The sequence below is a fragment of the Rhopalosiphum padi genome, chromosome 1, assembly GCF_020882245.1.
Source record: "Rhopalosiphum padi isolate XX-2018 chromosome 1, ASM2088224v1, whole genome shotgun sequence".
NCBI classification, from domain to species: Eukaryota; Metazoa; Arthropoda; class Insecta; order Hemiptera; family Aphididae; genus Rhopalosiphum; species Rhopalosiphum padi.
Window position 1 is genome coordinate 10243878 of NC_083597.1, and position 113225 is coordinate 10357102.

General features: G+C 27.8%; 13 protein-coding genes, 1 long non-coding RNA gene and 1 other non-coding gene across 24 annotated transcripts; 10 read left to right on the forward strand and 5 right to left on the reverse strand.

Moving 5' to 3' along the window:
* Positions 1-5366: 5366 nt before the first annotated feature.
* On the reverse strand, positions 5367-14112 carry LOC132921201 (GDP-mannose 4,6 dehydratase). Its single transcript, XM_060984078.1, has 7 exons — positions 13645-14112; positions 13341-13583; positions 13089-13281; positions 12735-12967; positions 12351-12566; positions 6731-6799; positions 5367-6631 (listed from the first exon to the last, which is right to left on the reverse strand). The coding sequence occupies exons 1-7, from the start codon at positions 13711-13713 to the stop codon at positions 6569-6571; spliced, it is 1086 nt and encodes a 361-aa protein (XP_060840061.1). The 5' UTR covers positions 13714-14112; the 3' UTR covers positions 5367-6568.
* A 538-nt stretch (positions 14113-14650) lies between these two features.
* On the forward strand, positions 14651-18783 carry LOC132921191 (uncharacterized). The gene is made up of 7 exons (XM_060984066.1): positions 14651-14791; positions 16001-16338; positions 16429-16731; positions 16791-17370; positions 17440-17608; positions 17670-17868; positions 17992-18783. Exons 1-7 carry the CDS (start codon positions 14669-14671, stop codon positions 18167-18169), a joined length of 1890 nt encoding a protein of 629 aa, XP_060840049.1. The 5' UTR covers positions 14651-14668; the 3' UTR covers positions 18170-18783.
* On the reverse strand, positions 17916-21656 carry LOC132921209 (ubiquitin-conjugating enzyme E2 G2). Of its 6 annotated transcripts, none has more exons than XM_060984098.1 (6): positions 21249-21433; positions 21084-21165; positions 20888-21006; positions 20164-20319; positions 19929-20059; positions 17916-18164 (listed from the first exon to the last, which is right to left on the reverse strand). In XM_060984098.1, the coding sequence occupies exons 1-5, from the start codon at positions 21289-21291 to the stop codon at positions 19935-19937; spliced, it is 525 nt and encodes a 174-aa protein (XP_060840081.1). In that variant the 5' UTR covers positions 21292-21433; the 3' UTR covers positions 17916-18164; positions 19929-19934. The 6 variants fall into 6 exon arrangements, with proteins under 6 accessions (XP_060840081.1, XP_060840099.1, XP_060840090.1 ...); XM_060984116.1 differs by lacking the exon at positions 17916-18164 and adding an exon at positions 19572-19711; XM_060984107.1 differs by lacking the exon at positions 17916-18164 and adding an exon at positions 19572-19732.
* A 3643-nt stretch (positions 21657-25299) lies between these two features.
* On the forward strand, positions 25300-25418 carry LOC132918743 (5S ribosomal RNA). The gene has a single exon (XR_009660541.1). It is a non-coding gene; the product is annotated as a 5S ribosomal RNA (ribosomal RNA).
* A 2472-nt stretch (positions 25419-27890) lies between these two features.
* On the forward strand, positions 27891-28825 carry LOC132922582 (uncharacterized). The gene is made up of 3 exons (XR_009661031.1): positions 27891-27990; positions 28044-28154; positions 28581-28825. It is a non-coding gene; the product is annotated as an uncharacterized LOC132922582 (long non-coding RNA).
* Positions 28826-30689: 1864 nt separating this feature from the next.
* On the forward strand, positions 30690-32529 carry LOC132917631 (putative methyltransferase C9orf114). Its single transcript, XM_060978459.1, has 3 exons — positions 30690-31203; positions 31268-31500; positions 31843-32529. Exons 1-3 carry the CDS (start codon positions 30799-30801, stop codon positions 32393-32395), a joined length of 1191 nt encoding a protein of 396 aa, XP_060834442.1. The 5' UTR covers positions 30690-30798; the 3' UTR covers positions 32396-32529.
* A 788-nt stretch (positions 32530-33317) lies between these two features.
* LOC132917406 (probable ribosome biogenesis protein RLP24) lies at positions 33318-35167 on the forward strand. The gene is made up of 4 exons (XM_060978128.1): positions 33318-33611; positions 33688-33874; positions 34017-34166; positions 35021-35167. Exons 1-4 carry the CDS (start codon positions 33531-33533, stop codon positions 35146-35148), a joined length of 546 nt encoding a protein of 181 aa, XP_060834111.1. The 5' UTR covers positions 33318-33530; the 3' UTR covers positions 35149-35167.
* A 1279-nt stretch (positions 35168-36446) lies between these two features.
* On the forward strand, positions 36447-37728 carry LOC132917407 (succinate dehydrogenase assembly factor 2, mitochondrial-like). Its single transcript, XM_060978129.1, has 2 exons — positions 36447-36668; positions 36753-37728. Exons 1-2 carry the CDS (start codon positions 36627-36629, stop codon positions 37086-37088), a joined length of 378 nt encoding a protein of 125 aa, XP_060834112.1. The 5' UTR covers positions 36447-36626; the 3' UTR covers positions 37089-37728.
* An 866-nt stretch (positions 37729-38594) lies between these two features.
* LOC132932474 (NADH dehydrogenase [ubiquinone] 1 beta subcomplex subunit 4) lies at positions 38595-39430 on the forward strand. The gene is made up of 3 exons (XM_060998866.1): positions 38595-38834; positions 38913-39056; positions 39139-39430. The coding sequence occupies exons 1-3, from the start codon at positions 38691-38693 to the stop codon at positions 39205-39207; spliced, it is 357 nt and encodes a 118-aa protein (XP_060854849.1). The 5' UTR covers positions 38595-38690; the 3' UTR covers positions 39208-39430.
* A 1914-nt stretch (positions 39431-41344) lies between these two features.
* Positions 41345-68652, reverse strand: LOC132932460 (protein patched). Of its 2 annotated transcripts, none has more exons than XM_060998845.1 (19): positions 68404-68652; positions 51319-51511; positions 51036-51243; positions 50889-50958; positions 50733-50830; positions 50542-50659; positions 50364-50456; positions 47081-47202; positions 46856-47003; positions 46600-46737; positions 46378-46536; positions 46145-46240; positions 45669-46079; positions 45152-45593; positions 44345-45081; positions 44138-44277; positions 43954-44053; positions 43586-43888; positions 41345-42933 (listed from the first exon to the last, which is right to left on the reverse strand). In XM_060998845.1, exons 1-19 carry the CDS (start codon positions 68527-68529, stop codon positions 42652-42654), a joined length of 3984 nt encoding a protein of 1327 aa, XP_060854828.1. In that variant the 5' UTR covers positions 68530-68652; the 3' UTR covers positions 41345-42651. The 2 variants fall into 2 exon arrangements, with proteins under 2 accessions (XP_060854828.1, XP_060854837.1); XM_060998854.1 differs by lacking the exon at positions 68404-68652 and adding an exon at positions 55180-55968.
* A 16926-nt stretch (positions 68653-85578) lies between these two features.
* On the reverse strand, positions 85579-87837 carry LOC132930275 (uncharacterized). Its single transcript, XM_060996052.1, has 3 exons — positions 87682-87837; positions 87393-87535; positions 85579-85795 (listed from the first exon to the last, which is right to left on the reverse strand). The coding sequence occupies exons 1-3, from the start codon at positions 87835-87837 to the stop codon at positions 85579-85581; spliced, it is 516 nt and encodes a 171-aa protein (XP_060852035.1).
* A 5159-nt stretch (positions 87838-92996) lies between these two features.
* On the forward strand, positions 92997-95776 carry LOC132917721 (ATPase ASNA1 homolog). The gene is made up of 6 exons (XM_060978600.1): positions 92997-93360; positions 93465-93612; positions 93688-93839; positions 94868-95123; positions 95183-95386; positions 95448-95776. The coding sequence occupies exons 1-6, from the start codon at positions 93236-93238 to the stop codon at positions 95580-95582; spliced, it is 1020 nt and encodes a 339-aa protein (XP_060834583.1). The 5' UTR covers positions 92997-93235; the 3' UTR covers positions 95583-95776.
* Positions 95777-97159: 1383 nt separating this feature from the next.
* Positions 97160-100591, forward strand: LOC132930397 (putative ribosome-binding factor A, mitochondrial). The gene is made up of 6 exons (XM_060996252.1): positions 97160-97617; positions 97690-97891; positions 98995-99163; positions 99270-99406; positions 99484-99603; positions 100284-100591. Exons 1-6 carry the CDS (start codon positions 97490-97492, stop codon positions 100557-100559), a joined length of 1032 nt encoding a protein of 343 aa, XP_060852235.1. The 5' UTR covers positions 97160-97489; the 3' UTR covers positions 100560-100591.
* Positions 100592-101259: 668 nt separating this feature from the next.
* On the reverse strand, positions 101260-105248 carry LOC132930377 (ATP-dependent RNA helicase DHX33). 3 transcript variants are annotated; one of them, XM_060996234.1, is made up of 3 exons: positions 105166-105248; positions 104975-105102; positions 101260-104337 (listed from the first exon to the last, which is right to left on the reverse strand). In XM_060996234.1, exon 3 carries the CDS (start codon positions 104321-104323, stop codon positions 102341-102343), a length of 1983 nt encoding a protein of 660 aa, XP_060852217.1. In that variant the 5' UTR covers positions 104324-104337; positions 104975-105102; positions 105166-105248; the 3' UTR covers positions 101260-102340. The 3 variants fall into 3 exon arrangements, with proteins under 3 accessions (XP_060852217.1, XP_060852224.1, XP_060852210.1); XM_060996241.1 differs by having other exon boundaries at positions 104979-105224; XM_060996227.1 differs by having other exon boundaries at positions 101260-104339; positions 104975-105224.
* Positions 105249-105304: 56 nt separating this feature from the next.
* Positions 105305-107499, forward strand: LOC132930403 (vesicle transport protein USE1). 2 transcript variants are annotated; one of them, XM_060996266.1, is made up of 8 exons: positions 105305-105593; positions 105659-105761; positions 105908-105954; positions 106492-106570; positions 106644-106776; positions 106833-107014; positions 107077-107221; positions 107298-107499. In XM_060996266.1, exons 2-8 carry the CDS (start codon positions 105663-105665, stop codon positions 107333-107335), a joined length of 723 nt encoding a protein of 240 aa, XP_060852249.1. In that variant the 5' UTR covers positions 105305-105593; positions 105659-105662; the 3' UTR covers positions 107336-107499. The 2 variants fall into 2 exon arrangements, with proteins under 2 accessions (XP_060852249.1, XP_060852259.1); XM_060996276.1 differs by lacking the exons at positions 105305-105593; positions 105659-105761 and having other exon boundaries at positions 105908-106041.
* The last annotated feature ends 5726 nt before the right edge of the window (positions 107500-113225 follow it).

Sequence of the window (113225 nt, forward strand, 5' to 3'; positions counted from 1 at the left end):
TATAATTTTTTACAATCAACATAATATTATTCAATATCTATATTAGACTCGACAGTCGATACTCGAGGTTTTTGTTATTGTAGGTATAAAAAAAAAATTGAGAAGAAAATTCTTTAATAAATGTGTATTTTCTAAAATAAAAACACGAATATGAAACATGCTCATTATCTATATTCTCTAGATATTACGTAGGTATATAAATGTATATAATATATATTTATAGGTACGTAATAGACTATAGGTAGAACACAAAATCATTTATTTAAAGAAATAATAATTAATAACATATTTGTAATATGGATAAAACGAGAACATATTGTGTTATAACTACCTAGAATCACAATAAAAATATATCTTTATATCTTTTTAAATACATTTTGTTATATTTAAATGTGACAAACAATATTTATTCTTATATCAACGACTATACCTATATTAGCGTTTTTGTTGGCTTAATTGTAATAGGTATACACTTTTATAACAAACACTAATAGCAAAATGCTGATAAAAGAAAACAATATGTATTACACACCAATATATTTTCTCTATTGAAAAAAGTGCATTAAATATTTATAAGTGGACTCGTGAATAATCGTTTTTAAAAAATCTTATCCATCAATGAAGTTCAAATACATGGGGTTCACCAAGAATAGCTTAAATTATAAAAGCAATTCCCTGTATGCAAATACCTTGTAAAATTTAATATTTATTATTTATAGATATCTATTTTTTTCGTTTATGTACAATGTACAATGTACATTGTATATAGACATTAGATATTATATACATTTTTTTTTTCAGAAAATGTGTTTAATTTAGGTATCAATCTATTATTAAGCAGAAGGCTCTCACCAAACTAATAGCTACAGTTTTGCAAACATAAAGGTGTAAGAAAGATATATCCTCCTCGTGGATATTTTTCAATATTTAAATAATATTATGTTTTATTGATATTTTTATAAAGAAAATAATGTGAATAATCATCATTTTTTTTTTTATATAATCTGATAAAATATGAATATCTACACAATTTTTTATAACAGATTTTTTTTTTATTTATAAAATAACTAACTGATTATCAAAGAAATATAGGTAAATACTATACTTACTTATTAAATGTGCTTTAGGCTAAAATAAAATATGAATAAAAAAGATTTAATTAACAGTTCAAACAAAACATTTATATATTTAATATTATAGGTAAGTATCTATAAACTATTACTTTTAGGTTTTTTTTCATTTATATTTAAGTTAAATTTAAAAATGTTTAAAATGTTAATTTAAAACTTTAATATTTATATATTGTCATATAATATATATATACTGTATAGACATGTATACGGGTCGTACTTGTGCATGACCTGCAAAATTTAAAACAATAAATATAATTTCATATTAGTTACCTAGTTATTTAATAAAAATTAATTTAAATATTATTAGATGTTAAAACTTATTTCAAAATTAAAGGGTCATATCCCCAAACCCTAACCTAATTTTTTGTAACCCCCCCCCCCCCCCAGTCCCTCCTCCGGTTATGGCACTGTTGTGCAAAAGCTGCAAATGAGGTCCGGACATGCCTATGTGTCCATATGATATTATTATGTGTCAATGTATACACATAATTGATAATATGAAGGTGAAGTAAGAAACGTTTTGAGCTTTTTTTTATGGACCCGAAAGGCGTTTGCAGGGAAACTCGTAAAAAGTATACAACCTATTATATAGCTGAGTTATTTTTATTTACTTAATTGTTTTAACGGATTCATTTTATAAATAATACTAAAAAAAAAAACTATAAACTATATATAATAACTGATAGGTAAATTTAATAGTAGAACTAAATCAAACATTTTTCATTTAAGATACCTCATATTTATATAAATTAGCACGTAAATAGGTACGTAATATATATATATATACAATAGGTAGGTATAAAATGATTGCGAAATTGCATACTAACATATGTTGATATGTATATAGGCAATAGACATAAATATAATGTATAATAGACATTATACATAAAGCATTAAACTACAGTAATAGATTACAATTTATATTTTACATATAAGCAGGTCCTTACATAGCTTTGAATAATATATTAATATTTGATTAAAAACAATTAAAAAAAGGGAAAAACTTTAAAAAAATATTGATTACCTATAATTTATCAATATAACAATTAACCATAATGTCAAATTATTGATTACCCAAGTAGGTAATTATTTTCTAATTATATTTTTTTAAATTATGATTTATAAATACATCAAAAATTGAGATTGACATGACAGGATAATAATAACAATACTTGAGGTTCGTAGTGACGTAGACACGTAGTAAATTAAGAGTTACTCTAATAATTGAATTCTGAACTCTTAAAAATATACGTTTTACTATTCGACAGGGGTTTCTAATTAATTTTAGTTTCTATAAGGACATAAGTTGTTCCAAATGATTTGAAAAATGTTTCTAGAATTCTTGATCCAAAAAAATTTTTTACTAATTTATTATTCTAAATTATTATTATTTGTTTCTGTCTAAACAAAAAAATACATAAAAAAGTATATTAACCAGAACAACGACAGGTTTATCAGAAGAGGTAAACCAAGAAGACCGTCATCTTTTGTCTGCAGCTAATTTTTTTTTTTTTAATATAGCAATTACATTTTAGTCCCAATTTTCATAAAATATAAGTAAAATCTCGGTGACCAAACATCATTGAAGAATTTATTATACCTACATTTAATGTAGAAGAAATGTGTAATGTATTTACTAGGTACATGTTTTTGTGTTTATTTTTTTTTCCGTTCGACGTGAATAATATAAATAAAAAATATTACGCGTATCCTCGTCCTTTTTTTCCATAAATAATAAATTTATTTAAATTCTGATTTTTAAGTATACCTACTTGTAAGCACCAGATTTTTAAATCAAAAATTGTGCACACCATAAGGAATATGTCCTATATAGCGATATACAAGTTTCTTTTTTTCCAAATGAGAATCACCATTTTTATTTATTTCCTTTATATGTATTATTAATTTGATGACTTTTTTAGGAATTTTGATATAGGTACCTAAAAATATAAATAGAAAGAAAGAGTAATCAAAATTCAAATCGAACTATTGGTTTTTGAGTTACCTAACTATTTAATTTATACTTATAAGATAATAGGTCCATGATAATATAGCAGTTGGGGCTATATATTATGATGATATTAAAATTATATTAATTACCTTTTATTAGTCTATCAATATTCAAAAATTCATAATTGCTTAAAATTTTCCAAGTATAATAAATACTAGATAAAACCATTTTAAGTACCTACTAAAGTATAGGTAATATACTACTGAGTATATATGTATTTAGGTACATTTTAATAATTCGAAAAGACAGAAACTTCTCGTTCAAATTTGATTTATATAATAGTTAGGTACCTAAGGTGCCTAAATATAATTAAACATTTTCACAAAAAAAAAAAAAATTATCTACAGTACTTAACAATATTTTATAGTAGGTATAAAAAGATTAATTGTTCTTTATTAACATTTTAAAATATGAAGATATAATCTATATTTTTTAGAGGTCTTGCAAGAAACATTTTCAGTTTTCTAACTTGGATGTACCTACAAAAAAAAGTGTTGGTAAATCACAAAATAAACATTTTATGCAAGCTCAGCTTTGAAATTATAAAAGAACCAACTAAAAATAAATGGATATTAACATGAATACAACTATTAAAGTATTAAATATTAATAAACGAAAACAAAACTCTACTGACCCCTGTCCCCTTGAACTTCAAGTTCAGAACTACAGCTCAGCTAGCCACCCTCTTGACTAGGACTAGTAGTTAGTAAATAGTAAATACAAGATAGGTACCTATAAATAAAATTAACCTACCATCATATAGTATACTGCACATTTTTATTATTTTTGAACGGTTATAATTATAATTATTATAATTTATAAGCAAACGTTTACTAAGGAAAAAAAAAAATCATTAAACCAATTGTTTTTATATTGCTGACTTTACAGATTTGTATTAATATTTTTGTTATATAATAAACGAATTTTAAATGATTATAAAATATTTATAACTATCTATAAGTATAAATTACCTGTAAAGTGTGCAGAGTACCTACTACCTACACAAATATTACATATCACAACTCAAATATTCAAATATTTGATATACATACGTAATCTTACGATTCACTTTTAAGTATTACATAATAATATTTTGTTCACGTAGGTATACTATAATATAAAATATACGAACGCTTCGTTTTTGTCACTTTTAAATTTTAATCAGCAAATAAGGTCAACGATGGAAAATTAAACTATGTGATTTTTTTTTTATATTTAATTATCAATTGGACGTGCAAGGTTGTACAATATTTTACTTTTTAGTTTTCCGGTATTTTATCAGTCTCACGTTTTGTTTTTAATCCTACCGGTTTATATGATACAATCGGATACTACAAACAACAACAAATAATTTAGAACAAAAATGTATACGAAACGCATTTATATAAAAAAAAATATTTTCCTCGATTTACCTAAAATAATATGTTATAATTAGGCCATTCGTATAAACTAGTATATGGGTGGAATAGAAAATGGGACAATCACGGAGAACTGTAGAGAAAAAAACAGTTAGGTTACTAACCTAACAGACGAGAACACACCAGTTATATATCATATTATATATGAACATTTTAATGATTTTATATACGGAAAATGACATTTATTGCTGTACTTCCTATACACAATATACCTTCTTAAATTTTGGAAAAAAAACCAGACTAAGGTACTATTTGTATTTACTTTAAAGAGTCTAGGTATATGAAATCTTTGGAACATTAATAAAGTTCCAGTGTTTAAGTCTAAAAAACACTTTTAACTCTTAGAATCTAAAAAAAAAATTCCAACAAATTTATCCCCGACACTATTAAAGAAAGATTTATATACATTTATAAGCGAGTTATAATTTTTAAAGTTTTAATTACCTAATTTATCTTATTATTATAACGCATAGGTAATATGAACCATAAGAGTACCAAACACCAATACGTAATAACTAATAACTTTATATTATAATTATATAATCTATTATTTGGTTGCGAGTTAGTGACTTTTATAATTTCAATAGTTCATTCCATAATGACTTGATTTGCTTTATTTCAAAATTTCAAATTCAAACATCGATATAAAAAAGAAAAATTAATTCTTTAAAATATCTGACCAGAATCTTTTTAATGAGTTTATCGACAAATTAACTAAAAACACAATAATCAACTTGTTTGAAATTATTATTATTATTTTAACGTAATAAGTGCAAAGGTATAAATCGAAAATAACAATAAACGTGAGTGTAACCAGTATATCATTATTCTGACACAGATATAAAATATTATTTATCATGTTTATGCTGTTGTTTAATTAAACATGGTTATTAATTATTAGCTATCAATATGTTATCAATTATAATATATATTAAAATATGTATATATGAATATAATATGCATTGTGTAATATAGACACAAACATATTATGGAATGTACCATATTTTCTACATTTTTTTTTCACAGTAGGTATTAATTTTCCTGTAACATAATAAAATAAAATGGTAACTGAAAAAAACAAAAAAAAACATTATTTAAAAATAATAATAAAAGATAAAATTATATGTGATAAAAAAAAAATAATAATAAAAAATGAAATCTTTCTGATAGTATATTATTATACTACACATAATTATATCTTTGGGTTTGTGTCGTACATTATATTATTATAATATCAAAACTACTATAATTTATTATTAATTTTCAAGTATTTTAAATTAAAAATCGTAATAAACAGATACCTACTATCTACCTACACATACAAAGCCGTAATTGCTGTTAAGTTAATTTTTATTGCTAAAATTGTTTTACTTTTTAAAAAATGTGGGGTAGATAGTAGATACAGACCCCTGAACTCCCTCTTCCCCAACAGCTACAGCCATGTACCCATAAATTGATATTGAATTCTTTAAAACAGTTTAACATGATTATAAAATAAAAATTATCAAATCGTTGGTACACAATTGAATATAAAATAAATGCACCAACACACGAAACGCCTTTAGATTTTTAGTTTTTACAATCAACACGTTTAGTATAAGTAAAAATCATCTTAAAAAATAGTGAAAATAAAAATATATAATAAACAAAAGACGACGTAGAGTCAAACACCACAGGAAGTTAAAACATAATATAATACGTTTACAATATATATATATTATATAACTCCCGGTTCCTTTTATAGTTGGTACAATATACACTATAGGCATCCAGTAACAAAACGTGTGCAGCCCGACCAGAAACGTTCAAAGACAAACACAGTCCAAGAATATAAATATTATATAGGTATTAGGTACGTATAATAATATGCAAAATGATAGGCTCTTGAGGTCCTAATATATAAATCCAATAATAACAAATCACCAATAAATCAAATGCACACATTAAGCCAAGGTTTATAGTTTATATAACACAATATAAAATAAGTATTGCACGGGCGAGGAAGTTCAGGCCGACGGATTTTTCTTCATGAGCGCTAGATCGGCTTCCATCATATCGTAAACCAGTTGCTGGAAAAATACAATCAATATTCGCATGACGCGAGTATTACAATATACAATAACATTGACGTAATAAAAATTAATTTACGAAGTTCGGTCGACGTTTACCTCGAAATTCACTTTGGGGGCCCATCCGAGTACGGTTTTGGCTTTGGTGGCGTCGCCCAGCAAAAGTTCCTGAAATCGTATAAGTTTTTTGTTTTTGATTTTTAAATAGTATTAAGCCAAAGGTTTTATCAAAATCGATAAAATAAATATATTATTATAATATCATACGTAGTATAACGTGTATTTGTATACGACGACGATTGCCTTTGTTATTTTATGCCCAGCGGATGTATTTTTTTTTTATATATATAATATATATCTACAATGACAAGCGGGGACCCCACATTGCAGAAATTGTAAACAAAGCTAATGTTCTTTTATATTGCCGGGGAATAATAAACAAGTATACATTATATTCATTTGTTGTGCTGTTGAAAAACCGAACGATTATGTTATTTGAATAAACACATGCCAAACACAAACATTCTACACTACCTATATATATACGCCAGACAGACAATGAACGAGATGAACACCTTTGCAAACAATGCATTTTTTCTTGTTCAATTATATAAATTGAAACATGTAATATAAAAAAATCTACTATACTATAAAAAAAATAATACGGAATATAATCGTGGATAATAACAGTATAGTTTCGTGCAGTTTTATCCAATCCCCAACCCTTACTCTCTCCTGCAAAGGTCGCTACCCTTCATATAAAATGCTATTAGTTATTCAAACAAATATTCATTGATATATAATAGTAGTTATTAATAACATTTTATTAATATAAAAATTTGTAATTTAAATTTAAAGCGTTAAACATTTAAAAATTTAAATCTGTGAAGTATTAGATCTATAGGTCTTTAAATTAATTAGGAATGTTACTTAAAATATTGAAATACAAACCTATTAATTCATTAAGATTAAAGTACCAAACCAATACCATTTATATAGATGATGGAATAACAATTTTTGATTTAAAAAAAAAACAGATATATCATGATTCGGGTGAACTAAAATTTGATTTCGAATCAACACACAAAACTCATTATTTGATATTTTTTAAGTTACTTGATTTAGCATACTGTTAAAAGTTTTTACAATACTAATAATTTAAATTGTTATTATCTTTTTACTTTTAGTATAATTAACTATAATAAATAAAACATTCTCAATCAGTAAAACAAACGTAAAGTTATTGGAATGTTATAAGTCATAACGTATTATTACGTAGGTAGGTACCTACTATAGTACTACCTACATATATCTGTATAATAATACTTGATTTAAAATTGAAATTAATTAAATTTCACGGCAAGAAGAAATTTTTTATACATAATCTCTCAACATAGATATTATCTGGAGTATTTAATGACATAATGTTTACGACATTTTTGATATTTTTTAAATAAAGCTGAAAAAATCAAATTAATAATAAGAAAACATTATTACCATAAAATCCATTATACATATTTTTTATACACCTATATAATATAGTGGGTGATTCTTAATATTAAACACTCATATTTTACTACTTCAAAAACTATAAACATTTTTGAAAATATTTTTTTTAAGATATAATAAAACAGCATTATTAAAAAAAATCTATTTTACTATAGTTTTTCATCATCTTTTTAAAAAATACAATTTTAAACTTTTAAAAATTAAATTTATAAATTTTTGAATGACAACATTTTAACATATTTCTATCTATATTGGCACAATAAAGGGGTATGCTTACCGGCATTTACTAATGGCCATCAATAAACTATAAATCAGCACTAATAAAATATACTACTAACAATACAAGAAAAAATAAAGCTATAAAAAATAATTAAATTAATAATATTTCCATTTTATTTTTTAATTTATTATTTAATCAAGAACAATGTAAATATATGAATTGCAAATACTAGGTACGGATACTGTAAAAAATAAATTTTATTAGTTATAAATAAATTTGATTAAATTAAATGCATTTATATGATGCAGTTATCACCTCTGCTTTTATTTTATTTAAAATTCTTTTTTATTATATGGAATATAATATATATAAATATATAATATAAAATATATTGATATATATAATTTAATATATAATATATATTACTTTTAAAAATATATGGAGTGCAGTGTTGATCTACATGCTTTATATCTCAGCACCATTAAACATTTTATTTAAAATATATCTTAATGTTTTCCCAAAGCAATTTTCCGATAATGTCGATACATAAAAATGTAATTAATTAAGTATTATGGTTTAAATGACCAGAGTTAAGTGCCTCACAAAATGTATAATGTATATTCATTAATCATTACTCTGCTTTAACTTTATATACTTATAAATTATAATTAAATACTCGTTCAAAATTAAATTTGTATAAGTACATCAAAATTCTCAGAAAATTATTCAGCTTCAAAATATAAAAATAGGAGTAAGAAATTTTGTAGCAACTTTTAACAATTTAATAAATATTTTTTCAGAAACATTTAGAGTTATTATCTCAATAATGTTGACCACAAAATAATCACCCTGTATGAGCTAGGAAATAAAAATTAGATAAGTTTTATGAAATTATAGTTTGAATTTAAATTTTGAACATAATAAGATAAAGAAAAAAAACATTATATTTTATTCATGTTTATTATAAGATAGTAATACTAAAACATTTAAACTTGGTTTTTAATACTGAGTTTAATTATATATTATCTCTATTTTCTGTCTAAAATTACTATGATTGTCCAAATTCTTCTTGAAATAATAACATTATAACAATAAAATATTTTAATTAATTAATAAGAAATAAATATTTCAACTATTATATGTTAAAATATGGTTATACATTTATAATGCAATTTGATATGTAGTAAAAATATAAAGGTAAAATACTGTATGGTAAATTTTTTTTTTGCACCAGGGCTCTCAGAGTTCAAGATCCGGCATCGGGTACTTCTATATTATCTACATTACTAACAATGTTTGAGAATTTACCAGATTACCACTGATTTGTATATTTTTCTATTTAAAATTATTATTAAAAATACATATAAATACATTTAAATTAATTAAAATAATATTTATTTATCTCAGTTGAAAAAAAAAATATATAGGTATATATATATGAAATTCATTTTTTATTATGAAAATAAATACAGACAAAAATCAAGAATAAAATATAGGCAAGTGGATACCACTCTGCTGTACTCGTAAATAAGGTGTTTAGTGAGTCAATGTAATGAAGGTGTTAAATTTGAATTCTATGATATATCATTTTATACAAAAATATGATTTTAACCAGAGACAGACTCAGCCAATAATATCAGCAAGAATATTGAAAGTTAACTTCAAATAGTCATAAAAAATGAATTTGATTTTCTAGAAGAAATTTATTGTTTAAATAAAAATTGAAAATCCTATTAAGAACCATGTACTAAAAAAAAACTTTGTTGTTTTTGATATTAAAAATCGTAAAATTTGTTGTATAATTAACGTAAATTGAAATCCATATTGTGATAAAAATTATTTTGGAAGTTTTTTCCATCCCCCCCCCCCCCACTCCTGTGAAAAAATATAATTGGAATACACACGAAAAATAAAAATAGTTCAGAAGATCCATCCTCCTGCACACTCCCCAATTTGAGCACTGGTAGTAGGTACATGCCATATAGTTATAATAATCCAGTAAGTTCTCAATTGATGCATGTAGTATGATAATACATAACTATCATACTACAGTACTTAATATAAAAAATATATTAAAACTCCCATACCAAGGATATCAAAGATATATTTTAATTTATACTATTATATTTTAGAATAAACGTTGCTAATAAATTTAGTACATAAATCTTTTTTATGTAATGAATATTAAATATATGATAGTGTACACAAAAAAAAATATGTATGCAAAGTATTCGACAATTTTTCGTGCACATGTATAATAATATGATTGTTATCACACATGCTTTCATCTCCGTACTCAAACTTATCTATTTGGAACTAGTTACTTTTTTCTTTGCAAAAATTAGACAAACATTAAAGTTATTTAAAGAAAACTTTTGTTGACCTTAGTTTTCTGTTTGAATTATTAAACAATCAAATTGATTACTTTGAACTTTTAAAGAAAGTTTATTTTAAAATCTCTTATTTTGACACCACTACCAGAAACTGATCCCTTTTTCATATGCTGATGAATGAATTGAGAAAATCAAATATCTTATTTAGTTTTTATAAATAATATAATAAAATAATTTTTAAATGTACATAATATCATTAATTATAAATACTATTTAAAATATGCATATAGCATACCAATTAGTATAAGACGTATAAAATACTAAAATAGATAGTCGATACCTGTTATAGACTATAGTTAAATATATATTTGAGATTCTAAATGGTACATTACAGTAGAATCAGCAAACTAGCATTTTTATAAAGTTAAATTGTAATTAAAATTATCAATCTATCACATTATTATAACATTTTAGATTGATACAAGAATATTAGCTATAATATACAAATATATTATTAAATCTAACTACTTTTTATGAACAAAAGTATAATTATCAAACAGTAAATTTTAAATTGTCATCAATTTTGTCAATATTTTATAAAAAATAAAAATTTTCTATCTGTATACATAATTTTACAATGAATAAAGTAGTTTACAATTTTTACTAAGTGTGACGGCAAAAGAGAAAAGAGAATCTATTAACAATACTTCCAGTTGATAAGTTAAGTTATTTTGTATACATTTTAGAGAATATTAATGAAATCATGTGGCCACTTTTGTTTAAATTAGCGAGGAGATATTGTGACACAGGATATTTTGGAGATAAGAGGGTTTAAGTAATTTAAGACATTTTTATGAAGTTTAGTATAATAACAGGATTGTATCCTTTGTGCATCCTTTGCGTAGGTATAGTTGGAATGTTGAGACCATGGTGTAAGGTTCTGTTGCTGACATACCAGGGGGCATTTGTGAGGAGTTGAAGATTTATTGATTGAAAATATTGAAATATGTTTAGGTTAGAAAATGTTATGGTTCCCAGAATTGAATACCGAGAGTAATAGCGGGGTGTATTAATTGGTTATATTAGTATAAGTTAGTATTAGTTTATACTTAATATATTATTATTTTAGTTTTATATGAGATTTTTTATTAAATACATCATCTCCATCTATTTAGTTCTAAATTAGTTCTATATGTGATTTTACCAGGTAATGTTTTTGTCTCGGTACTAGGTAGAGACCTAATTACTTTACAAAAGTATCCACGAGAATTAATTTGTCATTAAGAAAAATAAGGGAAATATTTTTAGGGCTGATGGTTTTCTCAGAGTTAAGTGAAAAATGGTTTGTACAAATATACAAGACTTATATTTCTTTACTATAGTTATTAAAACTTTCATTAATTTTAAACTTATTCAATAACTGAAGATATTTGAAGAAAAATGTAACAATAATAAATAAGTGAACAAGTATCTATGAATTTATATAAGAGATTGCATATTATACTGCTATTGATGTATAATACAACATAATTGTATGGTGTTTTTATTGAATACTACTTATTACTTTTAATTTTTTTAATCCTTATTTTCAATTAAAATAAATGTGTGATGTACTACATAGTAAAATAGAATTAAAATGATAAAATAATTTACTTACAACTTCCGTTGGACGGAAATATTTAGCATTCACTTTAACACGTACAACATTTGTAGATTCTTCTTTTCCTACTTCATTTAACCCTTTTCCTTCCCAAATAATTGTTTTGCCAATGTGCTTGAATGCTTTTTCTACAAATTCTCTAATACTATGCATTTCACCAGTAGCAATCACAAAATCTTGAGGTATATTCTGTTGTAACATTAACCACATTGCCTTTAAAAAAATAAAAATACAATAAATTGTCAAGTATCAACTATTTAACACCATGAAAAATATATAATTTACTCTTTATAGCAAAACTAATATGTGTACAAATATTTTATAAATCTACACCTAATGGTGATTGGTTACTAGTTTCATTAAAAAAAATTAATATCTTACTTCAACATAATCTTTGGCATGACCCCAATCTCTCTTAGAGTCTAAGTTTCCTAGTTGTATACAATCTAATGAACCGATTGCTATTTTTGCTACTGATCTGGTAATTTTTCTAGTCACAAAGTTTTCTCCTCTTCTAGGACTTTCATGGTTAAATAGAATTCCATTGCAAGCATACATATTGTATGCTTCTCGATAGTTTGTTACAATCCAATAAGCATATAATTTGGCACACGCTAAATATTTAAGATATATTTAACTATTATTATTTATTAATAACCAGGAATTCAATTTTACACAAAATAATGTCAAATATAATTTTAATATTAAAACATTATCATTAAAATTAAATAATACCATATGGAGATCTAGGGTAAAATGGAGTAGTTTCTTTTTGAGGTATTTCAACAACTTTTCCATACAATTCTGAAGTAGAAGCTTGATAAAAACGTACACTGTTTTCTAGTTGACATGCTCTAATGGCATCTAGTAACCTGAGAGTCCCAACGCCATCTACTTCAGCTGTATATTCACTTAGATCAAATGAAATCTAAAATAAAATTATTAATGCAATGAAAAATTACAAAATAATTCCTTTAAACAGCCTACCTTAACATGACTTTGAGCAGCTAAATTATAAACTTCAGTAGGTTTCACCATTCCTATAATTTTCACTAGACAACTACTATCGGTCATGTCACCATAATGAAGTTTCATTTTGCCTTCCATGTGTGATTTAGGATCTAAATAAAGATGTTCTATACGGCCGGTATTAAAAGTGCTTGAACGTCGTATAATACCATGAACTTCATATCCTTTATCTAGCAACAACTCAGCTAGGTATGATCCATCCTACAATTAGAATAATAAATTAATAATAGATGTACAATAAATATATGTCTAATTTATATACCTGACCAGTGATTCCTGTAATTAATGCTACTTTTCTACAACTATTTAAACCATTGTCACCGTTCTCCATATCAATGATTAATGAAGTATAGTCTAGTTTAAATGAAATTCAAACTCACCAATACACTAATATTTTTTTTAACTACTTTAAAATAAGAAAAATATTTATTTTTTCTAAAATGATGATGAATTAAGTTCCGTTTTAATTTGTTGGACTACCCATTACCTAATTTAAAGCAGATAGAACTTTCAAACTACAGTTAATTTATAACCCAGACATCCTGTAATGGGTTAATTTATTATAAGTTTGCTGTAGTTAAAAAAATTTATGATTTGTACACGTTTATTATTAATTGTTTAAATTGTATAGTCGAGGAACATAGCAGCAGATAGCAAAAGCAAACAATAAATTATAATATTAAAATAAATTAATATTTAATACAAAATTACTTTTATTAATAAATTATTTATTATTATTATTATTATTAGGTGATGATAATATGGATACTATCATGGCGACCATAGAGATAATCATGTAGTCAGTGGTCTTCGTGAGGATACTTATTTTACAAAGGATACTGATAACACCACTGGAAAATGGAATTATATATTTTAAGAAATGAGAACCACTGACTGTCCACTGTTCTGTTGTTAAAACTACTTTAAAGTCCAGTGTTATCTTGATAAGCTTTTATTTGGGAATAAATAGTAAATACTAATAAAAATATTTACTTTCTTAGAATTTTGACATTTAACTACAGTACTTTTAAACTGTAGTCGTTTCAAGGATAAGTAGTCGAAAATAAGAATACTGTGATCCTTTTCAGTACCGAAGAGCAAAATAACTCAATATGTGGACAGCATTTTGGATCTATCCTCAAAAGTAAGAATTAAATGCTATTGATTAACTGTTTACAAACAATAATAGATACATTTGTTAAGTTGGATCTACTCTCTAAGTCATGTCTTGTCTCTCATTAGGTTGTTGGCGACATGATTGATTTCCTGCTGAATTTTAATATGGGATGGATTCGCCAACATCTGATGTGCTTTTGCTCAGTGAAGACGACAGCGGTCTTTTGGTCAATGGATCATTTTCAAACAGTTCTGCCAGTAGCAGTTCCAACAAGCATTCACCGCAATTCAAAGTAAGTTTTTATATGGCTATGATATTATCATTAAGTTATGTTGTGTAGATATATTTATTTGTTGTATACAACTAACGTTTCATTTCATTACTCGTTGACTTGCATATCAAGTATAATTTTTATTTTTAAATTTTGTTTAATATCATTTACCAAATAAAGTATATTGTATAATTTGTTATATTTATGACAATCATTAGTTTAATTCATATGTACAAAGTACATATTGTTGTTTAACTATTTTTTGCATTAACACAAAACGTTTAAACTGTTTAAAGTTATTTGAAATATATGATCTTTCTAATAATTGTTATACAGTAATTATAAACAAGGTGATTTACAAACAAAGAGTTATGCACATATTATAGCCACCTTGGTAATAAAGCAACAGCTAACATTTAAATGATTAAAATATAAATAAATCTGTAGTAAATTTGATAACATATATCATAAAATATGACTTATAAATAAATTGAAGTGATTTATACAAAAATAGTATAGTTTTGTAGTAAAATTTTTAACAAATTCTAATAAAATCTTGATAAAGATTATGTTTGCAAGATATTTTTACTATTTTTTTTTAATATTCAACCAATTTTGCTAATTACTTACTAAATTTTGCACGATCTTCACCAAATCTTATAAGATATAATTCCAGAATATTTTTTTAATATTCCTGAATATATTTAAATAAATTGTGTATTTAATCTACATTTTTTTAATAATTTCCAATTCTTTTATTACACATAAAGTACATTTAAATATTAATTTTAAATCGATAATATTAGTATAATTATTATATACCAATCAATAACCAATAAGCTTTTATAGACCTATTATATAATACTATTAAACTTGAGTGTTTTTTTAAGTGTTTTGTATCAGCAATTACACTTTTACTGATTTATAAATACTATAACTTATAAAATATGTATAACAATTTTAAGTTTACTTTTTATTTGTCTTTTATAGAATTGCACATATTCTAATTATAATATTGTATATTATTAAATTATTAATTAATTATTTGATAAATAATCAAAAGTAAAAAATAAATACATTTTACAATTTTTAAATAAATGTGTACCTAATTATTGTCCTAGTTGTAATATTTTGGTATTTTCAATGGAATTTAATATATCTGTGTATTTATGTTTAGTGTATAATTACTAATAATTATTTAGTATCTTTAACTATATTTTTAATTTACAGTGTAAAGAATGCGATGATGAGTTATCATTAAGTCAAGAGGATTCTCTAATTGACGATTCTGACACATCATATACACAACAATTTAATACATTGAAAAAATGTCCTAGTGTTCAAAAATCAGAGAATCCAATTGAGCCTCCTGTTGAATTTCAAGACCATACAAATTCTATTAATGTATACTCTCCTCCGTTTGAATTTAAAGACAATCAATGTAGGCATATTTGTTCACCTGTCTACACTAATGAATGCATGATTCGTGTTGAACAATATGCAGAAGGTTTTATAAAGTCATTGATTAATGACTCGCTGAAACACTTGGATCCATTGCATGATACTAGGTAATAATATTTTATGGATAGGTATTGTTTATTTCTTATATAACATTATTATTAATAAAAAATAAAAATAAATATTTTGTTTTGTTTTAGGCACTCAAAACAACAAAAACTGTATCATAATTTAGGTATTTATTGGAAAACAAATTACCGTTTACCAAATGGATCAAACAATTCTTTGTTATCAACTATTTCATCATCTCATAACTCCTTATTTAATGTAGTTTCTTCAGATGATTCTAATTTTATATCTTCTGCCGTTTCACATGATGCTCTTAATAGCGATACATATACATTACCAATTGATAGTTCCCCATTTAATGTAGCTTTTCGGCGACCATTGAGGAAAAAAAGAAAATTTCGTGACCAGTGCCATTCCATACCACTTAGTAAAAAGTAAGCACAAACCTAACATTTTAATATTATTTTATTTTAATGATTGTCTTCTAACTCAGATCAGGGGAAAAATGTGTCAATGTTCAAGAGCCCATACATATGACTGTAAAAGACGTACGAACAATTCTTCATAATATTTATAGTAATACAGGAGAGTGTAGCAAACCTGAAGTTGCAAATGTATCAAAATGCAATGAAGTACAAAATGATCACAACAAAGAGAACTGTGTTAGCAAAATATCATCGTCTAAATGCAAAATCAGAAAAAAATCGTTTATGGTGAATATTAAACATAAGAAAGCTAAGGACAATAGAACTGCAGAGGATATTGGTGGTCATAGTTCTAGTCATTCAACAAGAAAAATCTTTTGTTCATCTCCATTTATCTCATCAACAAAATCCAACTTTTCTTTTAGTTTAAAACAAACGTTTTGTAATATTTTTCGTTCACGTAAAAGTACTTCGACAGACTTGGACCCTGAATTGAACCCAACAGATACTGTTGTTCTTTTAGACGTAACTAAAGAGGCAACATTTGAAAATCGTGCACTTCCACCCGTGCCTGATGATGGGCCCAGAGATACATATGAACGAGAGACTAGTATGGATTTTGCTACTAGCATTGAAAAAGTGAAAGATGTAAGATTTGCTAAAATTTGAGTATAAAATATAATAAATTTTATTTTATGTATATTAAAATAATTTTAGTATGGATGGTATTGGGGTCCAACATCAGGAGAAGCTGCTGAAAAAATACTGTCGAATGAACCTGATGGATCGTTTATTGTACGTGACAGTAGTGATGATCATTATATATTTTCATTGACATTTAAATTGAATGGTTTTGTTCGGCATGTCAGAATTGAGCATGATCAAGGTAATAATAAAGAATAAAATTCATAAAAAAATCATTTTCATATTTTAATTTTTGGTTTTAGGAAATTTTAGTTTTGGTAGCTGTACAAAATTTAAAAGTCACACAATTGTTGAATTTGTTGAAAACGCAGTAGAACACTCTCGCAGTGGAAGGTATTTGTTCTTTTTGCATAGACGTCCCATTCTTGGACCAATGAGAGTTCAGTTACTCCATCCTGTTTCTCGCTTCAAACAAGTTCAAAGCTTACAACATATGGCCAGGTAAATTCTTAATAAAAATATGTAATTAAAACAATAGACAACAAAAATGAGTTTGATTTAATATAATTTTAATAATGAGTTATTAATGTCAAACAAAATATATTTATTTGATTATTTTATTAGGTTTGTCATTTTGAAGACGGTGCGACGAGATTTGATCCACAAATTGCCATTACCCAGACGACTGATTGATTATTTAAATACACCTCATTATTATTGTGAACAACTATGCAGCTCTGACAGTAGCCAATCATCGACTCCTACTCCAGCTGTACATCTAATATCATTTACTCCACCTTGAATTTATCAATTTATCATTAGGAATTTATATTATCGATAAAAAAAAATGAATACTTTTTGTCAAATATATTGACTTGTAGCAAGACATATTTAAAAATGTAACTATTAAAACCAGTCATAACTATGTGTATTCATATTATTTCACATACAGTAACAGTTAAATAATTTGGCAATTCAACTATTTAAAATAATATATTTAAAAATAATGTCATGAAACAATAAATAATACAAACTACATTTTTATTATAGAAAACAAATAATAATTATTATATAATATTAAATAATGTGAAAGCATATTAAGAGCTTAAATTAACTTTAAACCGTTATTTATTTATTTTTTAATCTGGAATTCTTTACACCAGATTAGTTTGATCCTGTTATACAGACTTTTAGTTGAGTTTAAATTGTACAATTATTTATTTTTATACTTAGGGAAACTAACATTGTATTGATTTTGTAATAAGGGCCTGTACTTAATGTAGTATTAACTTTGTCATTTTCCTACTAGTTAATCAATTTAATTTAAAGATTGATCTTTTAAATTGATTAATTACTATCTAAATTGACAAAGGAAAAATTGTATATTGTTAAAAAATATAAAAATGTTGTATCAATTATTGTATTCACTCATTCAGCAATAATACAAGAAAATTAATGAAGATGTTGGGAAATATAACACTTATATCATTCTTTATCTATAATTTTATTAATAAATGTTTATATCCACATTAAGAAAAAAATTATTATTACAAAAGTTGATGCATTGTAAAATAAAAATTTGATTCATTTAAACAGTAAATATATATAAATATATTCATGTTCATATTAAAGTTTAATATACATTTTAAAAAAACAAATTATTTCTAGTATGCTTTTAATACAGTACACAGTTTATTAATTAACTAAAGTTACAACAATTATAAATTAAAATTCTCTTATAATAATAAATCGGAATTTATTCTCAATTAGTTCTTACGGAATATTAAAATACTATGATACATACTTTGCTTTTCTTACAAAAATAAAACAGTAAAAATATATAAGAATCAATTTCAAGTGCTTCACAAATTTAAAATTATTTCTTCACAGGTTTTTTATTGTTATAGTTAATATTTAGAAATAAATTTTAATCAGAAAAACAATTATTAATTTCTATTTCCTATTTAGAATTGTATATTTTTTTTTTTTTTGTTACCTATTTTTAAGTAACTCATTGTGATTTTAGAGTTAACTCTATTATTTTAATAATTAATATATAAATGTTTGACTACATAAATTTTTTTTAGCATTATGCATTAAGCATAAGTCAAAGACTCATTGTGTGAAATATGTGACTTGTAGATAACATAATACTAATTTATGTTTGATGATTTTAATAAAATAAAATATAAAAATCCAACATGTTTTATCTAGTTAAATTATTTATTTATTTTTCCATCACGAACAAAATTTTAACTTATGAATGACATCTCTGTGACATGATAAGCTGAAGGATAGAAGATGTCTAGAGGACTTCAAACAAATCAATAATCCATTTCATAAACTGCAAGTAATTTTATTTATTCTGTTGACACCATATGTAAACATTCAAAAACTGAACCAAATTTAAAATAAAAATCCAATAATGATTAACACATAATTATGTATAAAATATAAAACTTATAACTTCAAAATGTAACTTAATAGTGTATATACATGTGGTTATTCAAATATCATTGTTCATAGCTAGCCAAATATTTCAATTAAATTATTGTACCTACCTGACCTCATTCACTTGGAGGTATTCCTAAAGTTTTCCTGACCAACTCTTCAGCTCTTCTGTTAAATTCTTCACGATTCTCACGCCACATTTTAGCCGCATCAACATTTGCCCCACTTTCATCATTCGGCTCTGAACAAGAAAAATTCAAATTAATACATAATGAAATATAATGAGAAAGTTTTTAAATTTTAAGTTTAGATAAAGATAAAGTAAAATAGTTTATTTATAATTACCAGCAAGCATACTAATAACAGATAGAAGAATTTTTTCAACACTCTGTACAGGACTCCATCTTTCATTACTGGATTCATAACCCATAGGGTCATCCCCAGGTGCATGTAGAATTGAAATACATACACGCCCATCTGAATAAACTAAAATTTGAAAATCTGCATTTTACTATTATTACAAAGCATAATATATTAGTATCTTTCCTATTAATTGGTTAAAATTAGTTAGTTTAAAGCTGATTTGTTTGTATGCATCATTTTTTTTAAACATACTGGTATAAGAATTTTTACATTCATCCAGTTAATTTCCAGGTTTAATAACAAATTGTGGCATATTTAATATCTGTAGAATTTAATTAATACATGAATATTGCACCAGGTAGCAAGCTATAATAAAAAGTATTACACTTAGTTAAATAATATACATTATTATGTAAACATGATGTAGTACACTTTATATTGTGTAAAAATAATATGATGAACTCAATAGGGATCACTAAGTATGTTCAATGACAACACTTAGAAATTTATGTATTTCATCTTTCAAAAGATGAACTAAAATTGAAACAACAATATTTATATATACTACCTATAGATTGTTTATTTGTGTATTTATTGACAAAATATTATGAATACACTGTATTTAAAAATGTTCATTGACATTTTTTTTAAATGAATCACAATTTTTTAATGGACCATTAATATATACATCACAAGTTATACTCACTGTTTGGATGAAACATATCACAAGTAAAACTCATTTTTGGTGGACTCAATGGGTAGTCAGATGGAAATATAAGTTTAGCTGGAAAAACACCACCTTCAAAACATGTACCTTCTGGCCCTCTACTCATAATTAAATTATTTATTTAGATATTGCAAATGTACTGTTTTACTGACGTGATGACATAATTATAACTTACGTAATTAATGCTTCCCACTCAAAATAGTTTTCTTCGGTGGTTGGTCCAGCAATTATCCCTTCCGGAGGATTTAATGTCAGCTCTACAGAATAAATCATATAATACATTTTGATATAAATTTGTGTAATTTATATTTTTAATACATAAATAAAATATTTAATATACGTTTATATTCAGCCATAAGTCGTCGTAGAGCAGATCCAGCCATCTCAAATAATTTTATGAACTGTAGGGTGTACAAAATAGACACGTTTCAAATGTTTCAATAATCACAAAACAAAATATAAAAAAATTTGTTTGTAATGAAATGAATGGGTAGAATAATTATTATTTATTAATTAATAATGAAAACTTACCAGTTGGGTAAATTTTGATAACAGTAAAATTGATAATAAATATTGATGACGATGAACTATTATCACAGAATAGATTTATACATCTACTAGCTGCGGGTGTGCCTCGGTGTGAGTGTGCCTCGCTGTGAGTGTGCCTCGCTGTGAGTGTGCCTCGCTCTGAGTGAAACTCGCTTTGAGTGAAACTCGCTGTAAGTGAATACCCTAGGACGGACGGAAGAGCTTGAAAGTGGAAAGTTTTCAAAAAAGGAAGACCTATCGCTGATTGGTAGTACTGCGAGTCTTCTATCGGGATGAATGATGATAAGGCGGTTGTTGTCGGGAATTGATAAGACGTTCGTGGCGTCGATAATAATATTGTTTATTAAATTATTATTATATATACATGCCTCGATTTCCGGCTTGTGGAAGCCGCCTCCGGCGCCTTCGAGGGGGTCGAGTGAAAATCGTTCCTAGGGAAATTCGGTTGGAAATGCTAGTCGGGTGTCTAGAAATCGGTCACATATATAGTTCAACTCGAGGCTTGCCCGGTTCTTTTTTGAATGTATAAAAATATATAAGTACGAAAAATGGTAATAGAGTGTCTAGCTATCAGTCCTCACTCGATGCAAATCGATACCTGTGCTGGGCAATCCGCCTACGGCGGATTGTTATACCTCCTGACGTCGAAAGTCTGATGTCGTATAGTAGGGGACAAAATGTATGTCGAACGTCATATCTTTTGGGAAAATTGATTTATACACAACTAAATAAGTTTGAAAAATGGTAACTAAGTGTCTAGCTATCAGTCGTTAACCGGTGTATTACCGTGTCTTGTCGCATGCCCGGTTCTTTTTTGAATATATATAAAAAATAAATAAGTACGAAAAATGGTAATCGAGTGTCTAGCTATCAGTCCTCATTCGATGCAAATCGATATCTGTGCTGGGCAATCCGCCTACGGCGGATTGTTATACCTCCTGACGTCGAAAGTCTGATGTCGTTTAGTAGGGGAAAAAGTTTAAATCGAACGAAGTGTTATAACGTCCCATCTACGTCCTATTTACTGCGTCGAATGGCAGACTATGTGGGCGCAAATTATGAAATCTGAATTTTTTATTTGCTAAAAATTGAATATACTTTAAGTGTTACCAAACCCCTCAGGTAGGCAATCCGACCGCGTCGGATCGCGGACGATGTGAGCATTATGAGTTATTATAAGTGAAATAATCCACAATACATTTATTACATCAGGTTGTAATTAAATATTAGTGTGCATACCCGATCTATATGACTTTAATAAATATTCCATACGTACACACTACACATATTGTGTTTACATATTATATAATATATATACTATAAATAATATAATATAACATACTCGGTGGTAGTCGATAAGTACTATTACAAAAACACGTATATTTAACACTCGCAATATTCAAAAAAAAAAAAAAATAGTACATAAATGTTGAAATACTGCTTTTTATTAGTCGAGTAATAAAAAAAATATACCGACGTCGCCGGCAAAATCATATAAAAATAAAAAAAAACATTGGAAAAAAAAATGCAAAAAATGACTCGCAGTGTTAATCAAAGCGCCGCCGGGAAAGTCGCCGGAGCGGGTTTCGAACTCGTTACACCTGCCTAAATACTATCCTATCCTAACGCCTAATCCTATCGACTACAGTTTGAGTTGTAAACCGATGTCAAATCTCGAGCACTTAAACCGTTTCCGAACCGTCACCGAATTCGCGTTATACGTCGTTTTACTCGTTGAATTCGTATTTCATTACACATACACACACACACACACACACATTCTCGTTAATTTTCTTTTGAATGTAATCGATATCGCTATAATAAAATCCGTATAAAAGTGAAATATATAATAATAATAATAGTAATAGTATAGTTGTCCAACATATTTTTGATAACCTACCGGACGCGATAACGGCGACCGGAGCGCATTCTTTTTTCCGTTTTAGGAACTGCGGGGAGTACAGCAAGCGCCCTCAAGTGTTTTTCGGGCGAAACGTCACGCGTTTTATAATATAAGATTATATCTATTCCTACTGTGTTCACATTTTCACAAGCTTATCTCATATCATAATAATCCTTATGTAATATGTTTATGACGTATGTATATATAAAAGAACAGGCCTTTTTTTATGTTCCAATTTTGTGACAAGACTATTTAATTTTTTTTCAATTTTTTTGTACAGAGTTGGTCCAAATACTTTCCTAAGTGTTCCACGTCACCCAATTTTTCATTTTATTTTTTCTGGTGGGGGGGGGGGGGTTGTATTTAAAGATTACGGGTTTAATTAATTAAACGATTTTTTTTTCACAAAATTGTTCTAAATACTTTTATGAGTAAATCACTATTATTATTTCCAATTTCATTTTATTTGTCATTTCAGTTACGAATATCATAAATTATAAAAATTATTATGTATATTACATGGCTAGGCTTTAAATAATTTAATTTTAATAAAAAATAAATTCCTTCTTAAGATGTCAGCGAAATATTTGTTTTCTCACTCAGACCTACCCACAACATAGATAACCACTTTTTGACTTTCACCAAAAATCCTTATGATTTGAGTAGTCTTAATTTTTGACTCTTATAGAGTTAAATCACTCATTATAAAAAATAAAAATTGTAGAGGATAATATTTTTGAGGAAATGATATATTGTTTTAATATTTTATTTTATATTCGACTTTCAAAAAAAAGATGTGTAAATTTTCAATAATGTTTAAATTGTTAAAACAATATTTAGACAAAACAATATGTCATAGTGTTATACCCTCAAAATTATTATTTTCTATTGTTTTTGTAATGATGGATGATTTTACTTTAAGATTAGGTAGGTACTTAAAAACAAAATGATTACATAAATGCATTTTGTATTTTTGTCTATGTTGCACGTGGGCCAAAGAGAGAAAACAGTTCAAAACACACAGCGCACTGACATCCTCTTAACAATTTATTGAATATTAGCAAAGTAAACAATATAATCAATAAAATAAAAATTATAATATTAGGTATATTCTATAAATTTAATTCTATATTCAATAAATTTAATTTTGATCTGACTTTTTTTTTTAATTTAAATTTTCTGTAGTTTACGGTTGTACAGGTACGTACACCTATATGTATACATCACCAGTAGCATAGAAAAAAATATAACAATGTGTTGTTGATGGTGTATAAATAATTAAATGTCGTCTTATAAAGGAAATATTAAATATTTATATATTTATATAGTTAGTAGGTATGTAATTATGTTGCTAACCTGCAGACTGCAGCAACAGGCAGATATAGTAATCTATAAATACAAGTATTAACTATCAAATCAAATATTTATATAAATATTTTTGGTTACCTATATTGCTATATTTTAAGTTATTATTATTTTTATTATATTAAATATTATAATAAATAGTATTTGAACATTCATAAATAATCATAAAACATAATAAAATCACATAATTATTATCAAAATTACAAACTTGCCGACTAAAATGATCTAGGTATCTTAAGTATGAGGTGTAACATATTCTCCCTCCCACACACCACACTAAATCAGGCCCTGGAAACATATAACTACTAACTAGTAACTAGTAGCTAGTAGGTACTTTGACAAAATATTTTTTCCATTACCGCCAATACCGACAATACCAATAGTATTAACTTGACAATTTAAATAAGTAGGTAAATATGTTTTACTGTAAAATCAAAACTCAATCTATACATCTATGTTTAGTGTAGTGTTTGCTTTTAAATTAACTGAATTTAGTTCTCGTTTTATACTACCATTGAAAACTTTGAACATTTGATTACAATATTTAATAACTATTATTTTCCATTAACACATCGCCAACGACCATACCACGTTGAATACACCAGTTCTCGTCCGATCACTGAAGTTAAGCAACGTCGGGCGTAGTTAGTACTTGGATGGGTGACCGCTTGGGAACACTACGTGCCGTTGGCATTTTTTGTTTTTTTTAATAAATTCAATAATTATTTCCAATTTTAACTTATAATATTAAGAAATTTTTATCGTTATCGAATTGTTTATTTTACAATTTTTAAATTACACAATATAAAAATATTTTTACCTAACCCGTTAAGCCATAAGGAACTTTTTTAGGTTCAAATATATAAGATAGACTTAACTTATATAGGTACAAGTTAAAATAATCACACTGTATTATATTTTAAACTATATGGCTATATTACTATATATAACAATAACTATATGGCACATAACTATATGGCAACAAAACATTAGACGAACGAATTTTTTTGTACATTTCTACCACGACCTACTTACTTAGGACTTGGTTCCATGACTAGTGTTAGTTATTGGATCTATAAATAAATGTGCACATAGGCCGGTTTTGTTGATCCATTTTCAACCTCGACCAAAACTTGCATAGGAATGCACTTGAATTCGGTTGCTTCAGTTTCACCAAACGTTATGTGAATGTTTGACATCGAACTCCGTGATTTCTTCGGTACTCGGTATAGATGGGCGAGACCACCCTTCGCGGCGTTAGGTTTGGTCGAGCCCACAGATACTATAGCTGTGTCGATACCGATAACGATGATCAGGTCTTCAACGCGTCTTGGATTACAGACTATAAGGTAGAGCTTGTATTTTATAATTGAATTTTTGCGAAGTCACAGAGTTCAATACTTCAATACCATATGACCACATTGCCACATTGTTTTAACGAAAGATTTGTATATTATACGTTTTGAATGAAAGTTAGTTTTACCTTTCCTTTTGCATTCGTGGGTGTAGAACTCTGAGGCATTGATGTACTGATGTACTAATTTTTTAACATGGATATGGGAGGACCACGTAAATCTTTTATCAATAAGAAGACCTATATTTGTAGATATTTGTAGCTGTAGGAGGCCGGATTTGGTATGTTATTTGTAATTTTGTAAAGATTAGTGGAGGTTTTTCTTTTCGTAGAGTAAACGCGATATGAGAAGATTTATTTTCATTTAATTGAATACACTATCTATTGTACCAGATGATCATATTGTCAAGATGAAATTACAGATTCAAATTCAAAGTAACTATGTAGGATTTTCACGGATGGATATAATTTCTTTGTCATCAGCATAATCCACTACGTAGGTATGGGGAGATATGAGTTAATTTGAGGTGTAGATATTAAATAGTAAAGGAGTGTACATAGGTAGCTCCTTGTGAAACTAGATTTTATGGGGTAGATTAGAGATTTCGTTCCAATTTTGGTAGAAAAAGAGCGCTTATTAAGAAAATTTTTGAAGGAGAGGAAGTATGAGGGTAGTAGAATTTTCCGTAACTTTAAAAGGCAGTGCTTGAATTGGGGGTGGACGTGGGAGTCCGCTTTCTTTTTTATTTTTTTTTTTTAGCGTACCCCTTCTATTTATTTGAAACGGAACGCTGGAAACGCAACATTTGATGTAGTGAATTTGTAAATCATCAGTTTTTTCTATTAAATATACCTATAACTTATAACCTATTAAAGTCATAATATTTGTATATTTGTATCGACTATGAAAAAAAAATTGGTTAATAATAATGGGTAATTAATATAATCAATCGTTATAGGCTGCGGCGACTACACCTAGACCTTTTTTCTATGCAACCGTTGCGATCGTTATTGTGAACGTAACTATTTTTCACTTTTATTAAAATAATGTATAGAAGAAGAAGGTGTCAATATGTCAAATCTATGAGTGTTTTTTCAACAAATTTTACACCAATTCGCTTAATTCGCTTTTAACATCGATTGGCCACAGTTGAGTTAATTGCTCATTTTTTATAAGAAATCTATAAAAAAAAATATTCATAACTAGGTGTTTTTAAACAATAAAGTTAACTAAATGAACCTGGATATATGTATTACTAAAAAAGATCTTGTTTAATAGACAATTTTATACGTTACAATTTTACAAACACTACCAAAACAAAAAATCAACGTTTTCGTAATGTGTACAATGTTTCGAACAGATTCGTATGTCATTCAACGACGTCACAGCCACCGAATAATCGGATCAGAATCGAATCGCACGCGTTGTCAGATCATTACAGAGGCACACGAGACGGGCAGCTCAGACAAGAGCAATACACCCGTACCGCGGAACTGTGCCATATGCTCGCTAGATAAGACTTACGCGCGACTTGTCATTTCTGCGGAACGTAACCCGCCGTAACTGCGCATAATCTGTCGACAATGACGATAAAGCGCAGGGAAACGGGGTTTTACGAATATACGTTCTGTTTGGGAAACATACTTGAATACTTACGAATAACGTATTCCTACGAATGACTGTTTATCGCATAACACGGAAACAGAAAAAATAAAATATGCATTAACGCAAATATTTAATACAGATGTGACGATCAGTGTTCGCGCAAACGCAACAAACCAACCACTGATGCACTGCCCGAACGGTGTCTTATATTAGACTTATATTATAGGCCACGGAACAAGGCCAAGGTCGAATTTTGTTTGTGCATATTAGAGCTTGAGTTAAGGAAATGATAGAGCTGCAAATAGGTATGAATAAAATCACTATTTAATAATACAAATACAAGCAATGTAATGTGCAGGCAACATAATATGTTAAAGATCAAAAAATAATAAATATAGATACTGGTGCACTACTACGTATAGTCTGAAGATTGACACAACTCGGTTTCACGGGAACAGTCGACGCTTAAGTAAGTTTTTTTTTATTATTCTTTTTTGGGATTAAAATTATTTTTTAAACTTAAAATAAAATATATAAATTTATATGAACAATCCGCGCTAGTCGGACGATGTAGTTGATGTAGACGCATATTTTATTCTCCAGGGTCCAATGAAAAAATAGTACACAATGCCTACTTATTTTACTCATTAGTTATAGTAGACAAAAATTGTGAGAAATAACAACCATGTATTATTTGTATTATTCGCGATTATATTATATTAGAATAGTAGTAGAATAGTACGCCTTAGATCCTGGACGTGGACGTAGTGACAAATGTATAATGATTTTACAATTATGTATAGTTTATTTTTTGTTTGTCATGAATTCTTGTAGCAAATATGGATTAATTTGGTACTTTGGGTGGTAAATAGTAAAATAAAACAAAAAATTTCAGATCTTGCCATAATATCGGAAAAACAAAAAAACTGAAATAATTACGCTATATCCTTGTATAATGTCAACCCGGAGGACGATTGGCAGTATCATTAAGAAGCTCATCTGAATAACACAAATAAGTGTCGCAAGGCTGTGTTTGTTTAATAATATAATTTTTTAAACAGTAGTACAGTATATTATGAATATTTACTTAAATTATATTTAATTTTTATGGTTTTTTTTCAGATAATATACTGTACTACGGTTTTAGGTGTTCATTTTATTTTAATAATACGTTGATAAATTACCAATTTTTCTTCTTATCACATAGCTAGTTTGTCTTTGTGTATGTTTAAATTTATATTTTTTATAGTTATTCAAGTTATTGTGCAGTTTAACTTTCTTATAAAAGAGAGTGAGGAATTTAAAAGGTGGCCACTGAACAGAAAGTTAAACTGCAAATTGCAATATACTATAATCTTTTTAGTTCATGTTTACATTTTTAACTGATAAATTATGAATATAAAATTTCAAATTAATTTAAATTCAAAAATAAAAGAACACCAACATAGATTTCTTAAACATTAAAATTTTACTATAAATTAAAATTACATTTAATCAGCACATTAGTTGAAGTTTTATAGGAACCGAACATTTTGCTGGATCATGGACTACCCACCGATGGATAATTTGTCATTGAGCTGAAGGAAAATGTGTCAGCACTCGGCTTCGTTTCAACCCAGAGGAAGATTGGCAGCATCAATAAGAAGCTCATCTTAATTTAGTTGTCCCCTTACGCATTAGCGCTCATCTCTCATCCACTCATCCAACACATTGACTATCGCCGGCCGGCAACACACATATATTATGCACATTATTCGTTTTATATTATATAGTATTATCAATATCCACATAATTTAAGTTATTGTATATTTTTTTTCTTATTATTTGAATGCATTCATATGATCAGTGGCGTATTTAGGAATTTTAGGATAAGGGCAACACATATTTTGCCGCCTCCCCCACCATTAAAAAAAAATTAAAAACTTCTACGCCGCGCAATGGTCAAACTGTTAATACCATAGAATACCATGGAGGTATTTTGGCACATATTTTTGGTATATTTTTGGTTATATAAATACTATAGTATTTTATACCTCTATGGCACACATTTGTTGTGAAAAATATTAATGATTGACGTCATTGCGCCAGTACTCATAAAGTACGAAATAAAAATTTGCTTTTCTGGACAACTGGACCCAAAGCCCCTACCTAAATACTCCCCTGCATATGATGCGTTCTCGCTTACGATGTGGATTAGGCCTACTGGGGACACCACAATAAAAAAACGCGCCTCGTGTAATACCTCATAAAGTTATTAAACAATACGGACAATGTTATTGTACGTCGTTTAATAATAAAGGTGGCGTGGAAAATTACCTAACACTGTTATTCTTATCTTATAGTTACCTTGCATACATTTTTTTTTTTATTAAATGCCAATTAAATAATTATTTATATCAAGACACGAGAAATATTATAAACTTATAAATAAGTCCAATATAAATTTAACATTAAAGGAATAAGTGGCCATACAATGCTTGTAAATAAGTATAGTCACCCTGTTAGGTTAATGGTTAGGTTTTAATGTACTTACCAATTATAATAAATAGGTATTTAAGCAAATTCTTTTAAAAATTATATATAAGTTCTACATTAACATAATTGATAATTCATATATCGTGTATATTAGAATATAATGAAACGTTACTACTTATTTAAAACATCAAATCTAATATCATAATTAATGGAATTAGAGATTTTACTAACACCATGTAACTTACTAATACTTCATACTATTTCATAATATTTTTAAAAATTTAAATTGTTATTTAAGTATTTTTTTTAGACAAGTTTTTTAAATTACCGCCGATTTCTGGGTACCTAAATGACGTGGGAGATTATAGTTAATATGGAATCTAAATTTTCTTTGAGGTTCTATATGTCCAATGGGATCTAGTTGACGTACGTGGATCTACTTGTCGCGGGATCTAGGTGATACGTAACCCATACTTTATGGTCTAATCTAGACGGCGATTAAAGTATGATAGTAGTATCTGAAGTTATATTGATAATAATAACACGTGACAATCAACTTCGAATTCATAAACGAATATTAACTTATTTCTAATTTATATCAAATTCGGCTAAAAGAAGTCTTATTTGTAATACGTGCAATGGCATCGGTCGAAGTCGAAAGCAACGACAATAATGAAATCAAAAATAATAAAAAACGTAAGAACCAAAATGTTGAAAAGAGTAAAAAAAAAAAAAAACTTCAAAAAGTTGTTGAAATAGATGAAGGTTTAGAAACTGAAGAGGTAATAAAAACTACTAAGAAGAAAAAAAAACATGTAGAAACAACAGAAGCAGAAAAAGTTGAAGTAACAATAAATAATAGTATTGAAAGTTCAAAAACTACCGAAATCAATGTCAAAGTTAAGTCGTCTAAAGTACGACAGTTACCTACTGTCTCCATAGCCGTACCTGGATCCATTTTAGATAACGCACAGTCTCCAGAATTCAGAACGTATCTAGCCGGACAAATTGCAAGAGCTGCATGCATTTACAAAATTGATGAGGTTTGTGTCTGCGCATTTTTATTAATTTATTTCTTACATTTTTTAACTAGTTTTTTTTTATTAGATCATAGTTTTTGACGATGTGGGGGAACAAACTAATGTGATGGTAGCCAATAAAAAAACAGAAGGTGGTTCAAAGACATGTAAACAATTGGCTGTAATCTTACAATACTTGGAATGCCCTCAATATTTGAGAAGAATATTGTTTCCAATTCATAACTTTTTAAAATATACTGGAGTTTTGAATCCACTAGATGCACCACATCATTTTAGACAAGAAGACAATGTCCCATTTCGGTATGTTTTTTTTTTTTTTTAATAAGACTTGAGCACTATTCATAACCAATATAAACCTATATACCTCACTTAGTAAATTAAAAAAATTATAACTCATTTGTTAAAAAGGTACCAAGTCCACCAATTTCTGTAGACATGTAGTATACAGTTATTATGTACCATATTTCACGTTATAGATAACTATCATCATGGTAAACTCTACAATAATAAGAAAAATTCCATGTTCAATTTTTAATAATATATAATATAATTAAAATACATTTTTGCTCCCAAAATATTTCTGTGAATTATTAATAGGTATTATGTAAGAAATATTAAATGTATTGTTATTTTAATTTACAGAGAAGGCGTGGTGTCAACACTTCCACCAAAAAAAGGTAAAGGCTGTAATGTTGATGTTGGTCTCAGAAAACATGTACTAGTTGACAAATGTCTCCAACCATATGTACGAGTTACTGTTAAACTAATACCAAACTCTGATGACTCTAAACGTCAAAAAGGTATTGTTGTAGCTCCGAGTACTCCTAAAAATGAATCGGGTATTTACTGGGGTTACACAGTAAGGAATGCTGAATCAATAAATGAAGTATTTACCAAGTGCCCATATCCTGGTGGATATGATTTAAAAATTGGTACATCTGATAAAGGCATTGATATCGATCAAACCGATCATACTCAACTTGGCTGTTTTAAACATGCATTGATATGCTTTGGAGGAGTTCATGGACTCGAAGCTGCATTAGAAGCTGATCAAACTATTGATGAAGAAAATCCGTCAACTTTATTTGACGTTTACTTAAATACATGTCCAAACCAAGGTTCTAGAACTATTAGAACTGAAGAAGCTGTTCTAATTACATTAGCAGAATTACGTTCAAAAATGAAACTTGGATAAATTATTTACATAAATGTTTGCTTCATTTGATTTTGTAAACCTTTAATAAATGTATGGTTTTCTTTACATTTTTCAAAAATACTTATTACAAATTGTAATGTTTATTATTTAATATAAGTATAACAATACCACAACTTGCAACAGTAATATTTCACAGATTAAAAGATTGCTTATTATTTTCCTGGGGTTTCAGATAACATTTTAAAATTATTGACAATCAAGAATTTTGCCTATCTTGTAGCAGTTGTAGCTATGTATATACTGCCATTATGTACTGCAGTGACATATTTAGATTTTGGATGGTCAGGAAAACATTGAGCATTATTATTAGCAATTGGCCTCATATTTCAAAGGAGCTAAGCTGTTAAGCTAGTCTACGCTGTCACCTGCCATGCTGTAACTAATAAACTAGTAACCAGAGGTGGTGTTAATAGCTATTTTATGAGGGGCTGCCTCATGCAAAAATGAGGGTGGGTGTCCCAATGACTCCAGTATCCAAAACCTAGACGGTTAAACTATATAGTTTATAATTTATACTGATATAGTTACACTTAACGACATACCTATACCTAAGTATATTAGGTACCCTACGTTATATTATTGAAAATTCATTTAAAATGTGAAAAAAAATTGGTGGGTAGATACTTATTTAAGGTAGTTGTTTCGTAGAAAAAAAAGTTTACACATCCATTGTAGTAACACCTACATAAGTACTAACTACTAAATAGTAAGTACTAACTGAACTACAAAAAAAAAATAGATTGAACTTACTGAACCAATTATTTCTATACGCTTTCTATAGCCAGTCTATTTTGCAGAATATTGTTAACTTCACCCATATCCTGGCTACACTGGATAATAGGCGAGAGGAGTTCTTCCATTTTTTCATTAAAAAAATTGGAAAACATTGATACTAAACTCGTGGACGTTGCCATGTGGTAATCACTTATCATTATTTATACTACTGCATTTTATTTTGAATTTTTGTGTACAATGTACAAAATTCAATTCTCATTCTGTTTTTGTAAGCTATAAGCCTATAACTAGTAACTACAGTGTACTGTCTAGTCCTGTGTTGTGTGTAGTTGATTGATTCACGCAAGACGTATTAATATCCACTTCGTAAGCCGATACAATGCGTATTGACACTTGTTATTTTTGTTCGTCCAAAATGTACCCAGGACATGGAATGCATTTCGTAAGAAATGATTGTAAGGTATGTTAAATAAATTTAATATCCATTCCGTATTCTATTAAGACACATCTATTAACAACTTTATTTTGTTTATTAGGTGTTTAAATTTTGTCGCTCGAAATGTCACAGAGCATTCCAAAAGAAGAAGAACCCGAGGCGCGTACGATGGACCAAAGCATACCGCAAGGCTGTTGGTAAAGAATTGGCTGTCGATCCATCATTTGAAATCGAAAAGAGACGCAACATACCCATGAAATATGACAGAGAATTTTGGCAAATGTCTAGTAAGTAAACTATGTACAATAAACATAGTTATAAAATAACTTCAAATTATAAATAACAACAATCTAGATACATTTATTAAATGGTCTTTTGTACGATCAAGAACATTTGTGAAATTTAATGTAATAATATTTGATTGAATAGTGGAAGCAATCAAAAAAGTCACTGAAATTCAAAAGAAGCGTCAATCTACCTATGTAATGCAGCGATTACGTAAAGGACGTGAAGTTGAACAGCACAGAGATATCAGAGAAGTTCAAAGAGATATGTCACTGATTAGATCACCTGCTGCAGGTAATATAATCGAACTATCGTTTTAAAAGAAATTACATTCTCGTGTTATATATATATATATATATCTTGATGACATGCACCTGAGTGGCATGGTAAACGACAATTTCAGAAGCAATTGCCTCTAAGATTTTTTTTTGAGGGGGGTGGGTGGTGGTTGTTGAGTTCCTAGTTGAAAATTTGGTATGATATACTAAATAGGTAGTCAATAATGATGTGAAATAATATAATAAGTTGTATTATATTATAATGCATTTATGCATTAATTACTTAAACATTTAAAAGATGCTTTACAAGATTTTTTTGAAGTCCCCCTCCCCCCTACTTTCTGTAATAATTTATAATAGTGGTGGGTGGGTACACGGGGTATTTGTAACTTGCCTCTAGAAAATATTTAGTTCTCCACGCCACTGGCATCTGTCTATTCTGAGGAGTTAGTTATTGTCTTACATCACATCACTGTCATTCAAAAATGCTAGATTGGGTTGCAGAGATTAAGCATCAAAAGCATTAGTACCAATGATATAAAAAGCAGAAATGCTCCAAATTTTGATAAACATAATTTGGATAGATGTTGAATTGTATTTTTTCAAAACTGAGTTACTAAAATTAGGTACTAATATAATATATAGGTGCATGAATACCTCGGTAAGTAAATAATATAGATGTCTGAACAAATTTTTAAAAACATTTTATATGCAATTATTATTATTCAGTTATTGTGAATTCTGAACAATTGTCTGATGGAACCTAGAACTTAATAATTTGTACAGCATAGTGTTACCATATTTATGATTTTTATTTTTATGATAATATATATGAAATTATCAAATTACTAAAATAATTGTTTGTTTCAGGACTTAAACAACGTTTGTTAACTGAAGAAAAGTTACTCGAAGAAGAACAAGAAAATGATGTAGAAATGATTACTGTAGAAGATGAAAATAATATTGATCATAGTAAATTATCTTACATAAAAATATAAAATATTTGTAACTGTTTAATGGATTGTAATATGAATCTTTTTATCTGCAACTTATACCTGTCATCAGTGGCCCAGGGCCGAAGTGGGATTTAATTTCAGGTCAGGTAAATATATTTTGCCGCCCCATTAGTTCATCAGCTGATTGTTTCAGAAGCTAACACGTGGACATAAACTTGAAAAAAAATTATATAATATACTTTGATCTATAAAACTAACTTATAAAATTAACAAATACATTTTTTGTTTTAATATTTATAAATAAAAAAAATATATACATGGAAATTTCACAAAGTGTACTTTAATATTTATAAACTATACAGAATTTGTTTTTCAATCGCCATCAACAGGAATGAGAAAGTGTTCGGTTGTCATTGAATTTCTTAAACAGCTTTTTAAATATTTTAAAGTAAAAAATGACCTTTCACAGGCCATTTGGATTACTGGCAAAGTTAGTAAATAATAATAAGCATACTACATACAAATATACAATTCAATTCTATAATTAGAATTTAAAATTGATATGATACACCGATAGATAGGAATTTTCAATATTTGATATTCCATAATATATTTATATATTTCATAAATCACAATTCATAATATTAAATTGATACGATAACATCACGTACACTTCATTTTAAGACTAAAATTTATTTATAATAAAACTCATTCAAATATTTAATATATACTAATTTTGTTACCTATTTAATGAAATAAATAATTTTTGTTTTTAATGTTGTGGGTCCGGCCCATATAGTATCCGTCAGTAAAATTTCAGATTTGCAGATGTGCCACTCTGCCCCTAGTCATCACATTACAGGAGTGTTTTTTTTTTTTTGTCCACTACCAAGTAGATTAAACCAATGGCAGTAGCTTTTTTATGTCCTGAAATAATCATACATTTTAAATTTATGAGCTAATGGTGTTAGTATTTTAAAATTATGTTAAAGTTATGAAATGATCATGAGTGAAAAGGGTGTTCCATGTATAGTTAATTAAGCAAAAACGAATTAAATTTTTTATTTGTAATCATGAAATAATTTTAATATTTGTAAATATACCATCGAAATTCAAGACTCAAATTATCTACTGCCTATAATCATGGTACCTAAATACCTAATTCATTCGAGTTAAGTTTAGCTATACCTTAAAAGGCTTAAACCGTGATGTTACAAAAAAGGTAATCGCGGGCCCCGTTTACCATCTGCCCTATTTGTAATTACTCCGTGAAGTTCACTCTATCTTTTAAATCATACTGATAAGTGATATCATCTTCACCTTCATTATTCAGATAAGGATAACGTTACAGAAAAATAGAAAATAATTTCAGTATATTGTGTAAACTACCACTATAGTATAACTACGTCCCTACAAATAAATAAATTATATCTTAATTTGCTCACAAGACTAAATATTGAAAAAATTCAATTACAATAAGCAATTGAACAATTAAACTCAATTATAAAGTATCCAGTAACATGCTAAATAAAACAGTTCATTTTTATAGATATTTCCTAATGGTTTGTATGCTAGTTTAATTGATAATTCATATTTTATGAATATAAAAACATTAAAAACTATAATTATTAATTTTATAATTACAGAGAAATTCTCTTTTAATGGGTATCAAGAATCGCAGTTATGCCCTAACTGGTAATACTAAAACATCTTCAGATTCGGATCTAGATTTGATGAGAAGCCGTCTTATATATCAATCTAGAAAAAGGGGAATATTAGAAAATTGTATAATCTTTACTACATTCGCCGACAAATATGTAAAGACATTCAATTGTGAACAATTACAAAAGTACGATGCTTTGATTAACAGTAAATTTGATGAATGGGACTTATATGCTTGGTCTATTGGATCTAAACCGGCCCCACAAGAATTTGACAATGATATATTGACACTTTTGAAAAATCATGTACAAAAAAAATAATGTAAAGTAGTATAAATATTGTATGTTATTACCTATTCACATAAATGTATGTTGTGTTATGATAGAATATTTTGTTGCATTAGAAACAGGTAAACAATAAGTCATGTCTTTTAACTAAAGCTTTCTTATTAAATTATGAATTAACTTGTTTTTTCCTCGAACAATTACAACCCAATTTTTATCAAAAACACTACCTATTCAATAAAATATTGTAATAATTTAAGTGTTATGTAAACCTATTATTTTATATTTATATGTCAATAATATTATTATTTATTTTGAATATTAACTTGTCTTGTAGTTGTTATTATTGTTACTATTTAGAAAATTATATATTTTCTTATTGTATAGATTTTTCTTTATAATTTGGTATTATAAATTAATTTGATAACTAAATACTAAACAGTTGTTGCATTGTATTTAAATCTTAAAACGCTGTTCTTTATTTTATCAGTATGTATACTATTTTTCTGTGTTCCAAGTTATTATGGAGCTACATAACCATCTAACCCCGAAGTTCCTTTAATTTAAAAAATTTAAAATTCACTATAGTAGAAAATTCTTGTTATGATTAACTCCCAACTGTATAATGAAAAAAAAAGATACATTTTCGAGTAAACATGCAAGGTTATGCAAGTTATATTATGCATTTTTTAATATTTTATTCTGTGTAGGTTTTTTTTTTCTATTTTTATATTCTGTACAGGTCATTACAGTACTATAGGCGCAACTAGACCTCTAAAACATGGGGTGCTATAACTGTTGACAGTTTACCAATTGATGGTATTTTACTAAAATAATAATAGTTAGGTATAAAAACAAGGGGTGCTAAAGACCTTTTTGCACAGGATAATACCTGTGAATCACCCAACAAATAAAAAAATAATTAAAATGGATAGTTGTAATTTCATCAATTTTTGCTTTAGAGCTATGAAAGCTTAAAAGCAATGTAGGTAGTTATAGTAGGATGGGTATATAAAAAAAAAAAAAAAAAAAAAAAGGTAACTGCTCTACTGTCAGTTAAAACAGAGCATACCTTTCCATTGATTTTACTAACAATAAATTATAATAATACAATGTATATCATAAACTCGTATTTGTTATTTGAATTCAATGATAGCTCTTTGCTTATAATACGATTTTGAGCGAAGATCTTAATAATACATTTATATTGTTATTATAGCAACTTATTTTACTATTATAATAATACGGTAGTTTGAATTAAATATAATCGAAAATGTAACATTTACTATAACCTGCATAGTGCATAGGTTAATATTAATGTGTTTAATGTATATGAATATTGAATATGACATAATATTATATTTCATAATCTCATCTCGATCGCAAAAATAAATATTAAATGAAATTTCCCCCGTGAATAGTTTGAATTTTAAAACGTTATCATAACCTCTATTGCCTTAATACAATTTCACTTGGAAATCCTATTCTCAAATCTCAATGTTGGTCACAATGTTTTAAAGGTGATTTGATAAAATATAAACTGATTAGAGGAAAAAACTTAATATTTTCACAAAGTTAAATTAATAGTTTCTTTAAAAACATTTTATATTTTTTGGTTGTCAAGTTAGGAAATTTAAAATGGCCCACGGGGCTCCTTTTAAAACTATAACTGATCCCGAATTAATTCGGAAAAAAAATGAATTACGAAAGGCTATATCTGAAGAATACATAAAGCATACATCAAACCCTTACCGTAACATAAAAATGGAAGGTGGAACTTTGGTATGTACCTATTCATTATATATAAATTAATACTTAAATTTTTATTGCTGTTGATATTGTATTATTATTTGTTTCTAGTTTGATGTCGGTATTCAAAGATATATGTCTCTGAAAGCAACACAACATGAATTTTTCAAGCCTACACCTAAGACTTCACTTTTGGGTGTACTAATGATAGTAATACCATATTTTAGTCTGACTTATTTCATTAAAAAAGAACGCGTAAGTATTATTATTTATGTAGATATTCAATTATTAATAATTTCAATAAAAATATTTAAACAAAATCAATTTTTCATCTAAGGACCGTCGAGAAAATTTAATTCGAACTGGACAAGTATCTTACAAGGAAAGAGGATTCAAATTTGCATAACAAGATTTACATTTATATGAATATTTTTAGTGTTATTTTGGTTACATTACCATTGTTGTTTAGATTTATTAAAATAGAAATGTAACAAATAAATAATAATTATCATAAAAATTTAATTTCAACTCCATTATATATAATTTTTTTTTTTTATGTCTGTAATAATAATAATGAACAGTTATTCATTTGAGTTCAATGAAATATATAAAAAGATAACTAATAATAATTTTTATAAGTCATGTTATTATTTTATTTATTTATAAAATATATATGAATAAAATAAATTTAAAAAAAAAAAACGGGGAACACTTACACACTATTCATTTGGTTTTGAGTTTACCTCAACCATTGACAAGGTCACTATAATTGGTAAATATTGTATATGATAAACAACTATAGTGGAGCTCCTATATTTCTATAATACATTTACATTGGTATACACAAGGCTGGACTGGGTCAAAAATTTCTGAGATAAAATAAAAAATATTGGCCCACTTAGGTGTACCTATAAAAACAACCCTAAAAAACCAGTCTCTAAGAGTACAAGCGTAGTACAGAAACTACCGGTATAGCGATATCCCGCCTGCCCAGTCCAGCCCTGGGTATACGTACCTAATTTATTTTTCTGTAAGTAATACAGTTGGTTGAATTAATTTTTCTAGTTTACAAAAGAACTTATTTGATAAAAATCATCACATTTAAATGGTTTTTCTCTGTTGTGTTCTGTGTTGATCAATTGTGTTCACTTTTTCTCCATTTTCACATAAAGTTCTGACAAAATTTTTTTTTTTTATTACTATATAAATTAAATAATGACCAATAATCATAATCACAAATTACATAGATTATTATAAAAAATAAATAACTCTGTGACTTATAATTGTATTAATTTGGCAGATGATTTTTGATAAATGTTTACAAAACACAAGAAATAACAAACAAACACAGAACTACAAATAAAACTCAAAACCCTTTTATTTAACACTTCATACCCCAAGATAGCTTTAATTTCAGTAACATCCCAAAGTTTAAGTTCATATTATTGAACTCTAGCTGGCTAATTCAAAAAATGAAATTTAAATAAATCGTTAAGTAAACATGACTCGGTAATTGTAATGCCGGTGCCGTTCCTCCTGCGCCTATCTGCACTCGTAATTCGCTGACAGAAATTCCCGTGAGTGAAATAATTGACAGAACTTTATATATATTATTTATAATTAAACCGCGTCTTTAATAATTTATGCAAACAATATTGTGTACTTTATTCTGTAGGATAAATCAAAAGTTGCTTGATTACAATCATCATAATATGGTCATTTTTAGTTTTAGTATTAAACATGTACATTTAACATTGTATTGTAATGATAATAAAGCTAATATTAAATAAATATTGGGGCTACAAGAGAGACAACTGCTTAAAAAAAGACTGTGGCTGAAACAGTTTAGAAACTGCTGATGTAAATAATAAAAATATATTTTCATAGCAGATTTAAAGTCTATTCAACTATCTTCTAATATTAAAATATTTGACCAACTAAAAAAAAATATTCAAAACATCAACTGCACTACTGGAAAAAAAAGGATTACCTATTGTATTTAGAATGTAAAGTTCTAAATTAAACAAGAACTATTAATTATTATTATAGTTACCAATGAACATTTTGACAAGATAAAATACACCAGGGAATTTTAGAAGATGTTGAAATAAATATTGTTAAATGTTTTTTTCACCAATGGAATCTAGAAATAATAATTAAAAATAATAAAATTTAAGTGGAAGGAAATTGTATGGATTGATTCATTATGTAAACAAGATATTGGTTTGAAAATCAAAATTGTACGATAGTTGTTTGACTTGGGTTCATGTGAAATATGATTTAAGGATTAAACCTAAACCTTAAGTCAGATTGGTTTTGTTCTAAATGTTGTAAAAAAATTGTACGTAATATAATGTGTTAAGGTACTTATATAAAAATGAATTATTACTTTAAGAGTGATCATACTCATTAGTAGGACCATTGATTATAATCAATGTATTTATAATCAATGGTAGGACTAAAAGGTTATAGGAATGCGCAAAAAAAAAAAATTGTAAAATATCAATGGAAAGACATTAAATATGCAAAAAAAATGTTCAACATTTCAAGAAAAAAACTAACTATTTAAATTAAAAAGTACTATAAAATGGCAATCAATTAGATCAAATTAATAAAGCTTATCGCCTTTAAGTAAATGCCATTGACATGCACAATATGCTCATTATAATATTACATTATATTATACTCTTCTTAAAAATCCTGCATAAAAATTAAATAATTAAATACATTTTTCCAAAACATATCATAAATAAACCTTTGGTTATATTTTAAAAACTAAGTTTTTTTTTACAACATTTTTACATTTAAAATAAATACAAAAATAAATTAATTTCACATAATACATATGATACAAAAAAATAAAATAAATAAATAAATAAAATCCAAAAAAAGGTACAAAAATTATTTTAGATTATTTTCTATGAGCATTTTGTACTGTAAATTGCAATACATTTGCATAATATAATCATTTATATTATTCTACATAAAATTAACATTTAAATGAATTCTGTGATTTCAAAAATAATCATTTCATTAAGAATGATATTTTTAATGAATTATCTAGGATTAATAAGTAATGTAAATCAGTCAACTGATAAATATATTTTACAAATCATAACACAATTATTGTAGTACATTTAAATACAATTGTATAAAATATCATGCGAGGAATGTATACAAATATTAGTAATCTATATATTCTTAATCAACGGATGACGCAATAAAAACGATTAGGAACAATTTGTACATATATAATAAATATATATATATTGAAAACAGAAAAAAATAGTAATTCCTTATTGTCGTAGTAATAAATTGTAAATTGTTATTTTTGTTGATAGTATTATTAACTTATTTTTTAAAACAAAATAAATAATGCAAATTTTTTGTTAAGTTGACTAGAATTATTTAAATCTTAACAAAATACAATTTGAACCGAGCATCGTGTTGCGATTATAATGTACTAGGGGGTACACAATTAAATCGGGACAGTATTTTTTCTAAGGTGTAGGGAAGTATGAAGGATTTTCTTCATTCAATTAACTTAACAACTACACATTATATAATAATAAAAATAATATTTAACCATACAAAACAATTTTGGTTAAAAAAAAACATAAAAAGTAGTTATTCAACAATAAGTCTTAATTAAGACTAAACTCATTATTCATCAGTCTTTTAAGCTTACAAAGAGAGCTACCCAATCACATAACTAACTCTGAAAGTCAAATTATAATTGTCATTATAAAATATCTAAAATATACAATGAATTGAGCATTTTTACTAGCATAAATAATTAATCAATTTGTTAAAATTAAAATAAAAAAACAATACAAATTGCACTATTATATCAGTACCTAGTATTATGATGGCGTTTATGCCTTTTTGGTTGGCGGTTGTTGTGATGATGTTTTGATGATGATTTATGCACACAAGGTTGTGCGGCTGCGCTCATCATATTACCGTCAAGCTCAAGTTCAAATTTGGCTGTCACTATGCACCTGGTTGGCGCAGAAGTCTGAGTCGATCCTGTAGGTACAGACTGAGTTCGTTGTGGTGCATCAATTTCGGATCCACTGTCTGTACTATAGTCTGATTGGCTTGATAGGGATGGTGATATTGTTAATGATTGCTAAACAAATAAAATAAATATTGTATTAAATATTTCTCTATTAATATTTAATGACTTAAAAGAAAAAAATGCAATACTCTATATATCTGTCTACTAAATACTTAATAGACAAGGATGTACACAGAAAAATATTTTTGGGAGTTATAAATATTATAACTCATATCCACACAAATTATGAATTAAGTTATATATTATGTATAAAAATGTTTTTATAAAAGATTTTAATGAGGTTTAAACCCTCAATTTCAACTTATATACACATACCCGAATATGAATAGATAGTAAACAATCAAATGCAATTTAAACATTCTTACAGGTTCAATAACTTGTAACTACATCTAATATTATAAGCAATGTATTTACAAAAAGTGTTTCCCCCGTAAATGTAAAATATTATCCATCAATACATAATATGTATATCACAAGTCACAGGAAAATTATTTTATTATTTTATTTATTATATCACTTATTTCTGAGGAACTTAAATTTAATTAAGAAACTTTCAATGTTGTAAGTAATACAGGCATCCAGCTTAAATTTAAAAAGGTGCTAAGTTCAATTATTAGGAAGGGAAGAACATTTTTTGATAAATAGAATTTAAAATTAAATTATATTATCAATGCGTTATTACTGAAAATCTTTAAAAACTTACTTGTGATTTGGTCTTTTCCATATGAGCTAGAGATGCAGAATGATAGGAACCAGATTCTTCAGCAATAGTGGACAATGATCCATCTCTAGGCACATAGTGTAATCCACCATGTGCTCGAGATGAACCATTATTTCCATGGTATTGTTGTTGATGATGTCTGTGATGATTCTGCTGTTGATGATGATGAGTTCGATTGGATGGTGGTGGAGGTACTGATTGTCTAATGCTGGTATAACGAGCCCGCTTTTTGATTGGTTCTGGTGATGGTGTGCTTATACGGTCAGCATACTTCAAAGGTTTTATCTGTGTAAAAAGTTTAAATAGTTAATAATTATTAAAATGCTTTACTGTTATTTGTATAAACAAACCTCTGGTGGTGGTCCATACATAAATAAGAATACTGGTAAACACACAAGGCCATTAAATAACCCAAATACTGTATTAGCAATTAATATGAGAAAGTATAACCTGCAATTAAATATTAAAACATTATTATATAAAAATATAATATAACAATGTTATTTATTTGCAATAAAAAAATTTTCATTTTACCTTGATACATAGTTATTTTGGAAAACAAGCATAATGACAGCGATAACTAATGTAACTCCAGATTGAAGGATTATTTTAGACATGTGATCTACAGAAAGATGTATTCGTCTGTGTCTATCGCCTATACTAGTGACAAAACTCTGTTGAATAAAAATACATGATTATTATCAAAATATATTACTATTAAAAATATTCTATTTAACTTACTAAGCAAAGATGTATAGTGAACGTTGCCCCAGTACCCAAAGTACCAATTACTAATACAACAGGTATGGCGCTGAATTTTATGTAAGCAAATCCCATAAAACCCAAAATTTGAATGACTTGTGTTGCAGACATAAATAATGTTATGAGAGCGGCTCGGATATTGCATAGGAACAAACCGCAGATTAAAAACAAAACAAAAAATGCAAATAATATGGCCACAAACAAATACTGATTGAGTTCTTGATATTGTTCCCAGTAAACAAAAGGGATGCCTGATGGATAGTTGGGCAATCCACGCTCGTCAAAATGTTTGCATATGCCACGTACTGTAGATATGAATTTTGTTATTACAGAAGTTTCGTACAAATAACTGGCATAGAATGGCATTTGAGCATAAATTATTGGGGATGATTTTACAATCTGTAAATCAAAATCGTTAGCTACGTGCGTCCAACGACGAGGTTCTGGACGGATATTAGCTTGAGATGCACCATATGCTAGTATATCATTAGATGCCCATGCAGTCAATAAATTATAAAACGTTTCTTCATTAATTATGCCATTTTCATTGACCAGTCTGGCATTCACAGCTAATGATTTATCAATGGGATTATCACTGTTGCCTGTTTGGACAAGTAACTTATAACCAAGAATACCATTTTCAGTTGCACATGGCTCCCATCCTTCTTGACCAATGCATTTCTTTGCCCAGTCTTTATCAAATGCTTTTTGTAACCCTATAGAATGAATTACATTAAATACAATATTCTTAAAACTTGAAATAATATTACTAATAGTATAAATTACCTAATAGCCATTCTTTGAATAATGTAAGCCACATCTGAGGTAAACCACCGTTGTCATTTTTTAATATGTTAGGAACACGCATGAAAGCATCATGATATTCATACAATAGCTTTTGATTAGTCGGATACTCAAAATCACCTCGTGTCACTGCGTGCATGTTATAAAATCCAAACATCTGACCATATGTTTCAAGAAATTTTTGTTCGTTAGTACCATTAGGCACCATTTCGGGCAATGTCAATCCTGCTTGAATCCTGGTAATTCCCCACACACTAATTCCCAATACCGCAATAAATAATAATATGACACGTATACGACATGCCCCAGTTGTCAAATACTGAACATATTTTTGAGCAATGTCTTTAGGCTTCCAATTAAAAAAATATGTATTTCTTGTTATTGGAGAGTCATCACAATCTGAATTTGGGTCTTTAAATTCTTTCTGATGTACAAAAAAAAAAAATCATAGAATGTTAATTGATAAATATAAACACAATTAAGTATTTTAATAACTAACCAATAATAAATTTGAAGATGCGGGAGTAGGTAAATCTGATTTTTCAGTAAATTGACGCATTTGTCCATCAATTGTGCTTGCTGTTCCCAGAGAATTATTATTATTATTGTTGAAAAATGGCCATCGTAAGTCTTCAGATGGAAAACAACAAAATATATCAATTCTTGCACTTCTTCTTCTCCGCACATCAAAGCTTATAAGAGATGTAATACCAAAAAGTGTGGTAACCAAAACAAATATGGTCAATATAGCAACTTGCAAGCAAAATGCTCGTAATGCAGGAATTGGCACAATGGCAGCAATACTAAAAATTGCTATGGTGATGAAAGATTTCATTATTATATTTGTTCCAGTCGATTTCAGCACCATTCCTACTTGTTTTTTACCCACATGACAACTATATTTTTGAGTCTAAATTAAAAATAAACATATTAGAAAAATTATTTTTTATTTACTTTTAAAAGTATATAACTTACAGTTTCATCAAATCCATGACTTGACACTCGTTTATAACTGAACATCAATAAAAACATACTGTTTACTCCTTGGGCTATTGCAATTGAAATAACAACCTATAAGTTATGAATTAATAAATAAATACATTTTATTTGTTTTTATTTATATTGATAAATTATTTCATTATGTATAATTCTATAAAATGTATATACTATACATAAATGTTATAAATAAAATAAATTCTTAGACTTACAGCTAAAGTAGCAGAATGTATTTGAATTCCAATAAGACAACAGAAAGCAATACCAGATGCAATTGATAAAAGAATTAACAGGAAACTAAATAGACCAATGATTGATTGAGACCTGACAGGGTCGAATACATTTATTTGCATAAACGAAACATAAAGTAGCTGAAAAACATATAATTTATTATAATTGTTCTAATTTCTTTAAAAATTATTAAAAAAAATTACCATTAATGCACATCCAATATAAATAAATTTAGGGTCCAAAAAATTGAATTGGTTAAGTAAGTCTTTTAGTAACATTGTTGAAAATGTATGAAAATCATATGGAACCATTGTTGCGGATTTAAGCACTCTTTTGACTTCCTACAAACATAAAATCAAATATTTACAACCAGTTAAAAATGTAACTAAAATTTTAAATTATACATGAATTATGTATATCATATTTATTTATATATTATATATTATTTTATATGCTAACCTCATTAAATTTCTTTTGCCACATTTTGAGCACCAATGCAGCCTTCTCTTTATCCCACGAAAAATGCAATACTTTATAGCTTTGTAACCAAAATTCATATAATTCCTTCTCACCCATTAGTTGAAATACTGACTGTAATGCTTCAGCACTAAAAAATTTTATTTATATAAAACAAAACATAAATAATAGAATTATATACTATTCACAATGAAAATTAGTAATTACTTTTGGATGTATCCTGTTTTATTTTGAGTAATACCACCTAACAGCAACTCTTTAGGCCAATGCATATATTTACTAGCAAATCCACGACAACCATTGGCCAATTCTGCTCCAATATCAGGTATCTGTAAGTTTATTATTATTTTAAAATTGTTTTTGGCATACAATCTATTTAACTAAAAATATAATTAAATCTTTTAATATTCTACCCCTTCAATAATACAACACTGTTAAGGACTTTTGTTACCTACTTAAAAAATATAGTTATCATTTACAACAAGGATGTGGGTACAGGAAATGTGGGCGTTGATCTTGTCCCCTTTCATAATGCACGCCTTGTTAGAATAATAATATTTTAATTATATTACACGGTTGATGAACATGAGTACAGGTTATATTTTTTTCATTTGAGATGCTGGTATGTTTAGACTAAATAGATCCTCTCTAGTACACTTACACAATGAGGTTGAATAAATTAACAATATCACATGGACACAATGTACCTCAGTATAATATATAATATACGGTACGACGAACTTTGAAAAGTGAAGAATATTATTTGTATTAGATTACATTTATTTTAATAATTATAATTAAAATTTAAATGTAAAAAAAAAAAATACATTTTGCAGTGAAAAGTTGTGTAAGAATACCTATGTAATATTTGTTATAGAATGAATACTCCATGTCTCCATTTTAAATTATAACTTTAGAGGACGCAACACTCGCATGTGTTGTTTCCGTCTTACAAGTGCGCAACATACCAAATTTACGCTCAGCAGATCACGTTTAACTCCGTTATATTAGTTTAAAAATTAGAGTGAATTGATCTATTATGAAACTTGATGATAAGAACATTATCTGTATTTGTACTCGTGTGTTGGTTTTTTACGATTATTCAGTTTTTGAGTGAGTTATGAGCATTTTTAATTTACACAATATTATATACGCCTAATACTTGCTTAAAAATTAAATTATCGTAAAAACCAACATACAAACACAGATAATGTTCTTACCATCAATTTTCATAATAGGTTGAATCGCTCTAATTTTTTTAACTAACGGAGCTAAATGTGATCTGCTGAGCGTAAATTTACTATGTATTACGTACTTGTAAGACGGAGACAACACATGCGGGTGTGACGCCCTCTTAATGAGGAATTTGTTTTTCACATACGATATGAATAATAAATAAATAGTACCTATCCAAAGATGTAAGATCCTTAATCTTCCATCACATGATGGAAAACGATTATTATTTTAAGTTTTAATAATATGGTCGACTGTTTGAAAAATTATTTACCGAGAATTGGAAATTATAAAAGACCTAAATAATAGAAGAAACTAAAATGGCGAACAAAAAGACTGTCGGCATTTTTTCAAATAGTAACAATTGCAAAATGTCACACATTATGGTTAACCAAGGTAGGACCTATAGTGATTGCAATATTTGAATGGGTGTATCCAACGATGCATTATTATTGGACATTGGCGTGTAACTCAATCTTCTGACTTACAATGTGAAATATTGCTTTGTGATATTTTTCCATTCATATGAGATTTTACCCATGAATATAATATAATATATGATGGTGTAATATAGGATCTCCAAGAATGTGACTTAAGCAGCAGGTGAACGCGCGAACGGTTTTTGATTTTTTTTCTGCGCGCAATGGCCGGGAGGGAGGGCGAAGCCGTTAAATTATGATCAGGTAAAGTCATGAGCTATATAGTGTTACGACTGGGGACCGGCATTCTAAGAACATATCAAAAATATAAAGACGCAAGGATGAAACTGTTCAGTGTTCGGGTTTCAATGCACTAACACACACACACACACACACACACACGCTGAAAAATATGGGGACCTCCCATGAAGTAAACCGGCGCGCGCTGAGTTGCCATTTACACGGCACACAAATGCCAAAAATAAAATATATAATATTATTGAGATTTATTATTGCAATTCCGCGTGCAATGTAAATGTGTCGCGGAGAAAAAAATTGTGTTTTTAACAAATTAGCCCACCGACATTGAGACCACCTAAACAGCCTATACATCCAAAATCAAACTATAGAATAATATTTAACACATTAATTTATTTAATTACTAAATTCTGATGCTAATAATCTATTATTTTTTTTTAGTCTTTTTAATAAACAAATACGTAAATGTAGTTAATATTGTAGTAATTATAAACCTTTACGTTTGTATACATGTATTAGTATACGTCATCGAGTACTCATGAATATTTACCTAATTTTTTTTATTTTAGCACAGAATATTTTAATTCATTATATAGGTGAGACATGTGAAAAGAATGCTGTAATAAAAATCAAAAGTAAGGTGATATTGGTGTTTTTTCTTTTTTTTTATGCGAAGGAATGCTTGGGTGCTGTGCAGTGTGCATTGTGTATAGCCCAAGGCCTATTACCTTAACCATAATGAAGGCATCACCGACCAAGAATGATAGCTCCATAGTTGCGTGTGTGGTCCTCGAGTTCACTGGTATACCGACTTCAATTACCCCGAGCATCGGTGAAAAAGAAAGTGGAGGGAGAACGAGTGAGCGAGTGTCTGGTTGTGTGTGTTTGGCTATGACAAGACATGAATAGGCTCCGGCGAACACAATGCCTCCCAAGCGGTCTTTGTTATGCAAATAAGTTATATATGTTGTCTGGGGGGCCTAAATGTTACATATTGGCTAGATTCCCTACCTAATATACAACTTAAGATCAAGACAAATAACACAATTAACAAATAGATAGATATTTGAGCAAGTGAAGCTTACTAACTTTTCCTTTTAAAAATGTGTTTGACCTAGAAAATTAAAATGGATACGAAAAAAATTGCAGTTTATTTTTTCACGATATTTATATAAATAAACGATGGGCTCATGCACTTTTTGTTATCAATGTTAATTATAAGATGTTAATTTTCTATTTATGGCTATAATTATTAGTAGGCTGTAATAAAAATGCGTTTATTTTTAAATTAATTAATTAATAGATTTACCTCACATCGAGTTTAATCATGGTATAAGTAGTTATAAACAATACACAAAATACTTAAATTACAACTTTTATCCATTAATTTAAAATTAATTGCACGTGAAATATAATGCAGATTACATGCTAATAATTAACCAGTCCAACAGGTTAAATTAACAAAACTATTATATTATGTTAATAGTTACAAGGTTGGGTATCAAGGTAATTGTAATTAAACGTAAGCCTAAAATTTTACTACATTTACTTCATAAGAGGTTATAGTTGAAAAAACTCACTTTTTTTGTCTTTTTGTTCGGGGCTGTTTCTGGACAGTCGGGATCGTCCGGATCTAAGCATTGTTTATCTTGGTAACCTGAATTGATTCCTGCCTAAAGTTAAATTATTAACGTCGATAAAAAATTATTTTAAGACATGTATAACTTATTTTATATTAATATTCCACTTGACACTTACTCGTTTCATGTAAGCTTCTAGCATATCAAATGGAAAATTGGTGGTTTCTAGGGTTTTAATAGATTTCATTAAACTCAGAGGATTTAAATTAGTCCATTTCATACCATTTCCAACACCACTAAATACAATTAAAATAATAAGTTAAGTATAATATATTGGTTGTTAAAAGCAAATTTAAACTTGCTACTTACGGGACTGTTATAGGATTTTCTGGACCCAAAAGTTTAGAACCTTCCCAAAAACAATCTAAAGGAGTAATTATTTCGCAAGGCATCATATTTTCAAATATCTAAAAAAAAACTTATTAATAAATAAATTTACTTTTTGACTAAGGAAAAAAAAATTACAGTATCAATATAGTGGACTTCAAAATCTGGTGGGCTCGGCGATACGCAAATATCTTTGAGACTCCATGTCCTGTTTAATAAGAAAGAAGACATTATTTGTTATTTGTAAAAAAAATAGTAGAATAGATATAAGATCAGGTAACTTACACGTCAAAAAGGTTGACCGTGACATGAGATGCGGCTTTAAGGAGCTGCAGGTGTGCGAGTAACGCTTTTCTATGAAGAAGCCGCTGTTGAGGCACTTCCGGAGAAGTAGCCTCTTTGGCTGTTTGTGTGACCAACAAATGTACAACGCTTTCCGTTTCACCAAGTGCCGATTCTGAGTAACGTAATTCCGTTTCCAGACGGCCTCCCGCTGTATAAATTATACATATATAATTTATTCATAGCTATAATTATTGATTACTAACTAATAACTGAAATAACTTACACTCAACCCATAACTGATCAAATTGGGAGTTCTTATCAAAGGCTTTGAATCCAGCCAACAGAACTCCGAGGCCCAACAACAGTGGGAGAAAGAATACATGGGTTTTACGATGGATTGACCTACCCAATCGCTCCAAGCACTTTTGCTCCCAAGCTCTAAACCGCACAGCACACAAACGTCCTGAAGCTTTGCCCTGAAACCGCACATCAAGTGTTATGTATATTTACATTTTACATGTTTAAAAGGTTCAAATTACTAATTTTAATGCTAATAATAATAATTATCAAAAATTGTATTGGATATACAAATGATTTGATTATATATCAAATCTTAAATGTTTTCCGACAATAGTCGTATAATATAAAACTAATTTTGAATAGGTATTGAGTAAGAGAGTAAGTAATAAAATTCAATATTATAGTACGTGATATTAGTGCCTAAGTAAAATATGAGAACCACTGTTTCGAGATCAGTGGGAGCAATGTGCCAGCTGGATGTTACTTCCTCAACGCTCGTGTATGCACGCACACACACACACACAATATATCCATATACATAGGGACAACATTGTGTTGTGTGAAATCATGAGGACCACCCAGACACCTCAATCATAGGGAAAAGGAGACTGGTTGCAACATATATAATCATTCCTGGTAGCAATAAGTCCAGTATACTGTGTGTAATAGAATTACTATTTTAAAAACATATGCCGAACACTTAGGTTTTGGGTCAAAAAATAATAACTACAGCATTAACCTTCCTGTTTTAAAGGCTATATAGATACTTATACATTATTACAACTATACGTAATATCATTACAACTAGAACATATAAAATCTCGTACATAATTATTAACTATATTTAAAAACAGTTATTATATAGGTACGTTTTTAATTGTAATCCATATTAAATGTGTTATATAAAAAATTGAAATAATATAATTTCAATTAATTTGAATTATTATTCACAGTGACGATAATTTTACTGTGGTGATACTTTTTTGATATAAAATAACCCATATAGTTTACTTTTACTGATATTACCTATTATTAAATATCATGCATTCGAATTGTATAGGTATACTGTCCTTTTCTTATTTAGTGAAATTTGAAACTATTAAAAAAAATATAAAACAGTAATAAAAAGCAAACGTAATAACTAATAAGCAGTTGTGCTGACTTTTTTTCTAATGTATAATAAGTACCTACTACTAGTATTTACTATTTACTGATACCAGAGAAACAACCAAATAATGTAACCATTATTGAAAAGAAATTCCAGACAGAAGATCGAATCGTTGCGTTGCATTGTAGGGTAATATTTTACATTAGGTATAGGTATATTTTAATTTTGTTGTGGTTTTTTTTGTATTTTGTAGTCATAATATTATGTTGAAATATGTAGAATTAAAACAATATAAAGTAAGGCTTTTTCCTGATTTTTCTATTTTTAAATTTCCAATATTTAAAATAAAAAAAATTGAATTACTGAAGAAGGCATAAAGAAATATTTCAATACTACAACCCTACTTTTGTACCAACATGTATACTACCCAACACACAGAGTCACTGATATACGAATAAAAATGTGGAGATGGACATCTAACTGACAAATGAATAAAACCACCTATACCACCCCTGCTAAATACGTTATATGCATTTGTTCAGAAGCCGGTACAGCCTCCTATAAAAGATATACCATGTAATATATACACAAAAGTATGATTACATCCAATCCATATATAATGCAACAGAGAACAGAAAAATTAAAATCACCCTCAAGTAACACCACATACAATCTTAATACGGGTCACCATCGTCGTTTTTTACATCCTTGCTTTTTCTTCTAAATATATATTATGTTACAACGTTATCATTTAGGTTTTAGATCAAACATCGCGATTTATCAAAAAAAAACTAAAATCACATTTCTTAACATGCATTTAACAGGCATGCATAAAAATTGATTAACTTAATGGACCATCGTGTTTAAGGGACCATTAGCTCACTCTATAATTCAATAAATGCTTAGCGATTGCTCATACAAGTGTGCAACCCGACATTAATATGTAATAGACAATAGTGTAATACGATAACTATTCATCACCAAGCAAATATTCTAAGTATATCACTCTATAAAATGGTATTGTGACATTGTAATGTTAAATTAAGTAAAACATAGATATATTGATGTCTTTGTCTCCATAAAAAAATAATTTTAAATTTAAAATGATAATAGGTACAAGGATATTATAACCAGTGTTTATTTCAACCTTATATCTAGGGGGTATTGTAAATTTTCGCGGGGGTATGCCATAGGAGTAAAAAATAATAAAGGGAAGTAAAAATATCGTATACATTTTTCTATGGGGGTATACCCCCGCCCCTCGAAATAAACACTGATTCAAGCTATACTTACAAATATAATTAATTAATAGAAATTGTTGTAAGAATAATATTTAAAATTAAATTAAGGTGAAAATGTTTATTCATTTTACGAAACATTGAGTTTTTATAAATATGATTATAAAACGTATAACTTTTAGTGTAAGCAGTTAAGCAGTAAGTATTTAATATTTTAATAATCTATTATTAATTATTATTAATAATTATATATTTATATCTTATGCACATAATGATTATCTATTCACAATACCTTTAAAAAAAATTCTATGATTTTAAAACGCCCAACTAAACATTACTGGTATATCAACTTAAAATCATTTTTCGATTGAAATTTGTGATAATTTATAATTATTTAAAATATATATAAGTAATAGTAGTAATATGACACTGCTTTTGCAGTGAATAAGCTAAATTAGACGAGGCCCAAAGAAACATGAAATAGTTTAACAGTCTCTGTAAATATTATATTTTTTATAATTGTTTCTTTTTCTAATATAAGATATTTTATGACGAGTCTTACAGTGGTTTGATACACCGATATACCCGCGGTAAACATAATTTTAAAGTATTTGAACGTTTTAAAAGATTTAGGTATATTTGTGTATTAAACATGTTTAATGAACCGGCACATTTCCAACACAAAGGGATACAAATAGTCGACATAATAGATGGTTCCGGATAATTTTAAAATTGCAATACGAGAAACATTTCAAAAGACATGAAACTTCACACAAAAATAAGCGAATTAATTAGTAATTAAATGTAATTGTAAGTCTATACTTGTAGATTGTACGTATACTATGCATGAAATTTGAAGCTTTAGAACACATTTAACAGAGCAATAGATCCAAAATTAATTTAAAGGAATAGGTACGAAGAAATTGAATTATTCAAAACAGTTTCTAATTTTGTTTATTAATTATAATTATATACGTCATAGTTTTATGCCCATGTTTACGTACGTAATTCTGAGATCAAATTTAGGTGTCTACACGTTTTTTCACAATCATTTTTTAAGTCTAAAATAACAGTAAATGACAAGGTAATGAAAATTATTAGTAATTATACTAACGACGCATAATCACACAACGTCGTAAATACTTTATTCAAACGCTTGTTGTAGAAATTCGATACGGTGTACGATTTCCCCATTTCACGAGTATCTGCATTATGTGCAAACCTAAGACATGAACGAATGACAACTTCGTGGTAGGTACTGATAACAAGAATATTAAGGCCAATATTGAGATTTAGAGATCATTGGCTTGAGAACAAGGTGATTGGTTGAATTGAGCCTGCGGGCGAACTCAACGCAGATAATATTGTTATATAAACAGGATTTTCAAAAGTTAAGCCAACATTTCAGGGGGACGTGTTGTAATAACAGAATCCGTGTGCAGTAGCTTGTAAATCACCATAAATTAAAGGATGTAAAATCACGAAGATTTGAACATACCTTTTCGATTTGTCTACGTGCGACCTGTGCATCTTGAAATGTGGTCCTCACGTACAAGTCCACTGAAACTTGGTCGACCATATCTCCACTGCATCACTTTTAATCGAATGTATCCTCATTGGGAAATAAAAACGATTCGCGATTGTTCGTCATAAAAAACCGTTTTGAGGTAAATGATTTTGAAGACGGAGAGCGACGTTTAGTAACTATCTTACTACCTAGATAGATGTATCTACCTAGGCAATTTCGTTTATTGTGCGGTATGTATCTATATAGTTATTTATTTATATTTTGTCGTATTGACCGGACAACCACGGTGTTTCATAGAATAAGTCATACCACATTATTTTGCGAGAAAATAACACTACGAATGTAATACTCGATTTAAACACAATCCGATATTATCGCATCAAACTACGGAATAAACCGTCGCGGAACTCGGCGGATACGATATTTTAAATAGTTAACAATTTCGTTTTCGACGATATTACATATTACACAGACGAGCACCACGCACACGGCATAACACACGCACACACACTACGGTGAGAGAACGGCGAACAGCGGCCGTAGGCGCACGGCGGAATGTGGAGAGCTGCGTTCGGCGCGGCAGTCGGATCGGAATGGGAGAAGGTTTGCCGAAGAGACCGTTCAACAGCGCCGACGAGTGTGCCCGGCACGGTGGTCTCAAGTCTGCGGCGGCAGTGGCGCGGTGGGCCGGCGGCAGATGGCCGAATTTCTCCCACTACCCGATAATGTTGTAACCGTGGTTATAACTCACGGTCGGCGGCACAGTGTACTGTAGTGTAGTACGTATAGCAGAATAATATGGAATATTATTATTACGGTCTGTATATAGCTGTTGTTGTCATGGTCGGGGCCGTCGTTACAGTGCCGGCACGATGCGCGACGGACATTACCGTGCGTGGACGACGGCACAATATCGCAGGCAGCTGCTACAGCTGCTGCTGCTGCTGCAGGCAGCTACACACACAGCGATAATAAATACTTGCGCGGGCGAGCGCCCTTGTTTTTTCTCTGTAGATCGCCGCAGCCTCATCTGCCGCCAAACGCATTTTTAGTCGCCGCCGTGTGTACGAAAACACGACTTCCGCGCGAGCGGCCGCCCGGATGATAAACGTCTCTCTCCGGTCGAGATATTTTAATATTATAATATATTAGGTATACGCGCATCTTGTAAAAAAAAAAAAACAAAATAAATAAGTACTTTTTTCTTGGTACTTGTTTGTTACGCCCCACCACCAACCCATATAAATTATCAACTTGCTACCAGGTGATCTTACGTCAACAGTCTAATTTACAATCTGAAATTTCGATATTCCTAATCGATATTTATATTTTCTATGATATCTTACATGTAGGTTAGCCTACTTGCCTAGTATGACATAAATTTGAGGAAAAAGGGTAAATACCTCATGTAAATCAAGCGCGGATCCAAGGGGGGCAATTGGCCATGCCCCCCCGTAGAGTCTGCCACATAGGTAAATTTTAGGATGTCTGTTTTTGGCAGCCGATAAAATACGATACGCACATAGTATTTCTCCCCCTCCCCCCGTAAATTTAGTCTGGATATCCGCGCCTGATAAAAATAAATAATATTTGAAATAATATTTTATTATGTATAATATGTTAATCACGTTAGTATTTTTCGTCTGTCACTATATTGTATGTAATTATAATTTAAAGTTCATACCTATCTTACAAACAGCGCGATGTTTAATAATTTAATATTGGCATTTAATTTTAACAACAAAAATTATTGTTAAAACGAATAAAATATTTTTTCGTCCTAAACAATTATACAGCCATCTGACTTTTGAGTTGTAACATATAAAAACCAACTACCTAACTATGAAAGTTCTTATTTCTCAAGCTGAATTCACAGCTATTTTGTCTGTCATGTCATGTGTCTTGTTTTTTCTATTTATTCTGATTAGCCATTATTATCATGGTTTCATTCGACATTCACAAACCATTCGTGATTCGTCTACCGGGAAATTCCCAGGATTGGGCTGTCTCAACTTTTGGACATGACACGACAGATGACGTAGCTGTGAACCCAGTTTTTTATTATAAAGTACACTAGTATAGGGTTGATGCACAGCTACCACTATATATAGTTTATAGATAAACGTAATACCTATACTATATAATTTCGTAGGTAATTATTTTTATCGAAACAGTGCCAAGAAATCTATGTTGAGCACGCATTATGATAATAGGTAAGTTCACAAATGTTTCTTCCACTCAACAGTTATTTTTGTAATAAACATAATTTATCCCAATTATGTAATATTATACTATAGATACCTATATACAGTTATGAATTGCCGATTTTATCTGAGTTGTTTGAAATTTTGAAATACAGAAACGACAAATCCATTCGCACGATTTTTCTAAAAAGCAGTGTAATAGTTGTTTAGATGGAGGCATGGAAAGATTAACTGCCTCTAGGTGTAGAATTGATTAAAGGAGAGGTATAACCCACTCGATTGACTACTCGAAAACAAACGTGAATGAGTGCATATTTTTTAATTTGCTTCAAGATTATATGCTTACATCTAATACATCTTACAACCTTTAGGCTGAACTACACGTCTACACCATTCAACCATTGCCCACTGCTAGAGTACTGGATAGTGGATTTTAAAAGTCTAGATATTTACTTGCAGCTTTGCACTACAGCAAATTTAAAGTAAAATGTAGATAAACAATGTTTCTATTTAATATATATCAGTAATATCTATATGTTTATAGTATATAGTATAAATTATAAAACAAGAAGCAAGCCTGCTAATTTCTAACAGACATCGTGTTCGTGTATTTTTGTTCATATTAAGTTCAATATTTCATATTTATATTATTCATATTATATTAGTATAATAATACTATAACAAAGTGTCCTTTCAATATTTTAATACGTAAAAGCTATAGTAATAAACTAAAATAATAACTATGAGTCTATAACTAATATTACACTTCAAGTTTTATTAACTTAATAAAAACTATACGTATCGAAGATTTGAACTATAGGAATGTAAGACAAACAATTTACATCTTTATAAGAAAATCATATTATATATATTTATATACAGTATACACGGTGTATAATTGGTGTACTAAGGTACGTGACACTTAAAATGTATATTGTCAATTAAAATGTTTAGATCTGCCCTAGGGGGAACACGAACACCGAATACATACTATCAGAATGGCACTAATTATTGCTTGATGAAACTAAAAACACACCATATACTAATACGAATCAAATTAAATACAAACAGTTCTAGGTATTAGCTGTGGCATGTTGTTATTTTAAGTTGTCTAAAACCCCATACTAGGCGTGTCTGTACCTACTCTGTTGAATGTTGTAGTGCTGTATGACAGTTTAATAATATATTTATGTATTGTGTATAAACATTATTAAAACGAGTTTTTTTTTATTCTAATTTCTTAATAATATCAATACATACATTATACATTAGCACAAACTGCAAGTATAGTGCTGTCTATATGTAATAAACTTTCAATATTTTGACATTCCAGCTTCGAGTATTGAGTGTAATTCTCTTGAACTTCCTTCGGTATAGTCGATATAGGTACCTAGTACCTACTGAGGAATTTGTATTATTGCTAAATATCTATATCTATGTAGATATTTTAGGGATAATATTATTTACTTAAAGTGTTTAATAGAACAACACTATTTTCATTAATGCTTACGTATAAGGATATAGGTTTAAGGCTTATTTTAATGAATTACTAACATATGTGTTTAAATGTGTTATACACTTTTACTATCGTTGGTGTATGCTCAAATAGTAATCGCGTGTACCAGGCTTATAATATAATATATATGTTAACTAGTTATACACTTATACTCGCATCTTGCATTTGCATAATATATGTATGTATTATGTTTATGTATATGTATATTTAAGAATCATATATACAGACATACAGTCAAACTATCACTACGCGTGACTTATGAAACAGCGTATTTTTCGATAAAATAATGTATACATCGTGTCAAATAAATAAAGACGACGATAAAAGGGAATAATATTTTACACCACGTGATCAATACTCGAAATTTCGAAAACTCCCCGCGGATATTAATAAAATATTATTATATTTTATTATTATGTTGTACTCTATCCAATATCCTCGCAGCATCGAAGCAACGTTCGTGTATAGGCTACGTAGGTCGGCGGCGCGAGCGCGCGCGCGTGTGTGTGTGTGTATGTGTGTATGTGCAGTCGCCGCGGCCGCCTTGGTTGTACGTGTGCGAGGCCAACGGACCGTGTCAAATGTACCGCTTTTGACGTCGGACGCCGCCGCCGATATAAATTCTTGAATTTTCCTTGCCCTCCCTCCCATCGTCGCACACACACACATACACATATACATACGCGTATAATATACACTATATACACGGTCGTGTCTTCGTCGCCGCCGTCATTCATTGTCAGCATATAAATACGGTATGTATATAATATATATATATATATATATGTACGGTAATTTGTGATTGTCCGTTTCCAGTCATTAGGACCGGACGCACGGATGCTGCGGCGACGGCGGCCTCCGCCATCTCTATATAATGTATAATACACGAACAGTCTTAACAGACAATTTTATAAAATATATTATATTATATATATATATATATATATACTTAATACCTATAGATATATAATAATATATGTGCGCGTACACTGTAGCGGTTGTCTTTGAGAGGGTTGACGGGATGTAGGGGGGTATGTCACGTATAGTCGTCATCGAACTACCCGACCGGACCATATAATATTATCAACGTCGGTGACGCCGAATATAATATACAATATAATAAACGCTACTTCACATCTGTCGTACACGCATGTACACGCATATTATAACTGCTGCAGCGTCTGTCCAAGCGTCGGCCCACCCTCGAATGTCGTTTAGAATTTTTTCTTTTATGCGGACGGCGAATGGTAACTATGTATAATGTATATATAATATACGAAATACATAACATAACATGATAGATTTTATATGGAAATCTTTTATTTTAAACCCTCAGGCCTTATTGGACCCTTTCGAAAATACTTTCCAATAAATTCGCAGTATAGAAAAAAAGCTTCGATGCAGTGTATTAAATACGTAAAACAGATGATTTTTTTATAAATGTTCTGTTTCCATGACAGATCGCAGTCACTGGTCACTATCGTTCTCACGTATGTATAATTGTATAACATTGTTTTTGTAACATGCTTCACGTGCAAGAGGCAATCAACATCGATGTTAATTGATAATCCTTGATTTCATAACGCTTTCAATTAACACATTAACTAATATTTTTATTTGATGAGATAATTGCTTGCTAGTTTCAAATGTAGAGCCAGTAACGACAAGTCAGCAATCACTATTGTTATAAAATAGAGCAACTGGGCGCATTCATTAAAAGCAATAAAAACATCTAACGTTAAATGGACAATGGACATATTTATATTTATATAATTAACAATTATTCTTGTATAACCATTGATTATGTTCACGATAATAAATACAATTTATTATAATAAACATTATAATGTCAAATCATATTTGGGTATATGTGTCCTATATTTTTATATTTTATATTATATACTATTATAGTATGTATATATACTATTCACAATATTACATTACATTTAATGTATCTATATAGTGTACATATATGCGACCTAAAAATAGACACGTTTTTTACAGTAATAATGGAAAATAATACAGTACCTACGTATCATTAAACGTGTGTAATGCGTCCATGGCTATAATTGAAAGCCAATGGTAGTATTCATATAGGTATAGTAGTGGTAGTACAGATACTATAATACTATAGGTGTATACTATGCGGTAGGAGTACAAAAATAATAATATCGTAGTATTCTAATTTCTATGTATATTCTACAGACTACAGATTATATACCTACAAATTGCCGTGGGTAAGCACGGCGGCTGTATCTAAATAAATTACCGTTGACAGCCTCCTATAAGCAGAAAATATAATTTCTTAAGGAAAAATGAAGCTATGTCGCTATGTGTATTTCTTTCATTGTTATACTTGATAGTTTACTAGCTTACTTAGATAATGAGCTATTAACAAAATTAAAACAAAGTACATATAAATAAGTTAGTTTTTAATTTCGATCGTATACAATATACATTATTGTAAATCAATTATTATTATTTTAACACACTTTTCACTGATGACTTATTTGTATTTTAATAGATTGTAGTTCTTATATAGGTGTGAATTGATATTCAAATATAATTGTTTTTATATATTTTATTTTATTAGACGTTTTATATCATTAATTAAGTAATAAGTATACAAAGGTAATATGGTTAAATCATTTTGTAAACAGATAAGACTTTTTAAGCAAAGTAGCTTAAGAATTACGAACCGATTTAAAAAAATTTAAAAGGTAACAATACAATAATACTTAACTTTTAAAATATTTTAAATCAGTAAGGTTATATGAACATTATATATATACGTTATTTGTGAATTTAATTATAGCGTGTTTACATATATAATATATATACGATATACCAACATGTCTATATCTTATAGTTATGAAAATAAATTATGATAGTGATATATGATGATGTGTATTAAATGTATATTTAAAGTTTAGATTCTAAGCATTTTAAACTTAAGAGGCTAACTACGTATATGCTTCTATACTACTGTTAGACTGTTATAAGTATTAAAATGGAAAATGCATGTATTAAAAGTTATGTATTGTCTGCCAAAATATGATCTATAAAAACTTTAAAACCTATAATGAGTACGTTCAATATTATTTAATTGTTAATACATATAAAGTTGACAGTTGACTGCTATTATAGTACAAAACTAAAACAATATTTTATTCTATAATTTAAAACATAAAATTAATTTTCATTTACTTTTTTTATTACTAATTGTCTCGTTATTTTTATTTAAATTTATAACAATGTAAGTTTAAAATACCTATAATAGGTATATAATATTAGGACATAAAAATAATTTTGGAATATTTTAAACTAAGACGCATGTTTAACCTTTAAACGATGAAAACATGAGTTATTACTTAGAAGATTAAAAGTCGGCAGACTGAAAAATCACAAACATTATTTTACCTATGAAATATATACCATTTTGAAACGTGAAATTGAATATGCGAGATTAAAGAATAGAGATTAGGTTTATGGGTTTTCTCATATTTCTTAAATATTTCTTACTTCAATGGTATGATCGTAATCAAATATAGATAGACGCACGTAGTTAATTTCTCACGCATCTGAATATACTCTCTTGTGATTCGTTTATCACTCAAGTATTGCAGGTTAGACGTTAGTGTTATATAATATAATACAACAAATTAGAAAAACAACTTTATTCTGATCACGTGAACTGTGTAACGAACCAGCAAAATTACAGATATTTTTTTTTTAATTTTTGTTGCCAGTTATCCTTCATATTTTGGCACAACTATGAAGTATTACCAAAGTAAAAAACTGTTTATTAAAATAAGGTCCACACAACCATAATATGATTTAAGCTACGGAAGTTGTAAACATTTATGGCTCATAATTTTTGGATTTTATATAAATACTTCTTCAAGACCAGTTTTGAAAAATGTGTCTAATATATGAGTATACTATTAAAATTGAAATGCATTATATTGTATTGACAACATGTCAATATATGATATAAAAAAATCCTTTAATATATTAAATTAAATTCCTTTTATATCCTTTTTTAAGTATATGGGATTATAATAACATAATGTATTAATTTATATTATGGTTGTTAGTTAATTAGCTAGTATTGATAATTTAAAATCATTGTTTATTAATTACTTTGTATAATACGTAAAAAATCCACTAAAGTTACTAATTAGTGTCTACATCACCTACTTAAACAAATATAGAGTAATAGCGTAGAAGTATAAATTAGGTACGTATTTGATAAATTATATATAGTCTAAATAATAAATTCAAATGTTACGTACATGCAGTTTTTATATTTCAGACTTTCTATCCCAGGGGAGAGGTATCGTACATTTTCAAGAGAATATGCCATCGAAGTAAATAATATCACGCATAGTATAATGTCATACTGTTTTTCGGGGGATATTAAATTTTCTCCAAGGGGGTAATACCCATCAATCACCCCCCCCCCACAAAAAAAAATAAACACTGGTTTCATAAGTTATAACCTACACTACATAGATATATCTATAAATTAAAGCGGAATTAATTTTTTGTAAATTGTGATAACACAGCGAAAAATAAGAAAAGAAACACCTATTTATTAATATTATATATAGGTTATAAATTATAATTATGTATTAAATATACAGTGGCCTGTGAGAATTTACTCAATGTGATGTAACCTGAAATAATAGAGATATCATAATTATATTTTTAAATAACTCACAGGGATAAAGACTACAGGTATTTTGTATTTTAATGTAATTTAATGTTTTGGTAAAAAAGTAAAAAAAATAATAATTTTTTTAATTTTTTAATAAGTTTATTTTTCTGAAAATTTTGACTTTCGACATTTTATTTTCATTATATGATTTTTAATATTTTTTTTTAGTTTTGAGAATATTTTTGGATTATTATACGAGCACGAGCCTGCGGGCCAGATGTTTGATAACACGTTAATACTGCAGGCACTTATAATATATTACCTATTATATAATTTAAAATTTTTATTGACACTAGAAAAAATATTAAAATCACCATATGCTAATAAAAATAAAATGTTGAAACGTTTAATTAAACAAAAAATTATTTTTTTAAATTTTTTTACCAAAACATTAAATTATATGAAAATATGAAATATTGTAGTCTTTGTCTATGTGAGTCATTTAAAAAAACATAATTATGATATCTCTATTATTTCAGGAAATATCACAATGGGTAAATCCTCACCGGACACCCTAGCTGTTTACCTATATATTAAACTAGCTTATTAAGATCCCGGATTCGTACGTGAACATTTTTTTTAAATAAAAATAAATAAATACAAATTGTGAAATTATTCAAATTCCTCGTCGAAACCTAATAATACATTAAAAAACAATATATGTACCCGCCCTAGACCCTTTCCCTTCTTGTGACTTAAATGAAATAAGGTACCATATGGACACTTAGTAGTTGTTCTATATTTTGAACAAATTTTCAAAAACAACATAAAAAAGTTTCATGATAGTGTCGTCAGAAACATACATATAAAAATCCATTCATTTATAATACATTTATATAAAAGGATTAAGAATAACGATATAAAATGGTCAATGGATATATACATATTATATAAATTTATATAACATAATAATAATGTATTATATAATTATATTATGGTCCGATGGATTTAAGTAGTATAAATTACTACATTACCATTTACCATTGATTAAATAAACACGGAGGTGGATAGCCCACGGTATATAGCAAATGAAACTAACTTGATATTTGTTTGATGCTTTTAGTAGATTACTATTAAAATAATTTTATCACCATTTAGATTCCTATATAGTATATATAAATATTAAGTACAGAGTAAAGATGTTTTATTATATGTATAATGCGTATAAATAATTCATAGTATTATTTCATATTTTTGTCTAATTAAAAGATCCAAATTTTAAATAAACAAGTAATGATATATATAAAGGAGTCTATACAATAAACATAGGTACTGAAATAATTGAAATATCTTGAATTGTAGTTTGTTCAATTTAAGTCAATATACATTTACATTATATCTAGGCTTCCTATAGGTACATGCGGAGGCAATAATATTATAAAAATACTGAAAAAAATTCAATATATGTATAATATTCTCGTACGTATATACACATAATTTTGCGGAACAATCAAACTATTATACCTATTATTGAAAAATACTAAGTAAAAGATATATGTAGGTACCTGTAACATTTGTATAAATGAATGTAGTACCTAATAATGTAAGCGAAAGAAGATATTATTGCAAAGAGGCGTTGTGGGTCGCTACAAGTGGCGGATGGGTGGTCAATAGAGATAGCTCTATACACGCAGTATACATAAATACATATATATAGTTATATAGAGGCATATATACGAAACATAATGTAAACGAGGGTGTTCCACGTGTGTGGTCTTCGTCCGATAAACGAGCGCGTGTATATAGGTTTCTTCTGGTAGCTGCTGTTCTTATATCCTCAATATTATACTACAGCTAGTGGCGCCGATGTTTATTTACATTTCCTCCCCTCTCAAGAAGGAGCGACCCGTCCATGCTCCTCCTCCGACCCGTAAACCACTCGCGGCACAAACGACATATAGGTACACGAATTATAAATTTTAATTATATTATAAAATCTTTTTCAATAATACACAAATATATAACATCATATCATATAACAGTATAATTCTGTAGATTTTCGATTTGACGAAAATACATATAATGGAATAATATAAGCGGACGGGATAAAACGAAACATAAACGATTCATTTTTAATTACCTAGTAAAAAAGCAGACAACTTACGTCGTATATCTATATAATATTATACTAAAATAAGTACAGCCAGTGATGACGGTGGTAATAGCATTAATATATTAAAATAATTCGTGTGTGGTACATGATGGGTACCGCGTATACCATCTAATATTTTACACATTTATTAGGTATATAAAGTATAATTTGTTGCGTTGTATTTTCACCACACGATGTTATATTAGTCGTAATACACACATGATATTATATAATATTATAGGTTTTCATCTGATATTTGTTTTACACAATAATTTATCTACACTGCGCACAGTAGCTCAATATATATTTATATGTAAAACCCGTCTAAAGTGTATAATACTAATCGGCTGTACGCGGTAGCTATAGGTATATCTATTGGGCGTGGCAAAGCACAACTCACGTCCAATGAGTTTTTAATTTGTATATCTCGGACAAACATTATAAGAATACCAACAAAAATATTTAATTTTCAAGTCTATTTAAAATAAATAAATATGAGTATGACTTATTAGAATAATATATTTTTATTATATTATTGACAGTAATATCATATGATGACTTAAGTAGATAAAAAAAAATGTTTTGAGCAAACAATTTTGTAGACATTTTAAATATTTATTAAAGTATTTGATGATCTTTGTTATAGAATATTCTGAATATTTAATTCAAAATGACAACACGTTTTACCATGAAAAACATTTAAAGATATTCTTTGTTGAGGTATACGTACCTATATTAATTTTCTATATAACTAATATGCATATATTCGATTTATTAATGATTTTATAATATAACTCAAAATAAACGGTATAGCTATAATATACTAATAATTTAAAACGACGAATTGTTAGTAAGAACGGATGGACAGATACAGTCAACTTCTAGAATAAAATCATTACAATTTTCAAAATTGTATAAAAGGCTCAAAAATGTGATTAAAACTTTTTGAAATTATTTTTTTCTCTATAAAATTATAACGTCACCAGATCAAATATTTAATAGCTATATAATTATTGCTGTGTTTTGAAACTCAACAAAACGTATAACTTAATTAAAATAATATGTTAAACAATATTATCATGTTTTTTTTAAATATTTTCGTTAAATATTGGGAAATTATAAAAAATACTATAGGTACTTAAACAGGCTATAGCAACCTACACAAGAATTATTTGAATCTGATAGAAAATTATTTACAGTTTATAGAGTTTCAACCGCATATATAACGTTAACGAGTATATATTACATTTAAAATAACAGTAGATACATCACTATTCACTTAGATTATAGTATAAGTATATAAAGTATACATTATACTTATTACTTACTAATCCAATAAAACCTTTCAGTATAATAATTTATATTGAGAAATTGTTTGAATAATATTACTTTAAAATGAGGACTTTATAAATTAATATTTATTAATTATATTGAATAATATGAAGTAGGTAGATACATAGATATATATTTTTATAATTTTATATACATATAAATTTAAAACAATTTTACATTAATTTTTAATCTAATTAATAAGCAAAATTCAAATAATTTAAAAAAGTTATGTTTTTTATTTTACTGCCGATTAGTCAACAGTCGTACTTGAATATAGTTATGCCATATAAATCTAACATAATATAAATAATAAAAACTATTAAAATATATATTAAAATTAATGTTATAATTACGTTAGGTGCACCCTGTTACTGTATTATAGTATATTATTAAAGGTTAAAATATTATCTAGGTACTATATATGTATAATACTATTATAAACTTATATATAGGCATATAGCCTGCAGCAGCTAAAGTTTGAACTCTATATAGGTAGATAAATATACGTTTACACCATATTTAGGTAGGTTCATATAGATCATATAATACGTTCAAGGATTTACTTAAAACTATATCACATCGTAAATTCTTTTATTTTATAATATATTTTTTATATTGGTCAGTGTTCCAAATTAAACTTATACATAAGGTATGGCTCATCAACCAAAAGAGTTAAATTCATTTTTTTTAGCTTTCTGTCTATTGAGCATTGTAATTAATAATTATGTATACAGTAGGTATATAATTTATGTATATTAATTTAACCAAACCAAATAGGTACCTACTCACGCAGTCACACGGTTGGTACAGCACAAGAAAGTTGATTATGTCTATAGGTATTGAGGTATATGTATACCTATATACCTATAAGCACAGCAGCCTTACATATTAATCAATAAGATAAAATCGATATTCAAAACACATAAAATGTATAAGGCATATTAAACAGGGTGATTTACTAAGCACGTTCAATGTTCATCCTATTTTTCTTCAATAATGTAGCTATTGAGACTTTTGGAATTTTCAAATTTTATAAAGTTTTTGTGTTATTAAAAGCGTGTCATGTAGCGATACAATGAGAACCTCCTTTTCTACTGTGAATTATTTAGCGGATAATATTTCTGTATCAAAATCCAAATAATTTGAGGGAGTATGGTTTTTGAGTTATTTAATTTTGTATACTTATTAGGATAATAGTAATTATGCATTTTAACAATAATTTACAAATATGGTCTTTAAGTAAAAAATTCAAAAATTATAATAAAAATAAATTAATTTTTAAACGAAAAATGGGGGTAAATCACCCTTTATATATATAAATTATAGGTACCTGTTCTGTTCGGTGCTTCGGGATCGTGGCCTGCAGTAGTTGTTTGTAGTGTTCGGCGGGTAACATGTCTCCAGTAAACGTTTTATTACTACCACGGCACAGATGTACACACGTCACGTGGCGCATAGGTCGAACAGACGTACGTTTGGCACAAAATATGCTCCATGGCCAATTGTCACACTTGTACTGTACCGGCGCACCAGCGGTCGGCGGGCGGAAACGCGAACCCGCGACGACGATGATACGTGTATAAACGCGCGCCGCGGTTCGCTCCGCGTTCACCGGCCGGTTACACGGGACTCGCAGCGCGCCAACCGGCTATATCGACCAACACCCCATCGTCATTTAACCATCGGTAATTGTACGGATTTTACCGATAAATCGCATGTTTTACTTATAACAGCCAAAGGCTAAAGCTTAGTATAATATTAAAATATTTTGTGTTATATTTAGTAGTTTTCAAAACAGCGACATTTATACTGGCGATGGCGTAGGTACTGTGAAGTGCAATGTTATTTGTAATTAAATCGTTATTCCGAGGGAAAAATGTTTTATAGGATAAATACTTATATAAAACAAAACGAACTAATTATTATGGTTGAATTAAGTTTTGCCAACAACATTGTACTTAACTTACTTATATAAGTCAATATTGCAAGTATTATATACGTCTAAAATACTAGAATTCTGCAATTATGTAAATAATATGTTTATGATATAAAATATAAATAGCTCACAATGAATCTAAATATTTTACAAATTGTATCGTGTATAGGAAATAAAATTATACATTTAATGATGAAACTGTTCAATTAAAATGCATACATTAATTAATAATATTATAAGACAAATCGCGGAAAATAAGAATATATTATTTATACAGTTATACAGATTTTATTTCTAGTTATAAAAATCTTTCGTCAAATTTCATCAAAATTTAATATTGAGTACCTAAATATTTCTTGTTTTCCTCAAATTTTCTTAATTATAAAAAAAGGAATGATTTGAAATCTGATATTTACCTCCCAAAGTACCAATCGGGTAGATAAAATTGAGACTTATAGATGACATCAATGTTGAAAATTAGACTAATAAATTGTCTCCTCCCAAACATAAAGAAAGACACAAAAACAAACATATACCAACGTAAAACTATTTATTCCTTGGCTTTAGCTTTATTCTGAATATAATATAGCTATAGCTATAGCTGTCAAATTAAGAATATTTTAAGTATATATGTATATACATTTTTTGTAAGTGTTTAAATTCAATATTATCTTAGTACTATAAATATATAATAGTATTATATACCTATTTATAGCCTGCAGTAGCTAAAGTTTAAACTTTATATAGATTAATACACATTTACACCATATTTAGGTATTAGGTAGATTCGTAGATCATAATACGAGTACAGTATATACAAAAATTTACTTAAAACTATATATAAACCTTGTATACTTGTACAGTCTTATATTTTATAATATATTTTTAAATTGGTCTGCGTTCCAAAATAAACTTATATTCGTAAAATATGGTTCATCAGCTCAAAAGATAAGATTAATCAAGATATTAATTAATTAATTTTTAATAAATCACTTATTTTGTATATTTTTTTAGCTTGTTTTCTATTAAACATTGTAACTATGCGCCTATGTATGCAATAGGTTTATCATATTATATTTATATATGTATATAAATAGGTACCCGCACTCGCGCAGTTACATGGCTGGTATAGAACAAGAAAGTCGGTTACATATATCTATAATATTATATATAAGTTCAGTATACTTTTATATTACTCGTGTATTAGTAAATAAGATAAAATAATAATTTTTCCTTAGTCAATATAGTAAATAGGATCACAAAAATATTATGAATAATTTAAATAAATCATTTCGTGTAAAGATGTAATTACATTTCATACAAGAAATATTATATGTGAAGACAATAATAAAATATAGTATGAAGATTGAAAAAATTTGTACATTTTGAAACTAAAAATTAAACAAAATAAATTAAAATGAATACATAATATGTACATATATATATATATATATATATAACATATAGATATAATATATGGCTTACGTTAAATAAATAACCATACATATATTATTAATAATTATTAATTAATATTGTTGATAGTGTTGATACGCATTAAATCATACAACATGTTTAGGTTTTTAAATTAAATTTAAATTGCAATTTATTCATCCTTTTCCGACAGAGTAACTCATACTGTAGCTACACATTTTAAAGGTCAATTATTTTGGAGATATATATAAACAGAATAGATGATATTTTAAAATACATGTATTATTTGAAATTTATAAAAACTGTCTTTAAGTTAAATTTATTTATACCATTGTTTCATATTTTTTTTTAGTACCTAATTCAAAATATTAATTTATGACCTATTAAATTTATAATTATAAATTTATTCAAGAATTATTATAACTTTTAAATTTTCCTTATAAGTGTTATCTAAGTATGCTGTGAGTTATGAATTTGTGATTTAAATATTTCTACTCATGGTAATTTCATATTATAGTGACCAATGTATATGTAGCCATGTAGGTAGGTACCTACGTAGTACCTATAATAAAGTTTATAGGTACTAACATCACAAAAAAATAAAATTTTTATTCCATTATTTAATCATGATCGAACCAACAATTATCCTTACACTTAATATTCAAGAATAATGAATATTAAATGTATTCAATTTCAATACATGCATTTGTATTATACTAAATATATAAAATGAACACGATACTGCAATATAGACGGGCATTCTAAACCATCATAAATTTGTTTACAAATCTTCGAGATTAATGTCAAAAAATCCACTCAGATTTCTAGCAACAAAATTCCTTTATAACAAATGGCATCTACGATATAACATTTATTATTATCAAATCGAATTTTTGGTTTGGAAAATTGAATAAACGTATGTTGTTAAAATATAATATTATTTGAAAAAATGTAAAAGTCGTTCATCATGGGTCAAGTTCTTGTTAAGTATATAAATTGAAAAATATATGCAAAACACGTTGATATAGATTGTTAGATTGTATATTAAAATTAAAAATATTCTGTGCTTAAATTTTATTTTTCAACAATTATTTATTAAGTACTAATTAAACGAAATGGTCAAGCGGAATCCGCCAATATACGCGTAGTCACCGATTCGAACCAAACACAGGCAACCCTCTCAATAGGAAGAGAAATATCCAAAGAAAGAGATATCAAAGAAATATCGCTCTAGTACAGAAAGCAACGGGAAACCATTATAAACACTACTGCACAGTATACCTTTTCTAGTTACTAAGTTGTTCGTACACAAAAATCTAAAGCTGTTAAATTAATAAATTGTTGTCAAACCTGAAACCTAACAGTTGTAAGCTAAGCAGCATAAATAGAACACATATCTATATCTAATATCTTCTTAGTTTGCTTAGAGCAAAATTTTAGTTTCATAACTTCATAAAATAACTGATAAATTAGACAAATAAATCTTAATACTTTAATGCAATATTTAAATAAAATCATCTGTAAAAATACTTCGTTTTCTACTTTTTCTAATACATATATTGAATAATTTAATGACGACGTTATTTATCTTATTACTTTTATTACAATATCAAATGTATAGTTTTTACTATCTTTCCTTAACACTTTAACAGTGTTAGTCACAATCCACAACTAGGTTAGCTGGGGAAAAAATGTAAGTACAACATTTTTTCGCGGCAATTAATGCTTTGCCTGGGCCTTTATGAGATTTGCCAGATTGGCAGTAACACACGAGTACACACGCAATGCTTATGGTCGATTGATCTTATGCAAACATAATTAGTTTTTACCTGTTTTTACCGACAATAATTATTTATTGTCATGATTATTGTCGGAATGTAAATCGCTTACAACGCCGACACTTGATAAAACATTATTCACACGTATTATAACATTATAATAATATTATATCTTTAATATTACATCTGTTGAATAATGTATTGCTACTTGGGAGGTGCTTCGTGTGTTGATGGAATATTTTATAATTTAGATTGATATATAGATATAACGCGGACCTTCATATGAAAACGTTACAAATAAATATTACGTATATTATAAGTTTTTTTTAAGTCTATACACTGAGTTTCAATTACTACAAAAAAATACTGTTTTATAATAATTATTTACATATTTTTTTGAGAAGATATTGGGTTTCATTGTACACGGAATCAATGTAAAAATAATATGCATAATATACAAATAGTATACACATAAACTCAAATTAAGCTTTCAGGTTGTGTACATTTTCTAGAAATCGCCGGCAAATACCGAGCATTTAATAGTAATATATTCTCTGACCGTTGGTATTTCCTCGTAAAAGACGATCGAATGGCTTGCATAAATAAACATGTCAATTGTTCCGAGCCATCTGCATGGAAAACAGCATAATAAAGTTTGAGGACAAAACGATGCTATCAGTTATCACAATGGTATTTTATGTACAAATAGCCAGACAATTTTGACGTTCGATCCATGTTTATTTTCTTATTCTTCTTTTCCACTATGTTTTCTTTCAATGTTATATCTCTTTATTTGCAACTTTAAATCGTTATTGAAATACTTGGCCGGTATTGTATGCACACCCAACATTAATACTTTTCGAAAACGGTTTATAGTATTGGTCCGTTATACATTGGTGATTAATCAATTAAAAAATAATAATAATATAACAAACAGAAATACTGGCCAGAATTCTTATAAAGGTCACTCGGAATATTGTTCTATATCGATGAAATAGCAATTTGTTTAAGTGTATGTACCATTGTCTGCTTATTACGTAGGTATACTAATCGTACTATAAAGTATCTATTATGCATACATACAAATCAATTTAAAACTGTTGAATAATTTATTAAAAACTAGATGTTCCATAGTATTACGTATATAGATCTAAAGAAAAACAAATTGCAGATACGACACAATTGTTATCCTTGATATCACTTATTATATCTTTTAAGGAATTTCAAAACTTCAAATACATGCAATTAATATAGTTTATTCAATACAGCAGTATTACAATTCATTATTCTTCGAAAACTTAAAATATTTTATATGATCTATTAATTTTTTATAATAGTCCGTAGATAATTAAGAACTAATAATACCACACTATTAAATATATAACCTGTGTATTAGTATTGCTATGAATTATTATAAATTGTTCAAATAACCAAGCTATAATATTGAATTAAAAATCATTAATATTTTTGCAACATAAATTACTTACTATCAAAAATAAAATCAACAGTTAACAGCTATTCTTATAATTTTAAAACAAGTTTTTTCTCCTGGTACTGAAATTTTAAAATTGGTTTACGTACATACTGTATTACTGCATGTATTGTGTATAATGTATATCATATACATTTTAATTATATTCATTTAATCGTTCCAATAAATATTATTTCAATTTAAAAGTATATGACATAATAATTAATATTCGTAAATGTCAAGAAATAAGTCGTATTTTACTATATGTCATAAAATGTAAAAGCGTTAAGCCATAATTAGGTAGATATAAAGCAATAAATAAATACAGTATACACGTTAAAATCAACTCTATTATAGAGCCCATTTATGTTTTTGAATGTCTTTTTTTTTTGTGCAGCGACAGCAGTGTTAATTCTGAAATGAAACGGTTTATGCATTATAGTTTAGGTAGTTTAGTCACTTACAGAATTCTTAAAATACAAACCATATCTTTTACAATATGTTTAACATAAATACATAATATAGTAAATATCTATATATATATATATATATATATATATATATATATGCCATATATTTCTATAGATATTATATTACTATATTATACAATTTTTGAAGTTTTTACTATTTTTAATTATAGTTTTTAAAATATATATATTACCCACTTAGTTTTTACCCATATGCACGTATAAAATAATAAAAACATTCATTTTTTCAAAAAGCATTTTCGTTTTTGAAATATTTATTTCATATAATTTAGTCATCATAAAATAATATTTAAAAAAATAATATATTTTTTAATTTTTATTATCATCATTTTTTTAAATTTCTTACTTTTTTTAAACTATAACACACATTTTGAGTTTCATATTCCTAAACAAGACATTTTTCTGAAAATTTTAGTTAATAAAAATTGGATATATTTAACAAATAATAGTTAATAGTAATAACTAATAACTAATAAGTAATAAGCATTTAAAGAAAATAGATATCGGGTAGCATATTAGGGCTACAAAAGCATTTCTCAAAATGTTGGTTTACTCCACTCATAAAAATTGTACACACATGGTGACGCCGGCGACGGTGTATATACTATATACCATCTAAAAATGCAAATAAGTATAATGTACATCTAGGTTTAGCGTATAGATATCGTGGATAATTCTAAAAGCTTTAAAAATAATATGAAACGTAATCAATTTTAAAATTAAAAAAAGATATACCTATGATAATGAACCTTTAAATCAGTTAATCATTGTCACTGGCTTACTATGAAGAGAGAAATAATAATTTAGTGTACCTATTATAATTATACCACTATGTAGGGTTCTTACAGTTCCTACACGCATACAATATGTAAATACCCCACGGTCATATTATATTGTGTTGTAATACAATATTTTGCGGTATTGTATTTATGTATATAGGTACAAGGTACTGATATATAAATATACGAATGCAATATTCATACACATCCATTAGAAAACCATGTTTCTAAGTGATGATAATATTATATGCCGCATGTATTTGTCGTACGCACATATAAATACTAAATGTAACAGTATCTGGGGATGCTGGACAATAGATGACATTGATGCCGACTGCTGACTATGGATTTCCACTGTACACTAATTATTACGTAGTTAAAGAGAGAGAGACAAAGATAGATAGAAAGTTATTCGACATATTTCACTTCCTCATGTCTCCTGAACCTTACCATACGCGCATACATATTTAAACGTGGGTGGTCGATCATTTCACTTATAAACGGCGTTAAGACTAGTTTTTTCTATCCGACCGAATCGTCATAAATGAAACTGATTGTGAGTATACGATCACTTGTATTATTATTTTTTTCATTTATTTTTTATTTTATTTTTTCAATACCGAATAATGTCATGTGCCGAACGTATGGCCGAACGCCACGGGGTATTAAAATATATAATTTTGAAAACTATGATGAATTGATTCTAGAATGATGATGTATATTATAGAATATACGCAGGTGCTCTAATGTTATATCTATTATACTATATTAATATAGTGAGACTTAAAATAAAATGTCATTATAATTGCTTTATTAAACAAACATTATTGTATACGAAAAAAATATTCCGTAATCTAATTGGAGTCTGAGGCTAGAGTCATTCAATTATTTATACCAACATTTTAAGGAAAGCGATTGAAAAAGAAATTAAATAGAATATACCTACCAAATACTAATTCATAAATAACAAATTCACAATTAAAAAAAAATTACATACATATAATTCTAACTCCTATAGTCTTATATTATATGTCCTATGGGCTATGGGTATCTATATATTATATACCTATTACCTAGTAAGTATAGTAGTGCAAATTATCAACGAATACGACAACAATTATATACGAGAAATATATTATATTATATTATTGTCGAAATCTTGCGTACCTCTGCAAAGTAATTTAAGTAAAATTAAAAAAAAAAACGTTAACACTGAAACTTAAATATTTCCAAAATGAATAAGTAGATACCAATGAAATATGAGTAGCAGGGGAGGTTATCATTGGAAAGCCGATTAAGCTATTAAAGTATTAACAATACAGTTAGAGGCATTCAATTGTTAAATTACTTCTCGTGCGTTACAGAGTTATCATTCACACGTAGAGGTATGCATTTGTCATGGTCTGTAGTTCTGTACAGGTGAAAAATAAAAATAATAGTTATAAAATATCAATACTATCTTTCTAATGCTGTAGACGCCATCTAAAGGCTATGTAATAATCAAAATATCTATTATAATTTATTTAGAAATTCCATTTCTATTTTATACGAAATGCATAAACATAATGCGAGGTAGCTTAGAAAAAATATACACGCCTTATTGTTTTAATGCCTTTTATGCAATGTAAATAATAATTAAAAGAAATTATATTGTAAAAGAAATAACCTGTTTCTTTCCTTTCAACTATTTTCGAGTAATTAATTAATTTATGTTAAATTAAGATATTAAAGTACTGGTTTATTATAAATGGCTTATGATGAATATATTGCCTGTTGAAAAATGATTAAGAAATTATGATTTTTTAGTCGAATAGTTTTAAATATTTCAAGAATGTATACGTCCAAAAATACTTGTCGGGTTGGACGAATTTTGTTTAATTGGCGACTGATGACAAAAAAATATAACAGTATACAAAATTCAAATTCACGTGAACTCAGTCAAACACTATATATTATACATTTTCCAAGTACAAACTAACATTTAATTTGTAATATTTGCATAATATTATATTACAATTTATATTCATATGTAAATTATTGAAAAAATAAATATAATTTATTGGAACATTTTTTAAAATTTGATGGTTATAAGTTGAAACTTGTACCGGTATTATATATTATAGTAACTAGTGAGTATATAATATATATTTTATGATTAATAGTATTTTTCTATACTATTAGTTACCCGACTAAAAAAAAATGTTTACATTCTACTTATCATATAGATCAGTCGTTAGCAACCTTTTTAAACTCTCGAGCCACAATTCACAAATTAAAAAGAGTTCGCAGGCCTGCAGACAAAAATAACAATTTTATATTCTTAAATTCTTTATTGATAAATTACTATTTTTATATTTAAGACTTAATACTTTTTATAGTTTTATACGAAATCTTCATAGGTGCATTTGTCGCTTATAAGCTATTTTTCCAATCGACAATATACTATATTTTATTATAGTAATATCTATATCTTATGGATAAGTTAGACTTTTACACTCAGCTCACCATTAAATATTCTTAAATACGCCTCTGTTCTAAACGTAAAAGTATTGAACTATTGAATATAGTTTTTCTATTTTTCAATAATAAAATAAAGGTTTGACTTGGCTATTTCGTTTCGTAACATTGAATCTTGCAAGTCATCTGTCTTTTTTGTAATTTAGTTTATGGTATATGCAAATAATATGAATAAGAGTAATTTTGTAGCAACTTATATCATTTTCATCGTGTGTTAACAAAATATATTATAGTGTCGTAGTGTCGTACTTCCTCAAATAAGCTTCTTTCTCAAAATGCTTTCTAATTAGTAATAGGTAGCCTTAACTTTTGTACGTCTTCTATTTTTTTTATTGTTTAAATTAAACCACACTCCTGTTTGGTTTACCAAAATCTTAATTTTCGTGTTGTTATATTTTATTCAAATAATAGCATCAGTTCAAAAAAATATACGGATGAGAATATATTTAGATAATATTATAGAAGATAATGGAGAACATTATATTATGTTCGGAATACGTATTGGTGAAACAAAATCCCGAAATCAAACATGTATATATCGAATATATAATACATTATTACGTACACTCGACAGAAATATGTAAACGAACACAACAACCGATGATGACGATTCATATGACGATTATGCTCTCTAACGATCAAAAATCAAAATATGATAATAATTAATAACATTACATTCCACATGACCACATGCGTTTATTACATATTATTAGTATATTATGAATTAAAGCGCCGTGCATGTGCAACACGTCGCCGTGTGCAGGACTGGACGCACGCGGCAAAGCGTCACGCGACGGACACGTCTCTGTGCAAGCATATCATTATTATTATATGTTGTGCGACTTCGATTAAAACACCCGCGAGGTCCGGCGGCGTATAATAGGCCACTAATGACGCGCGAGGAGCATACGCACACACACACACGCACACATCGAATCGCACGCCATCGTTATTTACTATTCACGCGCGCGGCTCTCGGTGCCCACCTATATATCATATATTATGTGATACGCAATTCGCGTACTTATTACGTCCGCCGAGCGCGCGACGCGGGTACAGTCGAATTTTTATGACGGCCGTTACTACCACTCTTGCGGCCGCGCACGCTACATAATATAATGTAATATAAAATAATATTATACGATGCGGCGGTGGCGGACGCAGTTATTGCCGTCATAGACCGTGGAACGCGAGATCGACGTCTCGTGCCTACGTTATAATATTATATTACGTGGAATGGTGAAAAAAAATAATAATAAACTATTCTATACGCACAACGAACAATTATATACATTTGAACATACCATAATAATAATAATAATAATAATAATAATAGACGATTAAGTTGGCGTCGTCGTCGTTTAGTCGAGTTGACACGGATATATTATACACATATATAATATTATTATACACCACCACCACGTACGTACGAGCATTATTATTATTATTATATAGATATACATGTACGATATTATCCTCTACAACAGTTGTCAGTTGTTGTACGTGTGCGTGTGTGAGTACGTTATTCGTCAGCCGTTGGGATGGCGGCGATGGGTCGGGTGTGCGTACCGAAGAGTAGGGTACCACAGCGCACGCACGCGGGACTGTACGTTGTTGGATAGCGAAGGCGCGCGCGCGCGCGTGTGGTCCTCGGTGTCGTCTACTTGTGTGGCACGGGGCCGGTGCCACCGTGGGTGGGCCCCGCCGCCGATCCTACGGCCAGCACTCCGCGCCGTCGCAACTGCCGCCGCACGATAGGACGTACTATCCTCCTCGACGACGTCGCCGCCCGGCCGCCGCCACCACTGCCGCCGTCGCCGCCGTAACGCGGTACCACCGACGGACGCCGTCGCCCGTCGAGCACCACTCTCCGTTTTTTAATTAATATATATGTGTACACACGCATGGATGTATTACAATAGGTGTACCCGGCCGACAGGGGCACGTTCGTCCAAATCGGCCGATATTTCTGCCGGTATCTGTGGGGGTAATGTCGTTATTATCGTTTCCAGGAAATGTTCACAATTTCGCTGGTATTAATTATCGTTATGAATTTTATGATAAATTATAGGTGTATTCTATCTATCGTGTCATTAATGGAATTTTAAGTTTTATCTAAAAATCAACACTGACATCAGTGACATCTGTGGTCCTAGGAAATTCAACGTTCTTACCAACCGGATATCCGTAAATTTCCTCTGCTGTCAATCTGTCATCCCCTTATGCGAGAAGTTTTTTCGACTACAGTTTAAAACTATAGATTCTTTGTCGAGCGCCTGACGCCTTGCGTAAACGCAACTAACTGTACGCGGCGGTTACACGAAATGCTGGTGCGTGTGACGATGAATCTAAGATTATACTGAAGATTATTCGTGTAACCGGACTTAGACGGGTGTGCTGCGGTACCAATTATGTGCCGTTTACGACGGCATAATATAGAATTTATGATGGCATTAAAAAATTTTAATATGTGATTATATTTGAATGTCTTACAATATTTTATTTCATAAACAATTATTTTTATTAATTAAATGAGTATAAACTATAATATATTCGCTTTGTCCGTAGACATTCCCTCGTCTCGGGAAGATCAAAAAATAAACCGGTACAAAAGTGAATACCGATAAAATACGATATAATAATAAACCACAACCCCTGTAAGCTTTAACAAATCTATCTTGATTCGCCTAAATGCAATCTGTTAATTGTTTTCAATACGATCAATGTAGGTGGTTTATTATGAATTATCATCATAATAATTCATAATACTCATTGGAATATCTACTGAGAAAACTATAACAATGGTTACGACACGCGCGTAAACTTTTTAATTTTTATAGATCATATTTTAATTATTGTCAACGTCATACAAGTATAGAACAAATATAATATGTAATCGAATAATATAATAAGATTATAGAGGTAAAATATACTAAATTACATGTATTCTATTAGGTATACCGTAAATATACATAGTTCACTAAGAAAAATATAAAAAAACAACGAAAATTGCCATTAATTATTCATATCAATTATCAGCTGTGATTATAATAATAATAGCTAATATAATATAATAAATATAATTATTGCCAACTTTGTGTATCAGCCCTTGTGTTTGCGTAGTACTGTAGTAGACACCTAAAATACAAGGATAATTTATAAATACGATTAATTAGTATAATATATCAATATAATATGTATACATTGGTACCTAACTATTAGCCATTAGTTACAGTTGTATGTTATGTAAATCGTCGTATAAAATATATATAAAAATTGTAATTACATATTTAAACCGATATAATTATAGAAAAGTTAATGAATAATGGATTTAAAATTCAAAATGATGGGTTATAATAATATAATAATAATGTAATTTAATTATTACACATGTAATACAAACTTCAAATATGTATCTATAATATTATTCCTAAAACGAAAAGTCTAATAATGTAATATTATCTTAAAAATTAAAAAAAAAATGAGGATGAAATCAGTAAAATATTATTATATTATAACATGGATAACCCAGCAGTATATCTTGTTATTCATGTAGTGGATATCTATACTTGAAATCGTGTGAAATGTTCAAAGTGACAGTTTTAGTATTGAATTTCAGGGAAATGGGTACGCAATGAAAATATTCGGTTGAACTAGACTTAACGCTGCCTATGTGAAATGAACGACCACCCACGTTTTAAATGCCCTCGTTAAAAAGACATTGTTGGACTGTTGTAGGTATACATTTTACAAGTGTATGGAATTTTATTTGTAAGCCAACGAAAATTGAATCGTATTATTTAATTTGTACTTGAATGTAGTAAGAATACCATGAAATAACACGAGTAACAAGTAAATAATCTGAATGAGCTTATATAAAATAAGTAGGTATATAATTAGTACCTAACTAAATGTTATCATAAATATAATCGTATTTAATAATACTACTGCAATAAACACCTTTTTCAGGGATATCTATATATGCTGTAAGTAGTAGATAAGTACATCCTGCATGATAATAATACGTATATAACTTAGTTACTCTGCGTGTCATCAAGTATATGTGTATATAATTATTTAAGTTTAATATTACACTATAATATTGAATTTAAAAACAATAATAATTAACTATAAACTAATATATTATAATTATTATAACATTTATAACAATTTGAAACATAAAATGGTTCTAGTTAATTTGATATTTTGAGATAGAAATTTTTGATTCTGAGCTCACTTTTTATACATAGACATATAGTTAAATATTTAATAAGCATGACTATATATACTACATATATAACACTAAAAGTATATAGCACCATTGATTATAAATATTAGTATGTATAATGTCTGTATACATATATTTAAATATACCTTAAATAATTTGTATTGATTTAAAATCGATTATATGTGACTTTATATAGAATATATATATACATATTATACACTATTGCAGGTTAAAAATTAAAATACTTATTTTAAAATTCTAATCTGCAGTTTTTTATACAGTTATAAACTTATATAAAAATATTACGGAAAAGTCAAAAAATTATTTCTTATTAGGTATTTAGGTTAAGGTAACGGTATATACCAACCATAGGTAATTAAACTAGATTTACCATATGATAATGAGGAGAAAATTTTGCGTAATACGTATATACGCACAACTATAAAAACTATTTCTTGTATTTGGGGAGGTGTGCAATTTTTTTCTTAGCTGTGTTTTATAAAAAATAATTTACATAGCACTGTATATAATATATAAATATAGGTAATAATATTTATATTCAAAATTTAACAATGGCGGCACTGATAAAGTATAAAATACGATTTTTATCGTGCTTACTGCTTTGCAGATCTACAAATATATTTTTTCTTGTAAAAATTGTACATTTGTGTTCATGATTTTGTTTCATTAAAAATTATTATACTTTTCGAATTCCTTAATAGGTCATAGAGAGATTAACATTATCTACTTTATATTTAGATTAAAAAAAAAAAAGGAAATATATATTATGTAGTACATGTTTTATACAACGTAACACAATATACTAAATTTACAATAGCATTTTAGAATTTATCAATAAAATTACCAAATAAATCCCAATTAAATTAATACAATTATTTACATTAGTCATTACTCCTTCTAGATATAATACAATATGTATAAAATAGGGACATATATAATATCATAATATATAACTATTAACTTTTGTCTTATTATACCATAAATCAGGCCGGATTAATACAATCTTAGGCCCTAGGCAAAGCCATAGCTGGGGGAGAATCTAGGGATCCGGACCTCCAAGAATTTTTTAAAAATAGAAACATTTTATAGTGGTGAATAAAGTTAATTGACTATACATTTTCAGTATTTATATTTAAAAAAAATGTTGGACCCCCTCCCCCAAATTTTTTTCAGTTGCAGCCCTAGGGCCAAGGCACATTGTTGTTAATTCCTATGTGCTTATACGGTCCTGTGGTATCCTGTATTTAAATGAATATAAAACCTTCTGTTTAGGAGAGGAAGTGTTGAATTTCGGTGTTAATCTTTTAAAAACAAAAAAAAAATCAAATCTAAACTTTTATATGATAATAATTTATTTTAACAAATCTTAAAAACATTTCATTTTACTCCAAGTCTCTAAATATATAGAAAATTAAATTATTAAAAACCATAAAAAAACAACTTATTTTACAACAATTTGAAAATTTCTTTATCCCTCGTATTTAAGTATAAAACAAGATAATTGTAACAAAAAAAGTAGTAGCCACACATTTTATTTTTGTAATCCTCAAAAATGTTCGTAGACCCTAGGCACAGTGCCTATAATGCATATGCGCTAATACGGCCCTCCATAATACAACATGTACTATAATCTTCAATAATAATTTAAAATTTGTATATCTATTTTGAAATTAATGTCGTCGATTATATGTATGGTATATAATAAACTTTACACTTTGAGTGCTGCACAATGGAAAACAATTAAACTATGTACAACAAAATACATTGACTGGGAAACATTTTTTGTCCGATACCATGAAGTACTTATATGGGGTTTACGAATACCCGGTACAGACTTCGCTTCAAAGTTCAAGTTTTTTCACTATATAATTCGAAATCAAAGGGATATCTCTAATAATTAGATAATAAATAGACAACGGTACATAACACAGATTACCACGGTTCATGTCTTGTAACCACATTTGATCCGCTGAGGTGTACGGTATCTCTTCACCTCGATTCTACACGCCGCATCTGTGTTATCATGAAATGCGATGGTTTTCTCGTAGTGTGACCATTTTTATCTTTGCATTTTACATTTTTTTGACGCAACAGAGAAATCATTATTTGATACGCCGATATGGTTGGTTGGGACCATAAAATACAAAATCAATTTTGTCAAAAAATTATTTTGCGTAAAAATGTTGACCTATCTAAAGTAAAAACTAGATCCAATTTGCCATCTAAAAACACGTCAGATAACATGGGGTAAAATTTCCAATAAAATATATTATTTTATATGAAACTGAGTAGTTGTGACAAGAAGAAAAAATATGTGATGAGATCCACAGAAGTCGGAACTTGTAAGTATAAAATACAAGAATTGCAGTTTATTAATAAGATTCCTTTTTATTAACCGTCACTTTAGGACAAAATCAACATGACTTGTTCGACTTTGCCGACTTACCTGGTCGCTGCAGAGGTGGGACGGAGAACCGAGTCGGCTGTACGCGTATATATGAACTGGTGGTGAAGGCAACCGTTAGATTTGTCTTGGTCATGTTCTATGAATAAACAGAGCTGTGGTGATGACCAAACGTCCATACCAAACATTATGACTTATGAGAGACAGTGTAATTGTACGCCCCTGCAACAGTATGGTGTACCTGAATTCTGAAAGACCAATCAGAATATTATCCAAGACAATAATTTTTTAAATCTCTTGTGTTTAGGAGGTGTCGATATGCAATTACACAAGCACGCCTGAAATGATCTGGATAGGCAACTTCTTTTACACTTGACACACGACACACCAGAATGGGACTTAAAAATAATGATTATAAAAAGGATGGTACAAGTTATTGTATAGCGACAGGGGCCCTGTGGTCGATTTGGTCTAGTATAATGACCACAAGGTACAAATTACAAGTACAGTAACATTGAAGAGGTCTTAAAACTAATTCATCTACTTAAAGCTATGGCATGGAAATCGTCGCACTCACAGAATACCAGTCCTGATCTCGGGCATAAGCAAGGCAAGTACGTGGACTAAAGAGTATGATAAAAAACTCGCGCAGAAGGTTGTAGCATGAGTTCGTTTATTGAAGTTTGTAACAGAATATTAATTAATAAAAATAAAACAGAAGTAAATGGCTGCACTAACGCACTATAATAGTTGTGTGGTGAAAGGTGATATTATAATTTATAGCGCACGTAAAATATACGAATATAAACAAGAGGTTTGTGCCGCAATGGAAACAATAAAATAAATTCACAGTTGATAAATATTCAATAAAATATACGAGATTACGACAAGATAAAAAAAGTGAATAGTAATAATAACTATCAAATAACCCAACCCCAATAGAATATATAGATATGCAAAATGCACAATAATAATAAATATAATAATTCACAATCAGAATAATAAATTGGGAGGTCTAGGGAGAATGGACATACCTAGAAAGTAGAAAGATAAGAATACGGATAAGTAGTCGCGATTATTAGCATATCGTAATGATAAGATTTAAATAATACCAGTTGTAGGATAAGAATCATTTCCGCACAAACAGTTATCTATCTTGAAATTTTCATCCAATAAAATTGTATATCTATTATACATTTATCCACTCAATTTTGCAATTGGTGTCTGTGTTTTCCTTCACCTCACGAAACCCCAATTTTTATTAGACAACAATAAACAACGACAAAAGTTATCACAGTAGGTACGTGTCACTTGTATGAGATATAAAAGTCCAAATAAAAATATCAACATTTATTCATAGGTAATACAGAATATTATATATGTTTCATTGTGACATTGCCCATTAGCTTATAAATAGCCAAGTAGGCAATTAAAAATTTACAATAAATGTAGTCACCTTTTCTTTTCAATTATATTAGAATACCTATACCACATTTTCCACGTAGTTTTGAATAATAATAATGCACAATACACTATAATCATATTTTTTTTGAAACATTTATTATACTTTTGTGATTGTTCAATAGTTATTTTTTCATTTCGTGTTCTATATCGTTTGTTTGTTACAATTAAACTACACTTTTTCCATAAACTCTCTAAAATAAAATTCCTAAAATTAAATGTTCATAGATTTAATAAGTATATTTAAAATCAATTGCAAATAACAAGTTTAAAATTAAAATATTATTAAAAATGATTAATCATAAAAAATAATTTTTTATACTAATTATTTCAAATTTAATACTTAAGTTTGCGAGAAAAGTTGTATATAAATATTACATGTAATCATATAGTTATATATTACCTATAAAAAATTCGATATACACTCCATATTTCTCTCTCTCTCTATATATATATATATATACAATATACATAATATATATGTTACTGGTAGAGTACGAAAATGGGTAATGTACACATTACCTAGGTAGCTTACACCTTATCCATATGAACAGTATAGTGTATAAAATATGTAGATATTTTTTAAAACCTTGATTAAATACCCGAAAGAGATTGTGAATTAGCTATTTCACGCAAATTTTTTTTGTATCCGACACTTCTAAAAATTGAAAAATCTATTAACGGTTCAAACATACAGAACATGAAAGAGCCGACCAAGAAGCAGACACAATTTAATCATTTCATTATCGTCGTCAAGCATAAATACTTTAATAGTTAAATATACTCAGATATGAAGAACGTAATTAACCCATACATTAACAATAAATGGCACTCGCGCTGATTAAATCTTAACATCAAACTTAACCAAATAAAAAAAACAATATATCAACCTATGGAACATAATCCCGAACACAGTAGAAAGGAAGAAGTCGCAATTAACCGACTCCAGATTAGACATAAACACATAACACATGACCTCTCGATGAGTTAAAACGAACCTCTATTATGTGACTCATGCGGCGTTCTTCTAACTTTTAAAAGAGGACGGAACATCTAACTGCACGTGTTGTCTTCGCCTTAAAAGTGCATAACATAGGCCATAGCAAATTTACACTCAGAAGATCGCGTTTAACTCCGTTAGTTTATAAATTAGAGCGAATCGACCTATTATGAAACTTAATGGTAAGAACATAATCTGTGTTTGTATTTTGTACTCGTATGTTGGTTTTTTACGATTATTCTGTTTTTAAGTGAGTTATGAGCATTTTTAATTTACACTATATTATATAGTATATACGCATAACTTGCTAAAAAATTAAACTATCGTAAAAAACCAACATACAAACACAAATAACGTTCTTACTATCAATTTTCATGATAGGTTAATTCATTCTAATTTTTAAACTAATGGAGCTAAACGTGATTTGCTGTTTGTAAATTTGCTATGTTACGTACTTGTAAGATGGCGAAAACACATGCAGCTATTTAGGTGTGGCGTTCTCTTAACTTTATCATCATCGATTGTCGAACATTCCAACATTACCGTTACCAATTCCGCATAATATTATCAGAAAAAATTTTCCAAGCTCTAGGACTGAACACTGAACCCTCTAGACATTAAGAACTTAATTTAATTCCTTAAAAACAATGAATTGTACAAGTTAATTTATAAAAAATGTAAATAGCATAATGTACATATACTAATGGCCAAATTGACAGTTGTCAATGTATTTTAAGATCAATAATAAAAAATACATACATATGTAAATATAAAGTATATATCAAGTATATTTTTAAAACTGTACCTAAGTTTTATCGTTTCCTCTTTAATTGTATTATCTAAATGTTTGTTTGTACTAGCAATATTTGTATATACAACTTCTTTTTCCTTTTGGTCATTATCGTTCTTCTTTAAATCTAATATTTTACAGTCAAACTGTACAATCGGCTTAAAAATAAATTTATACTTGATTGTAATATAAATATTTAAAATTAATTATTTGTATTTATTTCTATAATAATATACCTAGTAAACTATTACTATATATTGCATATATAGATAAATAGATAGATCATAGATAATTATTTACGTACCTTTGAACCCAAATAATTATTGCTTGGTATTTGCATTATTTTGTTTGTTAAACATTGTTTGTGATTTGAATATTTTTTCCAAATTTGAAAATATTTCCTTAGTACGTTCTTTCTATAGTAATTAGCTGCCGTTCTTACTTTCCTGTCAGTTTCCATAATGTTTTCGCTTTATAAATATCTTAGCATTCATCTTACCACTACCTATGTTAGGCGTGTTTGTTAAGCATTATTCCAGTATAATTATCTTTTTTTTCAATTGTGATTTTAACTAGGTAGAGGTAATAAGAAACACATATTTATTATTACACTTATTATACATTTTTATTTTTTTATTTGTGGTTCTATACTTATATATTGTAATCTATTTGTTGATTTTTGTCTGCAAATTTTAAATGACCATATAAATATGTATTACCAAGTAACATTCATAGGTAATAATGAAATAAAATAAACAACGTTTCTTTACTATCAGTTATCACTTATCACTTTTTAAATATAAATTATCACATATTAATTGTTCTAGGTCTAAACGAGACAAAAAAAACCACATAGAGAGAATAAAAAATATGTTGTTCTTGGTATTTAATACAAAATTTTGATAACGCAGTTAATATAATATAACACCATAAATCGTTTATAACTCATTCATTCTCCGGTACATCAATATAAAAATCGGAAGCAAAATGTTTTACGTTTTCACAGTAAAATATGTAGGTAGTAAAAATTATTTTTCAACAGAAAATTATTTTTTTTATTTTTTTAACTTACTTTCTGAAAATAGGACATTTTAGTTACCAAAGAATACACCGATACAGCATAACAGTGAACCGAAAAACGAGACTGTCCCAATAAAAAAGGAACTTAATATGTTATCAGTAATGATATCACACAAGTAGTGGCGCAACAAAGGTATGATGAAGTGTACCTACAAAAACAAAAGTAGTATTTTTTTTTTACCTTCAATACGGCAATTTTTTTCATTTTATACATATTTTGAAATGTGTATGGTTTTGTTTATTTATACACACTACGTGTGAATTTAATAATATTATAAAAACAGCATAAGGAAAGTCCCAAATTGTTCCATCAATGTTCCATTAAATATTGTTATTAATGAGCTCATTAAGTATACTAGTATACTGTATACATTTGTCAATTTTGTTAATTTGTAAAAAGGCGCTTTTTTCTAAGATTTCCAGAGGCGCTAACGACGAGTCTTCCTACGCTACTTTCAGTCTACCAATATGTTACACCTATAAATTACAATAAATTAATCACTCGAATGTGATTTAAATTTTTTTGCAGTCGTGTTGATGTTATCCGTCTAAAATAGATAACGATGAAATAGGTGTATGCACTGAAGAATGTGTGGCAGAGTAGTCCCAATTAGAAGTAGGCACTTTATAAAACTTTGTTTTGGATATTTAAGTGACGGTCCCTTGAACATTGTGTATCACATTACTCGGCTTGTCCGGCGCATTGTACAGACAATTTGACTACATTTATGCGTAGAGGGTAGAGCAACACATTAATAATGATATATAACAGTGGTGGCCAACATGACTATGTTCGCGAACCACATATATTAATGCAACTATATCAAGAGCTAAATTATCTAATCTGTACTTTTATACCACAAAAATAATGAAGACAGCTAACATCCAATAAACATATCAAATTACGATATATGAAATTATAAAATAATAATAATAAAAACATTTTTTTTATAAATATATGCAAAAAAAATTAAAATGTTGGTTTTTGTAAATAAGATCGCGATTTATTTTTAGGACAAAAGAACAACAGTTTTGTTTTCGACCACTGTGAACAAGGATGTTCAACAAATTTCAAAGACTTATTTAAATCAAATTATAAATCAATAGATTTTAAAGAGATGGTAGAACCCGAAGAAGCATATACCACCCAAGAGACAAATTATTGAAAAAAAGATATACTTACATTATTGTATTCGTTCAATTAACTTCTAAGTTCAATATATATTGTTAAAAGTTATAATTATAACTTTATTTTCTTAACGTCGAATAATCTTCATTAGACGACTCGCAAGTTCATTTTTTTTTTAATTTCAAACTTCCCCACTTTTGATTTATTGTGAGCATATTTAACATAAACAACATGTTGCTGAAGTACATTATTCAATATTCATAAATTGATGTATAATTAATTCATATAAATGTAAAAAAAATAACTCATTAACAACAAAATTAACCTTATCGTCGTATAATATATAAAATTCAGTGATGTTAAATAATGATCACCACGACACCACCCTTACAAAAACGCAAATGAATTACTCCATTTAAGTACGAATCTCGTGAGTGGGCTGTTGACTGGATTTATGATTATAATAAAAATATTATAGAAACAAACGGATGCATGTGGATGTGGTTTCTTTAAAAATAATTTTTTTAATGAATCATTTTATATTCATTTTATTTTTCATCATTAAATTTCCCTTTTTCACCCAGTGTGGCCCCCAAATGACACACATAATTGATAATTTAATTGATAAAATATACATTATCTAGTCACTCTATAATTATAATAAGTGTACCTTGAAAATAATAGACTGGACGTCACTGATAATACGTGCTAATAACATATTTAATCGAAAACATTGTTTGCTGCACGGAATCGGTTAAGGGTCGCGGCTACAGTAAATCCGAGGACACGGATATGGATATCATTTCGTTCGGGTTGTCCGTGTAAAGAAAATAGGCGTTCATATGACATGCGCATCACACGTGCATTTAGTCAAGCCAAACATGATATACGTGAGCTGATCAAGATATCGCCCGGCATCCGGTCTGTATTAAATACCACGGTGGTCGAACTATGCTTCCGCAGTATACCCATCGAACTGAAATGAGGAGCACACACATGCAGACGGCGCCGCACTTGTAAACCATCATCAACAGCAACACTAAGATAATATGCCATAGCTTGAAATCCAAAATATACACAATATTATAATCGTACTATTGAGTATTAACCTATGTTGTGTGCCAGTTTGACTTAAACGTTAATGGCTAATGTAAATGGATATAAATAATACCATTTGACTTTCCAGGTTTTGGAAAAATAAACAAATTACCTGTTAACATTTTATAATATTTCATTAAAATAAAATAATATATAACTAATAATTATTGATTTGAGGCATTTGCAGAGCACATTTTACAAGAATGATAGTCAAATACCAGTGCCGCAACTTAGTATATATTGGTGGGTGTGCAAGCAAATATTATAGGACCCATTTAGCCAAGGACCTAAATACCTAATAGATCCTTAAAATATAACTTTCTGTTTGTAGCTATATACATAATTGTACATAGATGGATCAGGAGCAAAATGACTTGCAGTGGCTCCTAAAACAGTCTATTGGTTTTACAATTTCATCAATTTCATTAGGATAAAATTGGGAAACATCAATAATGTTTGTATAAAACTATTAATATGAAAATATGTACCTTGTACCATTATTTTTTTGTGCTTATTATTGTATTGTTGATATAAATGTTACTATACAAAGTGATTTTTCAAACAGACACACTCCATTTTTATGCTTAAACTATGCGTATATTCAAGTTCTGATTTTTTTTTTAATTTTTAAATGTAATTATAGACGATATTTTCGAGTACTTATATTTTTACAACATTTAAGGTGTATCCTGTATTCCTGTGGCGATACCAACTTTATTTTTTTAAATGAGAATATATATGTTTCATGTTTTAAAGCAAAATGTGAATTAGGTAATTTTTCTGAAAATGTTGACGTATTGTAACCGAGATTTGAATGAAAACTTTCGAAGTTATTTATTATACTTTAAATACAAAGGAATGAGAATAATAGTCCATATTTTGAAAACTGTCAGGTGCAATATTAATTCATAAGCATTTAGTAATAAGTAGTAATTATATTCACGAATAGTTTATATTGCATACCAAATTATAATTATCGAGCTCGTATCCATTTACAAATTATTTTTGTATAATAGATTATTATCCTTAATTCTTAGTATTTAAAGTAGAATAACTCCAGAAGTTTTCATTCAAATTTCGATTATAATACGTCAAAATGTTCAAAAAAATTACTTGATTCACATTTTTCTTTAAAACATAATATATGTTCTCATTTGAAAAACCAATGTTGTTATCGCTACATGATACTTCTAAAATGTGAAAAATCTAAGTACTCGAAACTATCGTCTTTAATTACATTTACTATACGCCTAATGTAGAAATGTCTATACTTACATAAGTATTAAGATTATTATAACTTATAAGTACCTACTTGAAAAATGTATTTCAAAACTGCATCAATGAATAAGTAAAGTAAACAGTGAACAATTTAATTAATAGTTATTATATCTTTTAATATACAGTTATATTAAATACATCATTTATTTATGTTTTAACACAAATTATTTTATAATATTTTTTAACATTATAAGGCAAATTATAAAATTAGCTCCTTCTCACAATTCAGCCCCTTCTATATTATGCCACTGACCACTGTTATTAGTTTATAGCACGAATTAAGATATTATTATTCGTAGTTTATAGTTAATAGTTATTACTGTTATATTTATGTATAGATGTCATGACTAAATGTCTACGTGAGAGTTAATGAGTTATGTACCAACTCTCTCTAAAAAAAAAAAAGATATTTGATCTTATTATAATATGACAATTGTCGTTCCATGATCATTGCTAGTGTGACTATATTAAATTAAAACTATTTAATTTGTAAATACTTGTATAATAATAATCTGACTACAATTGATTCAATTTGTTTTGAAAAAAATTAAAATGTTATAAAAAAGTATGATTTTAAAATTTGAAATTTGCGTTCTTCTATGATTATTGATTAGAGCGCCCAGAGATCATGGGCCCTGGATCACCCCTTCCCGGCTTCCCACTAGATCCGTTACCGTAAAAAATTATAAATAGTTAATAGAATAATAGGTCATGGAAATCTATTCTGTACTAATAATTGAAGGGTCCGGTGCAACCATAGAGCATAGGTGCAACTGGTGCAAGAACCAGATATTGAGATATCTCTACTTTTCTTCAAAATTAGTGTTTTTTTCATTTTTTGATAAAAAACGATGTATTAATCATAGACCTTATACAGTCACCATATAAGGTCTATGGTGTTAATACCTAAAACGCATGTATTAACCACCGGAGAGCGCTGTTTCCCATCGCATGCTTTGTGATAAAAATATTATACAATCACCGCATATCTATTGATAACATAAATCATGACGTTACTTAAAAAGTAATGCTGATAAGCAGTAGGCAATGTTTCTCAGTTTATGACTTTCCAAGTCTATCTGGTATTCATTATTCTAGTTAGTCGTTTGCGATTTTTCTACGTGAAGCGGCTACGGTGAAATTTTTTAATTTAAGAGTTTAATCTTAATTTATTTTTGAGACTTAACTTTAACTTTTTCTTCAAGCAAAATATTACTGTTTTTTACACGTTGCTTAACATTTATTACTTTAAAATTTATAAATATTCCTAAAAATGGATAGTAACGATGTTATTGATGAAGATCAACTTGAACCCTCTTTACAAAACGTAATCAGCCAGAGTAGTTTAAAATGGATTTTCGTCGGTGGAAAAGGAGGTGTTGGTAAAACTACTTGCAGGTAAATATTGTATAGTTAAGTGCGATTATTCATTTTACTTATTTTATTATCTATAAGATATCATACTAATAAAATGCTAATTAATTTTTAAATAATAATTTCAGTTGTAGTTTGGCTATTCAATTAGCTAAAGTTCGTGAATCAGTACTTCTACTATCAACTGATCCAGCACACAACATATCTGATGCTTTTGGACAACGATTCACCAAAGCACCTACTAAAGTTGAAGGTTTCAATAATTTATTTGCTATGGTAAGCATTTTTAAATAGAGGATTCATACCCTAAAAAATATAACCAAAGATATCATTTTTAAATCTGTTACTTAGGAAGTTGACCCTGATGTTCACAGTGAAAATGAAAATTTATTTGGAAGTGATGATGAATCTGATACAATGCGGTTAGGTAAAAGTATTTTACAAGACATTATAGGAGCATTTCCAGGTATTGATGAGTCGATGAGTTATGCTCAAGTAATGAAGTAAGTATATATTACAAACACCAAATATCACACTTATGTAATAGTTTTAAATACAAATTTACCATTTTAATTTGCTTAAGACATGTGCTATTGCAATTATATAAATATTTAAACAACATTATAAAATACATTTTAACCTTATAAAACATTATTATTGAAAACTAAATATCTGAATATGAAATAAATAGTAGTATATTATTGAATAATCTAAAAATTTTTATTGATTCAATGATGCACGAGACTTATGTTCCATGTATTATGTATTTTTTATCAGCTAAATAAGCATAAAAATAATTTTATTATACACATACACTCAAAATATATAATATATATATTTATAAATTCAGCTATGATATAAATGTATTTCCAAATTGTTTATTTAAATATTCATATAAAGTTAATTTTTTGAAATCACTATCATATATGTATAGTATGGTGGTGGTGTTTAATGTTTATCAACATAAATAGAACGATGCGTATATAAAAATATTACATAAACCAATCAAGTATATTAAATCTTATTCATAAAAATGTTGTTTTGTTAAATACCAACACATGCTTAAAAATTGAATTCCACAAAAATAAATATAATTTTTATATTTTAATATCCTATGGGCTACCGCAAGTACTTTCAATAAATAAATAAATAGATCCATTACAATAAATATTTTTAAATTATGCACTAAAAAAGTAGCCTTAAACATACATGAACCAATGTATTTGTGTGCAGTGTGGATACTCGTTAGGTATTTTTTTTACTTAGGTACTTAGCATATCACACAAATAACCTTAGTAAATATGTAAATGTATAGAAATTCAGTTTTTACTCATTATCTATGATGTAAACAAACTTAACTTATTTGAATAAAATTTTATTTTATAAAATCGATTGTACTCAGAATAGATTTTTGAATACAATATTTCTTGCATTTAAATTGAAACATAATTTTTAAATTTTGTTGTATGTTTATGCTTAATATTAATAGTATATTATCAAATTAACATTACCTTCATATTTGTGATTTCAGGTTGGTTAAGAGTATGAACTTTTCAGTTGTTGTGTTTGATACAGCTCCTACAGGACATACTTTGAGATTATTAACATTTCCTTTGATGATGGAAAAAGCTATAGGAAAGATTTTGGAATTGAAAAATAGAATAGGCCCTTACCTAAATCAAATGAGTATGCTTTTTGGAGCTGGTGTTAATGTAGATGATATTTCGCAAAAACTTGAAGAAATGTTAGCTACTATCAAAACAGTTAATCAACAATTCAAAAATCCTGTAAGTTATCATTAAATATTTTTTAAATAATCAAAATGAATTTAAACCTTTTGTTTTAGGATCAAACCACATTTGTTTGTGTATGTATTGCTGAATTTTTGTCATTATATGAAACGGAAAGGCTTATCCAAGAACTAACCAAAAATGAAATTGACACCCATAATATTATTGTTAATCAATTGTACATTAACAATGGAGATTCAGATCCCAGTTGTAAAAAGTGTTCTTCCAGGCGAGCATTACAGCGCACTTATCTAGAACAGGTTAGTTTTTGTATAATAAATACAGTATTAACTGATATATAATTATTAACTTTTGTTTTAGATAAATGATTTGTATCTTGATTTCCACGTTACTAAGCTTCCATTGTTAGAAAAGGAAGTACGAGGTGTTACTGATATATCAGAATTCTCTAAGTATTTATTGGACCCAAATTATGCTTTTAATAAAAATAAATAGAAAACATTGTTCTCTCTCTCTATATATATATATTTAGTTTAAACATCATTTGAATATAATTGTAATATGTACATCAATAAAACTTTTATTTTTTACTGTTATATCAAAATTGTAGTTTGAATATTTTAACTTTATTTTAAGTTAACTTATAATAAATAGATAAAGAATAATAAATTACAGTTTATTCTTATTAATTGAATTGGTTATTAATTAAAAATACACTGTTACATTATTTAATCCAAAAACAAATGTGGTACATTATTATTGTTAAAACTAAATTATTTGCAATATATAAGTATACTAATCATTATATTATATCTTAAAATTTATTTAAGGTGAATAAGTCAATGATGTTGGTTTAGGTTTTAGAAAACAAAATAAATGCTTTATAACTAGGTTCCCGTGATATAAACTATTTTGTTATACATTCTTTAATAATTTGACACATACATTTTTATTTTGTTATTCATAGTGATTTTAATCTTATTTAATTAAATGCATTTTAATGTATGTACATAAATTTGATTTTTTTCATAATAAATGATTTATTGATATATTTAAATATTGTTTCACCAATTATAACTGTCATAAAGTATTTAAAATGCGATTATTTTTTTGTGAATTTAAAAAGAGTAGGTACCAAAGATCATACTTATCACTTATCATGTTTAATTAAACTATGAAAGTATTTAGTATTTTGCATACACATTTTAAAATGCATTGGTGGGTTATTTACTAATTTACCACCAACAAAGTATTATTTTCTTTTGAAATGATTGTATTTAACATTCCGATTATAATTTTGGTAGTCAGTAGATCCAGAGTTGTATTTGGGGGGGGAGGGTGTCTTTCAAGAGAGCGTTCATTCATAATATCCGTAGTGCTGATATAGTATTATATAATATAATTATTGTTTATCTTACTCATAGATCTATTATCTAAACTAACTTTAGTTAATAGGTCTATAATCTTACTGGTCATTTTATTTACTTACGTTGGATTTTTTTAATACAAAAATAATAGCTCTTTGAAATTGCTTGTGTAAAACGATGAACAATACCTATCTACCTAATAATCCGTTTACTGATTATAAGTTTATTAAGCACTCGGGTATATATACGAGCTTTTTCTTACACTCTTCAGAGGCTCAGTTCTATAATATCTTAAAAGTCATGATTTGTAATTTCTATGTGTTCTGTATTTCGTAATATCATTACAGTATGTCAGTATACAAGTAAGTATACTTAATTTATGGTAATACACTAATGTCTAATACCTATCAATATCACGAGTAATAATTGAAAGAACAATTTACAATAGTAATATTTTTTTAATGAATTCATCGTCATGAAATCATGAAGATAAGTTTCGAGTTTTTTAGCAATACAATAATAAGAACTTGTAAAGTCACGAACTGACTAGTGACTACGGCAAGAACAATCAACAATCAAATAAAAAATAATAATATTTTGTTCTGATGCTTGATAACATTTAAAATATTTAGCATGATTGGCGGGTAACAAATATTAATTTTTTTTATCACTGTAGATACCACTTTGATAAATTCAATGACAACTGATAAGTTAATTTGAATTTTAAAGTATGAGTTATGGCACAGAGCTACAGACTTCATAGTTAATACTGATCTTAGATCATATTGAGACGTTGACTATTGAGTTCATAGATTATACATTTACATTATATTTTGTATTTTGGACCGTAGTCTGTGGTTATGGGTTATGGCGATAATAAATTGAAAAAGCTAGATAACTGTCAACAGATTTAGATTCGATAAAAAATCTATTTTGAAAACTATGTCATTAACATAGCGACATTTCACCTAACACTAACAACTTTTTTTAAAATTCTTCTACTAGAATTTCTTCTGTTTAAACTTAAATCTAGAAATGTTTCATAAATTTCAATCTACTTCATTACTGTTGTTCAGGTCGAATATTAAAATGTTGAAATGCAATGCTTCGTCGTTAGATGGTAAAATGATGAACAAAGTTATGGGTCTTAGTCGTAAAACCAAGTAAGTAGAATATATATCATCTAAATAATATCTTGAAAAAAGTATATATCACATACTTATATTATTATTTAGAAAAATTTGGTATAAACCAAATGTTGGGGCAAATCCTACTTTTGAAGAGCTTATGAAACAAACCACCAAAAATAATGCTGGACGTCAGACAAGCAAGCGTATTGCTGTTTTAAATAAGTTATTGATGAAAAATATAACTGATTTAATGGCAACAGGTGAAAACTCTAATAAACTCATTGGATATAGTTTAGAAATTTCAAAGGTAATAATAATCATATTAATTTTTAAGCAACAAGGTAATTTATTTAATGTACTTAACTCACTTTTCTGTCAATTTTTATGATTTTTAAAGGTGTATCACTGTATTACTCTTTCTCCGTAAGTCCTAGCTCATAAGAAGTCTTGAAGAACTTGAGTCTATGATTTGGATTTGACTTAGTGTTTAATGCTTAATTTCAAATTCTCTTATCAGCTATATTTTCCAGTTGGTTTACCAATTTTTAGATCTTTATTACTTGATGTCTGTCTGCTTGGTACTGGAAGTACAGTGGCGTAAATTCCTCAAGAAAATTCCAATCCCCTGGTATTTTTTTATAAGTGTATTATAATACAAACTTTTAGGAGAATTATTGATCATGTATTGTTTGAGAAGTCTAATCTTTCCTATTTGTGCCACTAGAAAAGTACTGTAATTTAATGGCCCAGTAGTCTTTGCTCGTTTAATGCCAAAAAGCTTTCCAATATAGCAATCTTCTTTCAAAGTGTTGGTATTGCTCCAATAAGTTTTTTATTTCTGAATTTTATTCTTGTTAATTTAAGTGCATTAATCAGCTTGTCTAAAGAGTTCAAACACACACTTTAGCCACTTTAGATAGTTTGATGAACTGCCTCAAAAATTTGGTAGTTAAGTGGGTAAAATAATAGAGTACTGCAGAGAAGTCTTTCTACTATAATTTTATTAAATACAAGAATTTCATAAAGTTATTTATATTTAAAATGTTGTGTTTATTATAGCTATTCTTAAAAAAAAATATTTAGTTGGGTGGTAAATTGGAAGAACTCTGTAAGTCAATCAAATTATTTCAATTGCCTGTTTAAATTTAATTCGGTATCACTTCATCTAAGCCATTAATATTTATTAAAATAAAATTATTTGGATTTTAAATTTAACAAAGTAAAACCTAATGAAGTAATGAATAATAATTAAATAGATTTGCTTGTAATAATATAGTACTGATATAACTACTCACGATTACATTGTAGATTTATGTATAAATATATTTAAATGTTATTAAATTAATTGGTTAAGAAAATGAGGATAGTGTATTAAATCCTTCGGCCTAAAATTGTTTGTTTTTACTGCAGGTTTGTATTGAAGGAGATTACAGAACTGTCAAAGTATATTGGATGGCTGGAAAATCTGAAGACGATTCCCAGTTAGATGAATTATTGCAAATGATAAGTGGTCCACTGAGACATGAATTATCTACATTAAGAATCATGGGTGAAGTGCCAAAAATACAGTTTATCAAAGGTAAATGTTAAAAACTAAGTTAATACTAGTCTAATAAGTTTCTTTATAAATTGCATTGTGGACTAGTAACAGAAATTATTCCTGATATTAACTAATCATTTTCAAGATAAGACTTATGCAAACGTAGCAGCAGTTGATCGGTTATTAAATAAAGCAGATTTTGGTGAAGATTTTGTACCTACTTGCAATACTTTATTAAACAATCACCCTACAATTTTCACGAATATTGATCCAGAGATCAAAGTAATTAACTACTAAACATTCCTACTAATACTTATTAATAGCATTATGATGTACAATATACTTTTAATCGATTTTAGAAAAAAATTAAAGAATTAGAAGACAGTGAAAATCTAAAAGAAGACAGTAATGACGAAGTAATAATTCCTGAAATGAAGATGGATGTAATGGGTCTTGACCATAATGCAATAATGGCCAGAGTAAGATATTATTTTAATGTATTATATTGGATGATTAAATAGAATATTGTAGCTGAGTGGGATAATATGTTAGTATTTTAAATCCCTTTTACTGGTTCAAATTGAAGTATCATCTGATTTGTATTACATAATGTAACAAGAAACTATTAAATTTACTTTTCTATGATTACAAAACACTATAAAAGTCAAATTTATTGTAAAATCAAGCTAAAGGAAAGAAATTAACAACAATGGATGATAGCAGTTAATTAAATTACCTACTAATTAGGTAACAGATTAAATTGTTGTTTTAACTAATATAAAAAAAAAAGTGCTAGTATTAAACTAATATATCGCATTCAATTAAATAACATCCAAAGAATTCAGCCAGACCACAACTTCAGGGATTATTTTTGTGAAGTCCTCCAAATCTCCTTAGCTGGCAGCCAAAAATTAGACTTTGCATCAACTGTACACTTGCACCACAATCACACTCTAGACTTTCTCTTATCCTTTATTTGTACATGAGTTTAGTAATTATGTGATTAAGTCAAACCCAAGATTTTCTAAGCCTCTAGGGTCTCATGCATAGAACTGAAGTGTGCATGTTATTTATATGGATTAATTTGATATTAAATATTAAAAAATTATTAATATTTTTTGTTTATTATATTGTGTATATTATATTACTTTCCTTTTAGTTAAACATGGCTATCCAAAAGTCAAAAGCTGTTCATCGTCAACCTAATTCTACACACAATGTTATGAAAAATACTGTGTCAGAACATACTGAAGACACTCAGTATTTGTCATTTACAGATTTTGTAAAAAAACGAAAAATTCAAGAAGCCAAAGCTTTAGGTAGAAGAAGGAGTAGGTCGATTGAAAAAGAAATGTATGATAAAGATGTATCATTGTATTATGAAGAGGAAGAAGATGATAATATAGATGAATATCCATTTAAAATTGATAAATAATATACCAATATATATTTTTAGTATTTCTTGTATTTGTTTAATGTATTATTTTTATGTAGCTTCCTCTTCCTATAAGTTTTCATTTGATATGAGTTTTAGAGTAATTTTACATGTATATGATCAGTGTCACTTATTATTTATCATTATTCATTAAAATGAAATCAACTTTTGAAAACTACCATTTTTTTTATTATATATTTTGACTTAGTAGTTCCTAGAATGCAATATCACAATGATAGTGGATGTAAATGATAGGATTGATAATATAAAAATCCCAGTTGCAGCAGTCCAGTTTTGCCCTTCCTGTCATAGGTGGGCTGCGGGTGTTGTAAACTATGGATAAATGATTGATAAAAAACATGGGCCACAGCCCATTACATATAATATATAAATAATATTTGAATTTTGAATTCACAGTGTTTGTCCCGGTTAAAATTTGAAAATTATAATAATTTTAATGCGTAAAGATCATAGATGTGCACAGATTTCAATTTCTGGTTGAGTCTGAAATAATTAATGTTCCAATGCTAGGACATTAAACACATTAATATACATTCTAATTGTAAATTAAAAACTATGTAAATAAAATCAAGTTGTATGTGCACACAATATTAATGTGCTTATTTCTAAATACATATTTTTGAAATTAGAAATAAAATTATACAAATACAATTATGTACAAAAAGAAAAAAACATAATATCCAATATTTAAAAAAAAATCGGTTTAATGAACAAAAAATTGTATTCACATAATATTATATTATATAAACTTAATTATGTAATAATTTTAATTAAATAATTATAAATGATTTCTTCTATTTCCCATACTTTTGAATTCTTCAATGATCGTGTTTTTCAACGAGTCTGTTGGTGCAGGTCCGATTATCTTAATATTAAATAAACCCCATAAATACAAAAATAAAATGATATATTTATGTATAACCAACCTATTAATATCCATACACTCCATAGTCAAGGTAAATATTATTTTGTGCATAATATTTTTGTTAGATGAATAAATTAATAAAATTGTTGTAATGGTATACAAATATTTTTAATTTTATTTCACTATTACAACAAATAATATTTTCTTGATCTTGAACATATTGTTATAATTAAATATATATACCTACACAAATTTGAAATTTTATTTTCCTCCAAAAAAAGATTCCCATCAAACCAGAGCTCAACCAGCTCGCCCCGTGCGCACCCCTATAGTAAAGAAGTAATTTATGTCATATTTTTTATCGACCCTACCAAAATACATATAGGTATTACATTTTATTATTTATTTTTTTTTTTTATTTTTTTTTATTTTTTTTTATAGTATTCTTGTGTTTTATCAATATTATTAAAAAATTACTTATGAACTTAAATAATTTATTTATTTATCAACTTAAAACTATTATGAGACACTTAAGTTCAAACATAATTTATAGTTGTGCATATATTAAGTGTGTTATTTTTATTAAAATTTATTTTATATTAAATATATAATTCTTTGTACTCTGAGATGGCGAGACCAATTCAAAAAACAATTGAAATATATAACATGTATAATATTTTTTTACAAAAATGTGTTGTACTTATATTGTATGATATTCTACAGAGTATATTTAGAATTGAAAAATATAAACTTAATATAATACAATTTATAATTTACAAAATACAAGAAACTTGTATACTATGTCCTATATAATACATTCTTATTTGCAGTCAACTATTAAAAAATAGATTTGTATAAAATGTTTATATACTACTTAGGTAGTAATTTTGTTAAGCTATAATTCACTATTCATTAGTACTTGATAATTATGACGTTGATGAACGTTAGGGACAACGTCAAGCAACCACTCTTTGTCAATTACAGTTATATGTTTCATGTATGGTTGACTGGTTTCTATAATTTCTGTATATAGAACACAATGAGGATACGAATGAAACAGTGTTGAAGTTGGATGGATTTTGCACTCTTTCTTAGCATTAACTGTTATATATTTTTTTTCCTGATTAATATATGCCAGATTTTCAAAAAATCCCGTCAACAAACATTTTCTGATAGGGTCAAAATTGTCCCCACAAGATTGGCCAATTGGTAAATGTAAATACCTACAGATATCAAGTAACTGTTCTCGAGCACGATCTGCATATTCTAAATTACGGAGGTTGAGAAAATTATCATCACACCAACTGGATTTAGATTCTTTTCTTATTTTCCTAAACGAACGAAATGTTTTCAGTAACATGATATGATCACTGACGGATGACTTGAATTTTGTATGAGCATCTTCGGCTTGTTTCTTTTTTTTTTCCGAAAGACTAGACACAAAAATTGAATCAGTAGACAATATAGATACAATATTTACAATGTCTTCCAAACAACCATAGTTCACTGATGACAAAATTATTTTTGAGTATCTTGGGTCGAGAGGAAATTTAGTCATTTTATGACCCACTTCAGTTAAAATACTGTTTTTTGTAGCGCCTAAATTTCCCAGCATATTGTAAGCTTGGTCGATTGCATCTGTTGATGGCTTATTAATAAAATCAAACTTGTAAGGATCCATATTCATGGCCAATATTTGTAATACTACATTACCCAAATTACACCTCAAGATTTCCGGGACTGGGTCTTTGGTCATTTCATCATATTGCTGTTTTGAATATATCCTGTAACAATATCCATCTGATTCACGTCCCGCACGACCCGCTCTTTGTTCAGCTTGGGCTTGAGATATATTTTCTACTTTGAGAGCATCCATCGAGGTTTCTGGATGAAAACATCTAACTTTAACTTTGCCACAATCAATCACATATTTAATACCAGTCAAAGTAACTGATGTTTCTGCAATATTTGTACTCAATATGATTTTCCTAGCAAACTCATTAGGTTCCAATGACATGAATACTTTGAGCTGCTCATTGGTAGGCAACGAAGCATATAATGTCCGTACTTTAATAACAGGATAATTTCTTAAAGAAGGATCTTGGTTAATGTGCTCGATAGCAAGAGCCATATTTTCTATTTCTTCTTGACCAGTTAGAAAAACTAAAAAGTCATGGCGTTCAGGTGCCTCTTTATGTAATTGAAATATTGTAACAAAAGTATCGTGAAAGTAATCCTCTACATTTTTCTTAGCGTGGAATATTTTGATGTCATGGAGCCTACCTTGTAAGTAGACAATTTGTGCATTACCAAAATAATCTGCAAATAAATCAGCATTCATTGTTGCTGACATGACAATTACTTTAAGAGGGTTAGAACTATTTTTACGACTGCGTTGGACTTTTTTTACAATTCCGAAAAGTAAATCAGTATTTACAGTACGTTCATGAGCTTCATCTAAAATAACACATCCATATGCCGATAAGCTCTTTTCTAAAATAGCTGTGCGTAATAGCATACCATCAGTCATAAACTTTATTTTAGTAAAATGATTAGTTTTGTCAATAAACCTGACTCTATAACCAACCAGGTCTCCAATTTCAGTGTTTACTTCATATGATACACGTTCAGCTAATGATATCGCTGCTACACGTCTTGGTTGTGTAACAACTACATCTTCATCTGGAAGTAATATGTTTTCATAAACAATTTGTGGAATTTGTGTTGTCTTGCCACTTCCTGTTTCTCCAATTATGATTAAAGTTTCATTTTTTTGAATTAAACTACAAAGTTTATCTTTTTGAAGAGTAACAGGCAAAGATTTTCGTTCATCGTCAAAATATTTGACTAAATCCATTTTACTTAAATCATTCATCATTAATCTTCTATGGCCTCTAAAATGTAAATATTTTACATCATTAATAGAAAATTTAAAAATATTAGTTATAACTTAAGTAGTAGTGTTTAGAAAGAACGTGGTTATTACGTGAATGTCTAACATTTTTTTCATTTAAAAATGTGGAACAGTATTCATATTTTATGAAAAATTGTTAATGATTATCTAGCTGTTCAAATTAAATACATTTTTACTATTTTCCGTAATGAATCATACAAAAAATTAAAATTAGGTACTTTAAATAATAATTCTTAAATTGAAAGGAACAAGTCCGATTATTAAATATTTTTGAGTTTACTTTATTTATGTTCCACTTTAATTTAAACTAATTAAAAACCTTTTCACAAGAAAGTGATTTCTATTCATAAATTTATTTTAACAAATTGTCCAAAAACTATTGTCTCATTTCTATTAATTGTGATTTTTTTTTGTACAAATAAATAAAATTAACGATATGAAGAATGTAATGTTTTTTTCCTCGAATGAATATGAATGTGAAAGTATTTCTTTGGATAAATTAATTTGAAGGAGTTCAGATTTTAAGTTTACTTTCTAAGCACTACTAAAAATTCTTAATAAAAACAGTTTATTTTTAATGTATATTTAATAAATTTAATCAAAAACAAAACATACCCACTTTACTATACAATATGAATTTTGAATAAATGCATCAAAACTTCAAATAAATGTCAATACAGTATGCACATCATTGCACTTGATGATTTGATAGAACGAACCACTTTAGTTTAAAATTTAAAATCCTGTAATAATACCCGTCATAATATAAAAAAAATAAGTATTATTATTTATTTGTAGAAGCAAACCATATTCCAAATTTGAATTCAATATTCACGTGCTTTAAATTATCAAAATTCATATGATAATTGATAACGGATCACAGAGTAAATATTTATGTTCATTGTTCAGTGATAATAATATGATATAACTAAAATCCTAATCTACAATTTGATATTAATCGTGATCGGGATTCGTGAATCGTGTCCTAAAATTAAATTAAATAATAGTTATTAAACTATATTATTGTAAAATATGTTAAATAAATATTATCCAAAATTAAATTCAAAAGTTAACCATATATAAAGAAACTACCTCGTAAACTCTCCCTTATTTAGTGTAAACGTTTTTTAAATACCTATTATAGTATTATCTGATACGCTATTTTGCTGTTGAATATTATTAGTAGTATTATTGGCATTGAGAGTATAAGAAACTGTTGACAGTTTAAAAAAATGTATGTTGTATTTTTATTTGTTTCTAGTAATTTGATTTAGTAATTGTAATAAAATACATTTTTAGAAAAATGACTACAACCAGATTAGAAATAGATGTCAAAAGACTATTGTCAGTTTGTGAAGAAATGGCTCAAAATAATTCATCTGATGATTGGCGGCTAAGCAAAGTAAATATTGTATTTATTAAGATAAATCATAAAGTTTTAAATTTCATAGTGGTCAATAAATTCACAAAATTGGGTTTAATGAATGTTCAATTTTTCTAAAAATGATTTTGTTTATTTTTATTATTAATAATAAATTTGTGCTCTAGTATATAGAAGCTGTCAGTGAAATGATTGCAGAATTAATTAAAAAAAGGTAAACAAGAATTGAATTAGAAATTTAATGAACAAATTGTAACAGGGACGCCAGAATGGTTATTTGACTGTGGGAGCAAATGTATAAGTAGGTATCATTATTCCTAACTTCCTACGGTTATATTCTAAGAGAGACCTACTAAATCAAATTTAACTTGTTTTTTTTCTTCTAAAAAACTAAGACAAAGTTTAAATAATTTCAAAATGTATTGAATTAAAAAAAAAAAAAAAAAAAATATTCAATTACAAATATTGCCAATCCCCATTGCATGACAAAATAACACTATACATAAATAAATGTTGATTTTATAGGTACACAATTAAAAATAAATTTGAAGATACTATATCAAATTATATAACACCCATAATATTTTTTTAAGTGTTTATATACCTAACCTAACCTCTGACTTACAATTTTTTCATTGATCCCGGCGCTACTACTGTCCCGTTTTTCTGGTGTCTCCTCAGAATTATAGTTCAATAAATAAATGTATGTTTAAAATATTTAAATTATTTTGTTTATTTTTGTTATGTGCAGTGATCCAGACAAGGATGCAATTAACCAGTACACAAAACGAATGGAATTCCTTAAAGGATTTTTGAATACCAAAGACATTGTAATATATAATTATAACTACAGTTTAAGAATATAAAATAAAATTATTATGTTTCTATGTAATTATATTATAGGAAAATCCAGAAAAGAAATTAGTTGCACTGGAAATGTTGGAACCTGTACAGGAGTCTAACAGCCGTTCAAAAGATATTAAGCAAAAGTATAAAGTTACTTATACAAAACAGTTGAGAGATGAACTCCTTGGAAGTAAATCAATTTATTTTGATGTAAACAATAAGATGTATGACATTTAATTGTTATAGATGACACAAATGAATTCAGATCATCTAGGCAACCAGATGTAGATAGTAATGATAATTTGGATGAACTATTGAGACATCATCAAAATAAACAGGAATCTATTGCTGAAGAATTGATTGCAATAACTCGTGGTTTACGAGAACATTCAGAACTTGCTGGAAAAATAATTAAAAAAGACATTGAAGTAATATTATAATTTGTGACAACATTTATATTATGTTTAATTTTTTAATTATTTTATATTAGATTTTAGAAAAATCATCTAAAGGTATGGATACTAATTTTGAAAATTTAAAAAGAGAAGAACAGAGGTTAACGGAGTTTGTAAGAAAAAGCACTTGGAGGTGTTGGATATGGGTTCTAGCTGTTGCTATGGTTGCAATTTTTATAAGTATGTATTTTATTCTTTTAAATAATAACCAAGTAAATTAAAATTAAATTAATTGTAATTAAAATTTTGTTTTCAGAAATGATTTTATTTATCAAAGTGACAAAAAAAAGTTAGTGAAATTGAATTATCTGCGCATTTTTAAGTTATGTAATAATGCAATTTACATAAAATTTATATTGGATGTATTCCCTTATTATTTTTGTTAAAAAGAAATATTTATTGATATAAATAAATAATATTATGGTATCACTGTTAATAAATATATTGTTTCTACTCAATCATTATAAATTAGTTATGATATTTTGTGTAAATGGTTAGTAAATTATTTTGAGTATGAGTTTTAAACTCTTCAACCAAGTTGGGATGACTATAGAATGTAGATGAGTGTAGACACAAGGGCGGATACAGTGGTCCTAAACGGGGGGAGAGCAATTTGTTAGTTATCAACTAAAAAAGGTCATGATCTATTTAAAAAAAAAACTTTGTTGGAATATATGACATTTTTTTTGTGAATGGTCCCCCATTCAATTGCCTCATTGCCTCCCCCCTGTATCCGCCCTTGTGTAGACAAATAGTAAATACTACTTTGTATTTAGTATTTAGTGTAGTATGCAAACATCGGCTTGACCACTTATGTAGTAATCTTTTCTTTTAAAATAAGTAATGAGATATCATACATGTATTAATACATAAACAATGACAATGTATCTCTTTAGATCGGGATGATTTTGAAAAAAAAAATGAGACAATTTAATAATACATATTATTGATATTCATTTTTAGACAATACCACACCATAAAATTCAACCACGATAAAGATCAAAATGGTTTCTGCTATCTACATTTTTTTTTAATTTTACTTTTCAATATGGGCATTGGTAAAGAGTATGATATACCGGGTCTGCCGTGATATACTGTCAGGTAGTTATACAATCGGGGACGAATTTTACTAGTTGAACGCTAAACCTAATACAACAGCTAACTCTCATAGTTCTGATACCTCAGATTCTGAAAAAGAAAATCAACCAGTAAATAACCATAATTATGGACGTAGGATCAAAATGGTGATGTATTAAAACGCATATTTTTTATTGCTGAACGAAGAGATAAAAATAGGTACATTAATTCCGAATTCTGTTCATACAAAGATAAGTTTTACCAGGGACTACCATAGTGTCTGATAAATGGAAATCATACTCCAGTCTAAATGATATTGATTATTGGCTATAATCATTTAATTGTCAATCATTCTAAAAATTTCGTGAATCCCGTAAAAGGGGCTAACACACAAACAATAAAATGTTTATGGTCAATATTAAAATTTAAAATATTAAGAAAAATGTATGGGACTAATGAAAATCTATTACCACGTCATTTAATTAAATGTTGGTACTGCTCAATAAAGAATCGGAATAATTTATTTATATATTTTTTGGAAGATATGAAAAAAGTTAATGTTTCATAAAATGTAATATTGTAACAATTGATCATATTTTGAACATAATTTATATATTTTTACTAATACTAATTGTATCATTTGTTTTGTAGACACAAAAAACTTTAATGCATTAAATATAATTATTTTTTTAATTTAATTACATTTTTATTACATAATATTACATATTTATTTATAATTTTTTTTAACCAGTTATCTACTGTATTCTCGGTAGATCACACACTAAAATTCTAAATGCCCGGTAGATCACACGCTGTAGATACCAATGCCTCAATATGATATGTGGGCTTTACACACTTTCTATTGTACCTAGTCATCAATCTTCATATTGTTCACCTTGATTATATTATGTACTAGCTGAATAACCCGGCTTCGCTCGTGCGTTAAATAATCAATTTATACATCAATTGATTTCTTATTATACGAGTAAATAAACTATTTAAAGCCTAGCCAATAGTAGCCATGTAATATATAATAATTTTTATAATTTAACATAATTTGTGAAAAAAAAATTGTTTAATTAATTAAATGACATGCTAAAAACCAGAAGTCTTTAAATACAAACTCCCCACCACCAGATAAAAATCGAACGACGTGGTGACGTTCAGAAGAGTATTTGGAGCATCTCTGTGAAAAAAATTAAATAGTGTCGTCACAAAATTGGAACTTAAAAAAGGCCTGTTCTTCTTTTAAATATATATGGATTATCTATAGATGCGTAACATTTGTTGTATTCATTTTTGCAAATTGTCAATAACTATCTGAGGAGTAATTAGATATATCAAAAAACAGTAGAAAGAAGCGGAATTTAGGTATATCGTTTAATCTCTTTTAACAAAAACGTTTTTTTACAATATTTTATACTTTCCTATACGTAGGTACTTTCAAATTCAAAATTATAGCATTCAAATTACGCGACACCATGGATAGTATTATAGTGAATATAATATAACGAAAAACGTTCAGGATACAACTAAATAACATATAACGCATAGGGTACCGCGAAAAAATAACTCCAGAAAAAAATATCGCCGTATGAGATTTTGTAAGATTTTTCAAATTAATCTAAATATTAGTATTATGTCAATGCGTATAATTACAATTGATAACATACATAATACGTATAATTTTTATGTCCCCACAAATAATGTTAAAGTTGGATTTAATGATAAATTATTGTATACCTACGAAAAAACGATTCGGAGCCTGTGGCCTGTCTGTCATATCGATCAGATCATAATAATCACAGAGGAAATTATTGATTGAAAAAATTGACTATTTGTTTAAAATTATTATATTATTGAAATTGTATTACACATTTTATAATTAGATAAAAACACAATCGTTTTTATTATAGGGTTATTATTTCCATAGTTATTTTTTCATGGGGTTATTTATTAGGCAAATCAGCGCATAGATACGGTACCTGTGTAAGTGTGTCCCTAGTGTTTGGGACTTGAAGTGGGACGATTTATTTTTATCAAAATAAATATGAAAACATAAAAAATGCATGGCCTACCTTATCTAACTGCCTATAGTCTATAGTTCTATACCATAAACAGTACTATCTAGCTAGTATTATTTTCTAATTTTTAATCTAAGTTGGTGAAGTACTTATGACCTTGTTGGAAAATTCAATTCAATAAATTTATTGATTAAATTGGACATTGCGCTTAAGCTATCTTATATCCCCATACAATTGGAGGTCAGAAAAAAGTTCAACCACAAAATTACTAAAAGGAAAAAGCCGATTTAACTTTTTTTTTTTAATAATATAAAAAATCAATCATGGAAGATATAACATAATTTAAAACTAATTAATTGTTATAATATTTATTTCGTTTATGAAAACAATATGTCCAATATTAATTTAAAATTCTTCTACACTGATATTTCATTATCGACCACTCAAGAGTATAAGTTTCGTAGTAAATCATACATCGGTGTTACCAAACTTCCGTTTTTTTAGTGATGGAAACCCTTCACCTAATTCTTGCAACACTATTTTAGCTCTTTCTACTCCTAACTTATCACACATTTTAGAAATTAATTTCCAAACGTTTGGATGCGTGTGTCTGATAAGACGCGTAAAAGGGTTGTTTGAACTCTCGCAAATATTGTTAGTAGGTACAAATTTGGCAGTTTTGCCAGTTTATTGTAATTCGTAATCCTCATTCCTCCAAAACGTTCTATATTTCTATAGTCAAAGTCATCGAGAATATCTGTAGCTTCTTCTATACAAACATTACAAACCATCATTCATTCAGCTGTATAAACTTTATTTATTGGTAAAAATTCTAACATTGCCATCTAACATAGGAAAAAAATGACTTGATTTATTATATCGATTTTATATCTTGCTATATTTTATATCCACCTCTTGTATCTTGCGATACATAATATTTTGAAACAAGTGATAAAAACTATCTTAGTATATTATAGGTACGTACGTGGACGTGTTTATTAATAACGGCAATAACACACTGATCATCTGATTGAAATTCTCGTTTGTCACATTCTTTTAAAATTACGTTAAAAACTTCTTTATAAGTATTATGTAAGTAGGTACTATAATTTTTTTTTTTTTTGAGAAAACAATTAATCATAGTAGCAAACTCATACAACTGCAAAAAGTTTTCTGGAATCAACGAAAAATTACCATTATAATACCAAGTATGTGCTACAGTTAAATATTTTAATTATTTTTCAAGTGTAAAAAATCATTATCCAGTCATCTGTCTGTCTGAAATCAATTTATTAACGTATTGTAAAAACAGTTCATTTTTGTAAAGTGGCTATTCATCTTTAATTGTCAATTCAGCCAAACTGCCAAAGAATTGGGTTTTGGGGAATACCTAATTTTCTATAGTTTTGAAGTGTATACGTTTAGTACTTTCTTCAGTAACATGTAGTTTTGAATCATTTTAAGGAAGCTCACTTACTATAAAGCAGTAAATGGTTTATTTGTTGATATTTTCATTCGATTATACATTTCTTTTTTAGCTTTCTCAACTACCGCTATGGCATGCGAATGATCCGTGGTTAACCATTAACCAAGGGTTAATGAAATCTATAATAAATAAATTCATATAATTTATTCATAGTAAATTTATAGTTTATATTTTATTTATTACTATTTATCTTTTAAAGTGATTAAAATATTCGGTAATTTTTTAGACAATTTTTGAAAATACTTCTAGCGATGTTTATCAATACATCATGATTAATTGTATATGCAAAACAATAACAAATTATATTTTTCCCGATTTTAAAATCACTACTTCCATTTCGATAAAAATAACTCTGAGATTGGGCAACAACTGGATTTCTTATGCGTTATCGTTCCATTTTTCATGAAAATATTGCATTTATTATATTACTATAATTTATAATAATATTATATATTTTTTATTATATTTATATACCATATTATATTATTATTATTAACTTTAGAGTCAATACCACGTTACCGTAAATCAAGGTCCATAGCATAAATAGGTAATAATAATTATTTTAAAATTAATCTATATATTTTGAAAGTATTATTGCGTGTAGTTATTAGGTAAGTTTCCACGAATAATGTTTTTGAATTATCACAAAATAAATAACATTATTATTCATTATTTAAATACAAAGTTGTATAAAAATTGTAAACGTATTTTTCTCAAAAATATATTATATATTGAGATAAATAATATTATAGTAAGAGAATACATTTTATTAATTCAATTATTGTTTACAGCCATAGGTACTAATCGATTATCGCGAGTCGCGACTAAATACTTTTTTTTACACGGTGTAATTTAAAAAAAATTAATTAAAAATTTTAAAACTATTATAAAAACTAGGAACAAAATTCAAAATTAGAAATTAATAATTAACTTGAGGAGGAAAATGCTCATGTTTCTTGTTGCGCCATTTATAGGACCTCAACATCCTTTCGACATTCTGTGTGTGAGCATCATTTTGAGAATTAAATTCAAATTTAACACTTACATTACAAGATTTGAATCAATGTCAGTCACTGCTCAATGAAAAAATCTACTTGATAACTACTGTATAGCAGAGCGGTTACCTACTTTCCCGTTTTTTTTATTGTTTATATAACATATAGGTATTATAACCTATAAATACGATAGTATGACTAATACAATTAATTTGACGATGTCTTAATTTTTCATGGGTGAACTGAAGGACATTTTTAATTTGTCGGATACAATTTTATGTGAATTTACTGCAACAAATTATTAAAAAAATTAATATTCTACTATACAGGTTTCTCTATATTTGATCAAGCAAGTAAACTGTAAATAGTCTTTAAGTATTTTATTTTAATTACTATATTTGTAAATATACTAAGTACTTTAATTATATACATACTGTTAAATAATAAATCTTTCACCCCGCCACCGGCTTTCGGGTTCAAATAACTTTAATGCATTGTAAATTTGAATACATTTAATTGTAATCATAGTTTATTTTGTTTAATAACGAATTTTTAAACACTATCCAGCATCATTTTTAAAACAATAAATTAACAAAAAAATT

Bases quoted from the DNA above. Each gene is read 5' to 3' on its own strand.
- LOC132921191 (XM_060984066.1), top strand. From the start codon at position 14,669: ATGGATTCGCCAACATCTGATGTGCTTTTGCTCAGTGAAGACGACAGC. The intron at 17,371-17,439 runs GTAAGATTTGCT...AAATAATTTTAG, and splicing joins GCATTGAAAAAGTGAAAGAT to TATGGATGGTATTGGGGTCC. The intron at 17,869-17,991 runs GTAAATTCTTAA...TTATTTTATTAG, and splicing joins AGCTTACAACATATGGCCAG to GTTTGTCATTTTGAAGACGG.
- LOC132917407 (XM_060978129.1), top strand. From the start codon at position 36,627: ATGCTAAATAAAACAGTTCATTTTTATAGATATTTCCTAATG. The intron at 36,669-36,752 runs GTTTGTATGCTA...TTATAATTACAG, and splicing joins TTTATAGATATTTCCTAATG to AGAAATTCTCTTTTAATGGG.
- LOC132917631 (XM_060978459.1), top strand. From the start codon at position 30,799: ATGGCATCGGTCGAAGTCGAAAGCAACGACAATAATGAAATCAAAAAT. The intron at 31,204-31,267 runs GTTTGTGTCTGC...TTTTTTTATTAG, and splicing joins GCATTTACAAAATTGATGAG to ATCATAGTTTTTGACGATGT. The intron at 31,501-31,842 runs GTATGTTTTTTT...TTTAATTTACAG, and splicing joins GAAGACAATGTCCCATTTCG to AGAAGGCGTGGTGTCAACAC.
- LOC132930275 (XM_060996052.1), bottom strand. From the start codon at position 87,837: ATGGAAACTGACAGGAAAGTAAGAACGGCAGCTAATTACTATAGAAAG. The intron at 87,536-87,681 runs GTACGTAAATAA...TTTATTTTTAAG, and splicing joins ATAATTATTTGGGTTCAAAG to CCGATTGTACAGTTTGACTG. The intron at 85,796-87,392 runs GTACAGTTTTAA...ATTTAATTTTAG, and splicing joins GAGGAAACGATAAAACTTAG to GAATTTTATTTTAGAGAGTT.
- LOC132930403 (XM_060996266.1), top strand. From the start codon at position 105,663: ATGACTACAACCAGATTAGAAATAGATGTCAAAAGACTATTGTCAGTT. The intron at 106,571-106,643 runs GTAATATATAAT...ATTATATTATAG, and splicing joins TTTTGAATACCAAAGACATT to GAAAATCCAGAAAAGAAATT. The intron at 107,015-107,076 runs GTAATATTATAA...ATTTTATATTAG, and splicing joins TAATTAAAAAAGACATTGAA to ATTTTAGAAAAATCATCTAA.
- LOC132921201 (XM_060984078.1), bottom strand. From the start codon at position 13,713: ATGGAGAACGGTGACAATGGTTTAAATAGTTGTAGAAAAGTAGCATTA. The intron at 13,584-13,644 runs GTATATAAATTA...TTCTAATTGTAG, and splicing joins TTACAGGAATCACTGGTCAG to GATGGATCATACCTAGCTGA. The intron at 12,567-12,734 runs GTAAGATATTAA...ATTTTTTTAAAG, and splicing joins ATGCCAAAGATTATGTTGAA to GCAATGTGGTTAATGTTACA.
- LOC132921209 (XM_060984098.1), bottom strand. From the start codon at position 21,291: ATGGCTGGATCTGCTCTACGACGACTTATGGCTGAATATAAAC. The intron at 20,320-20,887 runs GTGAGTATAACT...AGTAAAATGCAG, and splicing joins TGATATGTTTCATCCAAACA to ATTTTCAAATTTTAGTTTAT. The intron at 20,060-20,163 runs GTAATTATAAAT...TTTCTTGTTCAG, and splicing joins TGTTATTAGTATGCTTGCTG to AGCCGAATGATGAAAGTGGG.
- LOC132932474 (XM_060998866.1), top strand. From the start codon at position 38,691: ATGGCCCACGGGGCTCCTTTTAAAACTATAACTGATCCCGAATTAATT. The intron at 38,835-38,912 runs GTATGTACCTAT...ATTTGTTTCTAG, and splicing joins AAATGGAAGGTGGAACTTTG to TTTGATGTCGGTATTCAAAG. The intron at 39,057-39,138 runs GTAAGTATTATT...TTTTCATCTAAG, and splicing joins ATTTCATTAAAAAAGAACGC to GACCGTCGAGAAAATTTAAT.
- LOC132930377 (XM_060996234.1), bottom strand. From the start codon at position 104,323: ATGATGAATGATTTAAGTAAAATGGATTTAGTCAAATATTTTGACGAT.
- LOC132917406 (XM_060978128.1), top strand. From the start codon at position 33,531: ATGCGTATTGACACTTGTTATTTTTGTTCGTCCAAAATGTACCCAGGA. The intron at 33,612-33,687 runs GTATGTTAAATA...TTTGTTTATTAG, and splicing joins TCGTAAGAAATGATTGTAAG to GTGTTTAAATTTTGTCGCTC. The intron at 33,875-34,016 runs GTAAGTAAACTA...TTGATTGAATAG, and splicing joins AGAATTTTGGCAAATGTCTA to TGGAAGCAATCAAAAAAGTC.
- LOC132932460 (XM_060998845.1), bottom strand. From the start codon at position 68,529: ATGCGCCACGTGACGTGTGTACATCTGTGCCGTGGTAGTAATAAAACG. The intron at 51,512-68,403 runs GTACCTATAATT...GTGCGGTTTCAG, and splicing joins CGAAGCACCGAACAGAACAG to GGCAAAGCTTCAGGACGTTT. The intron at 42,934-43,585 runs GTAAGTTTTTAA...TTATTTGTTTAG, and splicing joins TGGAAAAGACCAAATCACAA to CAATCATTAACAATATCACC.
- LOC132917721 (XM_060978600.1), top strand. From the start codon at position 93,236: ATGGATAGTAACGATGTTATTGATGAAGATCAACTTGAACCCTCTTTA. The intron at 93,613-93,687 runs GTAAGCATTTTT...TCTGTTACTTAG, and splicing joins TCAATAATTTATTTGCTATG to GAAGTTGACCCTGATGTTCA. The intron at 95,124-95,182 runs GTAAGTTATCAT...CTTTTGTTTTAG, and splicing joins ATCAACAATTCAAAAATCCT to GATCAAACCACATTTGTTTG.
- LOC132930397 (XM_060996252.1), top strand. From the start codon at position 97,490: ATGTTTCATAAATTTCAATCTACTTCATTACTGTTGTTCAGGTCGAAT. The intron at 97,618-97,689 runs GTAAGTAGAATA...ATTATTATTTAG, and splicing joins GGTCTTAGTCGTAAAACCAA to AAAAATTTGGTATAAACCAA. The intron at 99,164-99,269 runs GTAAATGTTAAA...ATCATTTTCAAG, and splicing joins AAAAATACAGTTTATCAAAG to ATAAGACTTATGCAAACGTA.